Raw genomic sequence first — 115,853 nt, forward strand, 5'->3', positions numbered from 1 at the left:
GAAAATTCGCTTATTTCTCATAATCTTAATTTTTTTCTCGAAAATATTAGCTTGTTATACTTAATTGCTTTATTTGATAGTTTTTATATATAAAAAAAAAGTTGATAACTTTGTTATTTTTATTAGCTATTATTATAATAGGTATATAATTTAAATGAATTTTAACCATAAATTATTTTACAGTATACATAACGTAAATATATAAGGTCATTAGACATTACTTGACCCAATTATACTTGAACGGATCTTTATCTATAAATTAGGATTAATTCTTTGTATGCTAATTCATGTATCCGTTTTATTTATTTTTTTACCTTTTTTGGACAAATTTTATATTTCGTGTCTCCTCCTAAATTAGACTATTAAGACTTTAGATGATTAGTCTTAATTTTAACTTATAAATACATGTTGACTTTAAACTACTTTGACAAAGAAAGATATATAAATCTTCACAATTTAAAAATAGTTTTGTATGATTTTTTTGTAAATCCTATATATCAACTGGTTTAATAGTCTAAGTCAAGTTATACAATTAATCAACTAATCGCAGAGTTAAATATTGTGTGTGTGTGAGAGAGAGAGAATAAAAGATTCAATCAAACAATTAATTTAAGCTGATATTGTAAAATGTAAATGAAAATTAAGAATTACATAATTCATAGAATAAAATTCAAAAATAGGAAAAGAAAAAACACAATTTTACTTGCAATTTCTAAGAAGGTGAAAACTATTTACATCATCAAATTTTACATTAAAAAATAAACTATCGCTCAACGTTAAAAAATAGTGTAATGATAATCCCTCTAACGTGTATTATGGGAAATTTGAAAAAGTTGATCGGTGAAAAATTCTAAATTGAGGATTTTAACGATGAATGTTCTTCAAATTGAAGGCATCTGTCAAGTTTAATTAATATTTTTGAAAAAAAATACAAACCTTGAATGAAAATTTATTAAAAAGTTTAATAAAATTTGCAAATAATTGAACAAAAAATTATAGAATTTGTTAATTTAGTAATATTTGGGGAAAATTTAACAATATGTGAAATGGAAGTAATCTCAAAACATGCTCTTACCAAGGCATTATTAATTCATTGATGAAATTTATGAATATTTTAACGAGATATATTGATAGAATTACGTCTCGTTCAACATAATTTATGAATAATATAAGATATTTCAATCAAATAAAATTTATGAATAATTTAACCTAATAAACTAAGTGAAAATAGTTTCAAAGCTATATTTTTGCGAAAAATAAAACTTTAAACATAAAATTTGTATCTGAAAGTTGCAGATTTTAAAATAACACAACCCCCCTATCACCTTTTGCACGATATTTTTCCACCTAACCCCCTTTGTTTTCTTTTTCATTGTCTTTTTTCTTGTCTTGATAGTAAGGTGATGTATGGGTCGATTTGGTTCGATTTTAAAGTTTATTTTGTTAATTTATAGGTTGTCATTTTTTAGAGATGTTAAATCGTTATAAAACCATTAAGATATTGGTTTATTGGTTATTGGTTTATCGATTTTTGATTGTTATCGGATCGGTTATCGGTTTAACCGTTAAGATTTAAAACAAAAGAAAAAATATTAAAAATCACTTAGAAACAAGATGATAAACTAAATAACCCATGCACTTGAGTTCACAAGTTACTTCTTTTTCAAAAGCAAACACTTTTACATTGTAGAATAACCAAATGTTTGAGACAACAAAATAAAAGTAAGAAATTAAGGTCTAAGTCGAGGACTTTATATACAAAATGGTATAAATATATTTTAATTTACTATCGGTTAACTCGTTAAGAAAAAACTTCAAACCGTTAAAAATCGATAACTTGATAAAAAATAAATCAAAACCGTTATCAAAATCACTAAACCCATAACCCAATATTATAACCCTATTATAAGGAAAAATTACATAAATTAATACATTTTAAAAAATAATTACTGATTTTAGCGATACTTTTTGTTTATTACCATTTATAGCAATACTTTGTTAAATCTGTAATATGAATTAAAAGTGAATTATGTATGCAATATATATGAATTATAATTGTTTTTTGAAATATATCATGTTTGTTTGGTAAAAAATTGTCACATTGTATTATAAATGTATTAAAATGTGTGATAAATGTATTATTCATCATTAAAATTTGTATTATATGTGAATAATAAATTATTCTTTATAATATGTATTAAATTTGTATTATAAATGAATTAAAAGTGATCAAGTGAGATAAAAATATTATTGCTATAAATGGTAAATATTTTTTTATTATAGTATATTTATGTAAGTTTCCCATATTATAATTAATAACTTTTTATTGATTTGGCTTATCGATTTCGGCTCGATTTTGAACAACCCTACGTAATATATATAGTTTTCATATATATATATATATATATATATACATATATAATGATGTCAATCAATAATAGGGGAGTCACAATCCCACCAATCAACTTGCCCCAAACTGCTGCTTCAAAAACCACTACTTGCAACTTGCAATTCCTGTGGACCCCAACAGCACCTCAACCATACCTAAGTTCCAGAACTTTCTTCTAAAGAACCTTCTCCTCATCCTTCCATTTTCGAAACTACTTAATATTAAAAAAATAAAATAGGATTATATACATTATTCCTTCAGTTTCGTGACATATTTTTTTTTAGTTTGTTTTAAAAGGTATAAATACATTATCTCAGATATCTAACGATACTAAACCAATATACTCTATTTATCTTAGATTTAGGACAGAGATAAAATGTAATTTTTTTATTTAATTTTTCATGATTAGTCGAATTATATATATATAAATTGAAAAGGAGGAAATAAAAAATAAAGAATTGCATAGGAAGAAGATGCTCACACCCCAAATGTCTAGAAGTCTAGAACCTTCCACTTAAACAATATTTTATTAGTACTATAATTTTTTTTTATTATTTCTTAGCAACTCAATAGGTGGAATTTCTGATTCTTCTTTTCTATTAATAGCGTTTTATCACTTACTTCCAAAGCTTCTTTTATCCATGGTGTCCATAACAATTTATTCACCAACTGCTTAACTGCATAAACTACCTTCCCAAAAGAGAAACTTTCCATCTCCAAAATCCAAAATCCAAAATTCAATTTAATTTTTTGTTCGTAAAAATACATATATTTTCCCCTGTTTGTTTGATGATGAATCAATTGTATTCTGTTAAAGAAGAGTTTCCAGGTTCAAGTTCTGGTGGTGGCGGTGGGGGTGAACCCCCACCGGCGACACCACAACCAATGGAAGGGCTTCATGACATTGGTCCACCACCATTCCTTACAAAGACATATGAAATGGTGGATGATTCAAGTACAGATCATATTGTTTCATGGAACAGAGGAGGTCAAAGCTTCGTCGTCTGGGATCCTCATTCCTTTTCGACTACACTACTTCCTAAATTCTTCAAACACAACAATTTCTCCAGCTTTGTTAGACAGCTTAATACTTATGTAAGTCAAAAATCTGTTAACTCCTCCAATACATTTTCTTTTTTCAAGTGGGAAATTCGTTTTTATATATATATATATATATATATATTTGTTGGCTCCTGATTGCTATTAGTAGGACGGAGAAAAAAAAATCCCACTTGGAGTGTTAATGTGATGATATAAATATAACTTTTTCAGAATTGTGTTTTTTTTTTATTAATTTCAGACGAATTAAGATCTGGTGATATTCCTCTGATGATTTTTCAAGTTCTGCTGGTTGGTATAGCATATTAAAATATTCATCGTGATGCGGACCAAAAAAAATTGCATTAGTCGAGAATTGTTTGCTAAGATGGGTATGGGATTTGATTGTTGCAGGGATTTAGAAAGATTGATCCAGAGAGATGGGAATTCGCAAACGAGGCATTTCTAAAGGGGAGTAAGCATCTTCTAAGGAACATCAAGAGGCGAAAAACGCCTAATTCTTCTCAGCCTTTGCCTTCTACAGAGCAAGGTCTCGGGCCTTGTGTCGAGTTAGGAAGATTTGGATTTGATGGAGAAGTTGATCGATTGAGGCGTGACAAGCAAGTTTTGATGACGGAACTAGTGAAGCTTAGACAGAATCAACAGAATACTCGAGCTTATCTTCGATCTTTGGAGGTAAGGTTACAAGGAACAGAGAGGAAGCAGCAACAAATGATGAACTTTTTAGCAAGAGCAATGCAAAATCCCGAGTTTGTCCAGCAGTTAATCCAGCAAAAAGGGAAGAGGAGAGAAATTGAAGAGGATATAACCAAAAAAAGGCGACGACCTATTGATCCTCAAGGTCCTAGTGCTACATTACATGTTGGAGGATCTAGTCATTCAATAAAATCAGAACCCTTGGAATTCGGAGAGGCTAACGAATTCCAAGTCTCTGAACTTGAAGCACTCGCATTAGAAATGCAGGGATATGGTAGAGCAAGAAAGGATCAACAAGAAGAGTACACGATAGAAGGGCTCGAGCAATTTGGGAACACGGATAAAGAACTTGATGTGGGGTTTTGGGAAGAGCTATTTAACGATGAGGACGTGTCTGGAAATGAAGACGGCGAAGAGGAAGATGTAGATGTCTTGGCAGAGAGGTTAGGGTTCTTGGATTCGAGCCCTTAGTAAAAGCCTCAAACTAGTTTTGTCTCATGTGCTTTTATTCAAGAACTCATGATTCATGAGCTGGATCGTTACATCGAAATCTTGTATGAACCTACATTGTGTTATTTACTACTACTACTGCTAGTTAACTTATGTGTCTTGATTCTGTGTAGTGAGTTTTCAAGTATTCAACGACGAATGAAGAAAGCAGCTATATGGATCGACCAGCTACTCGTTGGTAGTTTATTTCTTTCGGAACAAATATTCTAGTCTCTCTTTCTGTGTAACTTTAGGCCTTTCTTGTAAACTTTATTTTAATTTTATTGACAGGATAGATTCATGAAGGACTCAAGAGTCAAGTCTGAAAATCCCTTGTTGGTTTTTCTGGTTACTATTTATATTTTCAGTCATTGGTTTCCTTTGTTACATCTCTGCCTCTTATTCTTGTTTTTCTCTATGGATCCAAATGCAGGCATAGGATTATGCAGATCCTGATCAAGTTTATGGTCTTCGAAGATTATCGTAAATTCTCATTTTGGGTAATAAAAAGATGTCAACTAATACGTGTTAGATTCTTCAAAAGTAATGTATTTTAGAGAATCTGACAAAGATGCGACATCAAAAATGATAACATTGCTTTGCTTGTGTGTGGTTCTTAGAGTGTTGTCTTTATGATGAAGACATAGGTTTTACAAGTAGAACCAATTACACCAGAATCAAGGTTTTATCACAAGTGGCGATTTGTAACTACTTTGCTGACAAAGCTTTAATTTATTTGCCATTTAGTGTCCTTGTCTCTATTTGTGAGAAATGATTCATGTCCAATGGTTCATGTTCCATATTTTAAAAAAAATCTCCTTTTTTGTTGGCTCTAGAAATGAAAAAAACTAGAAATGGAGAGGAAACATTTAGTTATATTCGAGTCCATTAAATTTATAGTGTATTTTTATGAAACTCGATCCTTTGCTAGTAATTGAGGTATAAGATTATTTTCTCTCAAGATAAATTGCACTAGTGTAGCGGTACTTCAAACTCTAGCGTACAACAAAAACTCAAAGAAGAACTAAATCACACCAAGAAATTACTTGCGATGTATGAAAATTGCAGAAAGAAGGGGAGCATATCCGAATTTTCGTAAGTAAAAATCTAAAGAAGCGAATATGTATTTATAACCAATAAAAAGTAGTGTAAATATATACTCTAGTGCCTTTTATGAAAAATTACAACCTATTCAATGTGAAAATATGTTATTCAAATTGCACCTTTCTCCTAATGCTTTCTCAAAAATATCTATTCATTTTTCATTCACATCTTTTAAAAAATCTAACAAAATAACTTTTTCAAATCTCTCGTACCTAAAAACGAAGACATCTTGTAAAATAAACATAAAACTAAAATATATATCGTAAGTATTCCCCTTTATATCAGCTATATACTTCTTCGATCTACAATTGTTTGTCATGGTTTCTATTTTTAGAGTCAAACTATAAGAACTTTGACTAACATTTAAAGATGTATTTTTTCCTCATATTGATATGCAAAAATTTGCAATTTATAGTACTTTTAATATAGTTTTTAATTCTCACTGCACCAAAAATATTTTTAGCGATAATTAATCAGTAGTAATAGTTTAATGATTGCTAAATATTATACTCTTTTGGTGAGAATATCATTAATTAAGAAAATGTATTTTCTCTAATAGCATAAACTTTTAGATGAGATCGTCACACACTTCAACGTGATACAGAACATACAGAGGTCCTAGGATCAAATCTCACCACCATCCAAATTAAAAACTATTCCCACCCTTAAAAAGAGCCAGACCCACACATGAGAGCAAGATGTTGAGAATTTAAAAGAGATGATGACACACTTAAACATCTATTAGGTCTAACACTTTTTGCAAATGTTCCTAAATTTTATAACGACGTTGAATCTTATGACAATTAACTAATGCCGATAAAATATTTTAGCAATGTTTTTGTTATATATGGTGTCTCCACATAGCTGAATGAGACAGCTAAAGCATAGGTAAATTTAGGTTTTTTGGAATCTAATGGCTTTGATTGTCTCATACTTGACGACGTGTGTTGCCTCTTGATTGTGATTTTTTATGGAAAGATCACATTTCATCAATAATTAATCTTCCCCACATAGGAAACAAGACAAGATGTTGTGGGGTACAAGTAGGTTAGAATTTTGTGTTAGCTTGGCAGTGTGAGTGTACAAGAGATCATTGATTGTCCTAGCTAATGAAGAAATCATAAATGCTATGATCCATATTATTCATGTAGAGGACCTAGCTAGGGCAGCTAATTCATGACATACCTCTAACTTGCAATATATATAGAATGCCTTCAAATACAAACGTGTGATTTTATTGCTACAATCCAGGGAGTTGGACTATGCTTAATTCTCATTTATGATGTTTGTGTTGTGTGAAATCTAGTTAGGTAACAAGTGTCGCAAAGGGTTATTTAGGGAGCTCGAATATGGACTGGTAAAAAAGGACATGGTACCAAAAGCAATAGACTCGTAGATGCTATTATTGCAATGATTAATCTAATTTTTTTTCTCTAGGCGAACCTTTTTTTTATAGATATATATAGGCGGAATGAACTGGTATATCCTCGTACTGGCTCCGTTTGTAAATTGGACCATTGTACTTCTGATTTTGCCAACTGAATCCTTAAACTCATTCAAACACAATATTTCAAACCCCTTTCTCATCATTTGTGTATGCGTGTATTACACTCAATTTACACATGAAATTCCACGTCATTTTTAATGACACATCAATATTACTATTATTTTTTAATGACAAATCAGAAATTAAATATTTAATAATAAATAATATTTTTTAAAAAGGTGCAAAATTCTCTCTCTATATATTAATTTTTCATATTTCCACTTCATCTTCTTCCTCCCCACCATATACCATTCACCACAAAAAATAAAAATTATCATTTTTCGTCTTTCTTACGCTCAAAATTTTTCTTATCGACAAAATCTGAAAGATTATAGTTAGCTCTTACACATACTTTCAGTTTTATTATTTAGATTTAGTAAAAAGTCTATCAAGAAACTTCAAAGTGAAAAAATATATATGTTTACAAGTAAATTCAAGAAATAGATCTTGAAATATTAAGTTTTAAAAAGATGAATGAGATGTATTTTAACAAAAAAAAATTATTATGATTATGTTAATAGTGTATATGTCAAAAAAAGAAAGAAAAGAAAATGGATAGGAGCAGGGGGGGGGGGGGGGAATCTAGGGCTGAAAAGAAGAGGAAAAGGTGGGACTGGGCTGAAGAAGAATATGAAGAGAGAAAGGGTTGTGTCGGCGATGGGTTGAATTGGTTGAAGAAAGAGCTTTTGATTATTTTTTGAATAAGCGGTGTAGGGAAGAAGATAGATTCTTTTATTTTTTTATTTTTTAAATATATAATTTTAATAATTTAAAACTTAAAATTTAAAGTTTAAAAAATGATGCTCACTCGCCTTAAATGCGTGTGGTCACACTCTCTCGCCAAGTCAACTATTTTAATGTCACATAAGCATGGTTTATGGTTAGAGAGATTTAATATATTGTGTTTTATTTAGTTTAGGAGTTCAGATGTCAAAAAGGTAAGTAGAAGGGTTCAAAATATAAACTGATACAAGTATAAGGGTCCACCAGACTATTCTGCCATATATATATATATTTTGAACCCCGTCAATGAAAAATTGAAATAGATGACTCATTGGCCAGACCCTTGAAATTAAGCTACATTTCCATAGTTCGGATCCCTATGACAACATTTTGGTTTTTTTCCTTTTTAATTTCACTTTTTTTTTAAAAAAAAACAATTATGTTTTTCAAGCTTTTTTTAGCTTTATTTTTTATTTAAAAAACATGCTAAAAGTGTGGTTTTAAACCCAAAAAAGTTCAAGAGTTCTATTTCTAAAGACTTATTTACATGTTTATACTTTATTTTTTGAACCTCCTAAACGAAATTCTTGGATCCGCCACTGGTATCGAAGTCTTTTATTTTAAGTAGTTCAATGGAATTCTCCTCTATTGCAGCAAGAGTTAACAAAAAAATAGAAAAGTATTCGCAATGCACCCTACTTGTCGAAAATAAAAATCCTTAGTAATCGAAGTATGAGACTTTTATATATCGATTGATGAATATAATTTTTCAATCAAGATACATAACCCTTTTATTATCCTTAATCTTAATTAATCAAGATCGCAAATTTAAATTCTGAAAATGAAATGGCTTTTATATTCATTCATTATATTCATATAAAAATTGATGGACAAGGAGCAAGTACTTATATATCAATGTATTTATTTGTGTTTGGTTCGTTATAGGGAACATGAAGGAGAGAGAATATTGTATTTATTTCCTTATATTGTGGAGTGCCCTTATTCATTCAATTCAATTGATTGGCATGGTCAAGGATGTACTTCCTTTAGGTCCACTTTGGAATATTGAAAAAGTTAAACCACAACAACTCATCGTCTCTTTTTTTTTTTTTTTGGTTTATTGTCTATTTTACTTTCTTATTCCTATCATTCTTTTTTACTAGTTTGGTATAATATATTGTTGTAAAAAATGATATAAGGCAGGAGAATCTTCTAAGTTTTGGTGAAATTTTATTAATTGAAAAATATTATAAGGTATGAGAATCTAATTTTTCGTGCTTTTAAACTATGTGAGTATTCTATTACCTTTAAACTTAATTGTTAAGATTGTATTAATTTTTTGTTTAATCTATTGTGTTTATTAAGATAATTCCTTTGCACAATTAAGTGCACTTTTATTTTTATTTTTTTTAAAAAAAATTGACGTTTAGTCACTCATTTTTAATATTTATAAAATTATTCTTTATAATTTGGACTAGTTTCCTTCATGAAGTTATTATACTTGTAATATATATATATATATATATATATATATATAATTTCAAGTTCCTCCTGTTCATGCCATTGAATCAAAACTACACCAAAATAACAGAAATACAAAAGTTCATTAAATTTGGAGCAAAATAATTCAAGAACTAAATAATATGAAAAAAATGAAATTCAGGGTTAATAAGATGCTCATACAATTTTCGTGTGTAGCTGATAATTTGGAGCAAAATAATTTGAGAATTTTTATTTTTTTAAAATTCTACGCACTATACCTAACCCTCCGCTTTTAATATTTTTCTCGTTTTGCATTAGATATATTATATACATATAGCAAACATGTTTTATTTATCGCCACAAGATTTTTTTAAAATAAAATTTTGTTTATGTTATATTCGGTGCACGAAAAAGAAATCTAAAAATATATGTGCATATCTAATACAAATGAGAAAAATGTAAAAATAAATAAATTAAAAGTTGTGGGTTAAATAGGATGGGGTATAATTTTTATTTTTAAAAAAATCAAAATTATATATATATGGGGTTGGTAGTGGAGTGGGGTAAGAGCAATAATTTTTTTTGGAGATAGTAATACTTTAATCTTTAATTAATATTAATATTTTATTATTTAATTTTTGTCAAAGTAAAATATTGTATTCATGTGAAATGTCATGTGTCAAGTTTCTTTTCAAATAAATGAGAGAGTACATTACACACACTATTAAGGTGTGTTCCTCAAACTAATAAGTGATAATTAGATATAAATGTCCATTCTGAATAATTTAGGTATGAAATAAAAAAAAAGATAATTAGATGTATGAAATTAGGTCTTACGCCCCATCTCATTAACCACCGATATAGGACTTTTGTCATTTTTTAACACTCCATCTCACGTCTAGTGCTTAATATTTGGTGCATGGACAATTTTGATTTTGGGGACCCCAACATCGGGTGAGACAGACCTAATCTGATACCATGTGAAATTAGGTCTTAGGCCTAACTTACACCCCAAAAGCTAGCTCAAAGGAAGGAGGATTATCCAAGCCTTATAAGGAGTCCACCCATCTCATTAACTACCGATGTGGACTTTTTTCATTCTTCAACAAAGATGTATTTTTAACACTTGTATCAAAAAATATATTGAACATAAATAATTTTTATTTATTCATTTAGGCAATTAAAAAATGATTGCAATGGCACTCGGGAAGAATAGATCTACTCATCATACTTCTCAACATATCTTTTAGAGAATGATTAGGCTTTAGGCTTTGTATGATAGAAGATGTTTTTGATGGATTGATATGATACTTTTTTGAGGAGTCCGGAGTTTAAAGGGTATAAAATATTAATAAAAATTCTAAAACGGTATATAAAATTTTGTATAATCAAAATGGCAAAATCGCTGGAACAACAGCGATTTTCTCCATCGAAAAAAGCAAAATCGTTGGAATTGCAGCGATTTTGCAAAATGTGATTTTATTTTTAAAAAAAATTCAAATCGTTACCTAGACAACGATTTTCAATTTTTTAAAATTTTTTTTTTTTATAGAAAATCGCTGCCTAGGCAGCGATTTCCATTTTTTAAAAAAAAATTATAAAAAATTGCTGCCTAGGTAGCGATTTGAATTTTATTTTTTTTTAAAAAATCACATTTTGCAAAATCGTTGCAGTAGCAGCGATTTTGCTTTTTCCGGTGGAGGAAATCGTTGTTGTTCTAGTGATTTGCCATTTTGGTTAGTATAAAATTTTATATACCGTTTTGAAATTTTTGATAATATTTAATACTATTTAGGCTCCGAACTCCTTTTTAGATTGGGTTTTGGAACACAAATTTATTTGGGGTTTTCTTAGATAAAGTGAAATTGATTCATGAACAATTTTTTTTTATTGTTCATAGTAGAAAAAAGAGTTGTGTGATCGTATGATTCGTAATTTAGAGTTCATGATTGAAGGAGAAAAAGTTGTCAAATTATCGGTCATGAAGAGTGTTATGAAGTTTGGGAAGAAGGACAAATTCAATCCTAAGTTCATTGGTCCTTTTGAGGTGCTACAATACATTGACGAGGTGGCTTATGAGTTAGCTTTATCTTTAGGTCTATTGGTGTTCATCATATTTTTCATGTGTATATGTTGAAGAAATATCTTTCTAATGACTTCTGTCTAATTATATGAGACTCAATGCTATATACGCACAATGTGTGCAATGGCGCTATATTTTGTAACGATTATTATTGACTTAATTTTCCCCTCCTTCATCGATATATTTTGCTTAAGATAACGTTCTTTTTTAATCAAATAGACCATGACTAATCAATGTTTATTTTTTTGGAAAAGGTTAAATAAAGGTATAGATTCTTTTCAGTTTTGAAAGGCTCCAAACAGGTTAAAGATGGGCTGATTTTAAAACCAAATAAAATGGCTCCAAAGGCACACAGTATAATTTTTTGGAAAAATTAGTAAACTAGTCAAAATAAATAACATATTTAGTAAAAATATCCATACTTTATAAATATTAGCAATAATGTCAAAAATGTCATTATTTTAAAAAATGTATGTGTCTCAATTTTCTTCCTATTTTATCTCTCTTTTTCAATTAATTCTATATATCCTTTTTTTAGAAAAAAAATCATTCTCTCTCATATTTATCTTTTCAAATTGTTAATTCTCTCTCCCATTTAATTTTTTTCTCTTTCATGGTTATCTTTTCTGATTTTCCTCCAACATTCAAGTTGCAAATATTTTTTTGCCATATATTTTGGTTGTTTTTTTAATCCAAAATTGAATTAACTAGAATCCCTTTGATTAAGGTATCTCTAATCTTTATCCTATTTTCAGATTTCTTTTCTAATTTTATTTTTGTTTAAATCTTAAAAAAATATTGTTTGTATTTTTCAATTTCCGTTATGATTTACTCTCCAATGGCTGAATCCAAGAGGCTTACTAGAGGTATTCATCTTAATCAACCAATTTCTGGTGACTTTTCATCCTTTAATTTATTTATTATTTAACAAATAGTGTATAATGTATGATCCGCTGCTAAAATGAGGGAAGAAAGAGGGTAAGAACATTTGCAAGACTCATTGGTGTGCAAAATCTTCCTCAAATTCAGAACGCAAATGTAGAATCTTTGTCTACTCGTGAGGATCTTGAAAAAGACGACGAAGATCGGATAGTTGTCGAACAATTTTCTATTAGTTTGTTTTGTATTTATAGTTCTTTTTTAGAATTTGGTATGCTTTCTTTCATTTGTATTCAAATCACTATGTATACTATCAATATTTATATTTATTAAAAATTTCATGTTTCATGGTTTATGAATCTTGTATTTGTCCCTAATTTGTATTCATCCAAATGTATGTCAACTAGTTATGTATTTTATTTATAAGAAGAACAACTTTCTATTAGTTTATTTGTATTCGAATACAAATACAAATAATAGACATATTGGAATGAATACGACTTAGAAAAGGAAACAAGATTTTGAAAAGAAAAATAAATACATAGTGAAAATATATACGAATACAAATGTATTTCTTAAATAGCTACATTTTATTTGACATACATATTGGAATGAATACAAACTAACAAAGATATGTCAACTGATTTTGATATTTTTTTCTAATTTGTATTTATTCTAAAGGTATGTCAACTAGTTATGTGTTTTATTTAAGAATGAGTACACCAAATATTCAATTATTTCTTTTCAATTTTATATTTCATTCACTTTTTCATCATACTAATTTTTTGTATTTTATATATTATTATACAAAATTCTAAATAAAAATTAGAATAAATAGAAATACAAATAAAATACATATTGAAATGAATACATACAGGATTTTTGAAGAAAAAAATAACTATATAGGGAAAAAATATATGAAAATACAAATATATTTCTTAAATGACTATATAGATAAATTCGGCATATCTATTGAAATGAATACAAACTAATAAAAAAACTATAATAAATATAAATAGAATATATTGTGGAATGAATATAATTTTAAAAAGGTAAAATTCTGGAGAGAAAAAAAATAAAATTTAAATTTAATTTGAAAATGTAACTGATGAAAAAATTAAGGATGCTTGCTTTTTTTTGAAATATTCCCCCCTTAATTTTCTCCTTTTTGTTATTAAATAATTATATTCTTTAAATAAAAATATACATAACAAACTAAAATGACATTTTTATTAAATATTGAAATTGTTGCTAATGAGTCCTATTAAATGCTAAAATATTGACATTTTAAAAAATTTCCCTAATTTTTTTTCAAAAAGAATTGGCCCACTGGTCCAACTTCACTTTCTTAACTAAAACTAACATGATGGCAGAATTTTGGCCCAAATAGTTGGCCCATTTCAGATTTTGAAAAGCAGGCCCAAAAATTACAAGATATGAAAATATAGGAAAACATAAAGAAATCTCACAAGTTTAGAAGTTAATTACTTAGAGACACTCAAGTTTGCAATATTATGAATCTTATCAGATTTTGATGCATCCAGATACATGCATTTCAGTATACATAAGGTTAAAATTAGGTGTAGTTTGCTCTAGATGCACTGTATCCAAGCGAATTCGCATGAATCTGGGATACATAAACAAATCTTGTTGGTCTCGCTCGCCTCCCACACATCTCGCTCGCTACACTCATATGTATCTGATATCCCAGATAAATGTGAATCACACTAGATACATACAGATAACGTATCTAATGATTCACATATATGTGCAATACATGACTATCACCCTTCCCTTTTAGCTGGAGTCTCTCCTCATTTTAATATATCTGATAACAAAAATATATGTATTTAGGTGTATCTTTCACAATATGTGATAGAAAACTCTTATTTAGTAATAAGAAACATAATTGTTTGAAACTATAGATAAAATTAATATAAATATTGATGTACGTAAATAAGTAGTTTTCCCAAAAATAGGTGTTATCATATACAAGGTATATCTTACTTACTTTTATATATATATATATATATATATATATATATATTCTTACGCATGTTATTTTGAATCCTTGTTTATACTAAATGTTTATACCCACATTATATTTGCTTGCTTTCTAGCACATACTAAATACTACTATAACTATGTATACCATATCTTATTCATATTATTTATGTACTACCCTATTTTTTCTATTTTTTAATTGCATAAATAAAATCATAAACTTTCATTTACTTAAAATATGTATATATGTGTATATTCTAAGCCCATATATAATATCTTTGTATATCTACAGGCACAAATCAAATAAGCAAACTATTCCTAAAATAGGTTATGTACCTGTTGAAATTATCGAATCACCAATCCTAGTTCGTCATGGCTAATAACCAAATTCATCAAATCAACTAGTAACCAAATCATTTCAGAGCTCTTCAGAGTTCGTTCAAAATATGAAACCAAGTCATAAATTAATAACAGATAGTATTAAATAATATTAGTATTTACTGTGTATTAATCCTAGTCCTATTAGGATTAATACTCCTTAATCCTAGTCTTATTAGGATTAGTACTCCTTCTTATATCTCCTATATATATCTCCCATGTATTCCCTTATTAGGTTAACACTTTAATACAATCAATATTCTTTCATGGTATCAAGAGCCAGAAAACCTAGATCTTTTTTTCTCTAGGTTTTTTTTCTCTTTAGGGTACCGATCGTTCCCTCTCTTCTCTTGGGCGGCGGCAACCATGACAACCGAGGTGGATCCTCTCGATTCACTTCCTTCTGGCGTTAAACTCCTTCTCAGGCATCTTCATGCCCTGATTTCCGAAAAATTATCAGACATAAATTACCCTACATGGAAAATCACCGTTCTTACAACCCTTGAGGCCAATTACCTTCTCAAATACGTTGATGGAAGCACAGAACCGCCGCCGGCAGTCATCACTGCCACGGACAAATAAAAAAAACCAATCCAGCCCATGCCGCCTGAAAAGCCGTGGATGGCCAGATCCGATCATGTTTGATTGCGGTCATCTCTCCCACGGTTCAGAAACACGTTCGATCCTACACAACTGCTTCAGCCCTGTGGACGGCCCTCGCAACACGTTATGCATCAATTTCTCACTCTCATATTTTTCAATTGCGTGATCGTCTCCACACAATTACCAAAGGCACGAAAACTATGACGGAGTATTTAGACGAGGTCTCCACCATCATCACAACCCTCGACACCGTGAACGAAATCATTCCCGAAAAAGATCTCGTCATGTGCGTCGTTCGGGGGCTCCCATCAGCTTACCCCTCCATTAAACAGGCGGTTCGCATCAGTCCAACGCCGTTGACCTGGCTACTCTCTCCTCGTGGCTAAAAAGTGAAGAAATCAACGTGGATCTGGAGAGCAAACTTCTTCTCCGAAGCCGCTGTTATGGAGCCAGCCACCGCCCTTACCGCAAGCCAGAACTATCGCGGGGGGCGTGGTGGCGGCCGGCAGGGGAGCCGCGGCGGCTACGGCAGAAACAGCGGAGGCCGCGGGCGCGGCGGTCGGCAGGGCAGTCGTCCGCTGTACGACGGTCAGCAGCACGGCAGCAACAAGAGCCTGCACTCCTTCGGCAGCGGCGGGTAGTCATCTTCCAGCGGCGGGCAGGGCACTTACGAGCGGGATCGTCCAACTTGTCAAATCTGTCAGAAAACAGGACACACCGCTGTTCATTGCTGGTTTCGGTATGAGGAGAGCCGAAATAGTGATAATCGTGCCAATTATGCATCTCAAGCCGGCCCTTCCTCTGAATGGTTGTTGGATACTGGGGCCAACATGCACGTTACTTCTGATCTATCCAAGCTTAACGCTCCAAATCCATATCATGGCTCCAATGGTATTACTGTTGGCAACGGTGAGTCCCTTAATATTTCTCACACTGGCACGGGTACCATTAAAACCCCCACCGCTATTTTTCACCTAGGTAACCTTACCCACGTCCCTTTTATTAAAACCAATCTCCTTTCAGTTCACCAATTCACAAAAGACAATAATTGCTCACTCTTGTTCACCTCTAATGATCTTCAGATCCTAGACAATACTACCAAGAGGGTGATTTTCAGGGCCCCTGTGAGCATGGTCTGTACGTTCTTCCTGGCACAAGTTCGTCTGCCCACCCAGTTTCAGAAAGCGTTCTTGTGGCTCCGGTGGCTCTTTCGGCTGATTGCCACAGTCTTTTATGGCACAGTCGTCTGGGTCACCCGTCTACTCAAATAATAAATTCTTTAATGTCTCAATTAGGTTTTTCTTCCATTCATGTAAACAATTGTGACTCCTGTTCAATTGCTAAATCTCATAAGTTACCTTTTACTTTATCTGAGAAGCGTACAACTGCACCTTTTCAACTTATTCATTCTGACCTATGAGGTCCTACTGCTGTTCCTTCATTTGCTGGTTTTCGCTATTATATTTGTTTTGTGGATGATTTTACAAAATACACTTGGTTATACCCACTAAAACACAAATCACAGGCATAAACCACTGTTTACATCCCTACTCTGTTGAAATAGGGTGAAACGTCGCGACAACTCGAAAATAATTAATTGATTCAATTTTAACAAAGTTTAAAAAATAAAAGAGATTTTTTTAAAAAAAAAAAGAGTCGCCACCTAATTTTAGGAAAACTAGGAAACCGATTATTAATCTACGAAGCCAAATTGATTCTAGGTAAGGGGTTCAAGTTATTCCGAAGGGAAGGGGTTAGGCACCCTTCGGAATCCACAAATGTGGTTCACGACTGAATTCATTTTTTTTTCAAATTGAGGAAGAATATAAAATAATGTACATGTATAATAAACATTCAATATGCACAATAAAATACAATAATAATTATCGGCCTAAGGTTTGTCTAACGTCAATATTTACAATAATGAAATAAAAGGAGAAACACCTTCGGGTACCTGTAAACACACTTAGTAAAAGTGTTAGTGAAGAATAAATATGATTAAAATTGAATAAACCAAATAATAACTAAAAATAAAAATCAGTCTTATTAACATGGGAGGCCTTGGAAATCGACGGTAATTTCTTCATCGGCCATTTTAACAATTTTAACAAACAATTTATATGAACTTAAACTAAAAATTTCCGTCTTTTAAAAATGGGAGGCCTCTAAACCCGACGGATAGATTTTTCATTGGCCCATTTAACAAATATATTTAATATAACCTGAACATCAACAAAACATAACAAACTTATCTCAAAAGAATATGAAAAACAACAACCAAACCAAAACAACATAATTAGAAATGGAAATAACAATAATAAAGTAATATATAAAAATTAATAATAACATTAAAATAGAATAATAACAAAACCCTGAAAAGTTAAGATAGCAAAATAGTTGACAAACAATTTTAAAATAATAATAATAATAAATAAATAAACATGTAAAATAATGCTAATATTAAAACTACAATAAACACAAATATTAATTGACTTTTAGAACTACATTAAACTAAAAAAACAAAACAAGCTACATATAATAAACAGAAAACATAAAAGAGCTGGAAATTAAATATAAACAAGGCTAAGAAAAAAAAATTTACCTGGTTCTAGACAGCGAACCGGAACTCCGAGTTTGAAAGAGACGACTCCACCTCCTCAACTCGAAAAACCACAAAAACACTTTAAAATTTTTGAACTATGGGAACCAAGAATTCTCAAAATTTTATGAGTATTCTTTTGTTTTCCCCTCCAAATCCTCCTTTAAAATATTGAATGAAGTGGATTTATATAGAAACCCAAAAATCCTCAAAAAGGATAAAATACCGATGTGAGACTATTGCAAAATTGAAAATTGTTTGAGTGACAATGTGGGAAAGGCATTTTTTTTTTGTATTTGACTCTAAATGTATGAATTTTAAAATCATCGGACCTAAATTTGCTATTAAATAAATAAAGCTCAAAAATCATGAATTTTTGAAATGTTAGGCCAAAATTGGGTGTCAACAACCTTTGCCACTTTTGAAAAAATGGTCAAAACACAATTCAATTCTCATGTTAAACTTTTTCGAAGTGACAATGGAAAGAAATATGTAAATAACATCTTTGGCCAGTTTCTGCAATCCCTGGAAATTATACATCAAACCTCCTGTCCCATACACTCCCGAACAGAATGGGTGATTGAGCGTAAGCATCGACATCTCATTGAAACGGTGATTACTCTTCTACATCAATCTCATCTCCCTGTCTCCTTTTGGGTAGAAGCTCTAGCCACCGCAAACTATCTCACTAACAGAATGCCCAGTCACACCCTCTCCAACAAATCACCCTATCAACTCCTTTACCAAGAACTTCCCAATTATACCAACCTCCGCGTCTTTGGGTGTCTTGCCTATCCTTGGCTACGCCCTCATATTACTCACAAATTACAACCCTGATCCCGTCCTTGTATTTTTTTGGGCTATCATCCTACCTCCAAGGGTTATCGCTGTCTTGACCCACAAACTCATAAAGTCTATATATCTCGTCATGTCAAATTTGTCAAAAATGAGTTTCCCTACGAGTCTATTTCCTCCTCCACAAATACATCATTCATTGGCTTCCTTCCCCTTTTTCCAACATACTCACAGGGTCCCTCACCACCTTCCCCCACACCTCCACCCACTACCCAACCACCCCTCATCACCCCTTCGACCGTCACCCACAATACACCCACAACCACCACCCACACTCACAACCAACCCGAACCAACCCATACCCACAACATCTCCAGCCCGATCCGTTTTGAGTCCTTCCCGGCCACCCCCGAATCACCACCGCCCGTGCCACCCCCAATACTCATCCCATGTTAACCCGTGGCAAAGCCGGTATCTTTAAACCCAAAACCTTTCAGGCTACCATACTACCAAATACACCCCTTCCCGATAGTGAACCAACAACCTACCCTGTTGCCTCAAAAAATGCTTATTGGCGTCATGCTATGGATGACGAGTTTAAGGCTTTGACTGATCAGAAAACTTATGTTCTTGTATCTAAGCCCCATGGGCGGCACCCAGTGGGCTGTAAATGGGTATACAAAATTAAACACAATGCAGATGGTAGTATTTCCAGGTACAAGGCTCGTTTGGTTGCTAAAGGCTACAATCAGGAATATGGGCTTGATTACTCCGAGACATTCAGTCCTATTATTCGGCATGAAACCATTCGCCTGGTACTGTCACTCGTCGTGCGCAACAATTGGCTCATCAATCAGTTGGATGTTTCCAATGCTTTTCTTCATGGCGTGCTTGATGAAACTATCTACATGACGCAACCACCGGGCTATGTTGATCCCCGCTTCCCTCAACATGTTTGCAAACTCCAGAAGTCTCTGTATGGGCTCAAGCAAGCCCCCTGTGCTTGGTACACACGTCTGAAAACGTTCCTCCAGGGACTCAGCTTCACGTGTTGCGTACACGACACGAGTTTGTTTACTCGACATTCAGCACACGGTACAGTCATTCTTCTTGTCTATGTAGATGATATCATTATTACAGGCTCTACTGCAGCTCTCATTCAGGATGTCACTCGAGCTATGCATACTACCTTCAAAATGAAGGACCTTGGCCTGTTACATTATTTTTTGGGAATGGAGGTTTCTCGGACAAGCAGCGGCTTGTTTCTTCATCAGTCAAAATATGCTCGAAATCTGTTGCAGAAAGCTGGACTGGAAAAATGCACCAGTCAACCAACACCGATGGCAATCTCTTCGTCTACGAATGGAGCCGACACCCCCTTTGCCGATATCACCCACTTCCGCAGCCTCATTGGGGCTCTACAGTATCTGGCCATTACCCGTCGTGACATCCAGTTTGCTGTCAACCGAGTTGTTCAGCGCATGCATCAACCAAGTGAACATGATTACCATTGTCTAAAACGCATTCTCAGGTACATTTTTGGCACTCTTGGTCGTGGTTTACTCATTCGACCCGGGGACTTGGAGCTTCGGGGTTTCTCAGATTCAGATTGGGCGAATATAAAAATGACAGAAAATCTACATCGGGGTTTCTCATTTTTTTGGGGCCGAACCTGATCTCCTGGTGTACAAAAAAACAACCCAAGTTCTCTCGGTCCTCGACTGAAGCTGAATACCGCGCCCTTGCTCTTCTTGCTGCTGAGACCATGTGGGTCACATATGTTCTTCGAACTTCGCCACTCACACTGTTCCTGCTCTCTATTGTGACAACAAATCAACCATCTGTATGGCCAAGAATTCCGTCCTACACACCAGAATGAAGCATGTTGATATCAATTGTCTCTTTGTTCGCGATGAAGTTCAGGCCGCACCATGACTGTGCAGTATGTACCCACTGAAGAACAACCGGCTGATATTCTCACCAAGCCTCTCCCGAGCCGACAACACGATTACCTCAGTTCCAAGCTTCCGTTCGCTTCCGCTCAGCTCAGCTTGAGGGGGGATAATAACAGAAAGTATTAAATAAATAGTATTAAATAATATTAGTATTTACTGTGTACTAATCCTAGTCCTATTAGGATTAGTACTCCTTCCTATATCTCCTATATATATCTCCCATGTATTTCCTTATTAGGTTAACATTTTAATACAATCAATATTCCTTCATAAATCATCCTTTAAACCTATAATATTGACTTAAATTCAAACTTGTAAGCCTAAAATGTTGACTTTAGTCAAACTTTTCATTTTTAAAAATAAAATTGTCTCTAAAATATACTTGATCACCTCGAGAATCACGTCAACCATTTCTGCAGGTCACAAATAACATAAATGTAATCACAAGTAGACCATCCGCAATGTAAAACTTATATTTCGAAAGCTAAATTATTTCCTTTACAAAGTAGAGTTTGTTTCTTTTAAGAGACAAAAGATCAAAGGAGAATTGAATTCACTTTTTTGACAATATGTGTCATGAATTAGAACAATTTTAATTTTTTCAAAAATTTCAAATTATATACCTAGTTCTAAGGAATATAATAAAAATAATTTTGTTTTTTAAGATGGAAACAATTAAAAATAGGCCCACACAGTTGTGATTAGATAAGTCTCTACCATATATGGATCCAAATTCACATGAATTTGAGGGGACACATGTCCTTCATATTCTAATTCTCTATGATATGTTGCTCCAATTAGAGAAAAATAGTAACTCTAAGAGAAATTGGAAATTCTAAAAGACAAATGTAACTTTTTTTAGTTTTTAAATACCAAAAAAAAAAAAAAAAAAAAGAGGTCTTGTACGTTACTTAGTAGTCAAATGAATCAAAACAAAATTCATGATCTCATGACTCAAATAGTCAAAATTTTAAGAAAAAATAAAATAAGGTCATGATTTCTTCCTATCTTTTTAAAACCTTAATTGTAGATAGTGGTGGATTACAATAAAATTACGAATTTGATATATTTATTCAATAATTTTTCTCAGACCTAGTTATTTGTCATATCCTAACATTCAGAAACTATAAATCTAAAATATATACATAAGAAAACGTGGAATTATTTACAAAATTATTTATTAGTAATTCCTAACTAATATGTCTTTAAGAAGCTCCTAAATGATTAATATTTTCTTATAATATGTCCCTAATCCATAGCTTGAAATTAACATGAAATTCTAAGGGCATGTTTGAATTAGCTTATAAAAGGTAACTTACAAGTCAAAAGTTAAAAATCATAAATAGATGGTATTCTACTTCTGATTTATTTTATAACTTTTTTTTGGCTTAAAAATAAGTACTTAAATCCACTTTATAACCTTTACAAACACCTCCAAAACTAATAAGTTACTTATAAGTCAAAAACACATAAAAATATGTTAATTCAAATAGGCACTGATTATTTAGCTATGAAATTTTATCTGTTACTAATATTTTGTTTTCTGATAGCAATTGAATCAATATCTAATAATACAGTTTTTTTTTCCTAGAAAATTATTTCGATGCGAAAAAATTGACCATTATAAAAAAAGTGAAAATGAAAAAGATAGAAAAAATGTAAGTGTTTTGCTTATTATAGATCATGCAAAAAGATGAAATGTATTTGCATGGAGCAATAATGCCTTTTTATATGACAGAAGATGGGGAAGTACTGCATGAGAGAATCTAGTAATAGAAGAACCCGTGAAGAAGCTAAATGGGCCCTTTTTATTATTATTATTATTATTATTATTATTATTATTATTATTATTATTATTATTATTATTATTTATCACCAATCAATATGATATATGATAATAATAATAATAATATTATGATACTACTATCCACCTCAATGAATGTTGCATACTCAATTGGAAATTATTACATCTTCCATATTTTTTTCAAAAGTGCAATACTGAGATATGGTAATCATAACCTCACAAGAGTTACTTTTAACTCTTTAAAACAAAAAAAATAATTTATATTTAGTAGTATAAACTTTTAGAAGTAGACGCGTCTTGAATAACATATATGATTCAACATCTAGGGGTATTCTGGTCTTTTTCTATGCGATACACATGCTCTTCGTTGCTTGATAAATATCTTCTTCTCGCATATGTATACATAAATATATAAATCATGAATTTTATGTATATAATTAAAGTATATCCATGTATATCGGTTAAGAAAAGTAAAGTGGAAATCCAACTTATTATTTGTGCAATTAAAGATCCCAAGTTAAAATGAAAAAAAAAATGTAGACAATGAAGAAGAAGAAGACGAGCTAAAAAATATATATATTTAGTAGCAATATATTTTTCTTTTAACAACAATATTTTTATGGCAATTGGATTAAGGTCATTGAATTCAAAATTACTTTATCCTTTAGCGACATTTATATAGATATTATTGAGCATATTGATTATAAATATTATATTTATTATTGTGATTAGATATAATATAACGAATAAATTATATTATCGTTGGCCAAATATTCTCTACATGTAGTGAGATAAAATTTTTATGAAATTATTTTATTTTTTTATTTCAGTTAATAATGTTAGTTATAATTGGTCCTGTCATTACCAAACTGGCCTGTGCTAACTAAAAATGATTAGCACACAAATCGCTTGATTTGAAACTAAGAATGAACATAAATGATCATTTCCAATTATTCAGAAAATATTTTGATTTTTTTTCCCAAAAGAACAAAACACATAAACATGGAACTTTAACAATAATTCTACCAAGCAGAACTTATTATTTTCAGCCATGTAATAAGAACGCTAATTTCAAGATTTAATTAATTTAAAAATTCGAAGTTTAAGATGGTTCATTATATATGAGTTATTTGAATCAAGGATTTTATGAAAATAATTATTTAATTCTTAGTGTGTGTATTTTTTTATTTTATTTTTCAAGTTCATATATAAAAGTTATACTAGATATATTATTGTTGCTAGATGGAAATAAAAATAATAATACATGAAATTTTGAGGTGTTTTTAAGGTTTGAACAATTGTCCTTTTTTTTTTAGTTAATTTTTGGACTATGAATTAAATACAAGATCTAATTTAACAGGCTTGGTATGGATCCTTGGGAAACCACACATTTGTGAGGGTAAAAAAATATTCTCGATCCATGAATACGCACACATTAGGTCGAACAGTAGAATTTCGAATAAAGAATGTGCAGATCTAGGAGGTTGTGGATTGGATTATAAATCTCTTACATCAATGAGCAGATATAATCACGAGCTCCTTAATTATAAGGTCCGAACAATTCTCTTCTCTTTAAGCTTTAAGCCAATTTTTATTTGTAAATTATGCTCAAGAACTAAAAATAAAAACCTTAATATATAAAAATTTCAGTGGTAATATACACTACCTAGGATCACTAATCGATGTGTACCATAAAGTTGCATATCTTTAAAATAAATTTATATTTTATAACATAGAAGAATTAAAATTGATTTATTAATTTAAGAAACTAGGTATGTCTCTTACTAGGAGGATCAAATAAAATAAAAGGCATGAAACGACAGAATTTGAAAAGAAAAAGAGAAAAGAAAAAAGGTTTCATCAGTATATATCATTGGAAACAAGAAATATTCCTTCCCCTTTCAATTATTTTTCTTAAAAGTTTTTCGATTTTAATTTTCTACGTAATATATTTAAGATTATAAAATTAAATAATATTTTAATACATTTTACATATATCCAATATAATATCATAAAATTTAAAACTATCTTGTATTTTCTTAAGTTTTGTATTAAATTAAATCCGATAAATGAATTAAAATGTCAGATGTAATGAAAAAGTTTTGTATCAAGAAATAATGATTAAAGAATGTGCAAAAAAAATTAGAAGGAATATTAATTACTGTTTCTTGAAAGCTAAATTTCTCAAGTGATCATGACAAAAGAGAATGCTGCATTTAACAAACTTACATCAATACAACAGTACTAATATATGCTTTTAATAAATATGAAAAAAAATAATTACATCAATCATTTGCTACACTTGAAAACAGAAAATTGCAAAATAAAAAGAAGACGTCAAACACTTTTAAATATATGTATATATTGAAATCTCAATATGTTATATATAATATAATAATGGAATAGTTTTAAATGTGGTATTTTATGTATACACATTTTTTTTTCCTTTTGCAATCTAGATAGTTTCATTCAAATTGAGAGAGATTTAGAAGGTAGGGACTATAACAATTTAAAAAATCAATTTAACTAAACCTCTTAAACTAATTTTAATCAGTGAATATAATATACATATTCATATATAATATGTGTATAATTGTATATAATTAATAAAAAATGCATATATTATACAACAACAATAACATATTATGTATATACAGTCACATAATTACTTTTTGAAAGGATAGAGTATGCACAAACCTTATAATTATCTTGTCGAGTAGAGAAATTATTTATGAAAAAGAAAAACACAATATTGTAAAGACACAAGCAATAGCAAAACAAAAAAAAATATAAACATATCAAAACAATAAATGATAAACCTGATCGACTAATTCACGTAATTCCCTAATAAAAAGGTGATTACTAATTACACCTCGACAAAACTTTACTTAATATTTTTGTCTTAATATTCAATCATGATGATTTAGGCCTAGTGGCCCGTGGGGTTATAATATATAGAGAATATTTATTTAATTCGATCGTTGTGTATGATAATATTCAGACTTTATATACTTTATTAAGTGCTATCACCTTTAATTTGCCTTTTTAGTAGCACCAATATCATGCATATACCAATATTATTCTCAACCTTTTTTATAAGCTTCTCAATTCTCCTTAATATATTTATTAGTATCATTTATAAATTATATCTAATATTATATTATTATTCAAAATCAAAACTCTTTATAGTATTTGGGTGTTTCATAACAGGTAAAAAGACAGTGAAAATGTCCGACTCAAAGTTTACAAGAAAATAATAAAAATAGAAAGTCTAGTTGAAATTTAGAAAAAATAAAATTATATTTATATTATATTAATTGTTTGGTACAGTTTACTTTTTCCTAGTTTCCTTACTTTCCGATACTTTAAAAAAAAATTATCTTATTTTATATTTTTACAATGATAAAAAAAATAAAATTAAAGATGAACAATATATCTTGATATATAATAAAATCCATAGCCAATCTTTTTAGTAATGAATTAAATAAAATATATTATAAAAAAATCGTATTAGTTATGTACTATGTTTAGCAACATAAATTTTATAGCTAATTTTTTTTTCATATTTTATACTAACACATAAAATAGTAAAATTAATAATCTGTAAGTCTAAAACAAGTTATATTATATTAAAGTATATAAGTTAAATTCAATTTTTTATTTATTTCTAAATATGTTTCTGACCTTCAAATTTTTTTTCCAAATTTTAGTCTGCCATAGTAATCATCACGTTCTGTAAACTGTACAAAAATTTTTTTTTATCTACTGTTGATAATTTCCTTCGATGGTTCCCTGTATTATTTGCATAAATAGATAGATTGATAGCTACAAAAAAGAGGAGTATTTGGTAACTTGGTGGGGTATAGCAATGTTGAATAATCAAGTGGGGTCGATATTTTTTTTAAAAAAATTATATGATATTATTTTATTTTAAAAAAAAATTAATTAATTTTTTTAGAAGGATTAATAGTATGATCACTTATACTTTATTAGTTAATCGGATATAAGTTGATGGAGGTTGAAGTTGAGCAAGAAACTTTCTTACATTTAAAATAATTTACTCTTTTGTTTTATTTCGATTTAACATGGAGTTTTGAAAAAGTATATAGAAATTTTTTAATTTAATGATGTAAAATTAAAAATATACTAAATATATTAAAATGTATTCTAATTTTATTGTCTTAAGCATGTCACATGTAAAGTTAAAATTACAGAATTTCGAAATGGACTAAAAAAAAGCAGAAAAAATATGTTGAAACAGAGAGAAGACATAATAACTTTTAGATATTTATTTTAACTTTACAGCATATACAAATGTCTATGACTTATTTTAGCCTATAAAATTTAAAAATTATTCTTTTAAAAAATATTTATGTATTCAATCAAATATCGTCAAATAAATTGAAACAAAATTTTTAAATATTTATTTTACTCTTAATAAGATCATTACATCATACATAAATATTTTTTAATAACTTATTTAAACTATAAATTTTAAAAACTTTTCTCGTTGAGAAAAAATTCATATTCACTCCAATACCGCCACGTAAATCGAAAAAAAGAGAGAGGCTATATATCAAGAAGTACTACTTATAAACCAAACCTATTGTCCAATATTCTCTTCTCTTTCCTTACATTTTTGCTCTGAACAAACTATGTATCCATTGTTATAAGATAGTGACTTTTGAGAATCATCATCATCTTCATACTTCACAAAACAATTCTTTAATTTCTTCTTCTTTCTATTTTTATTTTTAATCTCTATTTTTTATTTTTTTAATTATTATTATTGGCTTTATTTTATTTTTTTTACTCTAAGAAATTATAATTACAACTAGCTTAATGTAAATTGTGAGTGCCACTTGTTTTACTTCAAAACAAAATTAATGCTTAGTTGTTCTGTTAATTTTATCCAGAATTTGGATTATATGTATCTGAATTAATTTTGTTTGGTTCAATAAAAACCAAAGGTTGTTACAAGCTAAAGTAGGTGTTAGATTTGTATTTATTAAAAAATTGTTAGTATATAAGTATGTATAATGAAGAAGATATAAGGAACAAACAAATATATCATCAGAACACCGGTTGCTTTATTTTCTCTGAAGAATCAACTAGTGTTTTTTCTTCTATGGCTCAAAACATGGTTTCGAATCACAATCATCACGAACAACCACCGAAGATCAAGAAGAAGAGAAATCTCCCTGGAAATCCTGGTACTTTAACATTTAATCTACATTCCCCCCCTTTTTTTAGTGTATCACGGTGGTTCTGGGCGCGATTTGTATGTACCTCGATTGTTTCGCCGGTCGTATCTGTTATCAGCCCAAGTGTCGAGTAACTGCATTTTTTGTTAATTGAAGCATCTATAGATGGAAAAGAATCATTTATTGTTTTTTTTCATCGCGATTGAAATTTTAATCTATTTTTCGCCGGCAGATGGAAAAAAAGAATTTTTTGTATATACATAACCTAGATTGATTTTTTTTGTGTGTGTGTGTGTTGTGGGCGATTTAAATCTTGGTACCTCATGATTTTCCGGGGCCGTTAGGTGTAAAAATGAAAAATGATGTATAACCTCAATTGATGTTTTTTTTGTGTGTGTCGTGAGCGATTTAAATCTTGATACCTCATGATTTTCCGGCGCCGCTAGGTGTAAAAATGAAAAATGATATATAACCTAAATTGATTTTTTTATTTTTGTCTCCGCCGCGATTTGAATTTGATTTTTCATCGGTCGATGAAAAAAAAAAAGAATTATACACATAACTTAGATTGATTTATCTTTTTTTTTTGTTTGAGCAATTTAAATCTTGATATCTCATAATCTTTTACCTCTATGTGCAAAAATGAAAAATTATACATATAGCCTAGGTTGATTTTTTTTTCATTTTTGTCTCGGTCGGATGCGATTTAAATCTGAATTTTACTGGTCGGCGTAAAAAATAGAAAAAAAATCATACATAACCTTAGATTGATTATTTTTTTTCCTTTTGTAATATCGATTAGCATTTCAAATCTTGATATCTCATGATTTTTCACCGCTAGGTGCACAAAAAAAATGTTAACATACATAACCTAGATTGATTTTTTTAATTTTACTTCTCAATTGTAACTTAAATCTTGATATCTCATGATTTTCAGCGTTAGGTGCACTAAATTTTAATGTTTGTACATACATAACCTAGATTGATTTTTTTTTTAATTATGTGTGTTTCATACAAATTAAATTAAATGTTGATTGTTTGTTATATGTAACAGATCCAGATGCTGAAGTGGTAGCTTTGTCACCAAAGACTCTTTTGGCTACAAATAGGTTTGTTTGTGAGATTTGTAACAAAGGGTTTCAAAGGGATCAAAATCTTCAACTTCATAGGAGGGGTCACAATCTTCCATGGAAATTGAAGCAAAGGACTAACAAAGAAAACAAGAAAAAAGCTTATGTTTGCCCTGAGCCAACATGTGTTCATCATCATCCTTCTAGGGCACTTGGTGATCTCACTGGAATTAAGAAGCATTTTTGTAGAAAACATGGTGAGAAAAAATGGAAATGTGACAAATGTTCCAAGATTTATGCTGTTCAATCTGACTGGAAAGCTCACTCTAAAACTTGTGGAACAAAGGAGTATAGATGTGACTGTGGTACCCTCTTTGCCAGGTAACACACGGATTTAATTTATGTATACTGACATAAGTTATATTACTCGATCGATAATATTTTTTGAACTTTCTATGAAGTGTTGCATGTATATTTCTTATGTCGCTTGATAATATTTTTGTCTTTCTATGAAATGTTACATGTATTTTTATTTTATTTTTTTGTGTGTGTATATGTCTTATGTCACTTGATTATATTTTTTGAAAAGGAGTTAAATGTTAGATGTATTTGTGTAAGGCTAAATCTTTCTTTGTTTTAACAAAATTTGTGATGTCATATACTGAGTTGGGATGTGTTTGTTTGTATTTGGAGTACTTAGTTTTTGTTTTGTGGCTGTTTTTACACAAGAGTAGTGTGAACACTGAATAGAGTGTATGTTTTTCTTTTCTTTCTTAATTTTAGGTTGAAAAAATAAAAAATAAAATAAAATTTGTTGTGGCAGGTAGCTAGTGTAGAAACGGACACAAATAAATACAAATAGTCCTTGTTGACTGTTGACAGAGGGATATATCTAACAAGGAAAATTAAATACATTTTTTTCCTCTATATTTCTTGAAACATGCCAAGGGTTTAGATTTACTTGATTTTATTTTTTTAATATTTAAAATGCCAAAAAAATCAGGATTTTACGTTACTTTTTTTGGAAAACGTTTAATTTTGACTTGTAAAAATGTCATAATTGGTCTAGCAAATGATATCCTATAAGTAAAGTCAGAGTTAAAAAAAATTTCATCCATGCCTTTTTAATCGAGCTTATCACATCAAACTTACTTTGTGCGATTTACGTATGAGTGTGGTAGCTCTGAGTTTTGTGGGGTTTCAAGTTTTTTTTTTCCCCATAAAATATGATAATACTGTAGTGATATCCTAAAAACAATCAAGAAAAAGATTGAATGCTTTCTTGTGACTTATGGTCGAGAATCTTGAAACTCTTCTTGTTTTTCAAAACTTTCAATGGAGGGTATCATTATTCACTTGGCAGATACCCTGTGTACTTCTGAAGTCATCATAGCTACTGATTAATGTATATTAATTCATATATTCAGTAACAGATTCAGAATTTTCAGTAATTTTTTAAAAAATATATATAGTGTCCGAGACTTGAGTGAGCCCTTCGCGACCCCTAGATTTGCCCATGTGTGCATCAGTGTATATATATTAAAAAGAGTTTAATTTTTATACATTATCCTATACTATATATTACTATATATAGTATGAATTAATTAAATCCAATTTTAAAAAGTGTGTTGGGTGGATTAGTGCATGTTGTGCATGAGAGCTCAAATTTCAAAAAAAGACTTTTTAGGTGAGGCTATATGTTATGTCTTGGCCAATTTTTTAATGTATTTTTTTGCTATGCTTTTGCATGCAATTGTTAAAACATCAGTCAACTGTCTTGTCTTTATCCCTCCTTTTTTCTCTCTTACTCACAACAATCATAACCATTATTCTATCATTACATACTTTTAATTTTGACTCCATTTTTATGTGATTTTTTTTTTTTTACCTTTTATCAAAGTTTTGTGACATATCTCCCATAACGCATGCACAATTCTATCTTTTTAGTTTGGTGTCCCAAAGATAAAGCCTTTTATCTTTTTTGTAAATCAAGAAAAAGTATTTATGGTGCATATATTTCATGGGGGGAATCCTATACTAATTAAATGAATGTCATGCTTAGTTTTTTCTATTTGCAAAATGGAGTGAAGTAATAGTGATGTATATGCATAAAGGATAAGCTTATTTATTAATCTTGTTGATGACTCTATGATTCTTGATCCTATTTGTTTTGATGTTTCGAATAATTAGTAAGGAACACTAATGAATCAAATCTTCACGTCTACCTTCAAATAGTTTAATCTCTAGTCGATATCATTGTCATTCAAGATAAATTCAGACTTTAAATTTAATGAGTTTGGCTCTGTATTAGTGTACTCATCTATTTGAGTCAAAGATAATGAATTTGAATTACATCATTGAATATTGTGCTAGTTTCTTCCTTAATGTATTTCTTTTTTTCTTACTAATTCTAATAAATTTACTTGAATTGAGGATCTATGTGAAATAATTTTTTCATTCTACGATTAGTTGAATATGTTTGATGTTGTGTTAGTTTTTTCACTTCTTATTGATTTTGAAATATCTATTTGAATCGGGTATCCATCTGAGATGGCTATAAGACTGTGTACATATTGCCCTTTCCTGTTTTCCATGGTGCTTATTTGCATCGAGGAACCGTTGTGTATCTATAGCTATAAGACTCTGTACATATTGGCTTTCTTTGTTTTTCGTGGTGAAATTATATTGAATATGTTAGACGGTGTTGTATTGAATGTTTGTGTTACTGCAAAATGGATTTGGCAGGAAGGACAGTTTTGTGACTCACAGGGCATTTTGCGATGCTTTGGCTGAAGAAAGTGCCAGGCTCTCAGCTAACTCAGGTCTCATGCATCGAGCCGCCGCTACTTCCACCATTGCTAACTCAGCTGCCATCGCCGATGAACCCAATTTCCATCTCGACCAATCATCGGTCTTCCCTTTCCCGGCCAACCAGCGCCATTTCGCCAACCCTCCTCCTCCACAGCTGCCAATCTCCGCCGCTGCTACTGGGGTGACAACCCATATCTCCCTCAACCCATGGGAACCCCAAATTCCTTTGAACCCAAACCATACCCATGAAGAAAACCACCACCAAATCACCCACCCTGTTCCAATCAAGACTGAATCCATTCACTTCCCAATTTCATCATCCCTTCCATTTTACCATGACCAGCATTACCCAGTTTTCCATAGGGGTTCTTTCTCCATCCCATCCCCTCAGCTTGCCGCCACCGCATTGCTCCAGAGAGCAACTACTATGGGAACAAACTCCACTGTGAATCACGTGAACTCAACCATGGCTCATCTAAACAGAGGCACTCTCACTCACGTGACACCCAATGGTTTTCTCAGTTTCGGATCTGAAAACATACCAGGCAATTGGCAGAAACGGGACAATCTGACTAGGGATTTCCTGGGTTTGACTGGAGATCATCATCATCACCATGATCATGATGATTCTTCTTCCTCAGCTGGTGGTGTTGGTGGTGGTGGTGGTGGAGGGCAAGTTCTGCCGACGAATGGGAATGTGGGTAATGGGCTGCTGCTATCATATGGTGGAAATAGAATGCAGGACTTTCAACAAACACTTTATGAGCGTGACAATTCGGTGTTGAAGCATCATCCATTGGGCTTTGGTTTTGCTGGTGCTGGAGCTGGAGCTGGTGCTGCTGCTGACAGTACAACAGGAACATGGGGAGATTGCTGATGAAAGAAGGTGCTATGAATGGGTGAATTTGCAGAGTTATCTTTATCAGGAACAGAGGAAGAAAGGGACTAGCAACAAGCTGCAACCAAAAAAAAACAAAAAAAAAAGTAGAAAAAGAAAAAAAAAACAATGAAAATAGGATCTTTTAGTGTTTTTTTTTTTAGTTTGCAAGAACCATTTTGAATCTTTTTTTTTTCTGTTTTAGTTTTTTCACCTTTACTATGGATATGGTACTTTTAAAAAATTATCTAAGTTTTTTTTTCCGGATATTATTACTTTTCGTTTTTTGTTTATCGTAATTGCATTTTTTATCAGAACAGGAAAGCATGGAGGGCGAAAATTAAGTTCGAAGGTTAAGTAGTTAAATATTTTTGTATTTTGTGCAGGAGAAGTCGAGGGAAAACTTCCTCTACGCATCTTATTATAAGTGTTTTTACTATACGTTATTTCACTTATTATTTTGTTGTTATAGTATCATATTTCGATTTTTTTCTTATTTGTTTATTGAAAGTTTATTAAAAATATTTTTTTATCAAAGGATTGAATAGTCGAGTGTTTTCGCGCTTTATGTTCGAAAAAATTAGAGGAATAACTTCCTCTACGCTTTTTAGTAGTAGTATTATATATAGTAAGTATATGTTAAGTATATGTTGTTGCTTTTCTTTAAAGTGTATTCTTATCTTTTCTTTCGCTCATTCTTTTATTGTCATTTGATTCCTTTTTCCATTAATAAAGTCGAAGGTTTATCGGAGATATTTTTTTTTTAATTGCTGTGAGGGCTTTCAACCCTCTTTTATCCTTTTTTTTTCTTTGTATTGTTCTCATTAATGTATGCAAGGGGCAGTATCACTTGTTACCTTGTTGTCACATATTTTTACCGTTATGTTTTGATTTTTTCCTTGTTTATTGACTTGAAAGTTCATTAAAAATATTTTTTTTATCGAAACCGAGTTAGGTAATTGAGTGTTCTCACGCTTTGTATTAGAAAAACTAGAGGAATAACCTTTTCTACTCTTTTTATTAGTAGTTCTCCATTATCTAGCAAGTATATATATATTGTTTCTTTTCTTTAAAGTGCATTACTATATGTTCTTACACTCGTTACATATTTTTTTACTATCATATTATGATTTCTTTTTTTATTTGTGAAAATGAAGATTTATCAAAAATGCTTTCTTTATCAGAAATGTTAGATAGTCCAGTATTCTCACACTTTATGGGGGAGAAGTAGAGAACTAAAGGTTTGTTCGGATTGACTTTTGACTTATTTTTGTTATTTTGGCTTTAAAATAAGTGTTTATAAGTATTTTTTAACTTTACTCAAACACTTCAAAACTGTTTAAAATTCATTTTACCTTAAAAACACCTAAAAATAAGTTAATAAACGGCCACTAACTTTCTCTACTACTTCTTATTAGCAGTAGTATTTAATAATTATGTTATTTCTTTTCTTTTAAGTGTATAACTATCTATGGTTTCATTTATTATTTTGTTGTCATTGTCTTGCTATTATGCTATGTTTTATTTTCTTGTATGTCGGGTAAAAAATTTATTAAAATTAATCTTTTTTTCCATCTCTACTAAGATAAAACTATTTTCAAATTTCATTTATACATAATGAAACTAAAGGCAACTAATTTTTCCGTACAAATGTTGTCAAAGTGTATTTATGGTTGGGATAAATGTGAACGTGGTATGATAGTAATAAATACTATATTAAAATTATTTTTTTAATTGAAATATCAATATTACAGTATTTATTTCATAACCTTTTGATATTTGATGTGATATTCAATATTTACAAAGAAAATATATCAAATGTCATATTGAAGCGTGTAAAAGACTATATATATATAGTCTTTTATACAATCGTTATTTAAACCTTGAAATTTGATTGTTTTATTTTAAATTGTGTTCTCATAGAAGGAAAAAAACTTATTTTTAATTGAATTACTCTTTAATTTATTTTGTTGCTAATCAAGAAAGGTGTTGTTAATTTATTATTATTGGATTATTGAATTAACGAGTTTTTAATAGTTTTATTTTAAAAAAAATCATCGGATTATCGGTTCGATATTGGTTTTTAATATTGGGATATTGGATGAACGGATAACCCTTCAAGCCAAGTAATTTACTATATTTATTTGTACATTAATATTTTATATTTTTTTCAATACTTTATTAGATACTATCTTTATCCTTTAACCTTCCATTCACACTTCAAAGGGAACTAAAAAGTCCACAACTTCACATTATACAAAACGTCAAAATTTAAAGTAAGAACCCTATTCCTTTTCATTTCTTTTCGTGTTACACTTGTATAGTTTTTTAATTACATTCTTGTGTTGTTGCGTCAAATTTATTAGAGAAGTCATATTATTATTTTATAAGTATCTTCTTATTGATTAAATCAAAAACCGAACCATTAAGGACTAAAATCGATAAATCAAAAATCAATAAAAAAATCTCTTATTGATTTGGGTTTTGGTTTGACATATTTAAAAATCAAAAACCGATAAATCAAACAGATAATACGTAAAACCGAATCAAACCAATTGATATACAACCCTACTTTCTTTCTTTGAATATACAGTTCAATTTTTTGGAGTATAGCCATTTTAAGCAGAGGGTATAAATCTTTTTTTCCTGTTTAGATTAATGCAATTTTGGATGGCCAAAAAAAAAAAAGTACATGCAATTTTAGGATTTACTGTAAGTAGGGCCAATAAATTCCATATTTGACCAAATATCAATTACTGCTACTACGCTATATATCCCATATTTTTGGGATAAAACAACAATTATAATAATTTCATCATATGCTACAATAGTAGGAAAGTAAAAAACGATAATATTGAATGTTTAATTTTTTTTATTTAAAAAAAAATTCTTTTACAAATTTTCAAAAACATTAAGCAACAAACACGATAAAATAGAAAAAAAAATGAGTTAAATTAATTGAAAGGTGCTTGTTATCTTGACAACCACTCTTAAAAAAATATATATCTTTTTTTTTCATTTCTTATATAATACATTATATATTTGAGCGAATTAAAATAAGTTTGAATCATTGGAAAGATGAAATCTCTTCATTAGTGTGAGATCGGTTAGGATAAGTAGGCATTTGGCCATTGGATCGAAGTAGGATTTGGAGTTTTGATTTTAAACTAGTGTTTGTTTATGAAAGCTTCAACCTCAAATCAGGAATTTAAGGGTGTGTTTGGTACGGAGGAAAATGTTTTTTGCGGAAAATGTTTTTTTAGAAAATGTTTTTTTGGAAAATAAGTAGACTTTGACTTATTTTCTCATGTTTGGTTAATGAGTAGAAAATATTTTTCGTAAATAATTTTTAGTGTTTGATTTATGAATGAAAAATATTTTTAAGAGACATCTTTTATTTTTACTAGAGTAAAAAATAATTTATGAAATTGAAAATATTTTTTAAAAACAAAATTATAATGTTTTTGGGGTGGTAGGGGAGGGGGTAAATGGGTTGGCGGAGGGGTTTGGAGTGAAAAAATAAAAATTTGAAGTTAATAGTATTTTTTAAAAATAAAATTATTTCTTTTGGGGCGTTGGGGGTGGGTCGGGGGCTGGTTGGGGGGGGAGTGGGGGCATGTCCGAGGCGGAGGGGGATAGGAGTTTAAAAATTAATATTTGAAGGTGAAAATATTTTTAAAAAGCAAAATTAAATTTTTGAGGAGGGGGGGGGGGGGGGCTTGCCAGTGGAGTGGGGGGTCAAGGATCGGGTGAAGAAATAAAATTTAGAAATTGAAAATATTTTTAAAAAATTAATTTTTTTTCCAAAAAAAAATGTAATTTGAAATTGGAGGAGTGTTTTGGAAAAAAATTTCCTTAATTTTTTAAGGGAAGTCATTTTCCTTAATTTTGAGGAAAATAAGTTGATTTGGAAAATATTTTCCAAAACTTTTGTCCCAACCAAACATGAGAAAATTGAAAAACATTTTCCAGAAAATATCCTCTTTCATACCAAACACACTCTGAATCTTAAATTCTTTTCAAATTATAATTTCAATTTTTTTATGAATAAAAAGTTTAATTCATATGTTCATATTTTACCAAAAAAAAATAATATAATTTAACTTCTTTTTTTAAAAGAATCATGCTTGACATAAAGAGCTTATCCCGTATTGTGATAAAATTTTGTCAAAGAATGGCTAGTTATTACTATTGTTGATTTATTGGATAAGTAAATCTTTATATTATTTATATATGTAAGTTTGTAATACCATATAATTACAAAAATATATCATATATTATTATAAGTGGAAATAAAAAAATTAAAAGTTAAATTACGATTTTATCCTTGCTATAAATTAAAATATTATAAAATATTTAACTATTTAATTCAAATATTAGTTTGTTCATTTTAATTAAAATGTTGATGACTTTTGCACTTCTTTATGTTAATTTCTAATTAAAATATCTAATTTAATAATATCTATTCTCTATAATCTATATATTCTCTTTCTCCGAGATTTTTAATGTCTGAATAATTTAATTAATAATTATTCTCTATCTATAATTATTATGATTAAATTAAATTATATTAAATTGATTAGTAAAAAGAACAACCCTCCATCTCCCCCATGTCTAAGATCATGATTATTTCATTAATATACAAATTCTTCAACTTTTCATCTTCTCTTTTAATTATTAATAATACTCATGAGTTAATGACATTAATAGTCTCTAATTTTCTATCTTACTATCAATTGTAGAGGTAAAATTATAGTTTTCATTCATAATTTCTATAAATATTATTTTTTTCAAAAACTAAATGGTGAGGCTCGTCGACCTCTTTTATATAAATCTCTAACTAGTGGAGGAATATTTTTTGTTCACCAATTACTTTCTTTTGATGAGATTATTTTGGCGATTTTCAAGTACTATTTATGTTTTTTTTTTGTTTAAAAATAATAATATTATATAAGATTTCAATAGTGATATTGTGTATCCTACTTTCATCATTATCATTTTAGATGACTATTTTTTCAACTGATTTGTTGTTTTATGAATTCTTGAATTTATTTGAAATCTTATATTTGTATATTGTATTTTGCCATGTAGAATGTCATTTTTTCTTATTCATATTATATTATCTCGTGGATTATCATAATATACATTATTTTACTTCTTTTATTAATATGTTCTTCTTATTGAGATTTTTGTAGCTTTATTGATTATTCATGCGTGATTTTGCTAGATATCTTGTTTGTTTACAATTTATGTTTACTTCTCTTTTAATATGCTATTTCATTTAGATTTCATTTCATAATCGATAAGCTACTTTTTAAAAATTGAGATATTTTTGAATTGATGTATGTTCAAATAATTTATCGACGTATATCATGAAGAAGACTCTTGAATTTTGATAGAGTATGAGAGGAAGAGTCTATAAGAACTCAAAATATTATGTACTAATTTTGTATTTATTTTTTCATGTATATTATTATCGATCAAAGCCTTATGAAGCATGTATACATTGTATTTTATTCCTTCTCTATTTTTTGTGTATTTTTTTCTTCTCTATTAGACTTCTTAATTTAGCTTTCTTCAAATGCTTCATTGCCGTAAGTCTAAATACTTATTTGAGCTCAAATTAGCCATTTGTGACTTTATTGAAAGTTTGTTAACTATTAACCAAAGTTCAAAAGTTATAGTAGATTGCTTAAAAAGAATTAATTTGAAACATTAGAATGTGCCCCTCATTGGTATTTTATGGTTATATTATTAAAGATTTTATTTATAATTTTTGCATTATATTATTTATTACCTGTTGTTTACATGCTATATGTTTCATTGCATTTTAGTCATTCTAATATATCTTGAAACACACATAGAAAGCACTTGTCCAGAAATTAGTTTATAAAAGAACATTAAAAGAGATATAATTTATTAATTTGGTGTCTTAAGATATACCAATACCCTTTTAATGCATTATGATTTACTTATTTAGCAATTTTAAGTATTGAAGAAAATTTCTTAGTTTTTACAAATTAGGAGGTTTTCATAATTATATAAAATAAGATATAATTTAAAAACTCAAATTACTTATATTGAAATTTCAACTTTAAAATCATGTCCAAATGTGTAATAAGTTTGTTTCTCTTAACTTTGACTGAAAATGGGTCGAGAATATATACGGTATTGTCCTCGAGAAATTTTTTTATTTACATCTCTATATATATATCTTGGGTGCATTGTTATTTTTAGATCATAATTTAATTAATATATATTCAGAATTCAAAACCTAATTTATTTAAATTACTATTTTTTTAGTGTAAATACTGACTGCAAATAAGTATTATCCTACCTCTACCCCTGCTAAAAGGGTACTTCATAATCACTAAATCTCGAGAAAACAAACATTTAATTACATAAGTTGTGAAATCAACCTTTGATATCTATAAGCTCTCTTTGAACTTTGTAATAAATAAAAATTATTAATATATAAATATTTGTTTAAAATCTAATAAACAAAAAATAGGAAACATCACGTAAGTACAAAACTTACAATATCATACTTTCTAAAATTTCCTATCATTTCAAAAAACAAAATTACAAAAATTTCTTCTCTGATACATCCATATCCCCTTTGAATACATCAATTTTCTCTCGGATATATCTGTATCCCTCTCCTATCGGATACACTGAGCTATGTATCCGCAAGTTACCTAACGTCTCTGGAATTCTATAGTTTTAAGAAATCTTTTATAATTTAGAAAAGAATAAAAATAAAATATAATTAATTATAACTCTTAACATTATAAAACTTAATAATCTTTACTAAAAAATATCTAAATCTCAAATTTATATCCGGAGTAATATGGCCTTTTGGCAAGAGAGGAAAAGCATTTGTACTCCGCATGCTGCTTATACTTTTGGGTTTACCATCAACTTTACATTTTTTCTGTAAGATTTACCACATTCAAATTATAAAAAGTTCGACTTCCAATTTTAGAAAGGACAAAAGAATAATAATTAAGTGTGTTATTTATTTTGTCAAACCATATACATAAGATAATTTGGTACATGATCAGTTGTATTTGCTAGTTGAAATCATGAATTTTATCTCCATACTAGGTCATACATAGGTCTTTTACATAGTTAATTTATCGCACCGCGAAATTATTAAACTATTTTGTTATAAAAAAAAAGTTATTCAACTTTATTTAAGTATCACAAAAGTTACTAAACTGTTATTTTATATCTATAAATCATAGAAAATGTCTATGCTATTCCCTCCTAGGTAGTGACCTTTTCTACTAAAAAGCATATCGTTTAATGACTTTAGAGATACTTGGGTAAAATTGAGTCATTTTTTTTTGTTAATAAATATGATTTAACGACTTTGATATAATAACATAAAAATTAGACTATACAAACGTAATAGAACTTTATGAATAATCTTTATGAATTCTGTTATTTTTTCGATTCAACTCAATCTTAAAACAATGTATTCCATGTCATGATCAATTGTATCTTCTTTTGAGTAAAATCCTTAATGCTTTCTTTAATAAGGTTGTAGGAGTCGTTTGGTGTGAATCACAAGGTATAACAATTTCATAATAAATGTTAAATTATTTTATCTCACGTTTGATTGGTCCTTAGACTATTTATCCATCTATTAATTTATCTCATATATACATATATAGTCTTAGAGAGAGGAGAGCCTAAAATAGTAAAAGTATACACAAGTTGTGGGAATTGTTGAGATGGAATTGTGGACCTCTCTCTTTTGAGTTAAGAGGGAATTATTGTAAAATTTTCCTATTTCCCATGCATCAATCTTTTTATTTTAAGTGCAAGTCAAATGCATCTATCTTTTATATGAGGTATGAGTACTAACCAATTTTACAACTACAACTACAACTATATACACAAAAGGGGAAACAAAATTAGTGATGAAATCGAAGCTAGATATAGACCTTTACTAAAGTGTGTAAATATATAAAAATAAGCGTGAGTATAAAAGGTAACTTAGTGTATAACAGTGGTGGTCCTTAAATTAATGGTAGAAACAAAGAACAAAAGATAAAGAAAAGAAGGTTAAAAAATCAAAGATAGAGATGGAATTATATTTGTTGAAATATTAAATTTAAGAAAAGAGAACAAACAATGTCAACGGTTTTCAACTCTTTGTGGGCACATTAATTCCATTAGGAATTTCTTTATTTTTGTGCAGCACACTATATACCCCTTTCTATTTTTACCTCCTCAATTCTGACAATAAAATTATTACATTTTCTATGACCACTAAACAAATAACTTGGAAATCATGCGAGCAAAAGATCCAAAAAAAACTTTGGCCTCTTTTCCCTTTTTCATTTGTCAATCGTAATGGGATTGAGGTTATTAGGCAGGATATAACGCAACTTCACCTTATTGGACATATGATCCTAAAATTAGAAGGCGTAGAAGTAGTGGATTAGGACAGAAGGTTAATACGTAATGGAGTTTTCTCTAACCACGTCGTATGTAGTATTAGTTTTATACATAGTATTTCAATTATTGCACTATTTTGCTGATGTTACTGTTTTCGTAGTAATTACTATATTTTATTATACTTGAACCAATTGTTTTTAAAATACCTCCACTAAGTAATGGTAAGGTCTACATAGATCCCAATCCTCTGGTGTGTATGTTGTTATTGTTGTTAATATCAAGACCAAATGAAATATAGATTGTAGTTTAAGCTTACACTAGTAGCACAACAACAAAAAAATTATAGACAGCATTATATTTGTTCTCTAATTTTAAATCTACGGATGGTTGATGCCATAAGAGGAGAAGACTATCAGTGTAATGCAAGTCCAAGCAAAAAAAAAATTCTTTTAGGACGATATTTTATCCCAAAATATCAAAGGAATCTAATTTTTGCAGCAAGTTGCCTCATCGAATTTTATCTTTCCTATATTCGACTCCAGACTATGGGAATATTTTTTTCCCTAAGTGCATCATCTTTGTTCAAAAACCTGGAAACATGGCATGAATTTGATGGTATTATTAAGGATCAAACATAGAATTTTGATTATAAGACACAACTAGTAAAGAGGAAACATAAATGTCACAAAAGAAAAAAATGAAAGGAAGAATCATATTCGAAACAGGTAGTCCCAACAAAAGTATATTCAGCATCCAAAGTTAGTTGCAGTGGGCCCTGAGGAATTTATAAAAGTTATGACAGAGTAATTATGGTATATTCAAGCTTTTGGAAAGTTAATATAAGTTGCAGTTTCTAAGGTACATTATATACCATTTGCCTACTAAAAAAAGATACTCTCTTTTTCATCTTTTGTTCTAGGTCACAGCCAGATAACAAAAGCTTCTATTCTATCCCATCCCATCTTTAAACATTTACCTTTTATCCCTTTCCTCCTTACAAATCCAATAATTACCATGCCTTTAAGTTTCTTTTCGATTGAACTTCGAATCCCCATGCAATGCAAGTGCTTCTTTACTTGAGAACATTCAAGTACCATGCAAAAGGTAAAGGTCTATGACACATGTTTCTAAAGAAGAAAAAATCAAGGCACTTACTTGATACATGGCTGATTCCAACTTGGTCTTTCGCAGCGCGGGAATCTGCAGGATTCATGATTTTCTTTTGTCTTACTGTTAAAGATTTACACAGAACAAAATAACATGGGATAAAAGATACAAGCTTCTCAAAATATTTACAAAAAAAGTACTAGATAATCATTCATAGTGAGTCCTATTTAAAATCTCACATGAATTGGACAAAAATGTCAAGAATGATTCCTAATAAAGTGTTGCCCTTATCTATAATGAAAAAGAATATTCAAGGTCATTATCATTTATGAGCTCTCTTTATGTTGACACCTAAATCAATATTTTTGAAGCATGTTAACTCACTGACGCAAGTGAGTTGGTAATTAGCCAACCTTCAAGCCATTTAACATAACCCCAAAGATATTAAAATAATCTTACAATCAACTAGAGCGGAAAGAAATAGCACAAACTGTCATATCGAGAATATCCTTAAACAAAATGTGCTTCTAAACGCAACTCCCAAATCCAAAATAGTATAGGTATTAATTACACAATATAAACAGAAACAATTCTGAACTTCAATATGAAATTATGTCACAAAATCTACAAAACACGCAATAAAATGGTCAGTAATATAGGGTTACAACAGCATCATATGTGCAGTACCAAAAGAAGAGAAAAAGGTGGGGAGAGGGAGAAGCCGGTCATCCAATATAAATACCAAATGAGGAGAAGCGTGGAGAGGAGAAGTCGGTCATCTGATTCAAGACCGTATTCTTTTTGAAGTGCCAGTTGGTATCTATTTGGTTTGTTGCTTTGGCCCATCAGGATTATTTCCCAGGTACTGACCGAGCACATTTTCAAATGCCTGTAATGTCATTATAAGTAAGGATAAGTTATTGTAGTCTTCCTCATGATACAATGAGTAATGACTAGAACTCAAATGAAGAAACTCCAGCCCTAACAGTTGGCATTGACATCACATACTAATACACAAAAAAAAAAATTTAAAAATGAAGTTGACGCTAGGAAAAAAAAGACATTTTGCTTCATGCAATATGTACAAGTACATAATAATATATCACACATGAATAGAATAAAACAACTTAGGAGCCCTACAGTTTAACTAATCTAAAACAGAGTATGATAAATAACTCAAAGAACCCTAGTACAACCCTCCTTGAGCACTTTGCTGCTAGCGATTAAGTAGACTGATCATCTATCAAATGTTTCTACCACCAGTTCAACAATGATATTTATTCATATCATTATAGAGAAAATACAGCATATAAAAGAAGAAATATAAATTGCTTTCCTTTCACCAGGAAATACAGATACCAGCTTAAAAATCGAAATTAACAGACTGCATGTAAAGTTGAACATCTTCTCAAGAGAAAAATGTAAGAGTTGAATAGCAAATAAGTAGCACATAACCATAAGCTTCAATAGACGCACCTGACGAGCAAATAACTCCTTGCCATTCAGAAGTACATCCATAGCCGCAGACTGGTCATCAAACACGCCATAAAAGATCTGGTAGAATTGGTTCCTGTATACATCAAAGTTAATTGGGATATTAAAAGCAATAGAAATTTTCTAGTCCACAGAAATGCATGTGGATGGAACGTACTGGTCGTCTCCTGAAATTAGCTGATCCATCTCTTCAAATTTTCGAGTGAGGATTTCCGATCCAACAGGAGTGAGTGCATGCAATACTAAGGCCTCTAACGTTCTAGGAAAATGGTTCTGGAAATGAGAAGTAACCTCATTAAAGCAATGAAAGGGGAAAAGTAACTACCACGGAAGAGCTGAATGGATTGAGATGAATAACGCATTGAGAAACCCTTAATAAAACAACAGGCTGACTAGAAAAAACAAAGTGGTCTCAGGGAAAAAGGAGCAAGATAAAACAAACCATGATAAAACAAATCGCATAATCCAAAAATTTGTCCAACCTCCCAGATGCTAAAGCATTTGAGGGATAAGGCTCTCACTCAAGTATTGGCACAAAATATTTGTCCAATATAGCTAAAGAAAGATTCCACCAATTTTGATTTTAATACACTGGGGATTCCACCTACAAATGTGGGAACTTTTGGACCAAACCCATGGAAAAGGTTATGAAACAGGATGCAGCAACATTTAAGCTTGCAAAAATGTCAACAATAGAACTTAACTTATAGCATTGGAACTATTGCATGCTAATGAAACAGATTGAATCACACTTTAACAGGTAATGGTAGCATAAGTAGAATAACCAATAATCATACATTTTCCAATAAGATGTTTCTACCTTTACAAGGCTCCCCCCAAATTTCAAGCCCAAAGGAACAGAACAGTATCTTAACCTTTTTGTCTTACTCAGTTGGACTATAGCATATACATCTCCTTTGGAAATTAATAGAGATGCAGAGGAAACATAAATAAAATCAGGTTGAAAGGAAAGAGAGGAAGCTAAGATTAATAATACAAGACCCAAGATAATCAAGATTCATCGAAACTATGATTAAGAATGAACTCACCGCCATTGCAAGAAAGACACTGTGGATTCTAAGTGGATGAAGAGTCAAAATAAGATTAGCAACTGGATCATTGCTGGTGCTACATGAGTCCTCTTTTCTTTTATTCGTCTCATCATTCTCCCCAGCAGATGAATTATCTGTAGATTCCGTCAGCTTGCTTGGATTGAGACGGTTATGAACCAATGAAATAAGTTCACTCAGAGACTGTGATGCACATGGCTCCAAATCTTGCAGCATCACTTTCGACTTAAGCTCATCTTTTGAACTTCTGTAGCCACAATTAGTGCTGATTCCTTGGTGTACATGATCTAGTGAAAAGAAGAACAGTACTCAGAACACAAGAATGGCATACATGCGTCAAAAAGTTTCTCCTAAACAGGTATCAGAAGACCCAAAATTGAAAACTGTATATCAGTGAGTACTCGAAACTGGCAAATAGAGAAAATTATATACCTCTATATGCATTACTAGGCTGGGAAGTAGTACAAGTTATAGTTTTATCCATACTACTTGAAGGAAATTGCAGCATCTTATTCTGCCCTGGTCACCAAAGAGGGAGAGATGAAAATAATCATGTATATTCTTTTCTTGAACTTGAGAAAAATGATGATAATCACGTATATACTATCCAACAATATGGTAAATCCTTCTTTTGCATTAATGTTTAACAATTCAGACGAATTAAAAGTACAACCAAAATTTTAGCTAAGAAAGCTGCCTATGATAATACTACATCAATTGTTTTGAAAGTTGAAAGAACTATTTTCTTTAATCCATCTTAATTGTAGTCTTTACCAGCCTCTAGCATCACCAACTGCATTCAATGTTACCAAACAGTTCTTCCTCACTTGAAAATGCCTTGGTGTTTGTTAGATTCCCATATTACTAGAAGATATTGGTTTTAATCTCTTTATATGGTTTGCGAAGTTCTCATCTCATGAACTAACTGTTGCGGTTGTGTTAGGCAGCATCAATAACATGGTCTCAGAGTCGGTCATCCGACATGTTTGGTTAGCAAATGTTGAGCTCCCATGTTATGTCATTCATGGTCCAGATGTTCGGCCCCACGCATGCGTTAGGGTATTACAGTCCCACATTGTCCAGGGTATTGATTGTGATCTCTTAATATGATCTTGACGTCGCCTCATGATATAGCTTTTTGGACTGAATTATGCGCATATTTAAACTTTCTTAGCAACGTCAATACTCAATATACACGTCTAAAGACTATTATCTGCCATGTTATCTCAAATCACCCATCGACTATCTTATAACAATTCATCAAAGCTTTCTTTTGCTTATCCTATCCTCATCACATTATGCACTTCATGTTTATTAAGATGGATCTTTAATGCTTGAATGTTTCTTTGAAGTCTTACCCACCAAAATACCAAGTTATGGTTTTATTTATTCCTTTGTTTGACCAACAGGTCATTGGAATTAGTCGATGAACGGCTTTAGTTTATTACTTCTCTATTTCAACCTATTGAATCAAACAATATAAAGTACTCTCCATCTCTTTTATGGCAATACAATCATTGAACATGAGTGCATATCAAACATAAAGACATAATTTTATCTAATTCTGAAATGACATACTCACCATCCTAGAAATGATGTACAGCAACATCTTCACATGTCAGAACACATGGATGATACACACACCCAAACCCACACACTGACACCCTAGAAAACCCAGCCCAACCATCCTCAATGACCCCCTCCCTCCAGCAGCACCCAGCCATTTTTTACTAATTCAACCCGCTTGAAACATCTCCAGATCCAGATCCAATACAAAATTTACCATGACAAAACAAACCAGCTCATCCACCACAATGTTCGAGCATCACCCAACAACGAATAATACAGTACTCTACTTTCTACTAGACCTGCTCAGACAACAATAAAGCACCTTAGCCTTCATTTGCAGCGATTGTCGAAGGTGAATCTGCCTGAGACAAAGATGGTGAAAAATAGGAGGAATTTCTGGAGTCAAATCACACGGAAGGAGACAACGAAAAAAATTGCACCTCATCTTCGAGGCCCTAATGAGAACAGATATAAAACCAAGCAAAGGGATCACGAAAAGGAAGAAAAGAAGCAGATGGCTGACGGAAAGAAACAAGAAAATGCAGCGAAGGAGAGATCAACTGCAAGAAAAGAAGGCAAAGGTAAGGAGGTTGCAGCCTAATTTTTATGAAAGGTTGCTCCAACCTTACTAAATTAGTTAAGCAAATAATCATGTGTGTTTACTGGAGTAGAGGACGTTAGGTGGATATGTAAGAGAAAATGTGGAGGGGAAGTAAGGCATTAAAAGAAACAAACTCCAACAATTAGACAATTTCAGTCATCCCTTTTTCGGAAAATTAGATGGTCTTCCTGAACGGGCCTTTTATTTGTAGGTAACATAGACGGAGCGAACCATGAAGTTATGAAATTACAAATGAAGAGCAATTTGAAGGAGGACCTTTTAATCTATGTATTGACCCCTAATCATTGTTTGGGATTCAGAAGTGGAAGAAATTGTATTATCTACTAAAAATGGACAAATTGACATATAAGCTAGCTGAGACACATCATGACATAATAGACAAAATGTCAGTGAGACAAACTGACAAAAATAAGATAAATCTCCGAGCAACGAAATCGAATCAAAGCAATGTTTAATTATATACGTGGAGGATGGTGAATACAAACAAGGTTTCGTTTGGTGAGTTAGGTGAAATCCCAAAATGTCCTATTTTTATAACCTATGTTGCGTGGACTCTTTACTTTCGATGCCGCACCCGTGCCGGATTCTCCAAAAATACATTCCTTTCGGAGAATCCGAAATGCACCAGTTGACATTTTTGAAGAGTCTAAGCAGCATAGTTTATAACAGCAAGGGTATCTTTTGTTTGGCAACTTCTACAGGAGTACATAGTCAAGTGAAAGTCAACAGTTGAGGGGAAAATTTGGACCTCTTCCTTTATTATAAATAATAAAAATACTTCTTGTCAAAGGTTCAAACATTTAGATGATGATGTACTACTCACAATTTAATATACTATAAAATGCAAGTATAGTTCCCAGATTCGAGTCTCATCGTCATCTATTGTCAAAGAATTCTCATGTACTTAGACTAAAGCAAAATAACTTGTGTCACACAGGAAGGGACGTGATAAAGACCAACATAAGTGTTACTACAATAATAAATTTTTGAATTCACATAATTCAAAAATGATGAATAGAGATTAGGCAAACTAACCATTTCCTTATCAGTCATTCTTCAGTTTCCGACGTAAGGTGAAACAGCACCAATGAGCATAATTATTAGTCTATTGTTCTTTGTAATAATACTGAAGAGCCAAAATAAATCTGATCAATGTAGGAGATGAGGGGGACAAAACTTACCTTTTCAATATTCTACGCAAATAATATGCATCCATATGCTCCAACATGCCAGATATTGTCATGGACCGCCACCAAAAGTTGACAGCGATGGTTAAAACTTCGCTATCCACTTGATGAAACCTAGAATATCAACGCTAATGACTAGGTATGTTCAACAATTGATAAAGAAGAGGAGAAAGCTAAAATGCTGCAGCACAACTACATATACACATCATCCAGAATGAGTTGATAGATCTAGTGACCAACATCTAAGGACATTTGGTTCCTTCTCGAAAAAAAAAAAAAAAAAAAGAAACTTATGGTTACATTGGAGAGTTTCCAAGTATACATTGCTTCCATCTCCAATAATTGTGTAAAGAAATAATACATCTCTTTCGAAGAAACAAATTCATTCTAAGATATCAGTAGTCTACCAGAAATCCAGATGTAACTATGGGAATAATTTACAGAACACACTGTAAAGCAATGAGGAACATTCAGTGCAACTTATGCTTCTGTAGGAAAGCACTCATTAGGATTACTACTCCAGTACTTTCAAGTTCAGCCATATAGTAATGTTGATATATCATTTTTTAATTGTCAGAATAAGTAGGTACAAACTACAAATTGGACCTTAGAACATACAAACACAAAAATCTAAGGAAGCATTACATGACACATGTAGCTGATGAAACAGAAAAATTATCCAAAATGAATAATCTACAATTGGAGCATACACTACATAAGTTATTAGCAGAACTGTATGTTTTCTGCACCAGAAATTCAAAGGTCCCAATTTTGGCCTCAGTACTTATGCCATGGATTTACCTAGATGAACATTTCCTTCCCTAGACCAGTTAAGACCATAGAGCATAAATACTTTTTTAACGATATAATCCATAGAGAACTGCAGACTTACAATATTCAGAGAGAAGGGGAAAAGACCCCAAAAAAAAGCATATCATGCATATTTATTATTTAAGCAACAAACAAGGCAGGGTAATATCTTACCATCCTTCAGGAATGAACAGAGCATCACCAGCATGAAGAACAACCTTTTGCGAAAAGTCGCTTAGGCATGTCGCCCTTGGACAGAGTGAAAGATCTGGCTCTTCTAAAGTAACAGAGCTTCAAGGACAAAAAGAATTGAAGTAGTAAATTGGCATGTATTTCATCTATGTTATGAGCTTATGGCTAATCCAAAAATGAAAAGAGCACAAAAAGTACGTAAGATTACATACAGGAAACGAAATACCTGTGGTTTGAAGCCTCCCCATACAGAGGTAGTGGATATAAGTAAGGAGTTGCAGAAGGTGGCCATAAAGTAACTGCCAACCAAATAAAGCTTTTGAGTAAGTTTAAATAATCCAATAAATTCCCTGGAAGGTGAATATTACGGTGTAGTTGATATAAAAAACGGACAAGCGGGAAAAAAAAACAGTTCATTGCTAATGGATCATAACCAGATATAATGGAAACTGATAATTGTGGTAGCTCCTGCTAGTAATTGTACCAAGTAGGTCAGAACAAACAGTCTGAGACATCCTTTATTTTGGATAAACTGATAGACATCAAAACAAAACCAGATACTTTAAAAAACTGGCAACTGTGGTAGCTCCTACTAGTACTTCTGACTTGTAACTAGCAGGCAAGACCAAGTAGCCAGAGGTAATCCATTAGTATAAATAACAAATATAAGGACCCATTATCTGCCTCATCTTCATTTTATCTTTAAAACTACAATCTGTGACTACCAGAAATCAAAGCTAGCACAGAATATCCCACCAAGAAGTGAACTGCCATAGCTAATCTTTCCTTCCCAAGCATCAAGACTGGGAGAGAGAGAGAGATAGACAGACAGACAGAAAAGGAAATAGAATACTCAAAACGATGTACAACTTTCTATCTATCTGGTGTTGTGCGGTCACTCTAAATGAACAGTGATGGAATTGGTCCCACAAACTCCCACAAGAAAGAATACCATAGCATGATAATGAACCTTTTTCCTGTAAAATACAGAAATATCTAACCTTCCTTGCATCCAGAGACTATACATAAGAGGTTGTGGTGTGGATCGTAGTGTGTGCTGGATCTAGCCTTCATGCTGTTCATCCACAAATTAACAGAAGACAGGCTTTTGGTCTCCAAAGGTACAGGCTGCAACGTATAGCTTTAAATGTCAGTTAAATAGAAATACTACACCCAGAAAGCAAAGGGTTGATCAGGCAGAGGGAACATATTCATTCTCATACCGTTTGAATATCTTCTTGAAGGCACTCCAGTTGCATGTGTTCCTTTTTCTCAAAATTCAGAATTGGCACCTGAACACAAAAAGATTTTATCCATGTTTAGTAGCATTTCTCTAGAAAGAAAGAAATGAGACTACACAGTCATCATCAGGGAAAGATATTAAAAGAACACAAGCCATCGGCTGGTCCCAATTTCCAATCGTCAACAAAATTATCACCTGTGCTAAATAAAATTGCTGAGGAGCTTCTTCAAAATGTAAATCAGTTTGCTCAGTGTCAGATACTGCAAGACTATGCTTCTGAGATTCCAAAAAGTCATCTCGCCTTCCATCCCTGTTCTTCAACAGGCCCAAGCAATATCTGATAAAGGTAGAAAAGCTCAATGGAACCTGAAGTGGAGGGAGATATATGTTAAAGGGTCAGCTGTACAAAATAATTCAAGAGTATGAAGTTTGCATTTCATGTTCTTGAAATGTCTCAGAACAAAAAAGTTACCCTCTCATGGCTTCTAATATCACCATAAAAGACTGGTCCAGATCTGGACAGCATAGCTTCCACAGCTACTGAGCCTACACGTTCCTACGTAAGTAAATGGAAGTTCCATAGAGAACACATCAGTTATTCATCTTAGAAATATGTGGAGAAAATGAATTTCACAAATGTTACTTTTCATTCACATGATTGTGTTTTACTGTCCTGTACCAAAACTGTGTAAGCATGGAATCCAATTAAAGTCACATAAAACGTTATGTGAAAGTTTTAAACCCTATCAGATAATTGTAAGCGTCGCTAGCAGCTTCATGAATCTCAAAGGGAGAAAGATTTTTTTTTTGTTTTGATAATGTAGAAGTTCAAGTAATTACCTTTCAGGAAAACAGAAAGTGACTAAGAACACTCGCTCTTTTTTCTTTTTTTGAAATTGGCAAAATGTTATATTCATCAGCACCCAGATTAAGAACATTCCCAACTTATTGTACATTTGAGGCATCTAGCACATCCAAACGGAATATTGCAGAAGAGAACGGAAGACTTTATGCACCCGAGAGTGTCGTCTATTGGTCAATGAAGTGGCTGAGAAACATGACATCTCAAGTTCAACTCCTAGCGGAGACAAATAAAGACTGGGTTGATGGGAGGTAGCAGATTACCCATGGAATAGTTGAGGTGCCCACAGGCTGGCCCAAATACCACAGTATTAAGAAAAAAGGACTTTCTTCTCACAAAAAAATAAATAAAAGGAAGACTTTAGATTCGCTACGTGAGACCAGGCTAGATGACTTTATATCATATCATCCTTGTCATCCTAAACGCCGATAGAGAAAAGAAGCATAGACGGCTCCCTAGATAAGAATATGTGAGACAAAGAAGTAAAACCCATACCAGAAGGCTGATAAAAAATAGCAGAGAGAAGCTCCTCCACGATGGAAATGAATTATTTATCTTTCACTCTTTCAGCATTAACTGTTCGAAAATGCCCCTTTGAAAGTCTATCTCTTTGCTTCTTCTAATCACTACTCTAATTGAATATTGTTCTTTTTTAAATTTGCTCCAACAATTCTTGCTTAACTAACAGTGGCACGTTCCTATCTGCAAGAACCTGACGGGGAGGAAGTAAATATAAGTCAGCACGTTCATGTGTAAAGAGGTAAGTGAAGAGGCTTCCACCTCCCACAGCACTGCAGCTTTGCAAGTATACCGTGAGAAATGTTTATCAGTTGGTGGGGAATCAGCTCCCAACTTAGGGAGTGTTACAAGTGTAAAGTGACCAAACCAAACAGAAACAGATCAAGGAGGGTATCCAGCATGCTATCTTTTAAACGACAGGGACCGAACTGAGAGCACAGGAGAAGTGTGTTCAATGACGGGAAAATTTGTATGAACAGATAAAATCAGCTTTTTTTAGGCAAGTCAAACTATAAAGATTTGATGAGTTTCATAGAATCCCTCAATAGTCCTGGCATCATCTCAAGTAAGTTAAGTCTTTGAACAGATAAAATCAGCTTTTTATTCCTTTAGCTAGTTTAGCAGCACGAGGCAAATCTCAACCTGTATAAAGATCTGATGGGCTTCATAGAATCCCTCAATAGTCCTGGCATCATCTCAAGTAAGTTAAGTCAGTATGAAGAAAAGTAACTTAATTCAGATTTGATATATTCCAAGATTTCCTCATTTACATGTTTGTGAGTCTTTTTTTTGGTGTAACTTTATGTTATAGACATCGGATATACTTTCATTATAAAGATCTTTAGACAGAGATGAGGAGGAGAGGAGACGATATGCTATATTTCTGCAATCCGAATCTTGTGTAGGTCTTTTGAGTATATAACTTAAAATTATCAATTAAAAAAATAATTAGCTTTTAATCCGACCACTTGTTTCTGGACACTAATGCTCTCGAGCTCCTCTACATTTCCACCTATGCTTTATGAATGAAATGAGAGAGGAATCAGCTCATTATTCAACTAAGTTACAGACAGGTTCCCCCTACTTCAACATTAGTGCATTTGTAATTGTAAGAGAAAGAGATAGCTTGAGAGAAGTTCAAAGTTATTTCAGAAGATTAAACTTTATATGGACATTAGGAACAAGGAAGTTACTTCTCCTTTTGTGTTTTAGTTTTTCTAGTTTTTCAATTATTAATTATTGGTTTTCTCCAATAAGGCCAGATGCTAAAAGCTAATAACTGATTTCACTTGCATAAACAATAGATCAAACAACAAAAGAAGTTGATGTTTTCACAATTCATATTAAGTCTTCAAAACTTCATTGGTGGCAAACAATTTCAGTTTCAATGATTTGCAACTATAATATTTATACGTCCAAATGTCATTTTATACCCATATTATAGCTTAGTTCTACAATAAATTCTATTGTATTCTCATGATTTATTAGTGATTTAGTCCACGAACTAGTATATGTGATTATCTATTGTGTGGGATGAATTTATGTTTGAATGAGCTAAAATTGGAGACAAAGGAGTTAATCTTGAAGATGGAATGCATTGGAGTTGAAGCTAGAGGTAATGGATGAATGGGAAGTGATGAAAAATCAAGAAAATAGAAGTTGAGCAAGAAACTGAACTTTAGTGGACCAAGTCCGTGTCACGGACTTGGACAGAAACTCGAAGATTTCCTGAAGGCAAGGTTCACGATAAGAACATGCCACAGACTTGGCATCCATCGGAAATAACTCCTATTCTACTGCAAAATAGAATACTTGTGTGATATTTTAATCATTCGATACTTAGTGGAAACCTCTTGGACGAGTTGGGGAAGTTATTTAGGGTTCTTTCTTGCCTTTTTACATTCTTTTAGTTCTCTTCAATCTATACAATTGTTATTTGAACCATTAGCGGCTAGAACCCTCGTTTCTAGGGTTGAGGCTATGAAACATGATTGTATAACATTGTTTTGAGTTTGTTATTGAGGTTTGTCATTATTGGTTGTTCTTATGTTCGTGCTCTTACTACTTTAATGCTTAGCTATCATTAGAGTAAATCTATAAACCTTTTGTGACGGAACCTTAGTTAGAAAGGACATAAGGAATGAGTTCTACTTTCTAACTAAAATTAGGGATAGATACGCGCCAAGTATACGAATATACCTAGATCGCCCCATTTGGTTCAAATACGGGAAGATAACATCATGCACCAGAATTGGTTAGCCTTTCACGCTCAATGATGTAGTTAGGCATCCAATTGTGGTAGAAGGTTAGAGGCTCGGGAGACCATAACAATATTATCAACCCCATGAATCAACAACTAGGATAGGTAACTTAACCAACAAAGAAAATTAGTGTTATACATGATTGTTAAGTACGCGTTGATCCGGAAATTCCCCTCTCATTGTTGACAACCCAAGTACTTACGTCCTCTCTCAATTTACTTCACGTTAGAAGTTACAGCACATCAACTGTCTTTTGGTTACGATCTCACTTGTTCATCTTAATAGTTTAACTTGAGTTAGTTATTTGCTAAGGAATCTTGTACCCGTGGGTTCAACATCCGGTTCCTGAAAAAAGTCACTATATTACTTGTATGACTATGTATACTTGTGTGTGCGTTTGGAGGCAACAACATGTTCCCCGTACTTGAACTTTGTAATTGTAAGAGAAAGAGATAGCTTGCGAGAAGCAAAAGTTATTTGAGAAGGTTACATTGTATATGGACATTAGGAACAAGGCAGATACTTCTACTTTTGTGTTCAATTTTTTTAGTTTTTCAATTATTATATTAGTTTTGTACAACAAGGCCAGATGCCAAAAGCTACTACTAATTTCACTTGCATAAACAATAGATCAAACAACAAAGGAAGTTGATGTTTTCTCAATTAGGAATTGAAAACTTAAGTGGTGGCAAACAATTTCAGTTTCAATAATTTGCAATTACATGCAAATTCTAGACGTCAACGCCAGCAGTAAGAAATTGCCTGTAAATTCCATCAGTCCTCCTCATTTTCGTTTTCATTCCTATACTTATTTTTTTTGGTTAGCTTAATAATTTAAACAGAATCAGGCGTCAGTTAATAGCATAATTTGCAAAGCAACGAAATGAGAAAAAATAATACCTGCAAGTAGATTAGACCACCGTCCGACGGGTTCCATTTTGAGAAAGCCTTCCAATCCTTTATACATCTCTTGAATACCTAAACCAAAGAGAAACAGAAATAATGTTGAGCAGACCAGCATAAACAAATTTATGTGTTTATATAGTGTGATATGCATATTTTCTAAGATAGTAAAGTCACCGCTGGAACGTTTTTGGGTTCAATTTGAGAAGAGAATATCTCCGGCGACGGAATCTCAGTGAACGTGTGAATTCGCAAATTTTCTTCCACCATTGTTACTACACCGGTGCTCTGCTCGGCTCTTGCAACAGAAGATACTTAGGTGGAGTGGAATGGAACAGGCGGTACAACGGCATTGGAAAGAATTTACGAAGCCCAACAGCGTTGAATTTTGAGAAAGTACGGCCCGGAACGCTCGGCCCATCTAGTAAGATTAGCTTTAGTGTTGTTTTGTTTTTTTGGGTTATACATTTGATTTGAAAACAAAAAAAAGAAGTATGAGGGTTTAAAAGTGTCCTTAAACTATGTGAAAAGAATAAAAATGTCTTCTGAATTACAGCTTAGCTTAAAATGTTTTTATTGTCAATACTTTAGTTCAAAAATGTCCTTAAATTATGCGGAAAAAAAATGTCCCTTATTTGTAGTTTGATTCAAAAATATTTATGCCATTAATATTTTAGTTCAAAAATGTCCTTATTGTTATTTAATAGGTCAAAAAAGCTCATTTTTCAAATAAATTTTTTTGACTCATTTTTTTATCTAATGTTTTTAAAAAAAAAACAAATGTTTATCTTACTTTAATTCAAAATAAAAATAAAAAATGGAAATATTTTTTTATTTTATCATCAATATTTTTATTGTTATATAAATATAAATTAATAATAGATATACTATGATCTTATATATGACATATATTATCTATCGAAAGGATACATGAAATTATTCTATTTTAATTGATAAAATGAGATTAAGAAGAAAAAAAATATTATATACATTTATATTTGTTAAAGTGATTTTAGAAGAAAGAAAATAAGAAATAGTTATTTCTTAATAATATTTTAATTAGGAAAAAGATGTGTTTAAAAAGAAAAAAATAATACATTATTCGGGGGGGGGGGGGGGGGGGAGGCATTTTTGAGCCATTTTGTAACTATAGGGGCATTTGGACCAAAGTATTGATTGCAAGGGCATTTTTTAGCCAAAATTTTGAGATTGTCTAGAGGTGATTTTGAATTGACCGAGATTGAATAGTCAGTGGCATGTATACTCAGTGAATATTTCATGTATAGTTAGTTATATTCAGTTTTTTGGATGTATCATTATTAATGGTATCAAATGGGTGGATTGGGTTGAAATATGAGATACTAAAATAGATTGAAATAAAAATTGGTTGGGGTTATCAGTCGTCCAAATTTACTTTGTGTTCAAATGGGCTAGAAATTGGATTGGGTCATGACCCGCCCAATTTGACCTACCTTATTTCAATAATTTTAACATATTGCTATTTACTTTTATAATCACAGTTTGAATTTCAACTAAAAAAAATAAAAATAACAAAAAATAAATTGATAAGTAAACCCTGAAAGATATAAATATATCGCAATTCATCCCTTAAACACGAGAATCTACATTATAACTACGTAAATAAAGAGTCTTCAAACGGTTTAAATTAATGATTAAATTGGGTTCAAATAAAGACTTTTAAAATTGTTAGGTGTTTGAATCGGTTGGATTGAGCCAAATTCAAATTATTTTGAGCCCAACCCATGAAATTCTAGATGAGTTAACTATAATTGGGTTCATTTTTACACCTTTAATCATAATAGGGAAAATTATGTGGGATCACAAACATTCCTAAGTAATTAGTTAATAAGGGTGTAGTTTAATTTATTTACTCTCAGTAATTATAGTTTCATTTTTTTGCCATGGTTAATTGAACTCATCAACTCTTTGTATACCCAATAGTAAAAGATCCTTTTTATGCTTTTGTATATAATTTTATACAATATTAATTTTATATCTCCTATCCCCATTTCATATCTTTCTCCTGAAATCACTCCTCCGCTCCTATTTTAAATTTTGAATTTGGAAAAATTTAACGTTTTACCTCCTGTCTTACTTTCAATTTTTCCACCGCCAAAATCAACTCATGAATCTTTTTTTAATTATTATTTTCCTTCATCAACAATAATATATGTATTATATTTATTAGTTTTTTTTAAAAAAAAAATCTTTCGTTCTTATCAAATTATAAGTTCTTCAAAATGAGAATGAAAATTCATCTCTATCTATGAGGATTGCTAAAGGTATGTCATTGCATGTCAATATTGTTAATAATCTACCTTTGTTTTGAATTGAGTTAACTCATGATTTTTGGATCACTATTGGGCCTATGGAAAACATAAATAAGTTCAAGTTGAACAATTTATTGAATTGAGATTCAATAAAAAAAAATGACTCAATGACAATTCAGAAAGTCATCAACAACGTGAAATCTAGCGGCAATAAGAGAAAAGCCGTATACATAAATTCAGAGGAGATTGGATTTAACTTATTAGATTTGGACAGAACTGGACAAATCTGAAGAACATCAGGAACATCAAGTAATTTATATATAAATTACTAAAATTATGTATATAGTGGGTTGTATATGAAGGTAATGTATACAGAGTACTAAGACAATTGTTAATTGTATATTATATTAGTTTTATATCAATTACTAAAGTTATATATATGGTGAGTTGTATGTATATTAAGATAACATATACAAAGTCTTATGAGACAGTAGATATTTGTATACAAATATTTAGTTTTGTATAAAAGAAATTTGTTAAAATCATCCTATAATACATATACAAAATTCTAGTATATTATACAAATTAATTTATATATACAAAAAAATATGATCATAATAAAATATTGTATATATAAACATTACACACTCAAATATATAAATAAATTTCAAGCATACCATTTATACAATTGACAAATAAATATTATACAATCATTTTAATCATTATTTAAAAAAACAAGAAATTACATATGCACATTTACAAATATAATCCATATACCAAAATTACTGTACATTATACAAATTCCTAAATATATACAAAAAAAATATAAACATAATAAAATATTGTACAATACAAATATCCTACACAAAAATAATTTAAAACAAATACAACACATTCTTTTTTTTTAAACAAACACGCTTATCATATTTACAATTTTCATATTATGATAATCACATATACAATTAATAACATATAGTAAATTACACATGAATATTGTATAAAAACTATATACAATTTCTCAAATATATACAATATAATCAATTTAGATATATACAAATAGGATAATTAATGTCTGAGTGTTTCATACGACTTATTTAATTTATTTTTGAGAAAAATATTTGATTTTAAATGATTAGCTTAAATCAAGGAATTGTGTAAATGTTTGTTATCGTATTTAGAGCTACTGTTACCATTCAATGAGAAAGTAAAATATTGAATAAATTAAAAAAAAAAGTTTTATACAAATTAAAAAATACATAACAAACTAAACTATACTCATAGAATGTATTATGTAAACTATACTAATATAATGTTATTTCATAAATTATGTTTGCCATATATAGTCAATGTATAGCTATGTGTAGACAAGTTGTTCTTTATAGTTAGTGTATGCTTTCTATGACTTTTAGCAAGCTAGATTGTAAAGCCATTGTATATTTTCTATGATTTTTAGCTATTTTATATAAATAAAATATATTTATATTTGTTATAAACTAATTCATTTATTGTATATATTTGAAACCACCCCTTTTTTTTGTTAAGTTAGAAATCTTAACTTATAGGTTTTGGTTTATTTGAGGAACTTCATATAGTATGAAATTAGTTGGAGCTGTATAGCTATAGTTTTCTTGATTACAATTCGTAACTATATGCTAGGAGGACGAGAGACATGAGCGAGATTAGGAAAAGGAAGAGATCGCGAGGCGAGCAAGATAATAGAGTAGAGAGGCGAGCAAGATATAGGAGAGAGATACAATAAATTTAAATATATTATTGTTAATTGTATCCCGATTACAGTTGATTTGTATTTATAAATATAATTGTATCATAAATTGTTAAAAGGAAGAAAAGCAAACGAAATAAGTAGAGAGGGGGAGCCAAACGAGTTAGATACATTAGATTTGTATACCTTACCTATAATGATATATCTGATTAATGATTGTATCGCAAATACAATTGATATATTTGATTTGTACCAATGAAAACATTTATATCAACAACTATTTTATTCGTTAATATAAATTAATTGTATCAAGTGTATTAACAAAGAATAAAATCGTAGAATAATGAGTGAAATATGGATAGTAAATTGGATCAGTGTAGATTATGTCACATTGGACTTGAATCTTCTCAAAGAGAGCGAGATATCTGCGCATAACATGAATATTTATTTGTTTGTGTTATTTTATTTTCAACTGTAATTTATTGTATTTGTGGTATATTTACATCAATAATTTTAAAAAAATTAATGTTTTGTTACAGTTTGAAAAAGTGTAGATATCAAGATAGGAGATTTCATCATCATTATGCTTAAACGTTGCTTTTCTCGAGAGATGAAAAAAAAGAGACGTATTATTTTTACTTGCTCAATTCAAGCAGAGAAGAGGTAAAGGTAAAAAAAAATTACCTAATTTTTTTATTCTACTTTTATTGAGAAAAAAAATGATATTTAAAATATTGAAATAGTGAAGATCCATGAAATGAAAATAAATCATTGTGAAAAAAATGATTTTTACATTTTTGAGAAATGCTCTTAAAAAGAGTATTACAGGTACAAATTTTTATTTTGGAATAAATCACAAGTTGTTGTTTGACTATAATAGGATGAATTCTAACTCTAACATGAAAGTTATTGATAAATTACGAAAATTATGTTGCGTAGCCATTTAACTGAAATGTTTTGGGTGAGAAAATTTTCATTCTTGCAATGTACTATAAAACATGTGATGAAATTTACTTTGTCAAGTCACATATAATATTGAAAAATTTGTGACATACAATTTTATTGGTTGTGCTAGTCTTGCAGCTCCTTTTTGTATGATATTGTATATAAAGTATATCATGTACAAATGAATTAGGTAAATTTACTTGATATGAAATTTGATAGTCTGTTTTGTGAGGAAAAATATTATGTTCTATTTAAAAGTTTTGTTGATGTAGATGAGAAAACTTGGTGCTATTTGATGAAAGTGGAAAAACTTATCATATTGCTTGTTAACTCTACTTTGGAGGTTGAAGTATATATATTAGGGAAAATTGTATAAAATAGCAAACTAATAACCTAAATTAAATAGAATAGCTAGGGTTTGATTTAATTGTGCTCCATAGCAAACATTATCTAAAATTTGCCAGCGGCTCTCTCCCAGGAATCTCGCTCGCCTCTCTCGCTTTATACACAAAAGTGTATAATTCTGTTTCTGTTTTGTATAAAGCGAGAGAAAATTGTATATACACATGCAAAAATGTATATCTTCGTGTTATACACTTAATTATACAATTTCCAAACATTTTACTTCAAAGATTGCAGAAAAAAAGGCCAACGAATTATACAATTGCGAATTATACAATTGCAGTGAAACACAATTTTCTCTAGCTTTATACAACAGAAGTGTATATATTGTGTTTCTGTTTTTGTATAAAGCGAGAAAAACATATATCTTTTTGCTACAAAATTATAATTATGCAATATACATACATTTTAATTCGATTCAACTATATGCAAAGCAAATTATACAATTGCAGCGAAATAGGCCAGCGAATTATACAATTTAGGCCAGCGAATTATACACTTGTATATGTATAGCGAATTATACAGTTTTTATGTTTGCTATGGAGCGCAATTATGCAAAGTTTGCTATATTATACAAATATGAATTTTTTGTTTGCTATATGTGAAAGTTGCCCTATATATTAAGCTTCAAATAGTAAAAAAGTAAATTGGTTTCACTATATCAAATACTTTATTTTGAGAAATTATTTTTTTTCTATTTTTGATTAATTGAGAATTAAGATGGTACCAATATTAATAATAGAGTACAAAATCATTATTAAAAGAAAAAAAAATACAGTATGATGAGATCATATTGATCACTAGCATACCATCAATATTAATTGTGTTTAGAATTTGTGACAATTTTGCAGATTCATAAACTAAGGTTGTAGCAAGATAAAAGGGTTTGAAACTCATCGAGGGGATGAAATTCAAGCTCACAAATTTTCGAGTCATATATGAGGAAATTCAACATAGGGACTAGGAATACTACAATCAGATTCAATGGGAAGAACGAAACATATGATGACTTAATATAAAAATGCATTATATATTTATTTTATTCATTCCCTGAGATATTAGTGCATTTAGCCTATAATGATTTGTGGAAATCAAATTATTGAGCTTTTTTCATGTATCTAGTACGAAAGAGGTATCAAATTATAGTAGCACCCGATAGATTTCACCTATATATCTGAGTGTGAAAGTAGGTCGCTATATATGAGAATGAACTTGTTCTAAAAAACACTCATAAAATTGGGTTGGTACAAGGTCGTAATGTGTTGGTTATTAAAACTTATGTCAACCTCTTGATTATTATGTGTGAGTAATGATATTTATTTTCCATAAACAGTCATAATTCAAGTATGAGATCATTATTCACTCTAAAATAAATGTGATTGTTTTACTAAGTGGAGTTTCAATGCAGAACGCACCTTATTATCCATAATAATTTGCCTTTAACTAAATTATGAAGTACTCTCTTATCTTAATATTAATATGAGTGTGGGTTGTAAGTGTGACTTTAATATTAATTAAAATATGACATGTGTCACCTCATGTATCATGTTATGTCCATTGATAGACATGACATTTGTTCCTCATTACTCTCATCAATTGTATAAGAATATGGTCATTAGTTGTTAGTAACTTATGTAATCATCAATTCCTCATCTCACCCATTGTTCTATTTCTTTATTATTGTAACCTATAAGTTATTCATTTATCCAATTTACTATTCATGATCTTTCTACTCATTGTAAGGGAGAATTCAGTATCTATAAATAGTGATGGTTTGTGAAAACAATAAGAAATATACAAGAGAAACAATGTAAGAAAAAAATGAGGAGTTTGTAATGAAGTTAATGTAGTGAAAGAGAAAATTGAGAAAAAAAAATATTTCAAGTCTTCAACTATATTCACAGTATATAAGAGAATATTTATATGTTGAAGGAAGGTGTTCTTACGTGGAGTTTTAAACTCTTCAACTAAACTCAAAGTTGTTTGAGTTGTACGTCGTTGATGGGTTACTATATCTTGGAGGAGACAAATCAAGAATGATACTATTGTACCAATATAGAGATTATGCCGCTAGTTGATTTAAATTTACTTAAATAGAGTGAAATATTTATGCCTCAGGATATATTTTTATTTTTTTGTATTATTTCATTTTCTACTATTATTTATTATATTTATGATATATATACACCAACACAATGCGAGAAAGATGTTACATTAGCACAAAATAAGGTATAAATAAATTTTATATATTCTTATAGTTTTAGAGACTGTTTGGCTCAACTTAAAAGCTGGTCAAATTGACTTAAAAGCTGGTTTTTGACTTATTTAGCTGTTTGGCAATACTCAAAATAACTTATTTTAAGTTAAAAAAAACTTATTTTAAGCCAAAAGTTAAAAACTGGGGTAGGGGTGTTTTTTTTTTTTTAGCTTATAAGCTGTTTTAAGTTGACCATATTTTTACCTTTTTGCGCTTAATATTTTTATACAATCTCCAAATTACCCATATAATCCTAACATCTCTTTCTTTCATTTTTCCCTTTTCACGTTTGGCATAGCTGCTAAACTTCTTCGTGTTCTTCCAATTTGAAGTGAAAATAAACCTTGAAGTAAGTTTAAACATGATGCATAACTTTATTTTTACTTTTTAAAAATGAGTTTAACTAATATATCTACAAATTGGTTATATCTGTAGTCTTTGAGAATTTAAATTTCTGTTATATTTGAATTATAAAAAAAAAAATAACGGTAAAAGGTAATTAGGACTCTACGGCAAGAGAGGGGGATTAGGGAGGGAGTGTTAAAAGATATAAAAATAATAACAAAAAAAAGAGATAAGCTGAAAAATAGTTGGTAACTCACTAGTAAAAGATTATTGATCATTAAATTACTTGACCGTGTAAAAAATGTTTATACCATTAATGAATACAAAGTTAAACTCTTTTACAATTATATCATATTTGTTGTTGATAAGTCGAATATGTTGGTAAACATTATATTCATAAGTGTTTTAACAAATTAAATCAAGATAATAATGATAAAGTTGATGATTATAAAGTCAGACGAAACTTTTAAGCTTCAAAGATGTACATGAAAGCTGAGTTTGATATTGCTAGCCAATTATTAACTCCAATTGAGCTCTAATTAGGTACCAAATGATGTCAACCCGAAAATATTATTAATGGTGCCAACTAATATTTGTAAAATTATTGGGAACATAACTTCTTGATATATAATTTTTTAATTACCTATGAATGAAACTAAAATAAATCTTCAATCGTTCTTTGATCTATTCAAATTATATATCTTTAAAATCTATAACAAGTTTATATTCCTCTTATAAATAATTTGTGATGAGAAAAAAATATATGAATGATAGCAAAATATAATTATTTATGGCTGTAAAATATAAATTAATTAACTTTTATTATGTTAACAGCTTTTAAGGGTATTTCAAACATTTTGATTGAAAAGGCTGTTTATCAACACTTATTTGTCAAACACATAAACAACTTTTTTTTAACTTCAGCACTTTTATCCAAACCCATAACTGCTTATTTTAAAAATTAAGTTTCAGCATTTTAAAAAAGTACTTTTTTAAAGTTGCTTTTATTAAGCCCATCCAAAGGAGCCTTAGAATAGTAAGTTGGGTGAATTTGACTTTTTTAAGTGCCTATTTTAATTATCATAGTCAATTAATGTAACGGAGTTATAAGAGCTAATCATGGGCGAATTTAATGCTAAAATATGGGCTACGTCCATTCATAATTTCTTAGTAAAATTCGATATTATATACTTAGTTATTTAGAGCTGATATATTTTTACTATAAAAGTGATACATACATATACTTATATAACTACAAAAATGATTAACACATATTTTATCATTACAAAAGTGACTCACATATAATTCTATGGAAACAAAATTAATTTTGAGTCATTTTTTCATCTTCATTAAAGGAAAATAGTATATGTGAGTCATTTATATAATAGTACATGTATAGATAAGTCATTTTCATAATAAAAGTACATCAAATCTAAATTGTAAAAATAAAAAGTATATCGAATCCTTTTCTCTTAATATAATATTATTATCTTTTGACACCCTAATACTTAAAAAAAAAATTACATGTGGTGCATTTGGTAAAATGATGAATTGTTAAGGTAGGGTTGTAGAAATTAACTTCCATCCAATACAATTGTTTTGGCACACATGTGCTACAAATCCTAAATTCTTCATTAGAGCCAACACAAATGTTTTAGGTTACAAGTTATCAATAAAAGAAAAAGTAAAAATGAAGAATAATGCAAATTATACTATTGAAGATAGTGTTAGATAGTATTAATTAGATTATTAGGATAACGACGTAGGGCATTTAAAGACTTAATTTGCTTTTTAGCAACACAATGGTGAATTAATTGTGTGAACATATTATTTGTTCACACCATATTACACTTGGTCTTGTAGTTGAAACATTCAAGCCATTCACCAAACATTGTCATCACTTCAACATAAAGAAAAAACAAAAAACTACATCAACATGTAGTGATGTTTAATTAATTGACCTAATCCACTTCGATTAGATTGATTTATAATTACAAGTGTATAATTTCATTTTGTGGAAAACTTGGATACATTAGTTTGAAAAAAAATAAATCAAAAGTGTGACCTAATAATTGATCGAATTACAGATTTTCAGTTCTCAGTCAAAAATATTGGCTACTTAATTTGTTAAATTTTTTTATGTATAGAATTACTTGATACATGTGATCGTGAGAGGTGAGAGGTACTTCTTTGTTTTTATTACATATCGTCTTTATTAAAAATAATTGATTCTTAATATTTGTTATTTCAAAAAATTAACACATAAATGTTATTATTTTTTCAATTTTACCGTCGAGGGTTATAGCTTTGAAAGTACACATTTTATTTACATAAAAAAATTAATAATTAATTAATATTTATTGATCAAATTAATTAATTAAAATTAAATAATAAAAATTTGTTTTAAGAAAATATGAAATAAGGATAAAATGATAAGATTACATAATTTCTTAAAGAACGTAAAATTTAAAATAATAAGAACTAAATAAAAATGGAGTGATGATAATCGAGATACAAATAAACTGATCTAATATGATGATTATTATTTTTTAAAAAAGGATGACTTTTTATTAGATCTCAATTTTCAGGTCAATCTCCACTAATTAATAGAACATGTCAAGCTATACGACGTCGGATTTGGTTTTGACTTCTCCAATATGACGGTTTGGCTTTTTTGAAATTTTTAAAAAAGTTCTATTAAAAAATTGGTAATGACAAATTTGAAATAGACATATAGTTTAGTTCTTGTTCCCAGTGGCTGGTGCTTAATATCTATCACTGTCCACTAGGATAAAAGTAAAATTAAAACTAGTGGCACTTTAATCCCTTCGATGTTAAATTTTAGTTTCGACCTATATTAATGACGGAGTCAAAATTTTTAATAAAAAATTTAAAATTCATATAAATAAACACATAGATTAGTTGAAGGGGATTTAACATCTACTATATATAGAAGTAACTTAATGACGCGCTGATTTTGTGATAGTTAAATTATTAAAACTTTTTTTTTTTTAGAAATATACACTTCTTAATAAAAATTCTGGGTATACTATAATAAACATGATTATTTTTTTCCTTTTCAAAATTCCTACACATTTACTGAATTTTGGGTTCTTTCTCTTTAGAGGTATACTACATTTTGAATCAACAATTCGTATTATATTAAATGGTATATAATTTTTGTCTAAATAATTTGAATTTATATTTTGAATCAAAAATTCATATTATATTAAATGATATATAATTTTTGTCTAAATAATTTGAATTGAAACTAGTAATGCATTATGTCATGAAATTTATATTACTTATTATATCGCCACAAGCATCACATCTACATATACATACTCATAAACCATTAATCTTATGTTTAAATTTAAATTATTTTATTCGAAATATTTTACTTTCGAGTATTTGAATTTAATTTTCAAATTTAGTCATGTGCAAAAATGCAAGTTTTGCATATCATGAAGGTGCATGAACACCAAAGTTACTATATTATATCCAAACAATTCAAATCACAGAGGCAGTCTATAATTGCTATATAAAATCTTGTCATGTTTAATCAATAGGATATATTTCTTTCCCTTTAATATGTACTGTAATAAAAATTTAATGTTTTTGTTCTCGATAGCTAATTGGACAAAAAAAATTTGGTAAGTACTATTTATTTTCTATTTCCTCATAAGAAAATACTATATTTGTAAAAATTTAATTATGTCACGAAAAAATAAATTATTTTTGAAATAATCATATAAAGCAATACTGGACCATATAATTACAATAAATTCACTTACAAAATGCCTTTCGAAGGAAATTAGTTTTGAATTAAATAATTTACTAAAGTAGGTTTTACGATTCCCAAAGATAATGAATATATTGATAATCGCTGATTATCCGCTTGAAATCTATTATTGGTACCATTATTAATTTCACGAGAATAATTAAGCGATTTTATTAGTAGTGTAGTTAATTATAGGTACAAGTAGATTGATAGAAAAAAAAGTTAAAAGTTACTATATTTATAAGTTTAATATTAAATTAAATTAATTCATATAAATTAATTGAAAGAGAAGAAATTAATCTATCCTAATTCCTTCTGCTTGAAGCATCATCAATGAAGACCAATAAAAGGCAAAACTCACAACCATATGCCAAAAGAGGGAAAGAAACAAAAGACAAGAAATCAGATTTTGACGTAAAAAGAATAGTCAGTACTACTATGCTTTTATAATATTTTTTTTAATCAGAAATATTTGGTGATGACACAAATATGAACCATACTGTTATCAACAACAACAAAAAATATTTAATTGTTTAAGTTTTGAATATGCAATTTTTTGGTAGAAGCGTTTTTTCTTTATGCAACGAATCAACTTATAAATATGGATATCATGATCGTATGAAAAAATAACAATAAATATAAATCATGTGATCACTCATCATATATACGAAAAAGTGACATTCATATTATTAGTTATGTCGATATTATAATGAATTGAAATTTGAAATGAATGAACTCTTTATAAAGCTTAAGCAATTCTTTTTCCCTTTAAGCTAATTTTGGGGTGTAAGTTTAGGCCTAAGATTTAATTTCACCTAATATTATAGCTGACGCGTCACACCCGATGTTGAGATTCTAAATCAAAATTACCCACACACCAGATGCTAAATATTGACGTGAAATGAGGTGTTAAAGAATGACAAAAGTCTCATATCCGGTATTTAATGACATGAGTGAACTCCTTATAAGACTTGAACAATCCTCTTCTCTTTGAGCTAGCTTTTTGAGTATAAATTAGACCGAAGACTCAATTTTACAAATAAATTATGAAAATTTCTTTAGGCCGTTTAATTTAAATACTTTATTCACGTTTTTCTAATGTACCACTATGTATGTATTAAGGAAAATTTTCAAATTTGAATTTGAACCCTTAAGAAATACATAATTTTCAAGTTTGAACGTAAAAGAAATAATAATAATAATAATAATTTATGGGTGATGTCTTAATACTCGTACCCCAATAATACCTTTGACATTAAAAAAGAAAAGATAATAGTATAGTATATGCTTTTTATAATATATTCAAAATTTAAAATGTAAGGTGAGATTTAGAGGCCGTCACGTTGGGGTTAATCATCGCATGAAGCCACGTGGATAACTGGTAGTTGTGGATCCCACTGCTTACGTGGCAAATACAAAAAAAAAGAAAAGAGATTTATGGTAGAGGGTTTATTATATTAGACTTTAGATAGGGGAGAAATATTAGGGAGCGATTAGTGTAAATTGATAGAGAGAGAAAGTAAAAGAGAGGAGGAGCAGATTTTAGAGCGAGAAACAAGGCGCGGAGAGGCCGTCCGAAATCAAGCACGCCGAGAGAGAGGAGAGAGAGACAGAGGAAGAGAGAGAAAACTCTTTGCCATTTTTCTTCTTTCCTTCTTCGTCTTCGTTTTCTCCCTTTATTCTAGGGCAAAAACAAAAATATTCATACTGTGTTCATTTCCAGAAAAATATACATACATGCATATTCAAAGCAGCAGCAGCAACAAGAAGAAGAAGGAAGAACAAGCTAGATCACTATAATTACAAATTTACAAACTAAAATAATCATTTTGTTAATGAAATAGATCTTGCTGCTTTGAATCTCTTAATTTTAGTTCAATCAATTGATTGTTTATTATACCGATCACATTTTGTATGTGCGATTCATGAAAATTATCGATTGAGCTGAGGAGATCTATCTACAAGGTTCCGGACCGGATCTGTGGGAGATATTTAATCTGCCGTTGATAGCGTCTGATGATAGAGTTATTGCGGGTTTAAGAAATCCGTCTGGAAAACGATGAAATGGGCAACATTGCTTAAAGACTTCAAAGAAAAAGTCGGTCTCGCTGCTCAGTCTCCTTCTGCTGCATCATCTCCTTCATCTTCTGCTTCCTCACCTTTTCGTGATAGCAATGCTTCTTTTCCCATACAAGACTTCACCTACTCTCCTTCAAGGTTTGACATTAATACTCCTCTATATTGAATTTTTTTTAGTTTTGTATTTGAATTCCTGCTGCAATTCGTTATATCATTCCTGTTTGCTCTTAATATTTTTGCCTAGTTCTGATTAGCCGTGCAATACATGTGCTGAACTGGAGGAGTTATTTTTCAGTAAGCTTTGATGCTAAATTTCAAATGCACTTTGTTGAAATGAACTTGTTAATTTTAGCCTGTCAATGATCAGAATTATTTCCCATAGAATTTCATTTATACTGAGTATGGTAACTGCTTTATCTTTAAAGCCCAGCCCAACTAGTTTGGATTGAGGTTTAATTTTTGTTAAATAGTAAGCCTGTTTCGGTTCGTCGAGCAAAGGGTTCCGAGTGCGAAATGAAGCTGCAGTTTGTCTAGTGTGTGGATCATGTGTAACCCTTCGGGGTGGCCCAGTGGTTTGGGCTTGGGACTTGAGGTCTCAAGTTTGAAACCCATTGCTAGTGAAAGCAAGGGGTTTTCCTTCTAGACCGAGCTCGTCGCATTGAGCTTGCATAGTGCGGGTTACCTCTCTTATGTGATTTGCGAGCTATTGCATAGGAGCGGAGGTTTGATCCTGCGCACACCCAAAGGGTAGCGGCTATGAGTTTTCCTTGTCATAAAAAAACAAAAAGTTTGTGGGTCACATTTTGCTTATCTTGTGCACTTTATCCTAAAGAAGCTCAATGACTATTTAACTCTTCTTGATTTTGTTATCTCTATAGTTTAGAAAGAGGCTACAAATCCTTTTTTTGTTGAGCTGATATATCCTTGTAAAGCTTGTATCTTCTTGATGCCTTGAAATGAATCTACTTCATTTTAAAAAAAAAGAAAGACTGGTGAGGAGTCAATAATTTAATGGTCCATATCTTCTCGTTTCTTTACAAATCATTTAAATTTGCAAGAGTGTCATAAAATATTAGAAAACTGCTTGCCGAAGAGTGGAAATTAAGATCATATTTGGTGTATGCTTTTTTTCTTCTCAAGTAAGGAAACAATGTATGGTTGATTAGTTTACATGGAATTACTTGTGCTGTTGGCTTTTACCTCTGTTAACTGGAATACCAAAGATCTCCCAAGAAGATTTTGTCACTGTTGCCTGCGAACTAATGGATATAAGTCTTAATTAACCAATAGGGAACCTATGTGTTAAGATTCCAGAGCTTGATGTAAAGACGAATGGAAAATTGAGAGGTATTGTGCTTACAACTTGAATCTGTAGGTGTCACTGGATTTCTATCTTTATGTAGGTGATGCTGAATCAAATGATAGTAGGAACCTAGTGGATCTGTAAAATTAAATTATTGATGTTATGGATTGAAGTATGGGTATGATTATGGGTTATTTTTGGAGAACATTTGCTAAGTTTCAAGGGTTTTGTAGTTGAATGGTTCCGAACTCATGTCTGTCCTTGAATAGTATTTTGTATAGAAGTAATCAATTGGACTTTTGTTGAGTGTTGCCTGTTCCTAGTTGCACTAGTGAGTGAAAACTGGCATAATTTCTATCCCAAATAGTTTTGCAAATGACAAAGCATGTTAGTCCTGTACTCCTATATTGCTCTTATCTCCTTAGAGGTGAAATGATCTTTGCCGTAACCATCTTGTCGCTATACTGTTACACCAATGACTTCAGCTCATGGGTTTAACCTGTTGTACTATGATTTTTCAGGTTAACCTATAGTGAATTTTCATATGACATAAGCTCTTCCTGAATAATGTTTACGGAGTTTTAGATCTAACTCTGCATTATGTTTTTTTATTCTGTTATTTAAAACAGTGACAAACATGAACTGGAGTTGGATTTTAAGAGATATTGGGAAGAATTCCGCTCCTCAAGCTCGGAAAAGGTTTTATATATATTTATATTTTTGAATCAAAGTACGCTTGCTTTATTCGTCGAAGTTATTAATGGTCATTTCTTTTCTTTGTTTCAGGAGAAGGAAAAGGCCTTAAATTTGACCGTTGATGTTTTCTGTAGATTAGTGAAGCAACAGGCAAATGTAGCACAGTTGATTACTATGTATGGAAATTGTAGTTATAGCTGTTCGTGCAATTTGGTTTTGACTTCCATTTTATACTCCATGCACCTGAATCTATACTGCTGTCAACACCTCTTTCTCTCCCACACTGAAAAAAATAAATGAAAATTAAAGCTACCCATGGTTAAGTTATTATTCAGTCTAACCCCGTCAAATGCATTGAGACACGGATAATATTTTTATGTGCTTTATTCTGTTGTCAGCATATGGTTCTTAACCAGTACTTTGTTCCTTTTTACAGGTTAGTAGAGACACACATATTTTCCTTTGTTGTTGGAAGAGCTTTTGTAACAGATATTGAAAAGTTGAAACTTAGTAGCAAAATAAGATCTTTGGAAGTTGAAAGAGTGTTAAATTTTTTCTCTGAAGTTACCAAGGTTGCTTACTTTTCTGTTTATATCTGAAATTCTTGTTTCCATAAAGCCCGTTCATAGTTTGTGTTATTTATCTATGGGTGTTTATTTTGGTTATATTAAGCAGGATGGTATCCGGCCTGGTGCAAGTCTGTTGTATGCAATAGAGGTCCTTGTCTCTGGTGTATGTCCTCTACCTGCCTGACTTTTTAATATTTTGATTACTCTCTTCGTTCATGCTAATGAATTTTCATAGTATTTAGACCTCAGGTAATTTGTTTCTATAAATGTCACTGGCATATGTCAATATCTTCATCAAATTGACAATCTTAAATATAGAAATAGATACACTTCTATCAAGGTAGTAAATTTGTTACTCAGTATCACAGTCTAATTTAGGCGTATATGAATTGTGTTATTCAGACTCTTCAAAATCCTTCCGCATCCATATCGACACAACATGGGTGTGGATGTGAGATCCACACTCGATTTGGTAAACTTACCTTGAGTGCTTTGACTACATATATGACCGAGAAGTATAGATTGATTGGGTATGTGTTTTGATTTTTGGATTTGTCAACAACAACATTCACAAACGGGATCTAGGGAGGGTTGGATCTAGGCAGAGTGGCAGACCTTATCCCTGCCTTTGCCAGATGAGTATGATAATGTTTTGCTATTACACGAGATATTTTATGAATAAAATTTAAGGTGTTTATAAATAATTAAATATTTAGTAGTTTTAGTTCAATAGCTTTAATTAATCGAGGTATATACTATATATGTCGTAATACACAATAATCTACACTCAAGGGCGTGGCCTAGTGGTCAACGACGTGGGTTATGAACCATGAGAGAATTTCAAATCCCAACAGAAACAAAAAAACAATAGTTGTTTCTTTTCATCTGTTCTACCCTTTACCTATTGATGGTGGGAGGTGGTAGTATCTCGTGAAATTAGTTGAGGTGCGTGAAAGTTAGCCCGGACACCATAATTATAAAAAAATAATACATTAATTGGTCATATTCCATCACTTGTATATGTACCCGAATCCTATGTGATGGAGAATCCGACCTTAAGATACACATCCGAGTTTGAGCAACTTAGGGATGGCTTGCTGCTTAAGGTTCATGAGAGGATAGAGAAGAAACTTAGTTCTGTGATGTAGATCAAACTTTCCAATTGTAACAGATATATATATATTTGTATCTACAGCCCGTCGACAAACAATCTCTCCTTGATTCTGGAATCTTGTGCTGTCTCATTCATATTCTCAACTCTCTTCTTGGTCCTAATGAGGGATATCTGAGGCAAAAAGTTAGTAATGATGAGGAATTGATACCGACAGAGGAAAATCAGGATAACATGGAATCAAGCCGTCGGCTTGAGGTACCTTCCTTGAATGTTCTTTCTTCGTCATAACTTTTAATTTCTGGTCTGTGCAGTTCAAAATAAACATTATATTAATTTGTCAAGAGTTGTGATTTTTAAGGATAACCAGAACTTCTTGAAGCAAAATTTCAACATTGTCACTTTGTTTGCTTAATTGTATGAATTTTCAGAGGTTCAGATGTTCTCATCCATGCAGGTTGAAGGAAGTGTGGTGCATATTATGAAGGCATTGGCCGCACATCCTTCTGCTGCACAAAGTTTGATAGAAGACAACTCCCTCATGTTACTTTTTCAAATGGTTGCCAATGGTTCTTTAGTTGCTTTTTCTCAGTATAAGGAAGGCATGGTGCCACTGCATACCATTCAGTTACACAGACATGCTATGCAGGTAAAGCTTATCCTGTAAAAGGGATTGACAGTGCTGAAGCAGTGGAGTAATTCTTTTTCAATTATATGATGAAATTTCAGTTCTTGATTCTCTTTCTGTTCTATATTGTTAACTCTTCAGATTCTTGGTCTTCTTCTGGGTAATGACAATGGTAGCACCGCCAAGTATATTCGGAAGCATCATTTGGTATGCCTTTCTAATTTGTTCTCTGGCTAATAGTGTGTTCAAATAGATTGCTGTAATCTGATAGAGTTATTTTTGTTACCTTTTGGTCCTTCACAAATACTTTGAGGATCTATGAATAATGTTATTAGATAAGGCTTAATAATGTATCCTATTTTTCCGTGCATAAGATCATTAGATTGATCTATACTATCTCTGAAGGCGCTGCACAAATTTCATGAGCATTTACAAACTTTTTCCCAAACTCTAGGATTGATCTTTCATAATTGATGAAATGCTGTTTAATTGATGTTTTATTAAATATTTGAGGCGTACAAGAAATATGGAAAGACATCCAAAATGAACCTCAGTATTTTTTAAAAATATCGTTTGTGAATATGAAAACTAAGTAGTTTAATTGGATATCTCTTTTATTTTGTTTAGATTTGGTATTTGTTCTCTGTTGAATGGTTAATGCAGGCTATTATCTCGAAATGTTGGATAAGAATTTGGTTCAACCATTTTAGATCTTTACATTAATGAGTATGTTCTGTTTCTCTGGAAGGGTTATTCCTCTCTTATGTGTGGACAAATTCTAGTCTTTCCTCAAGGAGGCTTGGGTACCGTTCAACAATTTTTCATTTTGAGAAGTCCTTTGTAGGATTTTTTAACCCTTAAGTGCTTGTCTCAATCATCATATATAACCATCACATTTGGGGATCTTTCCTATACTTGTGTTCTCGAAGGAAAAAAAATGCTTGTAGTGATAGCTTCTTGAAAAACTACTTTCTGAAGTCCTTTCTTGAGTGCTTTTGAGATTCAAGAAAAGCTATCCCGGCATTATACTGAGGGCTTAATATCTGATGACAAGTGAGTTAATATTCAGAAGTCCTTGTATTGTCTGCATTTTCTTCAGAACGCATTGAGATACTCTTGTTTGGGCTTGTCAAGAGATCTGAAAGCTTTGGGTGCTTAGTCTTTCTGTGGGGATTGTGTCAGCATAATATGCACAATTAGTATTGTCATATTGCACACTTGGTTGATGCGGGTTTCAATTGAAGCATTGATGTCTAGGGTTTGATTGTAAGTTGGATGCATTAACTTGGATGTTGTAATGCGATGATTCAGTGTGAAGTCTCTTTTTCTTTTGTTCTTTCTGATTTTAGGGCCCGTTTGGATGGGCTTAATAAAAGCAGCTTTAAAAAAGTACTTTTAAAAGTGCTGAAACTTATTTTTAAAATAAGCAGTTATGCGTTTGGGTAAAAGTGCTGAAGTTGTTATGTCAAACATGAAAAGGAAAAAATGGAAGAAAGAAATGTTAGGGTTATATGGGTAATTTGGAGATTGTACAAAAATATTAAGCACAAAAAGATAAAAATGTGGTCAACTTAAAACAGCTTGTAAGCTAAAAAAAAAAAGCACCCCTACCCTAGCTTTTAACTTTTGGCTTAAAATAAGTTTTTTTTAACTTAAAATAAGCTGTTTTGAGTATTGCCAAACAACTAAATAAGTCAAAAACCAGCTTTTAAGCTGAGCCAAATAGGCTCTTAATCATTGAGGGGTCACTCTGAGCTTGTTCATCTTTCGAAATACTCGTATACAATTTACATGAGCAATATGCCTCTTTTCATTCTTTTTGAGTCTGGACATAGTTCATTTGTATTGGTGACTTGCTGAATATATTTTACCATTTGTAAAATGAATGATGGAATATTGTGGAGAAGTTGGTGTATACATCATTATCTGTTTCATTGTTTACAGGGCTAATGCCATTTAGCACTGCACTATTTATACTCAGAAATTTAATATTCTTTGCATTTCTTTGCTGATGCTCATCATCTTTGATGGCCCAGATAAAAGTTCTTCTCTTGGCTGTTAAGGATTTTAACTCTGATTGTGGAGATTCTGCCTATACGATGAGCATTGTGGACTTGCTTCTTGAATGTGTTGAATTGTCGTATAGGCCAGGTAACTCTTTTGCGTTTTCTTCTTGTAGCCAATGTCCTCATGTGATTATTGAAGGCTTGAAACTTTCTCTTTAACTGTTGGGCCATCGTTCTGCAGTTTTGCAGACTGTACTTTCAGAAAATAATCCATTGGGTCCTTTATCCATTCATAGCCTTATTTTTTTGTCTCTGTTTGTTGCTGATTCTAGAAAACTTTGACTTGTAGAGGCTGGTGGGATTAGGCTTAGGGAGGATATCCACAACGCTCATGGTTATCAGTTCTTGGTTCAGTTTGCTTTAATTCTCGCAAAGGGTCGAGATCAGAATTCTCATTTTAAGTTACTTCCTGATCAAGGAGTTACTTCGGATTATCCGCATTTGGCTAATCATGTGGGTGAAAGCGATTTGGAGGAAAAAGGAGAGGATGCTTTATCACAAGATGTGTCCCCTACACTCTCTAGGTTACTTGATGTACTTGTTAGTCTTGCTCAAACTGGCCCTACTAGTGCATCTGGCTTAAAAGCTTCTCATGTTAAGCCTAGTGGGCATGGCAGAAGTCGTACGTCATCATCTGACAGAGTCGTTGATGATGTCTGGGATAAGGATATTGACAAAGTTAAAGACCTGGAAGCTGTTCAGATGTTGCAAGACATTTTTCTAAAGGCTGATAGCAGGACGCTGCAGGGTGAAGTACTCAACAGAATGTTCAAAATATTCTCAAGCCATCTTGACAATTACAAGCTTTGTCAGCAGTTACGGACCGTGCCTCTGTTGATCCTTAACATGGATGGTTTCCCACCATCCTTGCAAGAGATAATTTTGAAGATACTTGAATATGCAGTGACCGTTGTAAATTGCATACCCGAGCAAGAGTTGCTTTCTCTTTGTTGTTTGTTGCAGCAACCAATCACACCCGATTTGAAGCATACAATTTTGTCTTTCTTTGTAAAGCTCTTATCCTTCGATCAACAATACAAAAAAGTTTTAAGGGAAGTTGGTGTACTGGAGGTTCTGCTGGAGGATCTGAAACAACACAAGTTTCTTTGTGGTTCAGAGCAGCATGCTGATGACCCTAATCATTTTGAGAGGAAATCGGTTTCAAGCTCAAGCAGCTTTAAGAAACACTTGGACAATAAGGATGCTATACTTTCTTCACCCAAACTAGTGGAATCTGAATCAGGGAAATTCCGACTTTTTGAAGTTGAAGGCACAGTAGGAGTTGCCTGGGACTGTATGGTCTCATTGTTGAAGAAAGCAGAAGTAAATCAATCATCATTTCGATCAGCTAGTGGGGTGGCTATTATACTCCCTCTCTTGGCATCTGACATTCATCGTCCAGGTGTCCTTAGGGTGTTGTCATGCTTAATAATTGAAGACGTGGCACAGGTAACATCTGAATTTTTTATTTTGTAATACACCAAGAATACTCCAAAAGTGCTCTTCTACTTTTTGTGCCTCACATTTGATGAAATATTAATGTAAAATCTTGAGTTACTTTTCTTACCAATCAAGTCCCCTCCCCCCCCACCCCCCAAATGGATGGATCTTACATACTTTGCATATTGTTTGTATGATTTCTGAATATGTTCCTCCCTAATTGATAGAGCGCACCATACCATTGGTGAAATTTTAGATCAGGTTTCTAAGCATGAACTCTTTTGGAATATAAATTTCCTGCTGATTTACCCGTGTTTCTTGATCGTCGATATGCTTTTGCAAGTGTTAGGAGACTGCAGACAGAGCTGGAAATTTCTTGGAAAAATAAAGATTGTTGAACTGTTAGGAGTCATTTGGTGTTGAGGTATATGGTATAATAATCCCAAGATAAATTGTGGGATTATTTTAGCCCATGTTTTATTGGAGGTATTAGGTGGTCCTTGGACTATTTTTCCCACCATTTTTGCTATAGTTATCCCATAGACATGGTGGAATAACTAATCCTGGGATAACTTATCCTGGATTTAATTATCTCGAGATAACTTGCTCCCAACCAAACAACCCCTTATATTAACCAGCAAGTTGCTTTGGTATCTTGGAAGAACATGGTGCCTTCCAAAATAGCTGCTATCTCTTTAAGTTTTAGTTTATGTCAATCTACGTCTTCACCAGTTAGTTGCTAGTATTGTCCTCTTAGCGTATAAATTCCTCCCTGTACTGTAACAACAGATTAAATTCATATGGCGTGTATATCTGATACGTCTTTTGTTTGTCATATAAGTCGGATTGGTTCCCCTGCATATTTTCTGATCCTAGATTATGTCTCGTTTTGAATATTTGCTGCAAAAAAGGTTGACCGTATCGTTTTTGTCAGGCCCATCCAGAGGAGTTAGGAGCACTGGTTGATATTTCAAAAAGTGGGATGATTACAAGTGCTTTGGGAACTCATTACACACTTTATGATGATGCTAAGTGTGACACTTTTGGAGCTCTATGGCGCATCCTAGGAGTTAATAATTCTGCTCAGAGGGTCTTTGGTGAAGCCACTGGGTTCTCTCTTTTGTTGACCACACTTCATGGTTTCCAAAGTGAAGGAGAACCTGCAAATCAGTCAAATTTGACAGTTTACTTTAAAGTGTTCACATACTTGTTACGCCTAATGACAGCAGCTGTTTGTGATAACACTATTAACCGGACAAAGTTGCACGCAGTCATATCTTCTCAGACATTCTTTGACCTTCTGTCTGATTCTGGTTTGATAAGTGTTGATTGTGAACGACAAGTTGTACAGCTATTGTTGGAGCTTGCTCTTGAGATAGTGCTTCCTCCCTTCGTGATGTCTGAGGGTGCCACATTATCTAATGCTTCTGACGAGGAAACAACTGGATTTATTCTAGTTACCCCATCTGGAAATTTTGTTCCTGACATGGAACGTGTCTATAATGCTGGTGCTGTGAAGGTGCTCTTGCGTGCTTTGTTGCTGTTTACTCCAAAGTTACAATTAGAGGTGCTAAACCTTGTTGATAAGCTTGCTCGTGCTAGCGCCTACAACCAGGAAAACCTTACATCTGTAGGTAAGAAGAGATTTTACTTTCCGTCTATCTTTCAGTTCTAATCCTGTATTAATAGTTGATGATTGTCAGGTTGCGTGGAACTTCTCCTTGAAACAATTTATCCCTTCCTATTGGGGTCGTCGCCAATACTTTCTCATGCTTTGAATATCATCGAAGTTCTTGGGGCATACAGGTAATGTCACTCGACTGCTATTGACCAAGTCATAAAGATGTAAACTACTCTTGTATTGGACCCAGAGACAGGTTTTAGATAAGTGCAATATTAGTGTTAATATTATATGAGTTTAATTTGTATATTTTGTTTGTAAAATAGTCTCTAATTAAGAAGGAATACTAAATTAATGTCCATCATACCAATGGTGTAAAGAAGTAAAGAACATACTCCATATATTTAATACATTTCAACAGAAATTTTAATATTATCAGACCAAAGGTTAGTTAATGTACTTCTCTCTAAGAAAAGAGGTTAGTTAACGTACTCTATATATTCCATAAAGGTACTCCATATATACAGTCTTACAGATAGTGATATACTGGTATGGTTAGTTCCTTTTGAAGTAAGCAAGACACAGGATTTGGTGAAATCTAAACCCACATTGCATCTGGGGAACAGTGTGGAAGGAGAGTTATAGCAGAAATTTTGAAAATAGATCCAATCCATTCCCAAGGTTAAATGGAATTGCATTGTATCTCTATTTTTGTGGTGTAAACAGATAAAATTAGAGGTTCTGATCAATTTCTAGAATTCCTGGGATCCTTAATATTATTTTTCTGTTTATTTTTTCTTTTGTAAAAAGGTCTCCGACATATCCTTAAATGCTGAAGCATACAACGTTACCATCCAAAAACAAACAAACTTGAAGTATAATCCTTATGGCCAAGTCCCAGTGTTATGCAATATGAAAGACTCGTTAGTTGAAATTTCTTCCATGCTATGTCAACACCATCAGCATTGTTGAATTAACCTACATTGGTGGGATGTGGATTTTTTGGTCTCCTTACATGGTCTTAGGCAATCCTCACCTCATGAACTAGTTTCGGGGCTGAGTTTGGTCCAACTTCCATTTATTATCATGGTTTTCAGGCCTGACTCATCCCGATGCTTGTTCTCGGTTTTGGGCCCTCAAATTATATGTTGTCCAAGCTCCAGTTTGCAGACCTGGGCGTGTTGAGTTGTCCCATATCCAGGGATGTGGATTTCTTGGTCTCCTTGTCTGGTCTTGGGAAATCCTCACCTCATGAGCTAGCTTTTGGGGTTGAGTTATTTCCAAGGTCATTTCTTATCTATCACCGTAGTCATCCTTTTTTTAATCAAGTAAACATATTTTCATTCATACACATGACAAGATGGCCGTATACACATCCTCTGGAGTGTAGGGAGTCGGTGTCTTTTTTCTGTCTAGTAGAAGAACGGGGGTGTTCCAAACGAATACATTGAGGTTCTGACTTTAAAAGCATTTCAGGAAGGAACTTACCTATTTTGTTTTCGGACACTTTCTTTGTTTGTCCTCGAATTACGTAAATATCTTTTCTACCTAATGTGTTGTCTGTGCTTCCTATATTGCTGGCAACTGCTGTTTGCTTTAGTGTGCAGATACATAAACTAACAATAGTCATGATAGCAGGTTATCTGCATCTGAACTTCGAGTGCTCGTTAGATACATTCTGCAAATGCGACTAGCCACTTCCGGTCGTTATCTAGTTGATATGATGGAAAGGTTGATTCTTACAGAGGATACGGCCTCAGAAGATGTCTCCCTAGCACCATTTGTCGAGATGAACATGAGCAAGGTTGGGAGTGCTTCAATCCAAGTGCCCTTAGGAGAAAGGTCATGGCCACCTGCTGCTGGTTATTCTTTTGTTTGTTGGTTTCAGTTCCGAAATTTATTCAAGTCACAGGCAAAGGAGAATGATGCTTCTAAAATGGGATATACTAAAGGGCAAGGCGTAGGTGGGCAGCATCATGGGCCACATGCCCTGAGGATATTTTCTGTTGGAGCAGTAGACAATTCAAGCACTTTCTATGCTGAACTTCGTCTTCAGGAGGATGGTGTTCTCACCCTTGCAACTAGCAATTCTTCCTCTTTGTCATTTTCAGGATTAGAAATGGAGGAAGGGAGGTGGCATCACCTCGCTGTTGTGCATAGCAAACCAAATGCGCTGGCTGGCCTCTTTCAGTCTAGCTTTGCTTATGTTTACCTCAATGGAAAGTTAAGACACACCGGTCGCTTAGGATATTCTCCTTCTCCAGCTGGCAAGTCGTTGCAGGTGATTGTTGGTACCCCGGTTTCTTGTGCACGAATTAGTGACTTGTCATGGAAGCTTAGATCTTGCTATCTTTTTGAAGAAGTTCTTTCCCCTGGTTCAATCTGCTTTATGTATATTCTTGGAAGAGGGTATAGGGGTCTCTTCCAGGACACAGATTTGCTGCAATTTGTTCCTAATCAGGCCTGTGGTGGTGGCAGCATGGCAATTTTAGATTCTTTGGATGCTGACTTACCTCTGGCTTCCAACCCACAAAAGCCAGATAATGCAGGAAAGCCAGGGAGTGTGCAGTGCGATCGGAGTGGATTTGTATGGGATTTGGACAAATTAGGGAATCTCTCACTTCAACTTTCTGGTAAGAAGCTCATTTTTGCATTTGATGGGACAAGTACAGAGTTACTTCGAGCTTCTGGAACATTCTCTGTGCTCAATCTGGTTGATCCAATGTCAGCTGCTGCTTCTCCTATTGGAGGTGAGTAGAATAATTTTAATCTTTCTTTTCTTGTTGCTGGTAAATCTCAAATCAAAGTGAGAATTACTATTTATTCAGCTGTTTTCTCTCTTTGATTTCCTAAATCCTGATTATCCACAGGTATACCACGCTTTGGACGACTTATTGGGGATGTCTATATTTGCAAGCATTGTGTTATCGGTGAGACAATCCGTCCCATTGGTGGCATGGCTGTTATTCTAGCTCTTGTAGAAGCAGCTGAAACGAGGGACATGCTGCACATGGCTTTGACATTACTAGCTTGTGCTCTTCATCAAAATCCACAGAATGTTAGAGACATGCAGCAATACAGGGGATACCATTTGCTTGCTCTCTTTTTGCACCGGCGAATGCCATTATTTGACATGCAATCACTTGAAATCTTTTTCCAGATTGCTGCATGTGAGGCCTCTTTCTCTGAACCAAAGAAGTTCTATAGTTCCCAGAAGACACTGCCACCTATCACTCCCGTCAATGAAGGAAGCATTGAAGACCTTACTTTATCCAAATTCCGGGAAGAATTTTCTTCAGTTGGATCTCATGGAGACATGGATGATTTTTCTGCACCTAAAGATTCCTTGAGTCAGATTTCTGAGCTTGAAAATGCTGAAATGCCAACCGAAACATCTAATTGCATTGTTCTTTCAAATGCTGATATGGTTGAGCATGTTTTATTGGACTGGACTGTTTGGGTAACAGCCCCAATTCCAATACAGATTGCTTTACTGGGCTTTCTTGAGCATCTTGTTTCAATGCATTGGTACAGGAATCATAATCTGACAATTCTGCGCAGAATTAACCTTGTTCAACATTTACTTGTAACTTTACAAAGAGGTGATGTGGAAGTACCGGTGCTAGAAAAATTGGTTGTATTGTTAGGAGTTATATTGGAAGATGGATTCTTACCCTCTGAACTGGAGCAAGTGGTTAGATTTGTGATAATGACATTTGATCCACCAGAGTTAACATCACGGCATCAAATAATGAGAGAATCTATGGGGAAGCATGTTATTGTAAGGAACATGTTGCTTGAGATGCTGATTGATCTGCAAGTGACAATAAAATCAGAGGATTTGCTAGAGCAGTGGCACAAAATTGTTTCATCAAAATTAATAACTTATTTTCTTGATGAGGCTGTACATCCTACAAGTATGAGGTGGGTCATGACTCTTCTTGGCGTGTGCCTTGTGTCTTCTCCAACATTTGCACTTAAATTTCGCTCCAGTGGAGGCTATCAAGGTTTGGCAAGAGTACTCCCAAGTTTCTATGACTCCCCTGATATATACTATATCCTGTTTTGTCTTATTTTTGGCAAGCCTGTATATCCAAGACTGCCTGAAGTTCGGATGCTAGACTTTCATGCCCTAATGCCAAGTGATGGCATTTATGGAGATCTGAAATTTACTGAGCTGCTGGAATCTGTGATTGCTATGGCAAAGGCAACTTTTGATAGGTTGTCTATGCAGGCAATGCTTGCCCATCAAACTGGCAACCTTTCCCAGGTCAGTGCTGGAGTTGTAGCAGAGCTGGCAGAAGACAATACTGACATAGCTGGAGAGCTTCAGGGTGAAGCTCTTATGCACAAAACTTATGCGGCACGGCTGATGGGCGGCGAGGCTTCAGCCCCTGCTGCTGCTACCGCTGTCCTTAGGTTCATGGTTGATCTTGCAAAAATGTGTCTATCTTTCTCAGCTGTTTGCCGAAGAGCAGATTTTCTTGAAAGTTGCATCGACCTCTATTTTTCTTGTGTCAGGTTCACTCAAAATTTCCTTCCCGTATGCTTATAGTTATTTTTTATCTGACTATATTAAAGGTATTCTTTGCTTGTTTTTCATTTTTTTCTGTTCTCTGACATGTAGGGCTGCACAAGCTGTGAAAATGGCTAAAAAACTTTCTGTAACAGTGGAAGAGAAGAACTTAAATGATAGTGATGAAACTAGTAGCTCCCAAAATACTTTCTCTAGTTTACCTCATGAACAGGAACAGTCGGCCAAGACTTCTATAAGTATGGGAAGCTTTCCACAGGGACAGACTAGTACAAGTTCTGAAGATATGCCAGTGATGTCGAACAATGTAGATACGACAGAGGTTGATGTTACTTCATCCCAGCCAGGTTATATCAAAGCAGTACAGGAAGAAGCAGAAGTCACTGCAGCAATAGACAATGATGTTGTTGACCATGCTTCTGCTGTCACATCCAGCAGCAAACATCTTAGCTTCCGCGATGTGAAACTCACAGTAGATCCCGTCCGGCAAACTGATTCACTGAGTTCAGCATCCTTTAACATGTTTGAATCTCCTATATTGTCAGAGAGATCCTACTCCCAAATGGCGCAAACCCCATCTACGTCTCCAGTGGTGACATCTTGGATGGGAGGTGAATCAAAAGTCAACCTAGCATCAACGCCCCTGGTGGAGTCTGCTGCATCTATCAGTGAATTGGATTCTTCTCCTGAGATGAAATCCACTTCTCAAGGACAGTCTGCTGCAAACACAATGTTTATGATTGGTTCAACTTTGCTTCTTGAGGTGGATGACTGTGGGTATGGTGGAGGGCCATGCTCCGCTGGAGCTACAGCTGTTCTAGATTTTATGGCGGAAGTTTTATCTGGTTTGGTAACTGAACAAGTGAAGTCGGTACCTGTCATCGAGGGTATTTTGGAGAGTGCTCCAGTGTATGTTGATGCTGAATCTGTTTTGGTATTTCAGGGACTGTGCCTCACTAGACTACTGAACTTCCTTGAAAGGCGTCTTTTGCGGGATGATGAGGAAGATGAGAAAAAGTTGGATAAGGGTCGTTGGTCTCTCAACTTGGAAGCATTATGCTGGCTGATAGTAGATAGAGTTTATATGGGCGCTTTTCCTCGGCCTGCTGGTGTACTGAAGACTCTGGAATTCTTGTTATCTATGCTACAGTTGGCTAATAAGGATGGGCGCGTTGAAGAAGCTGCTCCAACTGGGAAAGGAATCCTTTCCATTGGTAGAGGAAGTAGACAACTCGATGCTTATGTACATGCGATTCTGAAGAACACCAACAGAATGATATTATTCTCTTTCCTCCCGTTGTTCTTGATAACCATCGGAGAAGATGAACTACTTTCTTCTTTAGGTTTGCAAGTGGAGCCAAAGAAAAGAGTACACTTGAACCCATCCTCGGAGGATAGTGGAATTGATGTTTGCACGGTGTTACAGTTGCTAGTCGCTAATAGAAGGATAATATTTTGTCCCAGCAACATTGACACTGATTTAAATTGCTGTCTTTGCATAAATCTAATTTCTCTTCTTCGCGATCATAGGCGTCATGCACAGAACATGGCTATTGATATTCTCAAGTATCTGCTAGTACACCGAAGGGCTGCACTTGAAGATTTTCTCGTCTCTAAACCAAATCAAGGACCTCCATTGGATGTTCTTCATGGTGGTTTTGACAAGCTCTTAACTGGAAACTTACCTGCATTTTTTGAGTGGCTTCATAGTTCTGAACAAGAAGTTAATAGAGTGTTGGAGCAGTGCGCTGCCATTATGTGGGTTCAGTTTATTACTGGGTCAGCTAAGTTTCCTGGGGTGAGGATTAAAGGCATGGATGGTCGACGTAAGAGAGAAATGGGGAGGAAACTCAAGGAGATCTCAAAGTTGGATGGAAGACATTGGGAGCAGATTAATGAACGAAGAATTGCTCTTGAGTTGGTTCGCGATGCAGTGGCTACTGAACTAAGAGTTATTCGCCAGGATAAGTATGGGTGGGTGCTACATGCAGAGAGTGAGTGGCAGAGTCATCTACAACAACTTGTCCATGAGAGAGGAATTTTCCCATTGAATAAGTCCTCTCATAGTGAAGAATCTGAGTGGCAGCTTTGCCCCATTGAAGGTCCATATAGGATGCGGAAGAAGCTCGAGCGTTGCAAATTAACAATTGACACTATCCAAAATGTTCTGACTGGACAATTTGAGTTAGGAGGAAGGCTAGAACTTTCAAAGGAGAGGACTGAGAATGAAACTAATGCCTCTGATGGTGAGTCTGATATTTTTTTCAATCTCATGAGCGAAAATCCACAACAGGACTCTTTCAGTAGTGAACTTTATGATGGATCAACTTTCAAAGACTCGGATGATGTTAGAGATGCAGCTTCTAGTAGAGCTGGATGGAATGATGACCATGATAGTAGCATTAATGAAACGAGTCTCAGCTCTGCTCTTGAACTTGGACCCAAGTCGAGTAGTGCTTCCATTCAAAAAGCTGAGAGTGTTCAACGGAAGTCGGAACTAGGATCTCCTGGGCAATCTTCGTCTCTAAAAGCTGATGAAACAAGAACGGCGGACGACAAACCGGAGAAGGAACTAAGTGATAATGGTGAATACTTGATTAGACCTCATTTGGAACCTTCTGAGAGAATAAAGTACAAATATAACTGCGAGAGAGTGGTTGGTCTTGATAAACATGATGGTATATTTCTGATTGGAGAATTATCATTATACATCATCGAGAATTTTTACATTGATGACTCTGGGTGCATATGTGAAAAAGAATGCGAAGATGATCTATCTATCATCGATCAGGCTTTAGGTGTAAAAAAGGATTTTTCTTGTATGGATTCCCACTCAAAGTCAAGTTCTTCCTGGGCTGTAACAACAAAGGCCTATGTTGGGGGACGGGCATGGGCATATAATGGTGGCGCATGGGGAAAGGAAAAGGTTTGTACTAGTAGTAATGTGCCCCATCTTTGGCATATGTGGAAGCTTGATAGTGTTCATGAGATTCTAAAGCGTGATTATCAACTTCGGCCCGTTGCCATTGAGATCTTTAGCATGGATGGCTGCAATGATCTTCTGGTTTTCCACAAAAAGGAGAGAGAAGAGGTTTTCAAGAATTTGGTGGCCATGAATCTTCCCAGGAACACCATGTATGTTTTACTCTAATTTGCTCATATCTTTTGCTTCTCTCATCTAGCAATTGAATTGTTGGTTCCACTCTTATTTGAATTTACTTTTCAATAAGGTCACCAAAGATCAATATACATAGCTGCAAACCAACATGGCTCCATTCTAGAATCCTATGATGGTATTACTTATAGTGTTGTGCCTGGTTTCCTACAGATTAGGTTTACCAGTTTGTTATTTCTGTGATTAAAGAACAGGGTAAAATCAACGGACTTTGTGCTTAATTGATTAATACTTTTGCTTTAATCGATCATCATAAATCTTTCCCTTTGTTGTCTTCTAAGGAAGTCATTGCCTATTTTACAGGTTGGACACGACAATATCAGGGTCCGTAAAACCAGATAGCAATGAAGGGAGCCGTCTTTTCAAGGTCATGGCAAACTCATTCTCTAAGAGATGGCAAAATGGTGAAATTAGCAATTTCCAGTACCTCATGCACCTCAACACACTTGCGGGGCGTGGTTATAGTGATCTCACCCAGTATCCTGTGTTCCCCTGGATTTTAGCAGATTATGAGAGTGAGAATCTGAATTTCTCAGATCCCCAAACTTTCCGGAATCTTGATAAACCAATGGGCTGTCAAACAGCGGAAGGTGAAGAGGAATTCAGAAAAAGGTTGGTGCTTTACCACTCAATTAGAAATTCTGTTGAGCTCATATTATATTGGAACCATTTGCCACTCAATTAGAAATTCTGCTGTGCTCATATTTTATTGGAACCATTTGCCCTTCTCGATCATTTAACTTCTCCGTGATAGTTATATTTTATGTTTGTCCATGTTTCAGATATGAGAGCTGGGATGATCCTGAGGTTCCCAAATTTCATTATGGTTCTCATTACTCTAGTGCTGGAATTGTCCTATTCTACCTCATACGCCTTCCCCCTTTCAGTGGTGAAAATCAGAAGCTGCAGGGTGGTCAATTTGATCATGCAGATCGTCTTTTCAATAATATAAAGGACACCTGGCTGAGTGCTGCAGGGAAAGGCAATACATCAGATGTTAAAGAATTAATTCCAGAGTTCTTTTATATGCCAGAGTTCCTGGAGAATATGTTCGATCTTGACCTTGGTGAGAAACAGTCTGGAGAGAAGGTTTGTCTTGCTTCTCTGTATTCTTTTTCGATATTCCTCTTTTTTTGAGAAGTAACTTGTCTAGATAGAACAACTTCCATGTTAATCCAAATAAGTCTCCTAATAGTGTATGGTTCTTCACCAGGTTGGCGATGTTGTATTGCCTCCATGGGCTAAAGGTAGTGTTCGGGAGTTTATTAAAAAGCATAGAGAAGCTCTGGAGTCTGATTATGTTTCAGAGAATCTGCATCACTGGATAGACCTAATCTTTGGCTACAAACAGAGAGGGAAAGTAAGTGTTTAGATGTTCTCTTCTTCTGTCATTGCATCTTGATTACATCATAATACAAAAATATGAGGTTCTTTCTATGTTTTTTTCCAACCAAGTAACACATTTTTATTAATTAAGGGCAACAAACGCCCATACACAAGAAGTTAACCCAAAATGTAAGGAACTTCACAAAAACATGTGATTCTCTATAAACTATATCCAATCTTGTCCACTTAGAACCTCATAGGTGCTCCAAAGTCAGTTAAGGAATAAGAGGTTACTCCTCAAATGATTAAAATCATTTTCTGTTCCATCAAAAACTTTCCTATTTCTCTCTCCATACAGTCCATATAGGTTCCTTCTATGTTTTACTTGTTAGATCTGAAGTTTGATTTGCATTGTGTTTTATGCAAGCACTAAAAAACAGTTTGCCTGGAATACTGATCAATTGGAATACTAATCAATTCTCACTGTCAATTGTTCGTCTTTTGTTTTAAGTCGTTGCTTTTCCTGAATAAATTACCGCATTCCTTTTTACCATTTCTCTCATGATTTGTTAGAATTTGAGAGTCAAATATTATTTCACCACTTCTGATCTGTCTCTCTCTCTCTCTTCTTGAATAGAAAAATAAACTGTAAATGTTTTGTTGTTGTCAGGCAGCTGAAGAAGCAGTTAATGTCTTCTATCACTACACTTATGAAGGCAGTGTTGACATTGACTCGGTTAGTGATCCAGCAATGAAAGCCTCAATTCTTGCTCAAATTAATCACTTTGGGCAAACACCAAAACAACTATTCCTCAAACCCCATGCCAAGAGGCGAACTAATAGGAAGCTTCCTCCTCACCCGTTGAAGTACTCTCAGCATCTTGTTCCGCACGAGATTCGTAAAACCTCATCTTCTATATCTCAGATTGTCACATCAGGTGACAAAATTCTAGTGGCAGGAGCAAATACATTGCTGAAACCTAGAACATTCATTAAATATGTTGCCTGGGGTTTTCCTGACCGCAGTTTGAGATTTATTAGCTATGATCAAGATAGGCTTCTCTCCACTCATGAGAATCTTCATGGAGGGAACCAGATACAGTGTGCCAGTGCTAGTCATGATGGCCACATTCTAGTTACAGGGGCTGACGAGGGATTGGTTTGTGTTTGGAGGATTGGTAAAGAGGCACCCCGTTCTGTAAGGCGCTTGCAGTTGGAGAAGACTCTCTGTGCTCATACAGGCAAAATCACATGCCTACAAGTCAGTCAGCCGTACATGATGATTGTGAGTGGATCAGATGACTGCACTGTTATCTTGTGGGACCTTAGCTCCATGGTTTTTGTTAGGCAGCTTCCTCAGTTACCCGCTCCTGTTTCAGCAATTTATGTGAATGATCTGACTGGAAACATTATGACTGCTGCTGGTGTAATGCTTGCTGTTTGGAGCATCAATGGGGATTGCCTTGCTGTCATCAACACATCACAGCTTCCGTCGGACTTCATCCTTTCACTTGCTGGTTGCACATTCTCGGATTGGCTGCAAACTAACTGGTATATTTCAGGCCACCAGAGTGGGGCCATTAAAATTTGGAGAATGGTGCATTGCTCTTGCGAGGACAGTGGCCAAAGTAAACCAAGTGGGAATCCTACTGGAGGGTTAGGACTCGGGGATAGAGTACCAGAGTATAGGTTGATCCTTCACAAGGTACTGAAGTTTCATAAGCATCCTGTAACTGCCCTCCACCTTACTAGTGATCTGAAACAGTTGTTGAGTGGAGATTCTGGAGGACATTTGCTTTCGTGGACTCTCTCTGAAGAGGGCTTGAAAAGCATGACTAGTCGGGGGTGATTCTGGGATTAGCAATGTGTGTTTTGTATTCTAAAAATATACTTGGCTTCTTAGAGGGGCAATTAAAGGACAACCTGAATGGTTTCAATGAGCTCAGGGAGCAACATGAACTGGTGTGCACGTTGCACAGTAACCGCTGATAAGATTGCTGACTTGGAACAGATCCAAGGAAACAGAAGGATCTGTGTATTGGCGCTTCCTGGAAGACATGAAGCATATGATCTTTCTTGAGCAAGTGCCTAGTGGCTCCAGATGTAGGACTCGGGAACAAGTTGGTTGCATATGTTGTTGTCGATTATTGTAGAGGGATTTTGGGGTATTGGGATGGGAGATTGGTGGGTCTGTTGTACATAGGACGGTAATTGACAGTGTATACTGAGGTTGTAAATGTGCAAGTTTTTTGCCAGTAACATCATGTTGGCTGTAATTTGATCCAGCTAACTTTAGGGGGCAGATGTAGCTGTTCGCTTTGGCTTCACTTCGTTTAAATGATTGCAAGGGGAAGGTTGCAGGCCTGTTTTTGCTTTGTAAAAAAAAAATATTCTCGCAGGTTATTTATTAAGATTGAATTGTGGGGTCATACGCTCCTTGGTTTTCCTGTTAGAAAAGGAGTTGCTTCCTGTCTTCTTTTTTCCTTTTATTATTATTGGTTAGTCAAAATATGCATGTCTCCTCAGTTGAAAATGCTTGTACAGTTATTTCAAAGCATCAGTTTGTCCGATACAAAGTAAATATAATGAAGGATGATAGTGATTTCTCATTACTAGCTTTTGATGTTCATGTTTCTGGTATGCTATGTGATTTTGCTATTTGTTTCCAAGAATGGTGTTCTTTTCAAATGCACACAATAGCAATACACCAAATGTCCTTCCAATAATAAACTATTGATCAAGTTAAAAATTAAAACTAATTATTTCTGGGGCGATGTCGTCATTATGTTTCAGAGAATCACTGGATTGACTTTAGTACTAAATTGAGATGAAAAAAAAAAAGTTAGAATAGATCCAGAGTAATAAATATCTTTTAATAATTTCAATTTTGCCATTTGTGATAAATATAAATAATATTTTAAAAAGTTCCGTTACCGGGAATCGAACCCGGGTCTCCTGGGTGAAAGCCAGATATCCTAACCGCTGGACGATAACGGAATTGTTGGTAAGACACTGCTCTTTTGTATTATACTATATATCAAAACTTAAAAGTTGTACAATGAATTGAAATGCGACCTAACAAATAAAACAAACCAAAATAATTATCACGCAAAAATTAGGGGTGGACATTCCGTATTTGGTTTGGGTTTTATAATTTGGTAATTGTAAAAGTAGATATCAAATATAAAATTTTTAAATTTTGGTTTGGTAATTTAGAAAATGGTAAATTAAACTTTTATATGGTATACTCTATTCGATAATACCATATTACAGTTATAGATGATTGTATTACAAAGTTAATATTATTTATCCAATCATTTTTTATGTGAATGCACAATATAGTACAAGATCAACAAATAACAAGACATCAAGAAAAACAAATCGATACAACTAAAAGATATGCATTTAGATTATTCATGCTTATTCTTTAACTTTCTCTTTGGATTCTAGTAATGAGTAATAGATATGTTGATATATGATATTCATTAAGTAAATGATTTGGTATTCGAAAAATACCGAATACCAAATGATACTAATGTCTTATACCAGGCCCAAACTCGAATACCATAATTCTATAGTTGTATTTCCGAATGTCATACCAAACACTAAATTATCAAATATCAAATTAACAAAAATTTAAATACAATTTAACAATTCAATTTTCGATATTTTATGTCTAGCTCTAACTATGCTATTTTTGCGATCCATTTTCATCTTAAAAAAGAATGTTATTTACCATAGTTAATAGTAATCTTATTTATAATTAAAATTATATGCTATCATACTAATATGGATTGATTTAGATACAAGTTTCATAAATTTTCATCTTTGTTATTTATTTTTATCATGATCTATATTAATATATTATTTAGTGTATTTTGATATTTGATTTTATTGTTGCTTTTATTTCTACATGATAATTTTTACACAGTTTCTTTGTTATTGTAATATCTAATTTATGTTTCCTTCTACTTTATATCAGGATTTGTGTTGACGGTCTTTCAAAAATAACCTTTCTATTTTCATAAGGTACTAGTAAGATTTATGTACGATTCTAAGACTTTATTTATTAGATTTTAATGAATATGTCATTTTTTAAAAAATTTCAAAACAACTCACAATTATTATAACTTTTGCCTTCGGATGAGCATTTTGTGTGCATTCAATGTATTTTTTACTAATAGCATGTAAATCACATCAGACAAGTCTTAAACTGAGACATAGAAGATGTTGAAGAGGATATGTCCTTCTCTGACCGAGATCTTTAGGAATGATTATGTACTCTAGATCAATAAAGCAACTTTAGAATTATTCGTGTGGATAACCACTCAAAGAACAAAAATATATACTATCCCATCTACTAAAAGAGTATTTTGATTCTTGGAATTATTCTTATGCAACAATATGACTGCCAATGCGATACTCCAAATTATGTCTTCGTTTTCCTCATCACCACCTACTTTAGCAATGTATTCTCAGAAAGTTCCAACATTCAAAATCTCACCCAATTCTCAAAAATCCGCCATTATCCCTTCTCTCAAACAAATTTGCCGGCAAGACAACTTCAAAGAATCAGTTTTTACCCTCTCTAATTTAATTGAGACTAGTGCATTTGAAAAAGCGTTAATACAAGGCCAACAAATCCATGCCCATGTCCTCAAACTGGGTTTATCCGGTGATGATGCAGTTTTCTTGAACACCAAGATTGTTTTCATGTATGGTAAGTGTGGGTCGATTGGTGATGCACAGAAGGTGTTTGATAGAATGACTAAAAGAACTGTCTTTACTTGGAATGCTATGATTGGTGCTTGTGTTGTAAATGGGGTGCCTATTAGAGCAATTCAGTTGTATAGGGACATGCGTTTCTTGGGTGTTGTGTTAGATGCTCATACTCTTTCTAGTACATTGAAGGCAACTAGTCAGCTTGAAATTTTGTACTGTGGAAGTGAAATACATGGGGTCACTATAAAACTTGGTCTTATTTCTAATGTTTTTGTGGTGAACTCACTAGTGACTATGTACACCAAGTGCAATGATATCAGGGCAGCATCATTGTTGTTTAATGGAATGAGTGAAAAAGAGGACGCTGTTTCATGGAATTCTATGATTTCTGCTTATACTATAAATAGGATGAATCGGGAAGCTTTAAGTCTCTTCATTGAAATGCTGAATGCCAGTGTTGAACCTACCACATATACCTTTGTTGCTGCAATTCAAGCATGTGAGGAGACAAATTTTGGAAAATTTGGGATTGAGATTCATGCTGTTGTTATGAAATTGGGTTATTCTTTTGATACATATGTAGTGAATGCTTTGTTAATGATGTACATTAAAAACAATAGATTAGATGAAGCTGCTAAAATATTCTTCCATATGCAAGAAAAGAACAACATTTCTTGGAATTCCATGATATCAGGTTATGTACAGAACGGACTTTATGATGAAGCGAATAATTTGTTTCATGAGATGAAGAATGCAGGTCAGAAACCTGACCACGTCTCACTTATGAGTATGCTTGTCGCATCTGGAAGACAGGGAAATTTGTTAATTGGGATGGAAATTCATGCCTTCTCACTGCGAAATGATTTGGATAGTGATTTGCAGGTTGGTAATACTCTTGTAGATATGTATGCCAAGTGTGGTAAGTTAGATTACATGGACTATGTCTTTGGTAGGATGCTGCATAGAGATAGTGTCTCTTGGACTACAATTATTGCTGCTTATGCTCAGAATAGTTCTCCCTGGAAGGCGGTGCAATTATTTCGCGAGGTACTGGCAGAAGGAAACAATGTTGATGCACTTATGATTGGAAGCGTCCTCCTTGCTTGTACTGAGTTGAGGTGCAACTTACTTGCAAAGGAAATTCACTGCTATGTGATTAAAAGAGGAATATATGATCCTTTTATGCAGAAAACTCTTGTGAGTGTTTATGGAGATTGTGGGAACGTGGACTATGCAAATAGTATTTTCAGGTTGAGTGAAGTTAAAGATGTTGTGTCATTTACTAGCATGATGTGCAGTTATGTTCAAAATGGACTTGCAAATGAGGCTCTTGGTCTCATGCTCTGTATGAACGAAATGGCAATTGAGGCAGATTTTGTTGCAGTCCTAAGCATGCTCACTGCTGCTGCTGATCTATCTTCCTTAAGGAAAGGAAAAGAGATTCATGGATTTTTGGTTAGAAAAGACCTCCTTCTGCAAGATTCTATTAAAAGCTCTCTAATAGATATGTATGCCAGCTGTGGGACTCTGGAGAACTCATATAAGGTGTTTAATTATTTAAAGAGCAAAGATCCAGTTTGTTGGACGAGCATGATAAATGCTTTTGGATTACATGGTTGTGGTAGGAAAGCAATTGATATATTCATGAGGATGGAGAAGGAAAATATTCACCCAGATCACATAACCTTCTTGGCTGTTCTTCGTGCATGTAGCCATGCCGCGCTAATAGAAGATGGCAAAAGAATTTTCAAGTTAATGCAAAGCAAGTACGCGTTGGAGCCTTGGCCAGAACACTATGCTTGTTTTGTTGATTTGCTTGGACGTGCAAATCACTTGGAAGAGGCATTCCAAATTGTAAAAACAATGAACTTGGAGGATATACCTGCCGTCTGGTGTGCTCTCCTTGGTGCTTGTCAGGTATACGCCAATAAAGAGTTAGGAGAAATTGCTGCAACGAAGCTTCTTGAACTAGAGCCCAAGAATCCAGGAAATTATGTTCTTGTATCTAATCTGTATGCTGCGACTAATAGATGGGACGATGTTGAAGAAGTCAGAGTTACAATGAAAGGAAAAGGGCTAAACAAAGATCCTGCATGTAGCTGGATAGAGGTAGGAGATAAGGTTCATACATTTGTTGCTCAAGATAAGTCGCACCCAGAGTGTGATAAGATTTATGAAAAATTAGCTCATCTTACTGAGAAATTGGAGAAGGAAGCAGGTTATGTGGCCCAAACCAAATATGTTTTGCACAAGGTGGAGGAGAAAGAAAAAGTTAAGTTGCTTAAAGGACACAGTGAAAGACTAGCTATTGCATATAGTTTACTTGCTAGTACTGATAGAAGCCCCATTCGAATCTCAAAAAATCTCCGTGTCTGTAGTGATTGCCATACTTTCAGTAAGCTAGCTTCAAAGTTCCTAGAGCGAGAAATTATAGTTAGAGATGCCAAAAGATTTCACCATTTCAGGGATGGGATATGTTCCTGTGGAGATTTCTGGTGAAACTAGTAGTTGGTTATTCTATTAAGAACTTCATGATGATAACTAACTCTACTGCTTGGTAACACCCACTTATAAGACGTACTCAACATCTATGAGAAGCTTCTGCTGAGGGTGGAGGATATTTTTTCATATGGTGCGGTATGGATATCAAAGGTGCCGAGGAAGGTTGCTTCACGTGGTTAGCTACTAGAGGGGTGATTATTACGGCAGATAACCTTAGAAAGTGAAAGGCTGTCTACATGAGCTGGTCTTCCCTATGTAAGGAGACTGGTGAGGACATAGATCATATTCCGTTGTATTGCAAATTAGGCACGAGGTTATGGGAAGATATGTTTACATGGTTTGGCATCACTTAGGTAATGCCAAGATCCGTATAGGAGTTGATGTTCAGTTTAAAGATTGGAGCTAGGAGAAGAAGGCACAAGGCATGTAATGTTACTCCTCTAGCTCTAATGTGGATCATTTGGAAAGAGAAATAGGAGAGTTTTTGGAAGGGGTGGAGATGAACTTTGCTCAATTCAAAATTAGTTTCCGGTATCTTATTTTCTTTTGGTGCACCCATGTAGTTCCCAATTGTATAGAGGATTAGGTGCCTTTTGGAGAGAACCATATTTTTTAGGTCTCTCCTTATTTTTTTTTTATTTTTTTTTGTATATCTCTTGTATACGGCCAAATTGGCCTTGTTATTATTTAATGAAAAACTTGATAAAAAAGAAGACATGCTCGGCGTATTTTTCAATAAGAGATGTTAGTTCTTGACATGTCCTCTTGCAGTGAGCTAAAGACATTAGTTCAGAGAACTTGGAGGTGGTTGGAGTCTTTGGCAACTCTGAGGAGCTCATGAGGTCCACTACAAATCAAGACTCCTCTTTCTAAATAAAGGTGTGTTTTTCATATGAATGTTCCATGTCAATCTGTTGGAAGGTGACATTTACCATGGTGATCTAGATCTATTGTCCTGTTTGTGCTTACAGTTTGAACTTCATCAGATCACACCTCTTTATTGAATCAGAGTCAAGTTGAGAATGAACTCAAAACAATTGCAGACTATAATAACTGTTGTTTGAGTGTCAGAGCTCTTCAACTTGTCCTCTCCTTAGACTATCAGCATTGGTATCACTCAGGGCATGAAAACTATAATCCAAGTTCAAGAGCCAACAATACGAAAATGTTCAGGAAATGGGAAAAGTTAAATTGCGTTAAAGATTAACTTATTGACTAAAAGTAACTGATGCTGGAATATGGTGTACATGGATCAAGTTGATCTCATACAGACGTTATAATGTGAAATCTTGTGGAAGAATAGTTTTCCACATTATCAGAAATGATAAAATAATACAGCTTAATCTAAAGAAATTTCATGAACCACTCACTAGTGTATGATGGTCAGCAAGCCAATGTTTTCCATTTGCATCGTCGTGTTTTATTAATTCAGTATGATATGTTATCTGGTTTGATATACATTGTCTTGTTACTGTATTGATTTTCAAATTGAGTGGATTGTATCTAATCTTTCATTTCTACATCAAAATTGGATACCATAATCTGTTTTTTACTTATTCAAGTCAAATGGTAAGAACAGAAACTGGTGACATTGACATTGAATAACTACCAAATTGCTTAGTGTGATTTCAGATTGCAGGTTCAGCCCTTTTGTTAAAGTGCAATGTCAGCAACCAGTCATGTAGCTGGATTCGGTTCCTTACTTAGCCTAAGGAAGAGCGGCGACGCAGCCCTTAGTCTACCTTGTTGGTTTTAGAGACCAGTTCACTGCTGATATTATAATGCACTAACAGTGAGTTGGTGAACCTGTCTAGTGCTCGTAATCAAATCACACACTATTTGTTTGAGAGAAATAAAGAACTTATCGGAGATAGACTCTTTTTCTTTTTTTTGGTTTTTCACCCGGTGTACAGTGCCTACATTGGAGCCCTTACTAAATCCAAATAGCGTACAGTTTTGATGTTGCAGAAATAACCAGTTTGGAGTGTTATTCATGTCTTTTTTCTCTTATATCTGCACTTCCTCTCTTGCATTTCCTTTTATGATGCATTTGCATGTGTTCCTGCATTTGTAAGCTGAAAAAAAAGGAGACAGGATGAAGTATTTGAATAACACAGGTACAATGTTTTCATAGTAAGAAATTCATAGTTTTGTTTTATCTCTGAATTAGTAATCCTCAAATTGTTTATTACATATAGTGTTATGTAAAAATACAATAACTTGCTCACTGTAAATTTAGAAGTGAGTATGAAGGGGATAATTTCCCATATATATATAAGCAAATTTTATTCTTATTTTTGGTGATTTTGGTTGTTTTTTATAGACCCTCAATTTAAAAAAGAGAAAATTTTGAATTATAGGAGATACCATAATAAAATAACAAGATACAAAGCAAATAAATAGTACTGACACAATGAAAAATAAGAATCTAAGCAATTACTAACTACTACTAAAAAGGGGGGAAGGAATGAGGCTAGCCCCTTGCCTCTACCATATGAAATGTTTGTAACATTCAACTACACCTAGTAACTATTTTGATTGCAAAAATCCATACTGAACTGATTGGTTATATATCGTATATCAAGTTGTATTTTCTTATGTCATTAGGAAACCAAAATTGGGAGATTCAAATCCAAGAATCATTCATGCATTCTAAGGCAATAGTTACTGGGTCCTATTTTCTGAAAGTTGAATTTTGTATTTTGCGAATGAAAATCCACATTTGATTTTTCAATAGAAAGGTAAGAGAAAGTTTTGAACATTATGAATTTGGAGATAGACTCAATCGAAATTGAAAGGATGAATCAAACCCAATCAAAAGGGAAGAAGGATTAGGATTTCTTTGACTTTTAGGAAAAATTAAGGAAAACAGAACTCAAGGTGCAAGTACAATAAAAAAGCAGTTCAGTAATCCGGGATAGTTTTCATCTATTTTGTATTTGTAGCATTTTGGCGACATGGCCGAGTGGTAAGGCAGAGGACTGCAAATCCTTTTTTCCCCAGTTCAAATCCGGGTGTCGCCTGATCAACAAAAAATTGGAAATCTCTTTTTTTCTTCTGTTGATATAACCCGCCGAATGATTCGCCAGCAGAAGCATAGAAAGCAGACTGTTGATACTTGTTTTGGTCTGGGTGTTTTTAGAAAAAATTGTAAATATCCTTGCATTGCATATTTAGGCTTAGCTTTCAAGTAAATATTCGAATGCTCGAGGGGCTATCAAGACTTCGCAATTACCTTCTACTACAAATCAAAATTTTCTATTATTAACCCATTGTATAATGACTGGACCTTGGAGAGCCCGATAGGAAATTGAAATAGTTGTGGAAGGGGGCGGAAGATACTTTATTATATACGAGGAACTCACGAAAATATCTCAGTAGCAGCTCCTTTATTCGCGATTCGCGAGGGTTGAAAATGGATTTCAGACAATATGAACAACAATAACTCGACATTCTCAAGTTCACCAATTGAGCAAGTCCGGCATTCGATCACCATATTTTTTAAGTCATGTGCTCCGTAAGATGGAGTAACTATGTACTATAATCTTCAACCACCATACTTTTTAAGTCATGTGCTCAGTAAGATGGAGTTGAATCACATCCTCTAATGACTTCCTCCGGCTCTACTATGATCTACTTATCTCTCCTAACTCTTTCTATAGCTAGCATTCGTGTATTATAATTTTCAACTATCGTACTTTTTAGTCATGTCCTCAGTAAGATGAAGTTTAGTCACAGTGTCAACTTTATGCTTTGGAAAATAAGGCTTTTGCCTTAGGCTGTCAATTTCTTATCAAGAATAAATTATGAGTTAAAATTTCTATACAAAAATTGATTATTTATGTTAGGTTGTTTTATCTTGAAGGAATAAGTCAAAAGTCATATTGTTGATCGAACAAGATTATACCAGAATGAGCTAATTGAATCTTCTTAAAGAAGAGAAGATATTATCGTGTTAGCTTGGATATATTAAATTTAGTTTTACCGATTAAAGTTTTCAACCGTTATGATATATTCACCAATAATTTCGCTTCCTTTATTTTGTTTGTTGCAGATGGGGCCTCTCCCACCTTTTTTCTTATAACTCTGTTTTTAGTCATATCTGTTCTAATGTGTTCATACATCTATTTGAGTATTTTTATCTCCATTATTCATCGATTGAACATGGACATTCTTGATTGACCAACATTGTGGTTTACACAACAATGTCAGTATAACCACAAATTTATAGAATTCTCTCTCAAGTCTTGATAAGACATTCTTATCATCGTACCCTGGCTGCGAACCTCCATTTCACCTACTCCACTCTAAGGGTCCGTTTGATCATAGATTTTCTAAATAATATTTGGAGGGAGAATTGACAAATAGTGTTTGTTCAACAATTTGTCATTATTTGGCAAATATCCCAATTTCTTAAATATTAGTTTTTTCTAATATTTAAGTCAAATATTATTATTTGGAATCTTTTGAAACTATAATTATTTATATTAAACTTTTATCTTTTACAAAAATACTCTCTATATTAGTTGTTTGCGTTGTATTACATAAATTTTTTTTTATGTGAACTCCAAAGTACAGATGATTATTCAATGAATATGATAGTGATGATATGGTTGTTGATGAAAAGGATAAACAATCGACTCAAGGTGACAAAGTCATGTGCTTTGTCTACTTCATAATGTATGGAATGATGTTTGTTGCATTCGCTCTAAATTACGACATTGCTCTAATGTCATGGACAGTACTTGTTATTTGTTGCAACGAAGATACAATTGACTTGTAATACAAACTTATTATTAGTTTTAATAGTTTTTAAAACTTATGGTATAAATCATATTTTTCTAAAAAAGTAAAATAGATTCCCAAATACTATGACAAACACATGGTCAAATTTCACCTAAGTAATATTTACCAAGAATATTTAGAAATCTATTATCAAACGCTAGCTAACACAATATGCGGCATCATCATCAATCTTTTTCTATTTTTTAATATTATTATAAAACCAAGATACTTGAAGCTCTGTTTCTTAGATATGATTTGTGCATCTAATGCATTACAATGTTACATCAATAAACCTACATGCTAAAAATATAGCTTAAAAGAAATTCATAATTGTAATGCTATAAATAATCTCAAGATATTTAATATAAAATTACACCAAACATCAAATAAAATATTTCCACAATTCATCTTGGACCCTTATCCCAAATTCCCAAACAACCAAATATAATCCCTCAAATATTTCTAAAAAATGTGTTTTTCAATTACAAAAAAGTAGTAATAATATTTGACAAAGAGTGAAAGCTCCAAAGATAGAGAGAGAGAGAGAGAGTGACTTGAGGTATCATTTAGGTTTCTGCCTAAAAGGTTGTAAAATTATCAAACCAATGCACTTCTCTCTATTTCTGCCTCTTCTGGAAAAAAGAATAATAAAGGACCACTCTATATAAGCTTGTAGACTTGTAGGTGTTTTAAACATGTTGTGAGTCTCCTCTACTACTTATTATTATTACTCCTTTCCATCATTTCATTTGCCTTTTGAGTTTTGACCATAGTTGAGCTCAATTATAGGTCCATCTAACTCGTTCAAAATTTTTCGGGTTAGACTCAAGAGAATCCTCTATTTAATACTTCCTTCGCTCAGAATTGTTTGTCATATTGTATTTATCGAAAGTCAATATGACTAATTTTCAAAAGTAAATTAGATTACATTAATTCGATATTTTAAACAAAAAAATAGATATTCTAAAACTACATGAAAAGTACTATAAATTACAATTTTTTGCATATTAATATGATGAAAAAATATATCTTAAAATGTTAGTCAAAATTTTTAGAGTTTGACTCTAAAAATAGAAACTATAACAAACAATTCGGACGAAGGGAGTACTTTTTAAGAACTTATCTATTCATTTTAAGAAGATTCTCAATTGAATCGTTAATTGCAGTTACTTTTTATTTGAACTGATATATTGTTTGTTCCTATATTAAAGTACAAATTACTATCTATGTAAAACTTTTTTAGGATTTATCTATTCATTAGTGACTTCTTTTTTTAAAATAAAAAAAATTTGAGTTGAAATTAAAATTGTAATTAGCATATTAAAATTATTGAGAATAAGGGGGTCAAATCCCAACTTATTTGAAATCATTTTAACATCTCTTGTTTCAACTGAACCCGTCTATTTGACACGACTAGTCCTGTGTAATTAACATCATATGTTCAACACAAGTACACTATGCAAAAGCTTAATTATTGTTTGAGTTGTCAACTTCAATTCTATTAATGTAGTATCTCCTGCTGCCTTATTACTACATAGGGATTGTTTGATTGCATTCTTATATTAAAATCAAGCATAACTAACACCTTTGGCAGTATTTTAATTGTTAGGTATAAAGTTCATATGGTATTTGGTTACTAATTTCCAAAAGTCGCATTATTCGTACGAGAATCTATTTATAATTTTTTGAATGGTAAAAATAAGTATAATTAACTTCTGCATAACTAATTTTCGCATTGTTGATAATTGTTGAGCTACAAAAATAATAAAAAAAAATCTCCACGTAGTATAACTTATATAAAAAAATAATACTCCTTCCGTTTAAAAAAGGATGATCTAGTTTGACTTGGAACGAAGTTTAAGAAAAGAAAGAAGACTTTTTAATCTTGTAGTTCTAAATTAAAGTTATATCAAATGTATCAAAATATCCTTTAGCCTTATAGTTTTAAACATGTTACGTGGAAAGTTAAAGTTAAAGAGTTGTCAAAAAAGGAAAAGGATTATTCTTTTCTAAATAGACTAAAAAGGAAACAGAGACATTTTTTTCAATCGAAAGAATTACTAAATAACGAAAATAGAAAAAAATTTGACGCAAAAAATATATCAACCGCTCAAACCATTTAATTGAATCTGAATCTAAAGTCGAGCGATGACAACATGAGGAGTGTTATCTTCTCGACTCTTTAAGAGGTAGAAACAAAATGCTTCTATATATAAACACAATAATCTTTTATTTTTCGATCTCACAAGGGACAAAGCTCCTTAGTAAAAGGAAACATTTCAAATATTTCATTTTCCTCTAAAGAAATTTCTCTCAACGTGTCATTTAGTACTTTTAATTAAAACCCAACAATTTCCTACACGAAAAAGAAATGGTCATATGATTAAAAAGCACAACGTTTCTTTGTAAAATAAAGCATTTTAAAGGAGTATATCATTTTTCCTTTGTGTACCATTCACATTTTTCAAAAACATGATTCCTTTGCGTATATCAGAAAATTTTGTTAGAAAATTAAAAAAAAACTATAATATTTTTTTTATTTTCAAATAAACTAATCTTTTTTTTTTCTTTTCATTTTTTAGTTAAAAGGTATTAAGTTAAAAAGATGAAATAACATAGAAAAAAAATATCATTCTGGTCAAATTTGCTAGCCAAAAGGATTTTTCCGACTAATATATAGTTTATTTCCAAACATTGCCCTTAGGCCACACATCTTCAAAAGCAACCAAATTGTTTTCAAACAATACCCATTTTGGTGTAATAGTCTTCCATGAAATTGAATACAACTTAATAATGATATAATTTTACTATGCGCAATGTGAGTATAATCAATACGTTATATATATTCCTATAACAATTATTTTTTAAAAAAGGTCAAAGTCATTAGTATTTTTTTTTAAAATTTAACTTTGAGAAATTATGGAATTCAGGATTAGATAATAGTATTACTCACTAACTTGTTTCGACATTTGCTTTGAATTTGTTGTTTTGTGTATATGTTTTAACTGTTTCTTTGAATTTTGGTTGTATACACTGATATTTTTTTCTATATTATCGGTATATTTTGGAGATACAAATATATATATTTTTACATATGTACGTAATACTCAGATAACTTTTCTAAGATAACAGGTAATGAAATTTGGTGTGAATAACTTATTCACGTATAAAGTTTTAAGGATAATACAGTATTTGGTTACCAATTTAGAAATTCACATAATTAATATATATAACTTTTGAGAATTTTCATGTATTATTTTATGGAGTATATGAATAACTAATTCCAACATAAAATAATGAGAGAAGTATTAAAAATACTCATAATAAAACTTGGCATGAATTATTAGTTCCATTCTCAAACTATTGACAATCTTAAAAACGTATTTATTTGATTAATTAATTTAACTACACTTCCAATCTTGCAACATTAATGAAATGCACCCTAAGTTCTTGTCAAATTTAGGGATGTTTACAACACTTCTCTCGACTGTTTATTAAGAGCTAGAGACGACTTGTTATGACATATAACAAATTGAGTGTATATCTAAGTTTAGTTAATCAAGTAAAAAGATATTTTTAAGTTATTCGACAACGAAACTAATAATTTTCGTCAACCTCAAGAATTATCTTCAATACTATATAAATTCATCAATAACTCATTCATTGATTATAAATACTTAAATAACTCTAACCAGCTATCAAAAAGGACGTTTTGGTAATTTTATTTTAATTAATATTCTTTTACCTGGACATAGATCTTAAATCACGTTCTATCAATCTTGATAGTACTAATAAAATCAAGAAAAACAAACTTACTTTTAAAAAACATTTGTTTTTTTGTGGGTCAAATGAACATTAAGATAAAATAGTGACAGATGGTTAGGTTCAGAGAGCTAATATATATAGATATAGATAGATAGGTGGAACCTTTTTTTTTTTTTTTAATTTTTTCTGAAGCACTGAGCAGTGAAATGAAAAGTCAATGTGTTATTTAAATTGAGTAGTTATCAACTTTAATTTCCTTGGGCAATTAAATTCAGCTTTTGTCCTGCCTTAATCAATCACGCATGCTCATTTGGTTGGTAAGATAATGAATAGTAATTTTAAAAAAATTAAATATTTTTTATAATATATTTAATATATGTAATTCTTGGGATTATTGATCTCAAAATAACATATTCCCATTTTCTCCCTTTTTGAAAAAAAAAGTAAGGTTAGATTTAAAAATAAAAATGTAGTTAAAAGTTATTTAATGTTGAACTATAAAATGTTTTATATTATACTTTTTTATGTCTTATTTTTCAATCAATGAATCAAGTATACTTATTTAAAAATATAAATAAATTCAGTCATTGTTTATTTTTTATGTTATAAACTATAGTTAGTTAGTTGGGGACCGTTTAGTTACGTTGGCCTCAAAAAGTTAGATCCCGAGGTCGTTTGGTCAAAAATCAAATCATTTTACAATTATAATTTTCAAACTATTAACCAATTTTATATGGCCTAAATAATTTCATACTTAATATCAACATAGTATAAAGTTTAATCGCAATTAATATTTCGGGACAATTCACATTCACAGCTAAAATTGTTTGGTATGTGAGATAAGACGATGTTTTAAATAAAATATATATTGTATTTGGTTGAAATTGTAGATATTGAAAATTTGTGTGATTCTGCCAGATGATTTCATACTTTTTTTAGATATTCATAAAGATGAAGATTTCAAATATTCCCTCAATTAAAGAAAGACTTGTTACGATCGAAAAAAGCAGTTACAGAAGCTACCAAAGCAAAATTCGAAAGACCAACTAGGAAGATTAAAAAACACAAAAATTTAACGTGGTTCGATCAATCGATCTACATTTACAAAGAAGATGAACAATTCATTATAAATACGAGATTACAAAATATAGAAAGAAATAACTTCAACCAATTTGCTCATAATACAAGGAGGTTCACAAATTCTCCTCTTAACCGCAAATCCTATGACGACATTATGAATGTTGATTAAATTAGAAAAAAAATCTCTATTTATAAAATCCGAGACTTTTTCTTAAAAAGAAATTCTATTTATATTAAGAAATCAGAGGAAATAAAATTCAACAAGATTCAAATTCAAATCATTCTAATTTAAAAAAATACATCAACAAACAACACTCAAATCATGAATAAATCTTATGAAAAAAAATCAAGAAAAAAAAACAAAACTTACCTCCACTACTTATCAATAATATATTTTAATTTTTTTAAAATTTTGTTTATGCCTAGTTTTTTCAAAATAATTTAATCCGCGGATCAAATAACGCCGAAATGCGTAAGGAGAAGTAGGGTTTTAAGTTTTAGATAACCAAGAAAAAGGACAAGGATCGCCACCTTCCGGATATATGCCGCCCTAATATTCCCACTTTCGGCTAATTATATTGCATCTTCAATTTGTACACCCTACCTACCTATATACATATATAATAGCTATTTTATTTCACATTTTAATTAATTTTTGCCTACACATTTGGCTTTAATATATCCTTCATTTCTTATCACTTCTATATATAAATAAATAAATCAAAACCCTACATCCCAAATTAATAGTAACAACAAACTCATAAAAACCCCACTCTCTTCACTTTTAGTTGTAATAATCACATCATATGTGATTTAAGTTTGTTATTTGTATGAAAGGGTCTAGAGTGGAACAAGTGAAGCTGCCAGCATGATCTAAACTTGGCCATTTATAAAGAAAATGGGTGACTAAGGTTAGGTCATGCTCGGACAGCCTCACTCCTTCCTTTCTTGATAACGGATTATGAAAAAACATTATCTTAATTTATTTGGTATCAAATTGATGTGTCAAAGGGTATTTGTGTATTAGTAAGTCTTTAACCATGTTGAGATTGGATTTATATTTTACCTATATAAATTTATCATCATTTTACAAAAAATTGTTGTTACAATTATATATTTTGTCCTTTTTACATCCTTCGAATTCCTTTTGTGAATCAGCCACTCTATTAACCTCCCTTGGAATATGATCCAATGATGATTCTAGTTGTTGGATCCTTTTTTTTTTAACTGTGTATTACTGTATACTAATATTTTTCCATTTTTTAATAAGATTATGACAAGTAATTAAAAGGAAATATTCATGTGTATTTAAGCTTTGTTAAATAACCCGTCAAGCAAGATTTCAGTCTTCTTGATGCAAAATATATTTAATTACTTTCTCCTTTAAAAAAAATGACTTAATTTGACTTGGAACGGAGTTAAAGAAAAAAAATATTTTTTAATTTTGTGATTTTAAATTAATGTTATGTCAAATATATTAAATTGTTTTTAAACTTGTGATTATTTTCTTTGAAACAAACTAAAAAGATAGTAGAGTTATTATATTTTGAAATGGAGGGAGTATGTTTTATAAATAGTGGGTCATTTTTTTTTTAAAAAAAAGTTAAGATTCACGTCAGGGGTCATATAATATTAGTGGAAGTCGGATTTCATATATATGGTTTTTATGATAAATTCAAGTAATTTATAATAATAATAATCGTCTTTATAGTTATTTCAACAACAAAAAAAAAAGATCGTATTAATAGTTGCAGTGAGCCAGTGATCTGTAGGTACCCAATTGCAACACTTCTAACCTAGTGTTTGGTTACAAATTCTAATTTTTTTTTTTTTGTTGAATTAAGTATTATTATGTGTTCGAGCTGTAAGTTTTGAAAAAAATATTTGAATTTTTAAATTTTTTTTTTGTATGATTTATATGTCTAAGTTCTAGAAATTATTAATTTTTTTATTAAATTTATATATAGGATGAATGGGTGCATATAGATATAAGGCTGATTGGATGCACTTCTCAATGATACAAATATAAAATTTGAGTTAATATCATCTATCAAGTGGTTATAGACTTTTGGCGTCATAATCAATTTTTCATTTGTTTTGTTTTGCTTTAATTTTTCAAAATTTTTGAGCATGTAACATTGGGAATCTCTAAAATATATTAATATGGTAAAAAAATTATATAATTAAATAAAATATGTATATTAAAATTTAAAACTAATAATGTTGAACTTCTAATTTTTGAAATTTAATGATAGAGTGTTAAAAGTATGAAGGTCAATTGATTAATTATTAAATTTATATTTAAATGTATCTTTTTGTAATTAGTGCACCTATCTAGATGCCCTCTGCGATAAACCATAGACAATGATTTTGATTTAAAATGTACAATTTAAATATTTTCTCTACCTTTATTTCTTTTATTCTTTTGTTCACAACGAACTAAATGAACTAGTGATAGGTATTCAAACTAATTTATTGGCTGCTCAAAGTGTTGATTGAGTTGTAAGGAGTAAATAGACGGGGCGGACTCAGATAGAGTGGGTGTTTAAACATTTATTAATTTAGTCTCGAAAAATATATATAGAGAGAGAGGAATTAAATGTATTTATATAAAATTAATATAAAACATCAATGAGTAAATAATTTTATTGGCCTATTGACTCTTCGGTGTGTGCACAATGCTTTTTTAGTATTTTTGAAATAATTAAAAAAATTTGACTTCGTCATTTTCGGGGCATCAACAATTTTAAAATAATAGATCTATTGTATAGTTGTGGTTCATAAAAAGAGAACTAGAAGTCAAACTATACAAATAAAATGTTTTTCTTCTTCTTTCAAATTCATATTAGTTGTACTTGTTGTTATGACATTTACCAAATATGCTTGTTATAGATGACAAACGCAAGCTAGCTATAGAGGCCATCAAAGCTGGCCAAGTTTGTTTTGAGTTTTGCCTGTTTAAAGTCTTTGATAACGTTGTTTTTTTTTTAATTCTTAAATCATTCGAGTATTAAGAAAATTAAATTTCTATATCACTAAGAGTTAGAATTGTGTATTGGCCAGTTCGGTTCGGTTTTGAAGTTTATCGGGTTGACTTATTAGTTATCGGTTTGTAGAGATGCTAAACCGTTATAGAACCATTAAGATATTGATTTATCGGTTTTTTGTCATTATCGGTTCGATTAACGGTTTAACCGTTAAGATTTGACACAAAGGAAAAAACATTGAAAATCACTTAGAAACAAGGTGACTAACCAAATAAACCATGCACTTGAGTTCACAAGTTACATCTTGCTAAAAAACAAACACTTTTACATTGTAGAATAATCAAGTATTTGAGACAACCAAAAATAAAAGTAGGAAATTAAACTCTAAGTCGAAAACTTTATATACAAAATGGTATAAATATTATTATTTAATTTACTATCGGGTTATCGGTTAACCCATTCAGAAAAAACTTTAAACCGTTAAGAACCGATAACCCGATAACAAAAAAAATGAAAACCGTCATCAAAACCACTAAATCAATAACCCAATAATTTAAATCAATAACTTTTTTATCGGTTTCGATTCAGTTTTGAACAGCCCTACTAAGAGTTGTGATGAAGCAGTAAGTACTCTTTCATTCTCAATAAAGAAATCTCAAATTTGATTCTCCTTGAATATAGAGTCGCTTTTGTTAGAAAAATACTTTTTATCTCAGTATAAAACTTTCCAACTCAAATTTAAATTTAATAGAGCTCTTAATACCGAATACTATGTAGGAAAAAAATAGAAAAATCCACTATTTAACTTGGAAAGAAAAATATTGCAACAATGTTTCGTGATTTTCAGATTGATTCATCCAATCAAAATTCTGCCTATGATAAATTTCAATTTGCATTACTCATTTATATCTTTCACGCAGAAGCATGTTTTGCCGTTGTCACTTTGAAATACCCTTGTATGTCTTCTAGGCAAGGTGTACAAAATCGAATCATTATAAGTAAAATTTTGTATATGATATAATTTTGCATAAATTGAAGGGTGTGCATTTTGTACATACATCAAAAAAAAAAATTATATTATATGAAAGACGCATAATCATCTATATAATAGTGTATGAATGATGTATATTTCAGAGGTACGTGTTTGCAATAAAATTTAGAAAATATACATAAAAGTCATTTTGGACTTGATAACCAAATTTACTTTTAACACTTTAATTTTATAAACATTTATTTACTCTTTTATTGTTGTCTGAAATATAATAAATATCACCCTAAAACAATAACGCTAGTCTTACAATGAAAAAATACATCACATACACGTCATGCCATTGCCACATCGTACCACATTATTATCACGTCAAATTCACATAATTTCTAAGAAGGATAAAGGGGTGGGTATGGTGTTTTAATTTCGAAGAAAAAAGGGGTATGACAGATGATAGCTAGTGAGAAGGTGATGGGGTAAGGAAGAAGAAGGGGTTGGGACGTGGCTAACTAAGGGTGGTGGGGTGTGAGGACTTGAGAAGAAAAACGAGGACGAGGATGGTGGGGCATGAGGAAGAAAAAAGAAAGAAAAGTTATTGGCCGGAAAAAAAGAAGGGTTTCACTTATCTTTTTTTCTTTATATTTTCATATTTTATGCGATTACTTTTTTAATTTATTATGTCAGTTGTTTGGATAATATTAAATTCACTTGAAATGAGATCGAGGAGTGGAGGATAAAGAATCATCTATAAAGTAATAGTGCTAATGTAAATGTAGCGGAGAAGTTCTAGAGGAGTTTATGTCTTTTTTCTAAATTTTAATATATGAAGAATAAGCTTCAATAAAAAAATATATTTGAAGAAATAGGAATACTTTATTAATAAACAATGTGGATTTAATTCTTTTTTTCTGAATTTTCTAAGTGATTTGAGAGTTGTAAATAGTGTCTTTCTCGAGTGTAGAATAACTTGAACCTCATTGAGATTTATTTGATTTTCAAGTCACGATGATTTTGAAAATCTTCTTGAAATATCTGATTATGAACGGTCTGATCACATCTAGATCTATTTATAATTATGAGACATAGAAATGTCTATTCAAGGGAATATGTTATCCTTTGTATAAGCGTGAATTGAGTTTAGGATAAAGTAGTCTCCAAAAACTCTAACAAAAATTGAGCTCATTTAGTAGAACTCTACATTTTGATGTCTACACAAATCCTTTATTTCAAAGTTTGTCAATACTTGATAAAATTCAAAGACAAGACTTGAATACACATAGAAATGAATCTCCATCTTTGTGGTCCAGAATTAACAATATCAATAGAAGGGATGAAGGATGATTTCGGTCCCACTAGGCGTGTCGTGTGTCAATTTGTTTGCATCAAAATCAAAAATAAACTCCAATTACAAACAAATTATGAAAAAAAAACAAGAATAATTTATTAGTAAATAATGCGAATACAATTTCTTGTATTGTCTTTGATTCTTTTCTACTATTTTTTCTCTTTGATTCGACAATAGTTAGTAGTGCATTGTTCGAACATAGGATAGTTTGAACCTTCTTGCACTAAATTTAATCATTAGGTAAGCTTAGAGAAATCAATATTCAACATCTTGATCTCTTTGTAAATGTTCAAAATTTTTCATGTAACATTCGAGATCCTCTTCAAGGAAATATGTTATCTTCTATATATGAATGGACTAAAATTTAGAATAGAATATCCTTTAAGAAACCTACTAGACACGTCTTGTAATGTCCTATAAAATTTTAATGTCCACAACTATAATATGATCTATGCCGTCCTTACCCCCGTCCCACCCCCACCCCCTCTCATTCACTTGTAGTTTGCAATGGTTCAATGGGCAAGTCAAAATCAAGAATTTAAAAAAATTCAAGTCACAATCCCTTGGCCTCTTTGTAAAGTAATAAATGAGAGAAAGTGGTAGGAATATAAACTAAAGTAGGGACAAAAGGAAAATTAACAACGACTAGGCTTTGTGCCTACATATATAAAGCAATCTGCAAAGGGACAATTTTTCTTTTTACTATATCCATAAATTTAGCTAAAATTATATTTTTTTTATAAATAAATAAAGTAGAAAAGTGAATAGAATAGGTGTTATTGCCTTATTCAAACCAATAAGTTGGGAACTTATTTATAATTTATAAATATAGTGAATTTTTTCTACTTTTGACACTGCATACATCCAATTGGTTCCTATCTTGTCAAACCAACCAAAGGAATCAAAACAAGTTTAAAACAATAAAATGTCAAAATCATAACTGCTTGTCATCATAAGGATCATGAATTTCTTTTATTCTTACATGAAAAAGCAGTACAAGCATCAAATAATATTACCTTTACTGATTAGACTCCGATCTCCACAAGTATACAACATAAATCAAGGCTACATTTAGCAGCTCTCTTTTTTTGGTTATATATTGGTAAGAAATAGAGAGGGGTATAAATTTAGATTTTCCTTTTAAGGAATTCAAATTTCACATCTAATGTATAGATATATAAGAGATACCCTTCACATTTCTTGAGGTCTATTCAGAGGGAGGGAGTTGGGTATCTAGGTTGAGCTCAGTACAACTTTTGATCCTCAGATCGATAGTCAGTCTGAGATGACTATTCAAGTTTTGAAGGATACGCTATGGACTTGTGTTATTGATTTCGGTGGCCAGTGCAATTTTCTGCCAAACATATAGCTCCGCCTTTGAAGTAAGAGATTCAATTGAATTTAAACGATATTTTGATCAATTAAGATAAAAATAATACTCTCTTCGTTTGAATTTACGTGGCATACACTTTCCGTGGCGTCCAAAAAAAATGTCACTTTTTAAAAAACATAAAAAATTTCCTCTTATATTCTAAATAAAAAGAAACTAAAAAATAAAATATTTTAAATAAAATGATTTCGGGAAACTTACATAAATATACTATAATAAAAAAATATTTACCATTTATAGCAATAATATTTTTATCTCACTTGATCACTTTTAATTCATTTATAATACAAGTTTAATACATATTACAAAGAATAATTTATTATTCACATATAATACAAATTTTAATGATGAATAATACATTTATCACACATTTTAATACATTTATAATACAATGTGACAATTTTTTACCAAACAAACATGATATATTTCAAAAAACAATTATAATTCATATATATTGCATACATAATTCACTTTTAATTCATATTACAGATTAACAAAGTATTGCTATAAATGGTAATAAACAAAAAGTATCGCTAAAATCAGTAATTATTTTTTAAAATGTATTAATTTATTTAATTTTTCCATTGATTTTCAGTAACCTAAATGTTCGAGGTTTGTTTTAGATTTCACAAATTTCAAAAAAAATCTTTTTCTTCTTAAATTTTGTGTCAAGTTAAATTGTGTCACATAAATCGAAATAATTTTTTAAAAGAAAGTATACAATCTTTTGAATCCCTTTAATTAATACATAGACAGATCAAAATTTGTTTTCCATTTTCATAATTTTGAATTTTTATCATATAAAAATTCGTGACTAATTTGCCATAATTGGCATATGAAAAGCCACCAACGTCAAATTACATTTCATATTTGTAAATGAACCCCTCAATCCTCATTGAACAATTTAAAGACAAGATAGATATATTTATTTCAAAAGAAAAATAAACTTTATACATATATGAAACATGAAATATTACTTTGATATGATATCATCGATTAGTCACCACAATCACATGAAAGTGAATGTATTGATCGGTTTGACAAGTGAGAGAAGATCTCATCATGCTTTTATACCATCTTTGTCTTTTCTTTGATGCTTTTAATAGTTTTACCTTCGAGTCAGAATTTTCATCAAAACGAATTTTAAATATAAGAAAAAAATATATCAAAAGTCAATAATATCTATGATTTTGATCTTATATTGTTATACATAATGTAATTTTTCGTTGAATGAAAATTCAGATCAACCTTTTTCGATATCCTAATTCGGCCATGCATTAAAATTATGAATTAAGGGTCCCCCACCATGAAGCATGTGTTAATCTCTCGTTTTGCGTGGATATTCAACTTGTTTATGTCTTACAAGTGGTGGAGACAGACAAGAATACATGAATGGGTGGTTCATCATAAAGTAATTTTCCTACTTTAAACACCAGACCAGACCCATTGATTCAATTTGTTTGGCTGACACATAATATAGTAACTAATTACATTATCTTTTATTTATTTATTTATTTTATAAGATAAGTATACCATTTAATATAGCATTATAATAGACCAGAGGTTATAATATGGTTGGAGCTAGCTAGGGGTTTATCTGAACTTTCATTACTAGAGAATCACATTATACGTAATGTTTATTTTTTTAATTGTTTATGGTGTTTGGATCAACTTTCGTGCATCTCCACTTTTTTTTGACGAGATACCTATCACCTCTCATAGTAATATGTATTAAGTAACTCTATTCATCAAAGGAAGGACGAATGGGAAGAATCGCCTAGTGAATTTCTTTTTCTTCATTGAGTTTAATTATATAATGTCAAAGATTATTTTTTCACATATATATGCTAGATGTTATCAATTACTTTCGTGGCTTCTTTGTATATTTACATTTTTATATTTTGAATTCTTTTATTTAACTCTTTATGTTCCACTGAGTCCTAGGTCTAAACATCATAGCCATCCCCACCCCACCCCCCTAAAAAAAACTATGCATGTATTTGACCATGAAAATAAATCAGGTCCTCAGATGAAAAAACTAAGAGACATAATAATTAGAAATATATTATTTCTAATAACTTTTGCTTTTAAATAAGATTGTTAGGTAATTCAAATCTTATTCACTTTTACTTATCATGTTTCACTTCACGAGAGGCAAACTGCATAGACTTTAATTTGACCCACATTTTAAGGTATAATTTTTGCCATATGAATACAAGAATGATTAACAATATAGTGTTTCCATATAATTTTCGAACATCTGAATTTTAAATATCAAAATACTCTAATTCGATTTACTTTAAAAATTAATTAAATTATTATTCGTAAATAAATCGTGATAAGTAAAAATAAATTTTAATATTATATTATAAGCTAAACACATATATATCCACAAAAGTTAAGGCTTCAAAAGGGAGTATATTTTGGAAAGTCTGAAAGAGGTGATTGCCTTTAATTTGTCTGCATGGGTTTGTGGCGTGGGCGTGATTATATTCAACTTGTCTCACTATATGCTATATTAGCTATATATATATTATATATATATATATATATATATATATATATATATATATATATATATATATATATATATATATATAGCCTAATATATAGTTGGACCACTTCCATTTTTTATTTTTTTTAAAAAAATCCTACACACATTATGAATTATTACATTTATGCATCTTTCACAACTAGCTTTTCACCCTAATAAATTATACCTCAAAGACTTACCTAGATAGATCCCCAAAGATAAAGGGGTGCATTCTTTCCATTCACCCCTTATATATATATATATATATATATATATATATACACACACACATCCACTTCCTATACTTAATTTCAAGTACTTGTGTGTACTCTTATAAGTTCTAGATCTAGGATAGATGTGAAGAATACTGGATCGTGAACCACTAGCAGTTGAAGCTGCCAGCATGATCTAAACTTTTCTATTGCTCCGTACGAGGAAAGATCAGATCATGTGGCAGCATCACCTGTTGATGGTTTCGCGGAATTTGTATCTCCATTCATTCACCAAACTCCTAACTCTCAAGTAAGCCCTAGCTATCACAATTTCTTCTTCTTTTATTTACTTATTGTTGCAACAAGGGTCTAATTGTGCTTTTCAAGCCATTATTTGTTGACCTACCCTTGTTCAGAGAGTCGATTGATATTCCTTTGTTGGAAAATTAACTATATAGAGTATGTTGTTAGGTCTATTATTATTTTTTTTTTACTATAGTTGAATTACTTGGAAATTTCTAATAGTGGTACTCATAAATATCACAAAATAGGTTTGGAATTTTCTATACAAGTGAGCAAAAAAACAAACTTACTGTAAAAGGGTTCTAGGCATTCTAGTAAAGTGTTATTTTCTGTTTCATTTGCATATTCCTGTCTATACTAAAAGTGAATCCCTTTTTCACTTTATTTTATGTATTTATTTATTTTGTGTTGTAATTTTTAGAGTGAAAATTCCGATTTAGTTATTAGACGGAGAAATTATAGAAAAAGGTATAACCTTCATTAACTTTTTTTCAATTCAATTCAATTCAAGATATAAAAGAAGAGGAAGAGCTAGTGAAAGGGTAAAACTTACCGTGCACCGGGGGTTTAAAGGTAAAAATATGGATATGATTGAGATTAATTAATATGTAGATTATTTTTTCTTCAGATGTCGACCATATATATACGTTGAAAATAGTAAACTTAAATATTTAAGTCATGTCTAGATTATATGTCTTTTTGTTATCTTAAATGCATGATTTTTTGTGTTATATATGAAGATAGCTTTTATGGTATTAATGTGATTAGATTCAAGTGTATGTATAAATACTTTAATTTATAGGCGTGCTTCCGAAAAACTCTGTTATAATACCTGTATAAGCCCCTTTAAAAGGATATTATGTTCTCGTTGTCCACTATTGACTTGACAGATTTCTTAAGAAATAATACATAATAAGGTAATATTACTGTGTTATACTTTGATTTTATTAAATGTAATGCTTAGAAAAATGTATTAGATGATAAATAATATTTAATAACAAGGTAAATTATCTCTTAATTTTCTAAATTTGACAAGTATAGTTGTTGGAGGGAGGGAGTAAAAGTGAAGTTTTTCTAATGATATGAAATGCCATAATGTTTACCTCACTCTTCTATCCTCTATGTGTCTATGATGTTATCAAGGGCATGTTTATATTTCTAACGAATGATATAAAAGAGCATTAGTTCAATAATACTGAAATTGTGAAGATGAAGATTTTGGCAATGTCCAATGAAAGTTATGTCTAAGTTTGAGGACTTGTTGGGGAGCCTTGCCATTTGCAAAAAAAGAGTTAATGCTCCAAATTTGTGAAGATAATAACTTTCTTGAAGGACTTCACTATATAGGAAGAGAAGTCTTTTGTGAGTTTGTGTTTAGTATATAGCCAAAGGTTAGATGGTGAGGAAGAATGAATTGTCTATATGAAATTGAATGAACATGTAAACAAAGAGCTAGGATGATGAAAATGAAATTGAAATTGTTAAGAAGTTTGAAAACAAAAAACATTTTAAGTTTAAAAAGAGAATGTTCAAAATAGTAAACTAAAATGTTTTGAGTGTCTAGATTCATGTCTTTTAGTAATCCTAGGTGCATGATCTTTTGTATTATATATCTAGCTAATTTTTATTATATCAATGTGGTTGGATTCAAGTGTATGCGTTTAGATTCAAATGTATCTCTTTAGAACCTTCACTTATTACATTGAGTTTAAAATTTTGATCTTTTTTATTATAACGAGAAATTTTTTTTAGTTATCTTTATCATGAAAGAAATTTTATCGCATATCTGATTGATGAACAAAAGATTCATAAATAGGCATTCTTTAGAAAGGGAAAAGAAATGATTTGCAGGAAAAAGTCAAATGAACTAAACTATCAGCAAAGGTCTCGAAAGAATAATTTCACATAAGATTATTTCTTTTTTAAAAAGTACTTAATTAATAATATTTTAAATATATATAATGGATTTCGTACCTTTTTCACTAGTTCATATATTTACTTTTTCATATTTTAAATCTTTTTATTATTAAAAATTTTGACTCTGCCATTTATTTTTCAAAGAACCAATTGCATGCCGGTCGATATTTAATATCAACTACACAGTGCACGTCCCTATCGATTGAATACCAGAAAAGAAAAAGAAGGATGAAG

The 115,853-nt window shown here is 31.7% G+C and overlaps 5 protein-coding genes, 1 long non-coding RNA gene and 2 other non-coding genes across 25 annotated transcripts; 5 read left to right on the forward strand and 3 right to left on the reverse strand.

The window, feature by feature from the left end:
* Positions 1–2,952: 2,952 nt before the first annotated feature.
* On the forward strand, positions 2,953–5,405 carry LOC101266155 (heat stress transcription factor A-7a). 14 transcript variants are annotated; one of them, XM_010328119.3, is made up of 6 exons: positions 3,342–3,484; positions 3,690–3,739; positions 3,842–4,587; positions 4,768–4,828; positions 4,925–4,968; positions 5,067–5,405. In XM_010328119.3, the coding sequence occupies exons 2-6, from the start codon at positions 3,719–3,721 to the stop codon at positions 5,188–5,190; spliced, it is 996 nt and encodes a 331-aa protein (XP_010326421.1). In that variant the 5' UTR covers positions 3,342–3,484; positions 3,690–3,718; the 3' UTR covers positions 5,191–5,405. The 14 variants fall into 14 exon arrangements, 12 of the variants coding, with proteins under 12 accessions (XP_010326419.1, XP_004247199.1, XP_010326409.1 ...); XM_010328117.4 differs by lacking the exon at positions 3,690–3,739 and having other exon boundaries at positions 2,953–3,484; positions 4,768–4,832; XM_004247151.5 differs by lacking the exon at positions 3,690–3,739 and having other exon boundaries at positions 2,971–3,484; positions 4,768–4,832; positions 4,930–4,968.
* Positions 5,406–27,191: 21,786 nt separating this feature from the next.
* On the forward strand, positions 27,192–32,817 carry LOC101266449 (protein indeterminate-domain 12). Its single transcript, XM_004247152.5, has 3 exons — positions 27,192–27,801; positions 28,847–29,243; positions 31,608–32,817. The coding sequence occupies exons 1-3, from the start codon at positions 27,621–27,623 to the stop codon at positions 32,548–32,550; spliced, it is 1,521 nt and encodes a 506-aa protein (XP_004247200.1). The 5' UTR covers positions 27,192–27,620; the 3' UTR covers positions 32,551–32,817.
* Positions 32,818–41,110: 8,293 nt separating this feature from the next.
* Positions 41,111–42,264, reverse strand: LOC138338212 (uncharacterized). The gene is made up of 2 exons (XR_011211639.1): positions 42,115–42,264; positions 41,111–41,549 (listed from the first exon to the last, which is right to left on the reverse strand). It is a non-coding gene; the product is annotated as an uncharacterized lncRNA (long non-coding RNA).
* A 298-nt stretch (positions 42,265–42,562) lies between these two features.
* On the reverse strand, positions 42,563–55,236 carry LOC101266753 (lysine-specific demethylase JMJ31). Of its 3 annotated transcripts, XM_026032798.2 has the most exons (16): positions 54,976–55,134; positions 54,796–54,873; positions 51,611–51,827; positions 50,726–50,809; positions 50,449–50,619; positions 50,234–50,302; positions 50,012–50,138; positions 49,237–49,309; positions 48,993–49,109; positions 48,003–48,122; positions 47,857–47,875; positions 45,063–45,144; positions 44,610–44,917; positions 43,718–43,833; positions 43,543–43,636; positions 42,563–42,955 (listed from the first exon to the last, which is right to left on the reverse strand). In XM_026032798.2, the coding sequence occupies exons 4-16, from the start codon at positions 50,777–50,779 to the stop codon at positions 42,887–42,889; spliced, it is 1,419 nt and encodes a 472-aa protein (XP_025888583.1). In that variant the 5' UTR covers positions 50,780–50,809; positions 51,611–51,827; positions 54,796–54,873; positions 54,976–55,134; the 3' UTR covers positions 42,563–42,886. The 3 variants fall into 3 exon arrangements, 2 of the variants coding, with proteins under 2 accessions (XP_025888583.1, XP_004247201.1); XM_004247153.5 differs by lacking the exon at positions 51,611–51,827 and having other exon boundaries at positions 54,976–55,236; XR_743282.4 differs by lacking the exons at positions 43,718–43,833; positions 51,611–51,827 and having other exon boundaries at positions 54,976–55,236.
* Positions 55,237–68,008: 12,772 nt separating this feature from the next.
* LOC101267054 (protein SPIRRIG) lies at positions 68,009–89,547 on the forward strand. Of its 3 annotated transcripts, none has more exons than XM_026032817.2 (19): positions 68,009–68,759; positions 70,554–70,623; positions 70,711–70,796; positions 71,057–71,192; positions 71,296–71,352; positions 72,385–72,558; positions 72,740–72,949; positions 73,070–73,135; positions 74,965–75,079; positions 75,284–76,443; positions 77,369–78,068; positions 78,138–78,240; positions 79,694–80,805; positions 80,926–82,576; positions 82,683–85,724; positions 86,068–86,376; positions 86,547–86,853; positions 86,978–87,124; positions 87,761–89,547. In XM_026032817.2, exons 1-19 carry the CDS (start codon positions 68,602–68,604, stop codon positions 88,937–88,939), a joined length of 10,782 nt encoding a protein of 3,593 aa, XP_025888602.1. In that variant the 5' UTR covers positions 68,009–68,601; the 3' UTR covers positions 88,940–89,547. The 3 variants fall into 3 exon arrangements, with proteins under 3 accessions (XP_025888602.1, XP_004247202.1, XP_069145156.1); XM_004247154.5 differs by having other exon boundaries at positions 72,758–72,949; XM_069289055.1 differs by having other exon boundaries at positions 68,027–68,759; positions 72,732–72,949.
* A 20-nt stretch (positions 89,548–89,567) lies between these two features.
* On the forward strand, positions 89,568–95,027 carry LOC101265961 (pentatricopeptide repeat-containing protein At3g63370, chloroplastic). Its single transcript, XM_004247283.5, has one exon. It carries the CDS (start codon positions 91,495–91,497, stop codon positions 94,309–94,311), a length of 2,817 nt encoding a protein of 938 aa, XP_004247331.1. The 5' UTR covers positions 89,568–91,494; the 3' UTR covers positions 94,312–95,027.
* Positions 90,016–90,087, reverse strand: TRNAE-UUC (transfer RNA glutamic acid (anticodon UUC)). The gene has a single exon. It is a non-coding gene; the product is annotated as a tRNA-Glu (tRNA).
* Positions 95,028–97,265: 2,238 nt separating the features above from the next.
* Positions 97,266–97,337, forward strand: TRNAC-GCA (transfer RNA cysteine (anticodon GCA)). Its single transcript has one exon. It is a non-coding gene; the product is annotated as a tRNA-Cys (tRNA).
* Positions 97,338–115,853: the final 18,516 nt, after the last annotated feature.

The sequence above is a fragment of the Solanum lycopersicum genome, chromosome 9 (assembly GCF_036512215.1).
Source record: "Solanum lycopersicum chromosome 9, SLM_r2.1".
Lineage (NCBI taxonomy): Eukaryota > Viridiplantae > Streptophyta > Magnoliopsida > Solanales > Solanaceae > Solanum > Solanum lycopersicum.

What these genes read in the sequence shown, in the direction of transcription:
- LOC101266155 (XM_010328107.4), top strand. Translation starts at nt 3,179, where the DNA reads ATGATGAATCAATTGTATTCTGTTAAAGAAGAGTTTCCAGGTTCAAGT. An exon ending in TTAGACAGCTTAATACTTAT is followed by an intron (nt 3,485 to 3,841) that starts GTAAGTCAAAAA and finishes TGATTGTTGCAG; the next exon opens with GGATTTAGAAAGATTGATCC. An exon ending in GTCAAGTCTGAAAATCCCTT is followed by an intron (nt 4,969 to 5,066) that starts GTTGGTTTTTCT and finishes ATCCAAATGCAG; the next exon opens with GCATAGGATTATGCAGATCC.
- LOC101266449 (XM_004247152.5), top strand. Translation starts at nt 27,621, where the DNA reads ATGTATAATGAAGAAGATATAAGGAACAAACAAATATATCATCAGAAC. An exon ending in AAATCTCCCTGGAAATCCTG is followed by an intron (nt 27,802 to 28,846) that starts GTACTTTAACAT and finishes TATATGTAACAG; the next exon opens with ATCCAGATGCTGAAGTGGTA. An exon ending in TGTGGTACCCTCTTTGCCAG is followed by an intron (nt 29,244 to 31,607) that starts GTAACACACGGA and finishes TGGATTTGGCAG; the next exon opens with GAAGGACAGTTTTGTGACTC.
- LOC101266753 (XM_004247153.5), bottom strand. Translation starts at nt 55,068, where the DNA reads ATGGTGGAAGAAAATTTGCGAATTCACACGTTCACTGAGATTCCGTCG. An exon ending in GTGGTCTAATCTACTTGCAG is followed by an intron (nt 50,810 to 54,795) that starts GTATTATTTTTT and finishes TTACTTACGTAG; the next exon opens with GAACGTGTAGGCTCAGTAGC. An exon ending in AGCAATTTTATTTAGCACAG is followed by an intron (nt 50,303 to 50,448) that starts GTGATAATTTTG and finishes TTTTGTGTTCAG; the next exon opens with GTGCCAATTCTGAATTTTGA.
- LOC101267054 (XM_026032817.2), top strand. Translation starts at nt 68,602, where the DNA reads ATGAAATGGGCAACATTGCTTAAAGACTTCAAAGAAAAAGTCGGTCTC. An exon ending in GTAGCACAGTTGATTACTAT is followed by an intron (nt 70,797 to 71,056) that starts GTATGGAAATTG and finishes TCCTTTTTACAG; the next exon opens with GTTAGTAGAGACACACATAT. An exon ending in TTTTCTCTGAAGTTACCAAG is followed by an intron (nt 71,193 to 71,295) that starts GTTGCTTACTTT and finishes TATATTAAGCAG; the next exon opens with GATGGTATCCGGCCTGGTGC.
- LOC101265961 (XM_004247283.5), top strand. Translation starts at nt 91,495, where the DNA reads ATGACTGCCAATGCGATACTCCAAATTATGTCTTCGTTTTCCTCATCA.